Below are 141,614 nucleotides of genomic sequence, written 5' to 3' on the forward strand. Positions count from 1 at the left end.
TTGTTTTTGTGTGTGTGTGTGCTCTCAAAAAAGATTTTCCCTTCAGAGGGCGGTATCTCTGTAAATCCACCCAGACCTCTCAAATCAGAAAGGTGAAGCTCCGTGTGCGCGATGCTCGCTTAGCTCCAGCGTCCTGCACATCCACGCCAGCTCGGGGTCAGGGCAGCGAGGAGGGACGCTCCCCACGGGGATCACGACTTTACGGGTGCTGTAAACCCCTCACCCCGGCCACGAAAGGGCACACGGGCGCTTCGCCCCTCAGGGGGCACCGCTGCCCCCGGCCCCACCATCCCCGCGGCCCCGCTCCCTCACAGCAGGCAGCGGGAACCCGCGGCGGGGGCGGGCCGCAGCAGCTGGAGGCGGGGCCGCGCTGTGCCGCGCCGTACCGGGGCGGGGCGGGCGGCCGGGCCGTGGGGCCCGTCGGCTAATGGCGCTGGGGGGGAGCGGCGGCGCTTGCCGGCCGCGGGGCGCAGGGCGGGGGTGCTGAGAGCGAACAAAGCGCCGGAGCTGCCAGGTAAGGCCGCGGCCGCCGCCCCCCTTCCCGGGGGAGGAGATAGGCAGGGCGGGCAGCGCTGACGGGGCTGCGCCCCCCTCTCCGTGTTCACCTCCCCCATGTTTGTGAGAGGAGGAAATTCCCCTCTGGGTGGTTTCCCCTCGCCGGCCTCCTCCCGGTGCCCTGCCGCCCGCGCTCCAGCGGCCCCGCAGCCGGCGGCTGAAGGGGGAGTGGGAGGGGAAGGTGGTGCCCCGAGTTCTGGCAGCGCTGCGGCCGTGTAACGTTACCCCTCGGCGGGGCGGGCTCGGCTCCCAGCGCCGCTCCTCTTTGTGTCCAGGTGGCGAGGCCGAGCGGTTGCAGGGCTGCCCGCGGCCATGGGGGTGCAGGACCGGCCTCAGTGCTTCTTCGAGATAGAGATCAACCGGGAGCCAGGTAAGGCCAGTGTCTCTGGCACGAGTCTTGTCTGAAGTGTCGTATTTGGGATGGGGTTTACCACATTTTTGCCTCCTTAATGCGCTCGAGCCGTTATCAATGAGTCTGTCCATTGATCTTATTTCTGAGTTAGCTTTTAGTAACTTCTGATGTTTACCAGTGTGCTGGATGTTTTTAATTCTCTCACGACAGATTTTTAGTCTTGTACATGAGAGGCTTTGTGAGGCTAACACCATTTTCAAGAGCATCCTTTATTAGAAGTGCTGCCTGGTTATTTATTGTACCTTTAGAGTTCTATAAGCTGTGGAAAACTGGGGCAAGTCGTGAGGAAACTGGAAAGGTACTCGGAAAAGTAATTTTAATCATACGGTAATTAAAATCGGAAAGGGACCTCAGGAGGTCAGCTGGCAAAAATCTTTCCTCCTCCTGCTCAAAATGAGTCTTGTGAGTGTAAATAAGGAATTGACCATGGTTTGTAGGAGCACAGAATGTCTCATCAGGTGGCCGCTTTAAAAAAGAAACATAATTCAAACAAATCTATCTCTTAACTCATATTTTCCCTATGGGAAGTGTAATCTGCCTGTTAGGGGCAAACTGTGAGTTTTAATCCTGGAATAGGTACTTGATTCCCTCTTCTGTTTCCCTCTCTCTGTAAAAATGCTCGTGGAGATTTACTTATCCATGTCTTTGAACATGAATTTGTTAATGCATACGAGTTGCCTCGCATAAAATGCTTTATATTGCTGCTGTGTATCTCAGAAAAATTAAGAAATGTGATGGCTTTATTATGCTTTCACTTTCAGTTTTTGCTTCAATGTTTCTCTGAAAGCCTTTGAAATAAGTTTGTATCTTTGCACTTCAAATTTCAGTTGCATTCAAATGTAGCTGTAGCCCATTTAACTTGCTTTTTCATTTGAAAAGACATTCAATTCAAGCTTCAGTGAAATCTGAATTCAAGCTTCAGATAGGGCATATCTATAAATCTGTTGCTGGTGTCACTCCTATTTGAGTTATTTAACTGTGCCTTTTCTGAACACTTTTATTGAGGAGAAAAAAGTTAATGTGAATGGACTTTTAACGTCTTCTGTGTCTTTAAATTTAGTTTTACTATGAATAAGACTTTTACTAAAAAGGTTTTAGGTTCGGTAGGTTTCCAGTTTAGGAATGCTAGCTTAATGGCATTGCTTTATAGCAAAGACAACTCATTATTCATCTCATTTGCTTGTAATCGTTGTTAGGGTTTTTTTGTTTTGACTCTCCATCTGAAGAATCTCTCCCTGTGCTGCTCTCTTCTGCCCTTTATGTATGTGTTCTTGCTCTTTCATGATATCCCTTGTTGTCTGCCTTGTCTCCTCAGCCTTCTGCTTTGCATCGTGAGTGAAAGTGCATTACCTTGTTTTCCCTCACATCTATTTGGGTTTGATAACTGATAGCGGTGTCAGAGAGGAATTGCAGTGTTAGTGTTCTTGGTGGTGCAGAGCTTTGGTTACCTGGAGCAGACAGAGGGCTTTGGCTGTGTTTGTGGCTGTCAGTGTTTATTGTCCCTTTAAAGTAACAGGGATCTCAAAAGTGTATATCAAATTCAGAGCCCTGCTGGTTTCACTCCACCTGACTAATGGCTTGTATTTTTTGCGGGAAAATGTGCCGATTTATAAAATATTGGTATGGGACTTAGGTGCAATCTGGTTATACTACTTTATTCTGGTGTCTGTGTATGAATTCACTATGCAACTATGCCTCAGGATTTAAGGTTATATTTAAAAAGCTTAAACGTTGCTCTTCTAGCTGTAAGATGACCTTCAAAAGCTGAATCAAGTGGGAATGATAAAGCAGTGCTTCCAGATGACATGAAGCACTAACTGTGAGATGTACTCTCCCTGCTGATACTAGTGAGGTATTCATTTTAACTTTTAAACTGCCAGCAGATTTTGAAGTTAACATTTTGTTTATTTGACTGTAATACAATAAGCTGTTCTGCTGGCTCATTTTTATTAGATATGGGGAGAAAGAACTGGGCAAAAGAACAGTCCTGCATCTTCTTGCTAGCCAAGAGATAAGACATTGCTTTCACCCTGTCTACACTGAACAGTCAAACTAACATCTCCCCACAAAATGCAGAGAATAAGCAGACATGCGTCTTAACATATTGGAGACATCTCTTCACCTGCAGAATACACAACCGTGTCATATTTAACAGTGTAGTTTGTTTGGTGTCCAAAAATGTTCCCCCCCACAGTGGGTCAAATTTTGAAGGCTTTGCATCTGTTTTTAAGTCTAAACTTAGACTGCTTTTAATAAGTTGCCTGTTAAGCATTTTTTATAAATGTACATTATGCTTCATAATTTTTGAAGAGCAAAGGGAGAGTAAATCAGAAATAAGTGTTTATCTTGATACTAACACCAACAGCACCTCTCCCTCCTTTTGGGCCCCCATGCCAATGGATTTGGATGCATACAGCGTGCACATAGGAGTAAACTACCTTACAGTATTCCAAGAATCTTGGGATGGCAGCAGATGCCAATTTAAATAATTCTCTCTCTACTCTCTGGTGCAAAAATCTGTGTGGAGCTTCAGTCTTTCAGATACTGTGATAATTGGAACAGATGCCTGACTAGGATGTCGCATACATAATCTGAGTCTGTTGCTGTAGCAGTTCTTGTGGCCATCCAAGATTCTTTTTTCCCCTCCTGCCCTTCCCCAGCTAGATTTATACATCATAAAATATATTATTTACTCATTTTTGCTTTTTTCATTCTTATTCTTGGAAGAATTTTCCTTCTCATCTTGGTTTATTACCTTTTTTTTTTCCCTGCTGTCCTTTGTTATTGTTTAACCCTTTCCTTACTTTTTCATTCCTTTTCAGTTTCCTTCCTTGGGTATGCCCCTTCCCTTATTAGTCAGCCTGCTGTTCTGTTACTTCTCTCCTTCTAGTCAATTCGGGCAAAAGTTTGGTATATTTTGGAATTTCAGCTGCTATGAATTTATGTGAAATAAGCTTCACTGCAAAAGTCGTTGTAATACTGTGCTTGTATTAGTAGAACCAGGGATGCTTTATGGGGATTTGTTACCCTTCCTGGAGACAGAAACCTTTCTTAACTGGCTTCTCATTAACTTTTAGGCCTTTGAAGGCAAAAAGTTGTATATTGGCAGAAAACAGGTTAACACTTTGACTTTGTCCATGAAAAAATTGTCAATCCAGTTAAGTGTAGTACAGCAGGAGGCAATGGGGCACTCTGTATGGGGTACCCCTGTCAAGGCCTGTAACGGAGCTGAGGTGTAGATTCGGAGGGAACTGGTTTAATAAAAATTGTAATCCTGTCATCATGTAAAATTGTTGTCAGTGCACAATGAAATACCCTGAAGACTTACTTTGAAGTTTAGAACAAATTGGATTAGTAAGTGGAAGATCTAACTGATGAGGCTCTTTTGCTAGGAGAAGAAAAAGTGTAGTCTCTCACTTGCATATCTCTATTAAATATAGTAAGTAGTAAATTTTTGTTGTGTGCAGTACTGAAATATGTTTGCTATAGTAGAGACCACAGAGTTCTGTAATGGAGGAGCTTCAGGTAGTATTTGTGGAAGACTGGGCTTGGTAGAGAGCTGGGGAACTAAGTTTATGGAGGCTTTCCTTGCAAAGAGTGTGAAGCGGGGTAAGGAAGCATTAACCAAGTGTTAATGTGTCAAGGTATAGATGCCTGCTCAGGGCAACTGTGACATCCATTGTTTTAACTGGTGTTTACAATATAGTCTGTTCCTTTTCCACAATAAGTCTGTATTTTTCTGAAAACTGTAGCTACATTTCTACTTTAAAGCAGTCTTTTAAAATTTATATGACTTAGTGCTGACAAATTTAGGGATAAATATATAAATAAAATACAGTCTTTTTAGTGAGCTGTTATTTAAACTTTTAGGCAGGTCTAGCTAAGCTTTTGGGCCTCTGACAGGCATCCTGGACTCAGCCTGTATGGGATGCGCATTGCTGTTTTAATGGTTGTAATCCCTGCTTTTCTCTTCAGCAGGATATTCCTGTTGATATACTGAAAAAGAATGCCTCAGTGACTTCTTACTTGGCTTACTCTGAGAAACTGGGAAAAGACAAACCCAATATATTTAATTTTGTATAGCTGGATTTATTTTGGGAGTGTCTGTCTGAAACTGACACCTTTATGGTCTAAACATAACATCTAGGAAAACAGTTTGTATTATGTGGCTCCTGAGGTTGTTTCTGAAAAGTAGAGCAGCTAAACTGGAGGAAATCACTGTGTAAACATTTTAATTCACTGATTTTTATTAAACTTTGCCAGCAGAAGACCTCAGCACAGTATAGCATGGACATGCCTACCCTTAATTTTTACCACTTAATTTGAATCAAGTACTAGTTCTTCCGCAGCTGAAAAATTGATCATGGATTCAAAAACACAAGAGAAAAGCTCTCGTCTTTTGATTTGAAAATAGTCCTGGAACTGGATGATTTCTGGTTGTTATGCTTTCAGGTTTCTATAAGCTTATTAGCTGCATACAGCACTTTGTGAAATCAAACTTGAAACCATCTTTGACTTTATATATGCATCGCTTACTGTTTGTAGTTACCAGTAAGGTAAATACTCTTTCATCACCTTAATTTCTATCAAAAATATTGTTAAAAAAGTCAAAAGCCTTCTAACAAATAAGAATGTATTATCAAAGTATTGCTTTATAAATAACAGGCAAATGTTAAATTATGACTGGATAAATTCCTGTGGTGTTGGCTATCACAAGAAGTACAGTAACGTACTGTAAAATCTACACTGTACTATAGGTGAACAGATCATCATAGCTGTGAGCTGGTGAGAATCAGTATTCTATTGAGAACACACTAAATTCAAATTACATAAATGTCCTGCCTGTTGATTTGTTAAAATAAAGATTTTGAGTTTGTGTAACTTCCTTGTGGTACTGGAACATTTGCATCTCATGTTAGGTGAGAGTTTCATTGTTAAAAATATAATCCTAACATTTTCTAGTTTTAATTTATAGTGAGGTACCTCTGCAGGTTCATCTCTTGGCTAAGGCCAACTGAAGAGTCAGGGTAGGTTGTGAGCAGACTTCCATGTACTCGAATACCTCTTATTAGCAATTTGTTTGTTTGCTTGTTTTAATTTATAAGTCAAGTCTTGCTGTTAGTCGTAGAAAGTTTGTTCCCTAATGGGATAACTTAACCTTTTGTTAATTTTCTCTATACAGTGTAGGTGGATCATTTGAGATAAGAGGTGTCTAAATCTGAGGAGATGAATAGCATCTCAAATGCTTTACTGTGTTATGTCAGCACCTACCTCAGCTCCAAGTTTAAAATTAGATGTTTCCTGTTATTTTTTTTGTTTGAGGGATGAGAAAGATTTGTAAGTTCTAAGCATAACTTTTATACAGATTTTTTTTTTTTTATTAACAGCTGCTGTTTCATATGTATTTGTCAGATCAAGGTGTGAAAATGTTTGATCTTTCTCTGGCACATTTAATTGACTGTTTGTCAGAGGAAAATAAAAGCTTTCAGTGATAATTGTATTGATGCAGTTTAAGTAACATACAAGTAGCAACCCAGCAGATGGACACGCAGTATGTGTGTGGTTTGCGTCTTGTAAGCACATGTCACTATTTTATATAGCCAGATAAACTGGGTAAGCAGTACTTTAGGTTATATGGAGGTCCTTGTCTTCTGATTGTAGATATGTGCATTACAAACAATTTGTTTGAGTTGAAAGGCAGGAGAAGCTACCAGACGCTATTAGTGACAAAGCATGAGCGAAAGTTGCTGTTGAAATCATGACACCTTAGTTATGAATGTATTTTCCCATCTCCTGCCTTAGCATCTTCAAGAACTTCAAATGACATTCTTCAACCAGAAAACAGAAGTGGTGGTGTTTGCTGCTTCAGGTGCTAGATATGGTGGGGTCTGTATGTAGGACAGGAACTTGCAAGCTGAAGGCTTCTGCAGTTTATGTCTGAGGGCGAAAGTCCCTTCTGGAGCCCACAGGTAATAACATCTACTAGTTATTTGGCAGCTGTCACCTTGGTACGTGAGCAGCTCGTCTCTATTTCTCTACTCTTGGTAGAATGGGGATAGTGACAACCTTTTCTTTGGAAAGTGCATATATTATTTCACACAGTAAATGGAAGAAAAAAATCTGTATGTGGCTTTTTAAAGTACTGTTCAGAGCTTTTGCAAGAGGGGGAATGGGCCTTCTGCTCTCCTGAATGACTGCTTTTAGTGAAAATTGATAACTCTTACTAAACTGTCTACTCCATTGTGTTCTCTGTATGAGTCTTCAATCTGCATAGCTTATCATTATTTCTTCACTTGAGAATAGCTGCTTTTTCATAGTGGTTGTTACAGCTACCACTGTTTAATGTAAGGTCTTTGAATATTTGCTATTTCTTCATTCCTTGGAGACTGCCCCTCACCTTTTTTTTTAGATTTTCCTGCTGTAATGAGAAAGTCCTGAGAACTTTCTTACTGTAGTTAGTGGACTTCTTACAAGTACATGTAGTGAGAGGACAAGGGCGAATGGCCTTAAGCTGAAGGAGGGTAAATCTAGATTGGATATTAGGAAGAAGTTCTTCCCTGTGAGGGTGGTGAGGCCCTGGCACAGGTTGCCCAGAGAAGCTGCGGCTGCCCCATCCCTGGTAGCGTTCAAGGCCAGGTTGGATGCGGCTTGGAGCAGCCTGGTCTAGTGGAAGGTGGCCCTGCCTGTGGCACGGGGTTGGAACTGCATGGGCTTTAAGGTCCCGTCCAACCCAGACTGTTCTATAATCCTATGAAATACAGACATTTCATCAGCTGAAGATATCTTGAATTTTTATCCAAGACTACAAAATACAGGTTGGTGTTATTTTGTTTCTCCCCTTTTTTAACCAACAGTTCACCTTGTTGGCAATTACATGTTTGGACAGAGGCTTAAAATGGAATGCAATTTCTTAGGAGCTTCTCAGAATTTTTCTTAATGACAAAATATTGAATATAATGAATTTGAACTTCTTTTTTTTTTGGGGGGGTGGTGCTGGAAGGCATCGTGGTTTAAGCCCAGCCGGTAACTCAGAACCACACAGCCGTTCTCTCACTGCCCCCTTCTTCCTCCTCCTGCTCCCGAAGGCATGGGGAGGAGAATTGAAAGAATGTAACTCCCACAGGTTGAGATAAGAACAGTCCAGTAACTAAGGTATAACACAAACCACTACTGCTACCACCAATAATAATAATGATAAGGGAAATAACAAGGGGAGAGAATACAACTGCTTACCACCAGCTGACCGATACCCAGCCCAACCAAGCAGTGATCTAGTCCTTCCGGGTAGCTCCCCGCTGTTTATATACTGGGTATGACGTGCTGTGGTATGGAATACCCCTTTGGCTAGTTTGGGTCAGGTCTCCTTTCTCTGCTTCCTCCCGGCTTCCTCTTCTCCCTGGCACAGCATGAGACTCAAAAAGTCCTTGGTCGGAGTAAACATTACTTAGAAACAACTAAAAACATCAGTGTTATCAGCACTGTTCCCCGGCTGAAAGTCAAAACCACAGCACTGCACCAGCTACTAAGGAGGAGAAAAATGACTGCTACTGCTGAACCCAGGACAGAAGGAAAAAATCTTTGAAGTCTTACCAGTGCACACCACTAGAGTGTAGTACTCATTGACAGATTATTGCTGGTCCCCTTGCAATACTGGTTGACAGTGTGGCTTATTTATGGCTTATTTAGGAACTTCCTATTTGCTAAATATATATATTTTGAAGCTTTAATGTAGTTGGGGTTTTTTTTTGGGTATTTTTCTTTAGCAACATACACCCCAGTATCTTGGAATATAAAAGAAAATGTGAATCAGTTCTAACCCAGTGTTTCTTTATATTAAAGCACTCTTCAGCAGTATTTAATCATTTTAGAAGGTACATAGCATAACTACCACTAGTAGCATGGGGGTAGCTGGACTGAGAAAATTAGACTGCCCACTTTGCATAGGCAGAAAGTAGTATTTGGTTCATAGTACCTGGCAAGTGGAATGTTAATGCTAAAATTGCTGTTGGCTTTTTGCCTGCCTTTTGTATTTTGGTTCATCTTTTTTGTTTGTTTGTTTTTAAACTAGAGGATTTTAGGCCAAGAGTGCTGATGTATCTCTAGTCCTTAACACAGTATAGGACTAGGTCAGTAGGGCTTTTTAGGTAACTACCACAGAGGAAGCTGTGGTAATGTTATTATTAACTTGTTTGTATAAATACAGTACAGGGGGATACAGATACAGCTCTCTGAGGACCTGTATTTATGGCACATGTTTTCAAAACAGGAATTGACAGGATAAAATAATAAGTTAAGTTTGTCTTCCAAACCAAAATGGAATAATTAGGATTTTTAATAAATTAGATGTAATGATATTAATCTTCATTTTTTTATGGTATTGTTCTTTCCTGCCAGTTGTTGTAATGTATGCATATTTGAGATGATTTCTGCTTGATAAAATAACTTTTTATGGGAAAATTTTATTTTCAAAATATGCTTATTTATGTGAAGATTTTTTTTTACGAGTTACAAAACTCTTAATTTATTTATTTTTTTTTTAATCTTTTAGTTGGTCGAATTATGTTTCAGCTTTTCTCAGACATATGTCCGAAGACGTGTAAAAACTTCCTTTGCTTGTGCTCAGGTAAGTAGCATGCTCATATTTAAGATTTCTTATTGTTTCTTAGAATTATTATACAAGTATAATCCACAGTATAATAATAGTGCTGATATTTATTTTCCTGGTGAAAACAAAGCTGAGACTTGTTAGAGCTGAGGAGGGTTTGAATAATGCATAGCAGGAAATAGTGTGGTATTCTGTAACTGTGACTGAGTTAGGATAGTGGTAATGATATATGATTACAGAATGCAAACTGAATTTATGGAACAAAAACTTTTGGTCCCTAATGTGGGACTCCTTTAGGCAGAAGTGATTGACAAGGCTGAGACTGGTCACTGAAGTTACACAAATGTGATATGCAGCTCTTTACCAGGATGCTAGGATTTGTCAGGAAATGTATTTAATATTAATGTCACTGCACAGTATGATAGTGACGTTTGACTTGGGACACTACATAAAAATGAATATATTGAAACTTTTTCTTATATAAAATGTTGTTTATCTGTAATTAAACTTTGAGTATATTTCAGGTTCATGGAAGTGCTGCAGAGATAGAACTATCTTTTAAATCTGAGAAAACATCTTCATTTTTAGCTAATGAAGGACTAAAAGGGAATATGATGACCCCATAGAAAACCTGGCATTGTTTGGTTGGAGATCTGTGAAATCAAAGGGACAGCACTGACAAAAGAATGTCTGGGTAGTATGTAGCACCTTCCAGCCCATTTTTTTAAGCGTGTTTTTTTGGGGGGAGGGGGGGGGGTTTGTTTGTTTGTTTGTTTGTTTGCTTTTAAGTTAAGCAGGACTTAGCTTTTTAAAAAAGAGTAATATTAGCAAGGATTTGGTGTGTTTTTTTGGTCCTCACTGTTCTTCAGGGATTTTTCAGCTGTAAACTGCAGATTAATCTTGATTAGGTTATTACAGGAGTTGGTGTGTGTTACAAAATACATTCTTCACAAAAGTATCTGTTGGTGCTCTCCTGGTCATTTGTAACTGGCTGCTCAGTGATTTACAATATATCTTGAACTAACTATACCAGTGAAGCCTCTCCCTTTTACATGAAATAAGTCTTTTCCAATTCATTAAAAAACTCCAGCAAGACTTTCCAGGCAGCATTTTAACATCTGGCTCTAGTGAACAGCAGCTTTTAGCTATCTGGTTATGTGAAATAAATTTGTTGATATCCTTATGTATTAACTTTTTAAAGCTCATCTTGTCAGAGCTCAAATCCGAGAATGTTATGTGTTCTAGATAATCTCTGAAGATTCAGAATAGCTTTAGAATACTATGAACTGTGGAAGGTGCAGTACGTACCTCATTTTTTTTGAGGTCTTTGTGTGATGCCCCCTCTTTTTATTCTACTTTCAGATTTTTTTTCCACTTAGAGATACCTAGAGGTAGACTGAAAATGGGCAAGAATGATACAACTCTCATACAAAAATGGGAGCTCATTTGAAGTTTATCTTACTCAGAATAGAGTACAAAAGATAAAAAATGAAATGCGGTTATTAGACTGGATAGCATAATGTCTTAGCCTTATGTTCTGTAGCTCCAAAGGATTTTTTAAATCCTGACAGCAGCTTTGCTAGAAGAATGTTAGGTGTAGGTAAAGGAAGGGAAAGGTGTTGGAGATAATGAGGAGCAGAACAAACAAGCAGAACAACTTTTTTAAGCAAAAAAGTCTGACTTCTTTGGATCCCTGTTTCAGTTCTTTTCTGCAGCTGGCTGTACAAGTGTTATTGGTGTCTTCAGCTGGAACTTGTCTTTAGTTGGAAGAATATTGGAAAGTAAGCACAAAGTTAAGAGGTCTACTCTTGAGATCTGGAACTTGCAGCAACTTGATTTGAGCTGTGTCCATCCATTGTGTGGTGGGCATGCATTTTGTGAAACCACACAAATGGTGGTTTCACTTGTCTCAAGGTAGAGCGATATGGCATGAGAGAAAGACCAGTATTTAAAATGCTGTGCCCATCATCCTGCCTGCTGCTCCCTCTATAATCTCTGTGAAGCAAGCCAGGATGTTTTTGTCAGAGACAGATGGAGGAGGATGGGGTGATTCGGGCAGCCTTCCTGCAGCCTGACATTGTTGTCAGAAATAGACCTGGCTCCCGTGAAAATATGCTGTTCGCCTTGACAGCAAGAGGCTCCTTGCATTTAAATTGAAACATCTGGGCTTGCAAACTGGCATTTTCAGGTCCTTCCGTCAGTCTACCTATTGAATAAGCACAAGCCCATCTGCTGTTTGGCACTTTGTCAGGAGTTTGCCTTCTCATAATACCACATGGAGGCCACTCTTGGGAGCCATGGGTACAGAGAGTCAGGGTAATGGAAAATAAGTTATATTCCCCAAGAAGAGGCTTCTACAAATACAATGCCATGAGTGGGTTTTGTGTCGGTCTCTTTGCTCTCATTGTGGCAGCAGTTGGCTATTTAGAATGGCAAATTTGGTGTGATTTGGCCATGAGTTAATTTTGCGTGGAGGAGCAAGAGATTGCAGAAGGAGAGTGTTGGTTCTAGGTAACAAGTACAGGAACATTTCTGAGTGAACTACATGGCATAGAACATACAGGTTAAATGTTCTCTGATAGAGTGTCAAATGTCTGTTTCATAATTAGTGGTGGGATGAAACAGAACTTTAGGTTACTTGTCCTCTCTCATTACAGACTATCTCCTGCACTATGGTTTGCATGGGATTTTAGCTGTTGTACAGGGTATAATATACCTAGTGCCCTTAATCACAGTGTTCTGCCAGCTCCTCACTTTCTGGAATCTGAAGTGTCTCTTGTTTGTTCCTTGACTGGACCAGTATAAATCCCTCATGAACCTACTAGCAGGACCTCTGCCCTGCCAGTCACAGTACCCTCGTCCACATGCCCAGTGAAGTTTTTCTCATGAATTTTGGAAGAACTGTTAATGAAACTTTCTCAAAAATCACCAGTAGGCTTGAGCTACAGCTGCAGCAGGAGTCCACTGGGTGTCATTCCTTAAAAAAATCTAAGGCTCAGAAAGAATTAACAGGTACTATGGCCTGGTGTGACTTCTGCTGCTGGATAAGAGTGACCCCAGTAACAGTACAGGGTTTGAGGAATTCTTTTTTTCTTTGTTTTCGGTCGTTGTCCTCCGCCTGCCCCATTACAATTCACATTCAGTTCATTCTGGAACTGTTCTTGTATAAACAATTCTGTTCCCCTGTTCTGTCACTCTTTCCAGAAACGAAAGTCTCAATTTTTATACTGAGATGGTGAGGGTCAGTGCTGGATAAATTGGCATTAGTGGGTGGCCTGACACTGTTCATGAATTGGTAAAGATGAGGTGCATGCTTGGAGTAGCTCAGTCCCATTTTTGCATGACTGGACTATATTGAAGCTTGATTTGAAGCCTGTTTTGAGCTCAGATTTCTGTCCAAGGATTCAGGTGCCTAAATCCAGATATATAGTGGTTTGAAAAGGAGTCGGGTATAAGCTTCCACTAACATACCAGCATAGCTATAACCACAGAAAGTAATTAACCCATCATTATAATAAACTTTTATTTTCTATAAATTGTCACGAGTGGATTGCTAATAAATACACTCTTCCTTGGGAGAGGATGGAAGTGTTTTTTGGAAGAAATAACCTAATTTTCACGTGAGTCTCCTTGTAAAGAGATCCTGTCTGCTGTTAATGGATGTTGAAAAGGAAACAGGTAGGACTGTGGTGTCTTATATAGTTCTGCGATTCTGATGGCTCTTACATACATCAGCAGTAGGGAGGGAAAACCCTTACAATTTATTTTGTGACAATCTGTAGATTCTTTTTATTTAACCCTCTTGCAGGTGAAAAAGGAATTGGCAAAACAACTGGAAAGAAGCTGTGTTACAAAGGCACTACCTTCCATCGTGTGGTTAAAAACTTCATGATCCAGGGTGGGGACTTCAGCGAAGGTAAAATGCATGTTTAAAACTGAAATGCTGTAAATGGAACTTCGTTATGACTTATGTGATTATAATGTAACTTTAGAAAGTGTGGAATTATTACAATGCCATAAAAATATTTCATTTGTTGTGAACTATAGCGCTTCTTTGTTAATTTTTGAAATTATAAAATGCTTCATCTGAAGTAATAATTTGTTTAGAAAAATGTGTTAAGTTAAAGAAGAAAAAACCTTTTAGTTTAGGGGCTGTTAACACCTATATTATTAAAACAATTCAAGTCCAAACTGTAGTTTTAACTGCTTTTCACTTTTGTGCCTGCAGTAGAGGTGACACTGCTCACGCGCTATTAGTACTGGGACATAACTGTTTGAATAAGTTTAGAAATAATAATAAAATAGTAGATAAGTTAGAAGTGCTTAATGGAAAAATATCTAAAAGGATATTATCTAGGAGTTTCTTTGCTTCCTTCCCTGCAGTATGTACAACAGTGTACAACAGAATGTTTTAGCCTGTTGTCCTTCCCTGAAATACCTGTCCTTACCAAAATGTCTTTCTCCTTCACTGTGTCCTCAAATTTTTTGCCTGATAAAATGAGTGTGGTGAAGGAGTATCTTGCTTTGAGAGTCAAGCAGAAGAGCATTTAAAACTGCTAGCTATAGAATCATAGAATCATAGAATAGTTAGGGTTGGAAAGGACCTCAAGATCATCTAGTTCCAACCCCCCTGCCATGGGCAGGGACACCTCACACTAAACCATCCCACACAAGGCTTCATCCAACCTGGCCTTGAACACCGCCAGGGATGGAGCACTCACAGCCTCCCTGGGCAACCCATTCCAGTGCCTCACCACCCTAACAGGAAAGAACTTCCTCCTTATCTCCAATCTAAACTTCCCCTGTTTAAGTTTTAACCTGTTACCCCTTGTCCTGTCACTGCAGTCCCTGACGAAGAGTCCCTCCCCAGCATCCCTATAGGCCCCCTTCAGATACTGGAAGGCTGCTATGAGGTCTCCATGCAGCCTTCTCTTCTCCAGGCTGAACAGCCCCAACTTCCTCAGCCTGTCTTCATACGGGAGGTGCTCCAGTCCCCTGATCATCCTCATGGCCCTCCTCTGGACTTAGCCCTTCCATTCTTAGCCCTTCCATTCTAGTGGCCTTTCACTGACTTTGGCAAGTCAGGCAAGATTGTTGCTCATACCTACTGTTGTCTGTTTCATTTTTGTTTTTTATTTCCTCCTTGCTGTTGTTTTGCTGGCTGCTGTTGCTTTAGCAAATACCTGTGAGGACTGGAGAACTGGCCTTTGGAGCCCAGTGTTCAGAGACACTAAGGCTATCTTCATTCTCAGTATTTTGAGTGTCAACAGGACAATGCATGGCTGTGACTGAATTAAGGAGTAATTCTAGTAACTGGCCAGAGTGTACTGGTTTGCAGTAAACTGGTAGAATGTTACATATGGCTTTTTTTCATAAGTGAAACAAAAGGTTTAATTCATGCTTTTTAATGCACAGGTAATGGAAAAGGAGGTGAATCTATTTATGGTGGCTATTTCAAAGGTAAGAGTAAATACATCTTTGTAGATTCTTTATTTAGTTCTGAGCTAAACAAATCTTGATTCTGAAGCTATTTAATGCAGACAGGTATATTTATAGATCACTTTTTGCATGAAACTAATGTTGCATGAAAATCCTTTTTATATGCATGACTTTCAGATAATTTTTTTGGTAATACTTAACTTTAACTGACAGTTAATTAAGGCTAACATTATTCATTAAACATGACTTTCAGCATGGAGGTTAGGCAACTTTATTCATGAATAAACTCCTATCTTCCTGCCTAAAACTGTCAACATATTCTTTTGTTTATAGAGATTGTGGTCTTTTGCAAAATGAAAAGGTAAGAGACAAAAGCTCAGTAACACAAATTCAAACTCTGTTCCCTTGTACCCTCCCTAGTAAATATATAGACAACTGATACGTCCGTTTGTAGATGGATATCTGTTGCTTGGAGAAATGAAGAGTTCTGTGTCTGACCTTTCTGAGGGTTAGTGGCTTATTCTGAGAAAGAATACTGGCATAATTTCCATCTCTAAACAATTATTTCTTGTTTTGTTAGTGTCTCTTTCCTCCCCTTCCCTATTCAAGGTTTGTATGCTTAGTGATTGTTTCTAAAAAGTGTTTTTACTTTGTTTATATGCTACGTAAGTTACTTTACTTGCAAAGAATTTGTAAATAAATGTACATTTACCTCTTTTCAAAATCTGTTGTTGGAAGAAAAATGGTGAGTTTATAGCATACTCAAAGACAATAAAGTTCTTTACTGGAAAAAAAAACCCGAAACAGCACAAACCAGTGGGTAGTTAATGTGGTATTTAAGCATTAAAAAAAGCACTACATGTATTTGGGTAACAGCCCCCGATTCTGTATGTCTTGCAAGTAGCTCTGTGTGGTAAAGTGCATGCCATTAAGTTTGTCTTACAGAGACATAATTTGGTGTGGGAGTATTACAGCCTTTAGTCAAAAGAAAGTCTTGAACAGATCCATTTGCTAAGAAGTTACTAGGGTTAGTTTCTAAAGGGGGTGAGTGCTGAACATGCATGACCATGATATGTAATCTTGCAAGTAACAGCTTTGTACACTCAAATTACTATTTTTAGCTTTGAAAATGAGCTTCAGAAAGTCTGGTTTTATATTATGCTGTGCAACCAGAAGTCCTCTTTAATTCACTGGAATGCAAAATACATGTTTAGTTTAGTCTGAATTGATTTTATACTTAGGTTGCAGGAACAGTGTGTTCTTTAGTTTCTCATTCAGGTATTTATTTTTTTTCTCCCTTGGACATTTTGAGACTTCCAGTTTGGAGTGGATAGGTGTCTATCTCATAACGATCCACACCGGGGAAATGGCTTGTTCTCCTGATCTTTCTACCTGAGGTGCATGCTGTGTAAATAACAGTATCATGTATGTTCAGTCTTGTTTTAGGATTTCATTCAATTTGCCATCAATGTTCTTATTCAGAAAATGCTGGGTTTAAATCCAAGTCTATGAGAATCTACTGTTTATTGAAGACACTACTGATGACTTTAGATGTTTTTTCATCAGGAATGTTTGCACTATATCTAAAGTTTTTTCTGTAAGAAAGAAGATTTTCTGTCTTGTAACTGCTTCTACTGTAACTTTGAGGTGCTTATTTAAACTTTATTTTTGTTTTTCTCTAACTTGGTCATGTTTCTTCAGCAGCAGCAGAATTTCTCCTTGTAGCATCCATAAGTTACTAAGAAACTTAGCCTTATGTTCCTTGTCAGGGAAAATCTGACAAACATATTTTTTCTTCAAACAGATGAAAACTTTATTCTCAAACATGACAGAGCGTTCCTTTTGTCAATGGCAAACCGAGGGAAACATACCAATGGTTCCCAATTTTTCATGTGAGTAGATGTAACGTGTCAGTTGAGCTTTTCTTAAACAGAGAAGCGCTATTCATGAGAAAGATGGTATTGCTAAATTATCTATAACAATGTCATTTGCCTTATTTTAACTAGGGTTGAGTGGCTACCTGCAGTGTAAGCTATAATAGGAAACATTAGTTACAACAACTTTCTTGTGGTATTTATTTGAATTAGAAGCTGGTACTACATGGGTGTTCCTTGTTCATTGCTTTTTACCCTAAAAATTCAGCTTGGGTAGTAAGCTGTTATGTCCAGTAAATAGATTCTTTGGCTTTGTATGTGCACCAGCCAAATCTTAACAGATTATCTGCAAATTACAATGTTGAGTATTGTACGCAAGAGGGAGTGAGATCTAAAGGTGGTTTGTATGGATTTGCACATACTCATTAAAATATGATAGTTTATGATTTAGTTTGGGGGTTTTGTTGTCTCTTCTTTTTGGGGAGGAGGATGGGTAGGGTTTTATTTATTGTTTTGTGGGTGATTTTGTTTGTTTGTGGGGTTGGGATTTCTGTTTGTTCCGGGTTTTTTTAAATTTTGGAGTATTTGTTCCAGACATGATTTTCTTCTATGCTGCTACACAGTTCTGTTTACTATGCCAACTATGTTGGTACCAGCGCTGTATAAAATTATGTGCTCATAATCAGATTTTTCCTTCATTACCTTAAAAAAATTAAATAAATCCATTCCAGTGTGTAGCCATATTCTGTTAAATTGTAGAAAATACACAAGACTCTACTATCAGTAAGTACTCAGGTCTGACATGTCAGGGTCTTCTGATTACGATAGTTAGTTGTATTCTAGATTCAGTATTAGTAGTTTTAAAGTTGCTGTATTTTTACATAATCATTCCTCCTGTTAAATCCCTTGTAAAAATTGCCTTCTGTTAATGTTTAACAGCTGAAAGAGCTGAATTATAGCTTTGGGCTTGTGCTGAGAACAACTTTGAGAAATGACACTGGTGTTTTCAGAAGTAAATTTTAGTTACTTAACTAGAAAAACCTATTTTTTCTTTGCCATCTTTCTTGGGGGATAAGAATGAATGGCGCTTCCCTGTCTTCAGTAAAGGAGTTAATTGTCCCCAAGAATCTTTTTTTTTTCTTTGCTTGAATAAGATCTTCAGTATGATATGGTGAAGTTCAGATAAGAGACATGTTTAGGTTTCTTCCTAAAGAATGCCCTAAAAATGGAAAATAAATAGGAACCTAAGAGGAAGTCTTTCACAGTTACCACTGTTCTGACGTTCTGTAGAGATAAAATTGTGTCAAAAGCTTGTTTTCCGTCATCTTCAAAGCAAATTTTAGATGTTGGGTTACCTTATAGTAAATCTGAGTGGATATGTACACACATTAATCTGGAAATGTGGCTTAATAAGCTCTCTGAAAAACACTGGTTCACTGTTTACTGCTTGGTGACTTATCTCTTGGTTCTCTTGCCATAATTTTCCATTTTTAAGCTTATCTGAACAATATACATGGAAACTTTATGATGTCACATCAGTCAAGAAGCTTTCATTTGAGGGCTCTAAAGTTTCTTTTCTCTCCTGCACTCAATTCAGAAGTCATCTTATTTCACTTATGCTCAGTAGGCTCAGCTACTTATTTGATTAGATTTAATAGACATAAACACCTTGTCTCTCCCCACACAACAAAACAATCTAAGGTTGTGTAGGATGCTAAATTGTAATTTACAGGGAACAATAAAATGAACTATTTAAGAGCACTTTCATCAAACACAGAATTATTTTGAATGATGGTGATTTAATGTATTTTAATCAGATTTAATGCATATTTCTTCAGTTTTCCCCCCTTTGCTCCCCTTCTCCCCCCCAATTCTCTATAAAGAAAAAGTGTTAGTTTGATGGAAATTCAGGCAGAGTAAGTTACCTGACCATAATTGTTTCTGTGTAAGTTAGATTCACTTCAGCTCCCTGTAGGAAATCTTAAGGCATTTTAGCATCCTGGCATGTCCTACCTGGCCATCAGCTGCTGGGACAGAAAGCCATGCATGTTCTGTGAAGATCTCTTGTCTTACTGGCCTGCCCCATGCAGATTTCTTGGATATCGTTACTGTGGATAGTCACTATGAGCGTGGTGAGGCACTGTCACAGGTTGCCCAAAGAAGTTGTGGATGCCCCATCCCTAGCAGCATCAAGGCCAGGCTAGACAAGGCTTTGAGCAGCCTTGTCTAGTGGAAAGTGTCCTTGCCCATGGCAGGGGTTTGGAACTGGAAGAGCTTTATGTTCCCTTCCAACACAAACCGTTCTATGATTCTATGATCCTGTAATGTCATAAGTGGCACCATCTTGCTCTAGAGTCAGGCAAGTGAATCAAGCCCAGGAGTGAACTCCCAAATAACCAGTGAGGTTTACATGGGCTACTGTCCAGTCTTTAAAGCATCCTCTAATGGTCTAGACTTCTGCAATCCTCTTGTCTGGGGCTTTTTTCATTTTACTGCATGCAGACATCTAATGCTGTTTGAGACACCTTTGGGAACTCCAAGACAGGGAGTGTGAATATGATGTAGTACCTCCAAGACCCCCTGCACTCCTGGAGCAGTAGCTGAAGCCAGGCACAGTAAGTAAGGCAGCTCACGTTTTCTGTATGTTAGCAATTGAGTGTTCTCCCCAGATCTCGCCACCAGCTGAGGTGCAGGGTGCTTATGGATGCCTTTACTGTATTCAGGTTTATGCATTTAAGCTGAACCCCATCATTAGCCTCCAGTACTGCAGCTGATCCCAGGAATGAATCCATGCAATTACAGAATATGGGCAGAAAGCTCTGAGGCCACTTAAAACAGCATGTATGTGTGTGTACAGTCAGTTGCAAAATCAGGTCCACATTTGATAACTCGGTTTACAACTAGTCAAGGCTGGATAGTTCAACAATCTGTCTTTTTGTACAGATTTTTTTAATAGTGCAGCCCTTGGTTTCGGCTTTGTAATGTGGAAAGCCTGAATTTTAAGATTCAAAGTAGGAAACAAGTACTGAAGATTTTATTTAGGCAGTTTCTGTCTAAACTCTAAAATGCAATATAATAAAGCAGTTAGTCTTGCTTGGTGACATTTTTGAGTTACTTTAGGGAATATATTGTGCACCTAGACAGCTTTTTTTAATTAAATGTTTGCTTCCTTTAGTGATATACTTCAAGCTGAAATTAGAATGTAGAACATGCTTCTTGTACTCAAAAGAATGCTCAGTTATTCAAGTAGTTTATCATTAGGAAAGATGTTCTTTAAATGTACAACCTGAAAATTGTGTGAAAGGCAGTATTCAGTGGCAGACTTTAGATTTTTTTTTTTTAATTTTTTATTTTTTATGTAGTTTGAACATGTTTCATTTTACTGGTTAGATATTTCTTTAGCCCTCTGCTTTTTTTTCATGGATAACTTCAGGAATGAGAACTCTCCCTCTCATATACATCTAATGTGGCAGATAAGGAGTGCAAACAAGTTATTTTTATGTATTTGTCCAAGTAGGGCTAAAATAATAGCAAGAATTACGACCGGAACAGGTTTGCTTAATCATCAGAAATGCTTTCCCTGCTTACCACAGGAAAATGTCATTTGGAATAACTAGTCTCTAGAGAAAGGAATTGGAGAGCAAGTATTTCTTTAGCAGGCTGCACTAACAAGTTGGTCACAAGACAACTGTGCAGTGCCTAAAAATTGTTAAAAAGTTGAGCTACAGTGGTCAATTTATTTAAAATAGAAGCTCCAGACTAATCTTAAGTAAACAAGCATCTGCCTAGTCCTAAAGTATCATCAACTTTCTTTGGTTCATCAAGAATTTCTCTGGCATGAGTGAGCTTGAAGCATTTATAAGCAGCAATAGAGAACCAGGCATGGGAATAGACAGTGTAAGTATTGTCAGGGAGCTCCAGTGAGGCCAGTGTGAGAAGAATGAACATAAGATAAAAGCCTGGTAGAAACAGGCAAAGTGCAAAAGCAGAATAAAGAGTCAGAAATGTGTGTGTATATATATATATATATAATGTCCCAAGCGCTGGGTGTAATGTTTGTTCACTATTTTTTCCCACTTACAATTTTTGTCCTCACCTGAGTAGGAGTAATAATTGGCTTGAAAGGGGAATGTTGAGTTAAGGAAGGATTATGGTTGTCATGCACATGTACTTTAAATAGGTCAAATCTATTCATACATGTGATTAAGAAACATTTCCTAGTCTGAAGAAATGCATTTTGTTGAAATCCAGTGTGATACAGAGAGTATCCCTTTGTGCTATTTAGACTTGTGAAATATTGGAACTTCAGTTTTTCTTCACCCAGAGGGATCTGTTGGAGCATTTAATTGCATCTTGTGTTGAAGGTAGTTGTAAGGTACCAGGTTATTTGGCTATTTGTATCTTCAGATAGTGCCACTATTTAATTTGAGTCTTTTCTGTGAATAACTCTTTTTAGAACCACCAGTTATTTAGCAAGTATTTTAAGCACCACCAGAGTGTGCTCATCTTCATTTAATTGTCCTGTTTCCATGTTGATACTCGGATACAGAATTTCTGGGACGGGTTCGAGGTTGACAGGCACCACTCTAGAATCATCTTCCTTTTTTCATGTACTGCAATAGCTGTTTTAAACTGCTGCTGAAAATACTAGTAGTAGTAGCTACTGGGGGAGTGCATCTAGAGGATTGCCCAAATACAGCCAATGTCTTTAGGTCCCTGACTTAAAGTCAGGGAGGAATAGTTGGGCTGTCCTTGGATGCTGCAGCTTGATGATGTTAATGGTATCTTATCTATTTAGAGCAACTCCATCGTGCATGTGGCCTACAACCAGCCTGCTTGTAGGGAAAGTTGCACACAGAATAAGTGTGAAAATGGGTATATAAAGTGCTATAAAATTAATGAGATTCCTAATCCTAGAAATGCTTGCATGGGCTTAACTTTGCTTCTGTGGTCATACACAATCTGTCAAGCTACACTTACCAGATAAAAAGAAATGTCTGTGCAGAATGAAGCATAAAGAAAACAACAGAAGGGAAAAAAAATAAGTGACCTACCTCTTTGTCGTCCCTGGGAAGTTCTGTGTAATAATTAATTTATTGCTTTGTTGTTTAGCCACATAGTTCTTACTACAACTTAAAAGAGCAGTCCTAGGTTGTGTTCGCTATCAGCTCAAATGCTTGGAGTTCTTGCCTCTGTGTTCAAAAGCTATTTAAAACTTGAGGCTGTTTTGCTGTTTCTGGTAGGTTTATTCTATTTCCATATTGAGGGTAATGTTGGTTTAATGTGGATCAAGCTCTGCTTTCTTGCTCAAAACTAAACTTTTTTGTGTTAAAAATGTTTTTAATGTGTGGTGCCATGCCTAGTTACTGAATTCCAACAAATTAACCACTTTGATCTGCTAAATGAAGGATAAAATAAATTTGGAGGATTCTTCTGTTTTGATTTTACAAATGATTTCTCAATGTTACCAGCTGATTGAAAGTGGTTCATTGCTCAGTCTTTGGTGTCTCAAAACAGCTATTTTTTTTTATCAACACTGGGTTTTTTTTACTGTGAATAAAATAGCTTTTGAGCCAATTCTTGAGCATTTGACAAAGATATAAAAATCTAAACATTTTGAATAGAAAGGGCTGACATTGCGGTATCTTTGAGCAAAAAGTAGTACATGTGCACTGATAACACAAGCAAGTTCCATCGGCTTGATCAGAAGTTTACGTGAAAGCACAGCCCACGTGAAAGTATTCACAGGATGCTTTTATGTGTAATAAGAAAAAACCCCACCATAATCTCCATGCTTGAATATGCAGAGATATAATTAAGAACTAATAGTTTACGGGGGGAGCAATAAGAATGAGCTCAACTGATAAGGCATTTTTAAAACATTACTGCTGTTCAGAATTATACCAGAGCAAATGTATGGTAGTAGCTGGTGCATATTCTATGATACCATGGTATTTTTGTCTGCTGATGTCTGCCATGTGTTTGTCCTTCTGTAATTCTGAACACAAGCAATGAACCTATTTTAGAGAAACCACTTATTTTTCTTATCTCTAGAAATGCTTCATGATGCAAGGAAGTTGTCAGCTAATTATGAAATGTATGAAGTTGTAAACTCGCTGACTTTACACATTTCACTTGTAAACCAAAATGTTTATGCTATGGTGTGCCATCCTTTGAAGCATATATTTAGGACTGCATTCAGGAGAGCATTTGAACACCTATGTAACTGCAAGCACATGAATAAACCGATTGAAAACAGTTATTCATATGCTTAAGGTTGTGCATGTGTTCTAACCGTTTTGTTGGATTGAGACTTAGAGGGGAGTGGGAGGATTCTCTTTTCTAACTGTTTATCTTTGTAATAGTGTATGCAAGCAGGTTATGTCTACAGGTTTCTTTTTGGTTTTAAGGAGAACTTACTGTAGTTTTCAAAGTACTTTGTATTCTAAAGAAAATTTAGAGCCCTCTTTTAGGCATCCTTGTTCTTCATACAACCTGATTAATATTAATTGTAAACTTGTATTTAATAAAACATAGACTCAGTTTTGTCTGAAAATGTATTACAATTTATTTCTGCCATTTTTGTGTAAAATTTACAGAAACAGTGTTACATCGTGCGCTCCAAAGGTAATGTCTCATTCCTCTAAGGCTGTGTCCTTTCCTTTTCTTCTTTCTGTTTTTATCTTTCTTGTTTTCTTCTGATCATATTGTTATGTGCATTGAATCCTTTGTTAGGAATGAGTTCTTGGGGGGTGGGTGATAACTTGCTGTTATCAAAGAGATGCTTTTCTCTTCATCAGTATCCTAAGCTAATTTTCTTTAAACTTAAGTGAAAAAAGGTATTTGTTCTGTAAATAACATGGACAACAGTATAAGGCAGATTTTGAGTGTTTTAACTTATAGAAGTTCTGTATAGAAATGTTTTATTGAAATATTATTTTGAGGGAGGAACTCATCGTGACTCTAGGTTTCTGTAGTGCAAAGGCAGTAAGTAGGTTTTCTCCTGATTGTTTTGAAGCCAAAGTAAGCATTCAAGAGTCGAAAGGCAGAACATACCTAGACAGCTTCAAAGTGGTCATTTAAAGTGCACGTTTGCAAAATAAATGTCATGTTAAAACCTTCACATTTAAATGAGAAAACTTTCAAAAGCAGAGCGAGGTGTTGGGTTTCTTCTTCCCATAGGAAGTCTGTTAAAGTCGCCTAACTCCTTGTCATGCATCTGAAGTTTTCTTTTGGGATAATTCTCTTCCTTGTGTTCTCACTTCATATACTAGTAGATGAGAGAAATTCAATAAATTTATCAAATTTTCAGTGCAATGGAAGAAACCTCTACATGAGTTTTAATGTGCCAACTATCCCTTTCTTTGCTATCAAGGACTAGTCTAAGCAAAGTAAATGATCAGGTAATTTGCTCAAGGTCTTCAAGTGCTGCTTTGGCATGGCAGGAGCACAGTACTACAGCCTCCACATCAAGTGTGTTTGAACCTACTGCTGTTTCTAGCTAATTCTAAGCACTCAGTCTTGTTTATTATTGGTTTCACTGAAGTAACCCACTTCTATTGTTTCACTACTTTAAATCAGCCTTATAATTAAGCCTGCTTAAACCATTTGCTTAGCAGCAGGTTGTTAATGCAGTTAACTCTTGCTTAAAGAACGTAAAAAGCTGTTGACATTTTTTTATTTGTAGCAATACTGACAAGGGAAGACCAAAGAATACCCCCAACTATTGAAAAATTAAATATTGTCTTGATAGCTTTTATTTCCCAATGTAAAACTTAAGTTTTCTATATTATTCAGTATTACAGGAGTGGAAGGTCTGGCATTTGGAGCTTAAAAAGATATATATAAAAATATCAAGAGTGTAAACGCTCCTGATTCACAGTTCCATCTTTTGGCATGTGTTCCGCACTGCAGTGTTTTGTGACTGAATAGTTCAAAACTTGAGTGAAGATACGTGCTTTAAAAGTAGTATTTTATTTTAGCAGTGAAAAACTGACTTCATTGTACCACATCTGTGCTACTGTAAATTTAGAAAAAGTATCTGTGATGGATTATACATTTTGAGAGGAGAGTTCAGTGGAAGAAGGCTGGAAAGGCAAAACAGTGCCTGGGGAAGAGAGAGGAAGGATGTGCTCAAATATTAAAATAGCTTTGGATGCAAATTAGCTTGCTTTTTTTTTTTTTTTTCAATGCTCTGATGTTCTTTACAGATTTTGTCTGCATAGCAGGGTTCCCTGTGCAGCTTTAATGCAGGCTTCCTTGCAAAAATAGTTTCCTTTCCTTTTTGGAAAAGGATCTAGAGAAATACTAGGTCATAGCATTACCACAAAAAGGGTGAATCTTAACGTATATGCACAGCCTTGAATATTCCAATTTGAAGTCAACTCAGAAATCTGGCATAACTCCACAGGCCTGGTTTTAGGATAGTGTACAAAATGGAAGGTGGTTCCTTCAGGCTACAAATGGCTGAAGGTGGGAAGCTGAAAAATAGGGAAGAAATCTGCACTTAACCACAGTAGTAAACTGTAGGGCAGCACATGATGTCTGCTTGCATTATGCTGCTGTTGCTTTTGGGAAGCCTGTGAGCTGATGAAGTGCTGTAGCTGATGGTTAAAGTGTTGCTTTGCATTCTGGGTCACAATGCCAATCAGGGAAGTGGAAAGTAAGAAAGAAGTGGGAGGGGGGAGCAAAGTATCTGTTACATGCGATAACTCTTTTTTTTAAATAAACTGACTTTATAGTGGCCTTGTAATGTAAGAACCTAACAGTCTCAGAAACATTTAAATTTCATTACATACCCAATATCTAATTCCAAATTGCATCTTCTCTGTGACTAAAAATGCTAGTGAGTTATATTTTAATGTGTATTTAAAGACTGTTATTTCAAAATTTTTTATTTCAAAATTGTTTATTGCATGCATTAAAATGATACTTGGTACATCTTTCAAGCGTGCATAGTTAGCTAAGCTTCAAATAAATTTCATGTAAAAGTTTAAGAAAACCTGTATGAGTAATCTATAAAATATTTTTAATTCTGTGTGTGTAACTGGATTTTTTCACTATTTTTTTTGTCTTACCTTCACTTCTTTTCCCCCCCCCCATCCCATTCTCCTCTTTTACTGCATCTGAATCCCTGATTATTTTATTTTTTTATTTTATTTTTTTCCATCTTGCCATCTTGCCGTTTGTCAAACAGAACAACAAAACCTGCTCCTCATCTTGATGGGTAAGAATCCTTCCTCCAGTGATGTCTAAAATTTGAAGGTTGTAAATCTTCACATGTTATATTTAAAGTAGACAACAACAGGGAAACAAATTCTTAATTCTCTGGAAGACTATACAATAGCAGAAGAAGGAAAAAAAAGATTTCAATTCTATAAAAATTTCAAGTTATAACTTAATTTCTAAAGCTGGTCAAAAACTTGGAAGGGCTTAAACCCTCATAATAAATTTTTAAAACTGGTTGCTGCCCTCAATCCATAAATCAGTGAGTTGAAATGTCAAGTTTAATGTATTTGGATAGTACTCTCTTTTGTGGTGTGGTTTTATCCCCAGAATAGGCTAGTTCCATGGAGTATAAGTTACGGGCAAACAGAAGGAGAGAGAAATGTGGGAGATGTTGGACAGAAATGGGGATTCCTTAGTTATAACTGTCCCTGCAATGCCAGTGGGAACTTGTGTGCTGAGTTTGTATAGACCTATAAATGCTTCTTTTCTGGGGAAAACTGCAGTTCTTTGTCAGCTTTGTATATGTATTCATGATCTCTCTATTGTATGAAACTGCGAAAGTAGAAGGATATGTTGGAAATAATGATCTATTTACTGTGCCTATGTAAAAGAGAGTGGAATGACATCAAGTTTTTCTCTCATTGAACCAGAGTGGACCCTTTTTTCCTGTTGCAGTAAAATCTTAGCTTTGTTGTAAATGTGAAACTTAAAACCAAGATGTTTATTACTGTAATGCATTTTAAAGAGCTCAATGTTTCTAGTTCAGAGTGACTTCTTAAATCTGAAATTCATTATAAAATAATAACAGCAATATATAAATGTACTTTCCAAATATTTTATTTCTGCAGTGTACATGTTGTCTTTGGACTGGTTATTTCTGGGTTTGAGGTAATAGAACAAATAGAAAATCTGAAAACCGATACTGCAAGTAGGCCGTATGCAGATGTACGAGTTATTGACTGTGGGGTGCTTGTTACAAAATCAGCAAAAGATGGTAAGCATACATACATCTGAAGTTAATTGAATGTTGATACTGTTTTCATAGAATTACAGATTTGTTTAGGTTGGAAAAGACCTTTAAGATCATTGAGTCCAAACATTAGAGTTCAGAGAACATGAAAATTTTGCCAACATCAAAAAATCATTATGGTGAATCTGTAGAATCTTAAGTCTTACAAGCCTTTAAAACTTAAAAAAAAATGGTGTAAATGAGGAAGGCATAGCAAGGGAGAAGGTTTTTCTGACCTAAACCTTTGTGTGTTGGAAAACGTATCCCTGCTTCCTGTTCTTAATGTTTGAGGTTAATGTGACTTGCACAAAAAATAATTGCAATTTGATTTTCTGAGTTTGAAAGAGATTCAAAATATGATTTTCTTGGAGTTGAATTTTGTGCAGTTTCTGGAGTTTGAATTGCAAGATCATGTAATGTTAACATGTAGTATACATAGTCAACATGATTTCATGAGAATTCTTAGGGAATAAATAATTTTAAATACGTGTTTGGACAGTTGCTATAATGTAGCAGAGTGTTAAAAGGTTGTGTTTTCCCCTTCATTTTTGGCCTTCCTTAAGGATAATGTGGTTATTTATGTCCTTTAAAGAAAGTCAGGAGGATAGAGTAAGAAAGTATCACATGCAGAGTGATTGACAAAGATTTATAATAAGAAATATACAGCTGAGGCCATGACTAATTCTTTCTTAAACTTTGTTCTGTAACCTGTGCATTGCTTTCTAAAAATTATTTTTTTTTTTTACTATAGATGGTCTTTTCCTATCTGTGTATTCTAACCTAAAGGTGCGAATTCAGTATTACAACTTAAAATACCTTTTTCAAAAGAGAAAAGGGGGGAACCCTCCTTCTTAGAACTATTTTCTTTATATTAGCTTGGCACATGATAATGTTGAACTTCATTTATAAACTTACTGTGTATTAATGTAAAAATGTTTTGGCTTTGCAGTGATGTGTCATCTTATATGGTGGAATTCATGCATGGAAGTTCTTACAGCTTACTCCATAGGAACTATCTTTGCTGGAAAATATTTGTGTCTTTTAGTGGTATGGGTTTAGACCAGGCAGATATCAGTTTTTATTGTTGTACTTTAACTCATTGTGAAAAAAGTTCACAGAGCTCTTCTGAAACAGTACGTCTGTGTATTTATACATACATAAAATGATACATTTTGTGCTGTATGTATACACACTACACACACGGATATGTGCACACTGTAAATTTAAAATCTCTGTTTTAAGCTTTGGAGAAGAAGAAGAAAGTATGTTCGGAGTCAGAAGCTTCAGACTCCTCCTCCAGTGCATCAAGCTCTTCAGAAAGTTCATCTGAAAGTGAAGCTGAAAGTGAAAGAAGCAGAAGAAGAAAGCGTAAAAGAAGAGCTAAAACCAAACAATCAAGAAAACGAAGAAAGGAAGAGAGGAAGAAAGAGGATCCAAAGTGCAGGCGAACCTCAAACCAAAGACGGTGGGTGACTAGTCTCTTAGATTTAAGAATTTCAGAGAAATCTGAGAAATTCTACTTTGTTTTCATGAAGTACTGAAGCAATTAGTATGAAAACTGCTTATGTTTTACTCAAGTTTGGGGTTTGATGCTTGATTTTTATTAAACACCAACCCAAAAACCTCTAAAGCTAAGTTTGAGTAGGTTATTCCATGAAAGAGTTTAGGATCTTTGTAGATGGAAGCTAGAGTGATTTTTGAAATGAGTAAATCTCAGCATGTTAGAAGTATTTGGGACTCGGTATACCTGAGTTAAAGTGAAAGATTAGTCAGGTAATAGATTTTTTTGATATATATTTGATTAGATTTTAAAATTTTTCATGACAAATGGCAAATTCAAAGCAAAATTACTTGCTGTAAAGCAACACCTGAACCTTCCTTCCAGTAATAGTGTATCCTTCCTATTTAGCTTAAAATGGGTTATGAATGAAGAATGTTTTGATTGGTAAGCTATCTTAAAGCTTAATGCACGATATGGGCTTTTTTTTGGGATTTGCTTTGAAAAGAGGTGTTTATCAGTTGACAGTTAGTTTTGATTTATCAACTTGTTTTTTCTCATAGAAGCCTTTCTGACAAGAGTGATGTAACAGAAAAAGCAGTTGATGTTAGCACGAAGAGAGACAAACCAGTGGTACGTCCTGAAGAAATTCCCCCAGTGCCTGAAAATAGATTTTTGCTGAGAAGAGATGTGCCCGTTGTCAATATAGAACCTGAACCGTAAGGAACATTGAGCTTTTTTTATGATGTTTTCTTGGTGGAAACTAGGCAAAAAATTTTCCTGTTACCATTCTAGTAACTAGTGCTGATAGCAAACTAAGGCTCTAGTGTCTAAACGAGGTAATTTAATAGTCCTTTTTACAGTTTTCTTTGGTTTGCACCTCTACTAAATTGCAGTTTGGTTCTTTTTCTGTCTAATTTCTTTGTGTTTGGACTCAGATGAGCTAATAAGTCATATTGTGAGATACGTCTTCAAATCAGCAATATGTTACATTGCCAGACATTTCTTAAAATCAGCCTGGTGATTTGTTTGTTTTGGGTTTTTTTTATTCATTTCAGTTAATGGTGTAGTCTCCTGTACATCTTCTCTTGAAACATTATTTATGTTTTCAAAGCTTTAGTAACTGCTTCTCTGAAGGGTATTACACAAACTGTAAAAAGGAGTGCTGAGTTACCTCTTATTGTTTAGGAAAGAAGCAAGGCTTTGGAACCTGTGAACTATCATGAATTGCCACTCTCTGAGTTAAGACATGGTTGTGTAACTGCAGAGATCCTGAAACTCTTCTATCCATATTGTCTTCATGATTTGTGCGCCAAACGCAGTTCCTTTTTAGAAAAGCCACTTACCACTTTAATAATGCTTCGCAAGTTCACTGTTAGCATTTATTTACAGGTGGAGAGGTCAGATAGGCTACAGATTTGATCAAAACCAAGTATATCTTGATTTGCCTTTCATTGCAGAACTGTTCGTGTCTTGCTTTATTTCCTGGAGAATTCACTGAATTCTTAGGTCGACGGTCTTAAGATAAATAAGATTAATATTTTGCATTATTAACTTAAAATTAATTCAAGTTAATTTTTTTGGGTTTTTTTCAATGTAAGCTCATATTTTATTAATTTATGTAGGAAGCTTCTTGATACTACACCAGTTCTGGCTGACCCGAAACCATCAGTCTCTAAATCTGGACGAAAAATTAAAGGAAGAGGCACAATAGTATGTGGCAATTTTTTCTTGATTGGGTTTTTTTGGGGTCTTTTTTTCCCTCCATCCAGAGTGTCTTCTCTGACCTTCAGCTTTGAATTTCCTTTGAGGCTTTGTGTGACACTTTAACTGTTGTTGACATGTTGTAGATTCCAGTTTAGGTTGAAATATTGTCTGATAGTTCATTTTATAACACTTACAAAAAGCCAGTAACAAGAAGGATAGAATAAGAAGATTGTTTGGGAAAACAAATGCTTGCTCCTCAGCTATGAGAAGTCTTCAGGCATAATTTTTTTTATTATTATTTCTGTTGAAGATTGAGAGTAATTCAGCCAGTCATCCCACATGATCCACAAGATCTAAAGTAATGAGAAGTGACGAGAGCTTTTACTCCGCTCACTGGATTTCTTTTGCTGTTTCTGTTCAGCATTAGGACTATAACACGTAACAGTAGACAAAGCAGGTCTATAGTGTCCCAAGTGTATGCAGTCCTTTGCGATGTATATTGCTTGTCCTCCTGAGTTTTGGTATTTTCATCTTCTGATGCCTGTACTTAGCATTGCTGAGAAACAGCAGTTTTGTTGGCAACTTTGGTGGAATCGCTTACATTGTTTGTTCTGCTTTTTGACATTTTGTCAACCTTTCATTTCCTTTTTTTTTTCTTTTTTTTTTGAGCCACTTAATATAGTTTCATGTAGAGAGCTGGAGCACTTTTGCTATGAAAACAGGCTGAGAGAGCTGGGCTTGTTCAGCCTAAAGAGAAAGCTTCAGGGTGACCTTAGAACAGCTTCACAGTACCTAAAATAGGGCCAACAAGAAAGCTGGAAAGGGGCTTTTGACAAGGGCATGTAGTGATAGGACAAGGGGGAATGGCTTTAAACTGACAGGGGAGATTTAGATGAGATCTGAGGAAGTTCTTCCCTGTGAGGGTGGTGAGGCCCTGGCACAGGTTGCCCAGAGAAGCTGTGGCTGCCCCATCCCTGGCAGTGTTCAAGGCCAGGTTGGATGGGGCTTTGAGCAGCCTGGTCTAGTGGAAGGTGTCCCTGCGTGTGGCAGGGGGTTGGAACTGGAAGAGCTTTGAGGTCCCAAACTGTTGTAGGATTCTATTGTAGCTTGTCAAATTTCATCAGCTGTCCTGACTGAGATCATGTCTGTGTCCTTTCATAGATGGCTCTGCATGGGCAAGAAGTTACTTCTTGCAGTGCTGATAGCAAAGCCTTTTTACAGACCTGCAGGTTCTGTCCTTCTTTTTCCCAACCTTCCTCTCTGAAGACTGCCGCTGTTATGCAAATCTCACTTCCACTTCAAATCTTTGGTATCATGAAGACTTTTGCTTTTGCCATAGTTCTACTCTAGTCAAGCAAAACTTTTATTGTCTCTTCTTTAATAAACCTCAATGCAGGACTCAAAGCACTGTGTAGCTGTGCTCATGTTTTCCAGTCAGTAAAAGAGGGAGAAAATAAGAAAAGCTTTTGTAACTGTGCATTTGATTTTGATGTATTTCAAATTGTAGCATACCATGACTGAGCATATTATTCCCATTTTGAATGTTTTCCTGGATCAATTTAGCAAGCAGCATGTGGGTAACCATAAACCAAACCAAGGTTTGGTCATGACAATTTTTTTTGTAGGTGGGAGTCCTCAAAAAAAAAAAAGCCACAAAAAAACACACAGAGGGGAAAAAAAAACACCACCCCAGCAACACCAAAGAACAGTGTCTGTATAGTTGAAGACACTTTTCATTACAATAATCTTAACTGAGACTTCTCTGAGCATTATTTTCTTATGTGGTAGCCACTGAATTTGAGAAGTACTTTTCTCTTGATCCCTATGGTGCAATTATTTTAAGCCACAAAATTAATGGCTTGGCTGTAGCATGGACCAAGGTGTTGTAGTGTTTGAGCCTCACCTGAGAACCAACCCTCATTTGCCAGCCATGACATTAAATCTTTCATTTGTATCTGGTATTTGTGATATCCATGAAAGGAAGCTTTTTAAATTGAGTGTTTTAAAATATTTATGTCAATAAAGACTTCTGGAAAACTAGTTTAAAGTTGAGTGGAATTGGCTTTTGCCAGGGATTTGGGTGTCTCTGTCTTGTTTTTCATATTTTTGGTACCTTCTTGGCAAAATCAAGAATGAAAACCAGTCATAACAGAAATAATTCAGGGCTAGCATTTAGTTGGGGAAACACCTTTTTCTCCTATCTCTAATAGACTGATCAGCAAAAGTTTGTATCCAGGGTGAACTTGTCTGATGGTTTTCAAAATACTCTTTTAGTCCTGAATTTTCTGGGGTTCTGTGGGACTCCTGAATGTAATATGAGAGAATTAGGAAGGTCCATGACACTTTTGCAACCTATTGCATGCCATTTATTTGTAAGAGGGTTTTTTTTAAGTAGTCATTGCTTCAGTTCAAAGGGTAGAGAAGCTCCAAGTCTTCATGGCAGGTTATCTTTTATATAAACAGGATATCTTAAGAACTTCTGCCCGTAATCAACTGGATAAACCAATACACACATCTTTCTTTATTTATTCTGGGGGGCAATATTTTTTCCCTACATATTGCTTTCTTTTATAAGTGGCTTAAAATAATTGACTGAATTCCAGATGTTTTTCTTTATTGAGTCAAGGAGCATCTAATTTCCTCACAGAATTTACGTGTGTATCCAACTGGGGAATGGAAAATGAGTTAGCAACATTTGAGTTCTTTCTCTGCTGTGCAAGTAGCTCTTACTGCCTACTTAAATGCTGTGCTTAAGTGTAATGCTTTAAGCATGATACTTCGTTACGCTTCTGTGGAAGATGTCCTTTGTTGGGTTTTTTTTATTGTGTGTTTTTTTTTTTTTAAGGTGTCTTACACTGGATTCCTATTTCTGAAGGAGTGAACAGCATTAACTTTTGAAATAGGGCTTGTCTTTTCTCATACAAGCAGTTAAGAGTCTGCTAACTGAAGTGAAACATCTGTGCTTTAGTATCATGAAAAAAAAAAAAAGCTGGTTATCTGCAGTAATTGTGTTATTCCAAAAGGTGTTACGTAAAGAGAATCCATGACCTCTTCTTGATTCTTCCTTTTATGTCTGGTAAAAATGGGTTAGCTCCTGGGCCCTATTTGTGAAATGCTCTTGGAGAATGAAAAGATACAGCTAGCTGTGTGGGATATATGCATACCGAACGTGGGTATTTTTGGCAAGAAACCTGGAATTTGTGTTTACCTCATAGACCTTGTGTGGATAATGTTGTCTAGCTTGTGTAATGAAGATGTGTGCATGCACTTTTAATTTTTACAAGGGCATCTAGGCATAGGACAAGGAGGAATGGCTTTAAACTGACAGAGGGGAGATTAAGATGAGATCTGAGGAAGAAGTTCTTTCCTGTGAGGGTGGTGAGGCCCTGGCACAGGTTGCCCAGAGAAGCTGTGGCTGCCCCCTGCCTGGCAGTGTTCATGGCTAGGCTGAACAGGGCTTAGAGCAACCTGGTCTAGTGGAAGGTGTCCCTGCCCATGGCAGGGGTTTGGAACTGGATGAGCTTTAAGGTCCCTTCCAACCTAAACCATTGTAGGATTTTATGATATGGTTCTATTTGCTATATTGTTCAGTCTTTTGTAAAGAAAAATATATTATGTAACTATCTTTCCTTGCTTTCATAGCGATATCACACCCCACCTCAATCACGATCATGTTCTGAATCTGATGATGATGAGAGCAGTGAGACCCCTCCTCACTGGAAGGAGGAAATGCAGAGATTACGAACATACAGACCACCTAGTGGAGAAAAGTGGAGTAAAGGCGATAAGTAAGATCCTGAATACAAATTCTAAATGTCTTGTTTTTTTTTACACAAGCTTCAATAAAATTTTGTGCCTGTACTATGTTTATTCATGTTTAAAAAAAAAAGAAAATGTGAATGACTTTGTGGTTAACATGTTCCATTTAAGTTCCAAAAAATAAAAGTGGAAAACTTTCTTAAAACCCCTCCACTTTGCTAATGTGACACCAGATGAACACAACCTGAAAAGTGTCAGAAGAGTTGTTTGTGATGGTGTCATCTTGGATACTTATTTAAGAAGTAAGTAATTGACCTGTCCAGTTTCCTGTTGCTTTCCCTAGAGCTAGTCATGTCAGATTTCCTTTAGTCTCAAACTTGGTTATTTGGTTTCTTTGAATACCAAGTAAGACAGTCAAATCCCTCAGTCTTACGTTGTTTTAATTACGTTTTTTCTGCAATTACAAACTCTGAGATGGAAGCCAGCTCTTCAGAATTTCTGATTACTTGATAGTAAATAGGAACTTATAACAAATTATGTGTAATGTTCTTCAGTTTTTCTTTTTATCTATCATAAATTATTGCTGAATAATTTTATATACTGTGTGTTCAGTTTATTGCTATATTGCAACATACCACCGGAAAGAATACTAAATAAGATGTTATAAAATTTGTATTTAAATGTTTAAGGATCCTTTTGTTGTAGACATCAAAAACCAGTAGTCTAGGGTAGTTAAAGCATTGAATCTCTTCACACAGGCACTACAGTATACAAATTTTTCTGATGTTGGCTTATTGAGTTGTTAGCGAGAAGTAGCTTTCTTGATAGTGATGTAATTCGTATCTTAAAAAGAGTGTAACAAGCTCAGTTAAAACATAGTTGTCTGGTAGTAAAAGGGGTGTTTGTTAATTTCTCATAATTACTTGCCTTGGAGGTGTGGAAAATACTTAATTTATTTGAAGTTTTTAAAGAATTTCCACTTAGTGTGGGGTTTGTTTTCTAGGTTGAGCGACCCATCTACAAGCAGATGGGATGAAAGAAGTGTGTCCCGGAGATCAAGATCTTGGTCACGTAACGGTTATTCTGATTTAAGTACTGTGAGATACTCTAGCCACCACAAAAAGCACAGAAAAGATAAAAAAAAGATGAAACATAAAAAGAAATCTAAAAAGCAGAAGCATTTCAAGAAGCACAAGCAAACAAAAAAGAAGAAAACATCTGCTTCATCAGATGTGGAGTCTTCTCATTCCTTCCTCAGGAGGACAAAATCATCTTGTGATCGTGACAGGAAATCTCGTTCTTCTTCATCATCTTCCAGACATTCATCCAGAAGGGACTGGTCTAAATCTGACAAGGAAGACCAGAGCTCATCAACTTTATCAAGCAGAGGGACTCGATCATACTACAGGTCCAGATCTAGGTCTAAATCAAGATCTTACTCCCGAAGAAGCTCTAGATCAAGATCAGCCTCTAAATCATCGTGTTCACGAAGTAGGTCAAGGTCGAGTTCTAACCCTAGGCATAAAAAGACAGTTTCCAATTCTCCACGAAATATTTCAACACGATTAAATGAGAATAAGCTTGCCAAGACTGCTGAGCCTGTAAGAGCAGTTATACTCCCAAGTGATAAAGTTGTTGTACCACCAGTTGTCTCAGACAGCCTTCCTGTTATACCTTTAAGTGAGAGTCCACCGCCTTCAAGGTGGAAACCTGGGCAGAAACCGTGGAAGCCATCTTACGAGCGAATTCAGGAAATGAAAGCTAAAACGACACATTTAATACCCACACAAACTAGTTACAATTTAGTACCTGTTAAAGAGGCTAATACTGCTTCCTCATATCATAAGCGACAAAGGAGTTCAGATAGTGATCGAAGTGGTTATTCCAAATACCACAGTGACAGAAGCTCAGACAGTTGTCTGAGATCAAGAAGCAGGTCTTCTCGAAGTAGGTCATACTCAAGATCTTATACAAGATCTAGAAGTCCATCTAGCTCTAGAACAAAATCTCGTTCTTCTGGCCGATCACCATCACTGAGTAAATACTGCAGTGACAGGTCAGGTTATAGTGAGTCAACGTCTTACTCTTCCCTTAGTGATGATGACAGAAGCAAAAGAAAATCTGCATCAAGTGATCAGAAGGCTCGACCTCTTAAACTGAGGCAAGAAACAAGCTCTGAAAGCACTGTCCCTTATAAACGTACGAAAGACTACGACGAGTCTTCTCAGGGCTTGAAAGAGAGTGATAGTTCATCATCTTCAGACTTCTCTACTGACAGTGAGCATTCTGCCAAAATGAAAGCAGTCCAAGAAAAAGAAGGCCGTTTTCAGTTAGAAAGGGGTACTCAAAAACGGGACAAAAATAGCTTAAGTTCTGAGCAAGGGGAGAAGGAACCCAAGTGCGAGCAGGATTCTGATGATGCTAAAAAGAAAGCAGCTAAGGAGAAATCTTCTGAGCAACCTAGAGGTGGTGGAAAAACTAAACAAAAATCCTATTCAGGTAGTAAATGGGACTCTGAATCAAATTCTGAAAAAGGAGAGGCAAGGCATAATAGGGGAGATTCCAGACTCTCCTCTAGTAAAGAAGAAGGAGAGGCCACATCAGGATCTGATGCAGAGCTTAGTGTTACCAAAAGAATAAAAAAACAATCAAATTCTTCAGAAGGCTTTCTGGATTCTGATTGTACATGGAAGACAAGCAAGCAGTTGTCATCTTCTGAATCTGATAGCTCTTGTTCTAGCTCAACAAACATTAGAGGAAAGTCAAAAAAACACAAACGTGGATCGAAGAAAGCTCTTAAAAAATCCCATTCAAAAAAAGCAAAAGAAAAATCGAAAGGGAAAAAGGAGAAGAAACACAAAGTTCAGAAAAGAAAAGAAATGTTTCATTGGCAGCCCCCCCTGGAGTACGGTGAAGAAGATGATGATGAGATAAATGAAAAGCTGGTTACCAAGGATGATAAAGAAAAGCAGCTTAACAGGAACATAAAAGATAAAAACCAAGTTTATGACAAGGATGAAATAGTCAAAGATAAAATGAGAAATTTAACTGAAAAGCCTTCTGTGGATGAAAACCTTTTAACTAAAACCACTACATGTGTTGCATCTCCAGATTGTAATAACTTTAATAAAGATAGCATTGAAATGAATGCTTCAGACAGTATCTTAAACTCAGAAATAAATGTGACCACTTGCAAAGACGAGATGAAACAAGCTGAAGAAAGTAACCAGAATGGATTGCAAGATGTTATTGAGACAGATGACAACATGGAGATTTGTACTCCAGATCGTAACTCACCAGGGAAAGTTGATGTGGATGTTTTGTCTCCTGTCATTCTCACTGCTAAACCTCAGGCTTTAGCTGCTAGTATAAACAAAGATTTACAGGTTAAGACCCCTGAACAAGATGCTGTCAAACTAGGAAACAATGTTATAGACTTCATAAATATTAAAGAAGAAAAAGAAATGGGAATGCAAGAAAATAATTCTGCCCCTGTGTCTAGTGCTAAAGACTGTAGTTTAAAAAGTGAAATTACTGAAAATACACAAAGCAATATGATAGATAATAAATGGAAGCCTTTGCAAGGTGTTGCTAACTTACAACCAACCACAATTAGTACTGCTGCAGAAGTTAAGAACATAGCTTCAGCACCAGAGCCTAAACCGGCAGGGTTAAGAATTGAAATAAAAGCTAAAAATAAAGTAAGGCCTGGATCTCTGTTTGATGAAGTTAGAAAAACAGCACGGCTAAATCGAAGGCCGAGGAACCAAGAAAGTTCCAGTGAGGAAGAATCTCCAAGTAGAGATGATAATAGCCCATCCAGGAGTCTCAGTAGGTCACGAAGTAAATCTGAATCTAAATCCAGACACAGAACAAGGTCCATATCTTACAGTCACTCAAGAAGTCGTTCGCGAAGTTCTACATCTTCATATCGGTAAGAAGTTTATGCTGCTCCCACAGCTTAAAGTGAAAGCTCTGGTATTTTGAAGTCTTATTTCTTTTTCAGCTATGTCACTTATCAAGTATGGAATAAATACCTATCTTAAAAGATGAAGCTTTGTAATGCTCTTCTCTTCAGTTACATCCTATTTTGTACTTTTCAAAGTTGTCCATTCATTGTAGATCAAGAAGCTATACAAGAAGCCGAAGCAGAGGATGGTATAGTAGAGATCGGTCAAGAAGTCGAAGTAGTTCTTACCACAGTTACAAGAGCCGTAGGTGAGTTTCTCTAACTGGGGACAGTGTTAGGATGTATTACAAACCAGTCTGATGCCTCAGTCTCTGAGCTTGGCTGTACGCTTAGCTATGCCTACTACAGTCTGAAGTAGCTACTTGAAATGTGCAGGTTAGAACAGTTGGATTTCAGAATTTCCTTTTACTTTATCGAATGTTTGTAGTGTAGATAAGAATTTCTGAGCAAAGTATGTTCCTTGCCTCTTGCTTCCCCCTCCTCCTGTTCTCTTCAGCACTTGTTTCTGATTAACTTAAAACATCTGTGTGTTTGTTTTCATCAGTCGAACCTATAGTCGAAGTAGATCCAGAAGTAGTTCTTACGATCATCATAGTCGATCCAGGTATGGATTATAGCTTTATAAAAACTGTATTATAGTTTTATACAAACTCTGCAGTAAATGTGTGTATTATAAAAAAATAAAATCTAAGAGTACCTCTTTATCTATGGCATTTATATTTTATAATATCATGATAGCACCTTGAATCAAAGCAAAATCGACATCAGATACATTTAAAAGATGAAAATAACAAAATCATCTTGGCATTGCAGTTATAGGTGATCTGAGATAAGTAATAGTGAACCCATTTCCCTTTATGGGTTAAAAGAAATCAACTGAGGTATAAATGATGTTTACTGCGTCTACAATTTGTAGAGAAAATGTGAAATGTGAAACTGTTTAAATGGTTAGTATCTCTTTTCTGGATTAATAAATTTGAGATTTTTACTGTTGTTTTTAAGATACTTGTATTTAAACTTTTATAAAATATAGAATTATTGTTTGGCACACCCTTCAAAAGTAATTTCTGTATAGCTGCTCATCTCTGTGTATGAATGTCTTTAATAAATATATGAAATTGCATTTTAGACAAGGAATTGTAAATTTACACTTAACTTTATTTTCATTATAAAGTAGGTCATACACGTATGATAGTTACTACAGCAGAAGTCGAAGTAGAAGTAAAAGGAGTGACAGCTATCGAAGATCCAGAAGTTATGATAGGCGATCCAGGTAGGTTTTTGCTAGCATGACTTGACACTGAAGTTATGCAAAAGAATTTGCTAAATATGTACTTCGGATGTTCATGAAGGCTGATGTGGTTCTTTTCCCCCAAGCATAAAAAATGCATTGTTAGCAAAAGTAGTAATTAAAGCCAGTTCAAATTAGAGCAAGCGTGTGATTGAGGAAATCAGAATTTCTCATGTACTAAATTTTGAGGATGGGAAGAAACTAGGGTAAGAAAGATTTGAGAAGGCTCCGTTTCATTGTATGTTTGCATTCAAAATACATACATGGGATTTTTTTAATAATTTTAAATGTTTCTTAAAAACTACAGTGAACATAAGATTTAAATCAAGTGTCCTATTGTGGATTAAAAACTACCCAGTGTGCAGAGAATGTCATTGGATGGTAAATTCTGTCAGTGATGGTTTGTTTTGTACCTTTTTAATGTCCCACATTAGTGGTGAATCAGGCAGACCCCTAAGAGTACTGTAAATTTTTGTCCTCTGCTATCCTCATGCTTATTTTTTCACAACTTTGGACCAGCTTTTAATGGACTTTGTTCTCACCCATTTCCACATCTAGCTCTGACAGTAGGACAGTTTTCATCATGTGTTTGAGGGCGTGTGGAGAAAAGACTTAAAAAATCATTGGTTTAGGATGTTGGGAAGCTTCAGAGGAACAATGCTGGATTAGTATGTGTTCACCTTTTGTTTAGAAAGCTTTCTCTAAAGGCATGAGGCTAGAAAATCTCTAATGAAAGTTTATTCTATGTAATTAGAATATGTCCTGTGGCTTGTCTGAAACCATCTGGACTCTATCTTGATGTTTGGCCAGGTGCTTGGAATTTGTCCGGATAAGCCAAAACATTTTAATCTACAATTTCCACTCTGCAGACAGTCATCCTCCCATGTTATTGTTACGGGGCCTAATTCATAAGATCCTTCTTCAGATGAAGCACTGTAATATATATAAAGCAAGGATTTGGAAAATTATCTCAATTGAGAAAATGCTTGCAATTATAAAACTATATTTGTTAGAATATACTTCTCAGTCAGCTATTAGCATTTACAAACCCAGTTATTTGGGATGAGAAGACAAGAAGTTACATAGTTATCAGAGAAGACAAGAAATTATGTAGTTACAACCACAGTTGTTTGACTGGAGTTACACAGGGTTTTCATCCTTTGAATTAATCATCATTTTAATCTTGAGAGTCCTTTAACGAATACTTCAGTTATATGAAATATCCTGTAAAAGACTTCTTGTATGTTTTCTTCTTGTCTCTTGTGCTTCTTGACTTTTTTTTTTCATGATGAAATTTTGAATTTGAAACTCAAAATACAATTTTGAGGCATTTTAATCTTTTCTTTGTAGATCTTACGGCTCTGACAGTGAAAGCGATCGCAGTTACTCTAACAATCGAAGCCCTAGTGAAAGCAGCAGATATAGCTGAAACCGTTTCTTTTACGATGGAAACTGTATTTAATAATTTTTTTTCAGTGTTATGTTAAAACTGTTTTGACAGTGTCACAAGTGAAGTTGAAGGGTGTTTACTGAGTTAGCTGAGACTTTCCTATTTAACGGTGAACTCGCCTGAGAGACTCTATACTTATGAAGTGTAAGTATACTGTATACTTGTGGAGTATACAGTCATGTATACTCCATACGTAGTACTCCATACAAGTATGGAGTGTACATACAATTATGGATTACTGAACTTAACTGGGTTTGGTTTTTTTTTTTTTTATTTTTTTTGAATATCAACTGCTTTTTCAAAACATGAAACTTAAAAAATAAATAAAGTATTATTTCCGTGAATTAGGTTTCCAAGCCATGAATGACAGGCGAATTTGCTGCCACCACTTTTCTGGGTGCAGCTATTGTTACTGTCTTCAAGTATGTTTATAAACATCTTAGGTCTTCCTGCCTGTTCCTGTTAAATAGATGCTAGCAACTGTAAAACTGTGAAGAAAAAAACCAAACCTTCTAACAAAGGCTGCCATTTCTAGTTTATTAAAATGCTTTTTTTAATGCTGGAAGATGGGTTTCTGTGATGTGTTGTTGATTATTGCATTATATACAGTGCATACACACAAGAGCTAGGTGATGAAAACAAAGGCTGCCACTCTGTCTTAATCCTTTCTGTACTGTGATATTTCAGAAGTCTGCTGAAAAGGGTGAGATTACACAACATGAATTGTTAAACTGACAATAGTGAGCAAAAGCATGATGAATTTTGCTCTTAACATCCATCTTGTCTAAACTTTACATTTAAAGTTAATTTTGCGATAAAACAGCAATATTCTCAAGTGTCTAAGAATTTTGAATTTCATTTCAGTTCACATTACAATGCTTGGTATACTTCAGCATATTTTGAAGTTGAATGTTGTAAACTGTTGAGTATATCACAAGTTTGTTCAAAACACTTTTTTAATGATACGTAATGATAATTTTTTGAAAAAACAAACCATAATGGTTCCTTTATAAGAATGTCTGTAGGTGTATTCCATTTGCCATAGGGAATATCAGATACTGATATTGCAAATACTGAACTACATATTGTTAAAGTGATATAACTATAAAAAGCCTGGTATGCCTGATAAAAAGCATGGACAGTACTTTCAAAGTAAAGTTTAATACCAAAAATGACTCTGTGTTACAGGTAAACGGTTTGCAAAAAAACCCACAGATTTTAGCTGAAGAGCACTGAGCAATTTTTACGATATTCAGATTTGAGTTGATTTTAAATAATTTGTAAAGTTTTTCAGTGTCTAGGAAGTTGTGTATTTAGGCACACTTTTATAGTGGCATAATGATAAAATTGGGCTCTGTAGTGAAAAAACAGACTAACACAGCTTTATTAGAGCTAATGGGTACTGTTGTATGGTAGTAGTTTTCATTACCAACTTTCTGTAATGTCTTGAGATGCTTTAATTTTCTCAAATTTTTCAGATACTGAAATTACAAAAAACCCAACAACCTCATCAGGACCCAACAGCTTTGAAAATTGAAAGTGGTAATTTCTTGCTTAGACATTAATTCATGCAGTCTCTTTGATTGAATTAAGCTATGCAAAATTAGCTTTTGGTACACTTCAGAAACATGAAAAGAAAGCTCAAAGTGAAGTTTGAAGATAGCGATGGTGCCTTCCATTTCTGTTCATGAACAGCTGAGTAAGACATTTGTAGTAAGCTCCCAGAACTGAATTTGTCATATTGTTTTTTCCACTTTTGAGAAGAACCCAAAATTCTGGGCTTACACCCTTCCTGCTCTTGAAGCTCAAGGAAAAATTGTGTGCATGTAATCCTTTCAAGTCAATATTTTGTAAGCTTCTTGGGCTTTTTAACATTAAGGACATTTATTACTCAAGTCAGTACACATCTACAGGCATGTTTCTAACAGTAGCCACCATTTCAAAGTCCTGAACAGATAGTCATAACTCAAGAGTTTAACAGTTTTGTTATTTCCCTTACTGAGAAAATAGAACTAGTGGGTTAGTGGTCTATAGAAATGCACAACTATAAACATTGTCATTTACTTACTAGAGAAGAACTTGCTCCAGCATTGGACTTCATCATATTTCACATCAGAGTTGATGTTTTAAGGTCAGGAAAAGGTAATAAGAATACAGTCAATCAGTTAATTGCAGTTGTCCAAAATTACTGTAATGCCACTAATGGCTATTTCATATCTTGAATTAAAGCTTTATAAAGAAATTCTATCTGGTAGATGATTGGGGGAGGGGTTTGAGGGAAGGGGGGAGGGAATATTTTTACTTAATGAAGTCTGTTAAATTCTGCTTCAGATAGAAAACGTACCCCTGAGCTGTTTTTTCTAATGCTGGTCTGTGTTTTTGCAATTTTGTTACTCAAAAGTAGTTGCTGTTTGTAAAATAAACTTTTGTATATATCTGCAAATACTGTTTTCTCTACATCTGGAACAACCCATTACTGCTTGAGGGGAAACAGGCAGGGAAATTAAAAATACACGTTGATTTCTGTGTCTGCTTTTCTGCATTGCAAGACTGCATACAAGTTGCCTTTCCTTTTCCTGACCTACATAGGGAATGATTTCTCAGCAAGACTCTGTGCTGGGTTTACATAAGAGTCATTGTCAGAGCAAATATTTTGAAATTTCCAAGTGATTTGAGGTCTTACCATTTCCTAAAGATGTATAAAGGGTCCTTTCCTCTGTGAAAAGATACACTTACCAGATCTACACGGAAATCTCTGTATGAGCCGAGTTTAACTACTTCACTAAATATGCTTTCCAAAATGCACATTCCCACATCATTTCCATAGTATGTTGGAAATGTGGTATTAGTTCAAGTTGGCAGATGTAGTGGCTCAGCGGACTAATCCATTAGTCTTTTAGACCTTCTGTTCCAGAAAACATTGATTTATTTGGAAATACTGGCTTTGACTTAATGGAAAGGCTTGGCCTAAGGTAAAAAGGACAAGTAGAAGCAGTTCCTTGTTTGATTTAGTTTAATCCGGCTAACCTGCCATTTCCCAAACTTGGGAGCACTGCGTTTAGAAGTCATAAGAAATAATAGAATTACAGAATAGTTTGCATTGAAGGGGACATAAAAGCTCATCTAGTTCCAGCCCCCTGCATGGGTAGAAACACCTTCCACTAGACCCAGTTGCTTAAAGCTCTAACTTGGCCTTTAACACCTAGGCAGGAGCAATAGGAACTCCAGGTGCTGTGAGCTAGAGTGGTGGAAAGTGTAAAAAAAAATGGTAATTTCAGGTAGGGGAAGGGTGGATGGCTGTGGCAGAATCAACCCTGTAAGAAATGTTACGCAATCTGTGTCACGCTGTAGCAAAAAACAGTGTTTTGTTAAAAAGGGGTAGTCCTTTTAACTGTATTATTTTGGGGTTTGTGCTTAATAAAGCCCTATTCTGTGCTGAAGCTGAACATCAGGATCCTGGAGCCGCTCCCAGGTGCTGCGGAGCTGCTGCTGTAGAGGTCAAGGCGTCACCTTGAGCTGGGAGGAGGTTGGCGGCAGGCGCTGTGCTGGAGCACATGTGTTAAAAATAGAGCAGCTGACACCCGGTTACGTATGCCTCATTAGTGACATTTTCCTATTTACGTGAATCTTAAATCCTGCAAAGCACTAAAACTATCACTCAAGTATAGGTGTTTTCATGAATAAAGTACAGGTTGAGTTCTAAGTAAGTGTAGGTGTGTGTGTGTCTTCGGTTGTTTTGGCAATAGATGACCTGCTGCACAGTACACAGAATATTGTTGTGGTGCAGCTCTGCAAGAGCAAGTGTTCTGTCTGCAGTTGCAGGTGAGTGACTTAACTTATCCAGAATAAGACGCTATTAAATGAACCATCTGGCTATCAAACAGCTATTTCTTACAAAGCACATATTTACAAAACAGCAGCATAAATCCGCTTTTCCTATGATACCAACAGGCAGAGATTTCCTTCCTACCGTATCGCTTCTAAACAAGGGCTACTTGTGTCCTTGCACTTGAGGGTAAGAAGTATTCAATGTGCTCTTTCAGAAGATCACTGAGTATCTATCAGTGTATTAAATTTCTGTTGATGGCTTTGTGTGGTTCATCATGATCATGCTTACAGTTTGGAGCAGAACACAGTATTTAGATGACCTTGAGCTGCACTCTGGAATCCATCTGGCTTAATTTCCAAACTGAACACTGCCTGGGATTTAAATAATGAAAAGATAAAGCTTTGAATGCCCCACCTCCACTCCACGACCATATAGATAACTTTATATTTTCTTATATGCTTGTGAAACAGTAAAGATTTTCCACCTGATTTTAAAATGTTTAACTGTGGCAAGTCAAAAATTTAACAATTATATAAACAATTAAAGGGACCCGGTCTGGAATTTAATAATATCCGTGTAATCCATCTGAAGCAGGGAGGATTGCACCTGCGAGATCAGTCTGTGGTGGTTTTCCTGTGGTTTTTTTAATAGAAGTAAGATATTTCAGAGTCACAGTAGAGGCACACAGGGAAGCGAGTGTTAATTTGGTATTAACTGGTGTTTCTGCTGTGATGTTAGGCTTGCTCAGCCTGGAGAAGAGAAGGCTTCAGGGAGACTTTAGAGCAGCCTTCCAGTACCTGAAGAGACGAACAGCAAAGCTGGAGAGGGGCAGGTAGGGATAGGACAAGGCGGGGGGGGGGGGTGGATTTGTGCTGAAAGACAGTAGATTTAGATGAGATCTGAGGAAGTTCTTCCCTGTGAGGGTGGTGAGGCCCTGGCACAGGGTGCCCAGAGAAGCTGTGGCTGCCTCATCCCTGGCAGTGCTCAAGGCCAGGTTGGATGCGGCTTGGAGCAGCCTGGTCTAGTGGAAGGTGGCCCTGCCTGTGGCACGGGGTTGGAACTGAATGGGCTTTAAGGTCCCTTCCAACCCAAATCATTCTATGTTTGTCTTTAGAAGAGTATAATGCAGCCCAACAGAACCAGCATCCTTACCCCCAGGGTGGTGTAACAGTGAGTGCTGAGCTTGTTGCACCTTGTGAGCACATGTAGCTCGCAAAGGGGCATTATGTCCTACTCCTGGCCTTAGGCTGCAAAATTCCTTAGTTAATTCCTTAATTCAGTCAGGAAGGGACTGCCCTTCCTCTTGGGCTTTTTCCTCCAGCTCATCATGCACCCTGTGACAGAAGAGAAGGAAAATTTCTCCCTGCCTCCTGGAGCCTTGGCTGCCCATCCTATCATTTGGGCAGCATCTGCATAACTACTCCCCGATGCATTTTAGAAAAAAAGTCATGGAAAGCCTGGGGAGGATTGGGAAGGTCCTTGGGAGTCAGAGAGGGCAAAGGGCTGAGTGCTGCACTTCCAGGAGAAATGCCCAGCTCTCTCAGGAAGGTACCAGTGAGATGAATCAATTTAGAGGCTCTTGGGTCTTCAGATGCTGGTTGAAGAAGTATGTTTAAGATAAAATGAAGAAGCAAACCCATTCTAGGTGCTTACTTGGCATAAAGAAAGGTGTTCTTTGGGTTGTTATAATCATCAGATGAATGTCAGTTTATATGTTCGAATTCACTGTTGCAGAACTCCAAGGCAAAGGGAGGCGAGCACTCCCCTGGCAAACTTCCACCCTGGGTGCCCCTGCCCGCTCACATGGCCAAACCAGATGCTGCTTGTTCCAGATTAAACCAACTGACCGCCTGACGTGCCTTGCTGTTAGAAATTGCGTTCACGCTGAGGAGCAGCCTCAAACACAGAGGACTTTTGGTTTATGCCATCTGTGGGCCCTGGCTGAAAGCTGGAAACCTTTCCTGGTAAAAGCAGCGTATTGGTGGTTATAGCAAATTGCAGGTGTGCAAAGAAATGTAAAAGCAAGAAGAGAACTTAGCAGGCTTTTTGCAACAGCCCTGTGTGAACCACTGTGGCTGTATAAAGCTGTTGAGGGTATTTTTGTGTTTAATCCCTTTATGCTGTTGAGGTCTGCAGAATCCTCTAGTGATGGCTTCCACCTTTTAAAGAAATAACACTGGGGGTGGGGAATTAATTCCTTTTTTTTCTACCGTAATATGCATTTGATAACTTCATTGAGTGTCCTTAGCTGCTATTTTAAGAGAAATAGTGAGCAATGGTTCCCTGGTTGTTTCATTTCACTTATTTTCAGATTCTTCCACATAGTGACCCATCAGTCCTCTCTGTGTCCCACGACTAGCACTGCCCAGAGCTTTTCCGTGTTACCTGCCCATGTCACCCATTAGTCACTGACATAGCCAAGCCTTGGACACTATCTTGGGGAATGCGCTAGATACCTCGTACACCACTGACTTTGCTAGAAGGTACATGGTTATTTAAATCTGGCTGAATAGCAACAGCCTTCAGCCCATGAGCTCTTACCTCTCTCTTCTTCAAAGTCTAAATCTCTCCCTTGTGACAAACAGGATGGTTGAGGAGGACCAGGTTAGAGATCATTTAGGAAAACTTGGCAACCACAAATCCATGGGCCCCGATGGAATACAGCCACAACTGCTGGGGGAGCTGGCAGATGTTACTGCTAAGCCATTCTCCATCATCTTTGGAAAGTCACAGGCAATCTCAGGAGTGCAGGGTGGATGAGTGGATGGTGAGGTGGTGGATTGAGAACTGGCTGAATGGCAGGTCCCAGAGGGTTGTGATCAGTGGCACAGAGTCTAGTTGTAACTAGTGGTGCCTCTCAAGGGTCAATACAGGGCCTGGTGTTGTTTAACTTACTCATGAATGGCTTGGATGAAGGGATAGAGGGTGCCCCCAGCAAGTTTGCTTGATTACATGAAACTGGGAGGAGTGGCTGTTAAAACAAAAGTGCTGGTGCTGTTATTCAGCAAGACCTGGACAGGCTGAGTGGGGTGGAGAGGAACCTACTGAAATTCAACAAAGGCAAGTATAGGGTCCTGCACCCTGGGAGAAATAAGTGCATGCACCAGTACAGGCTGGGGGGTGACCTGCGGGGAAGCAGCTCTGTGGAGAAGGACTTGATGGTCCTGGTGGACAGCAAGTTGTCCATGAGCCAGCAACGTGCTCTTCTAGCCAAGAAGGGCAATGGTATCCTGGGGTGATGCAGGAAGAGCATTGCCAGCAGGTCAAAGGAGGTCACCCTCCCTCTCTACTCTGCCCTGGGGAGGCCTCATCTGGAGCACTGTGTCCCATTCTGGGCTCCCCAGTTAAAGAAAGACAAGGGGCTACTGGAAAGAGTCCAGCTACAAAAATTATTAAGGGACTGGAGCATCTCTCATATGAGGAAAGGCTGACAGAGCTGGGGCTGTTCAGCCTGGAGAAGAGACAGCTGAGAGGGGATCTTATGAATGCATACAAATACATTAAGCACAGGTGTCAAGAGGATGCAGCCAGACACTTCAGTGGTGCTCAGCAAAAGGATGAGGGGCAACAGACGTAAAGTGAAGCCCAGAAAGTTCAAACTGAATATGAGGAAGAGCTTCTTTACTTTGAGTGTGGCACAGCACTGGCTGGGCAGGGTTTTGGGCAGCCTGGTCAGTGGGAGTTGTCCCTGCCCATGGCAAGGGGTTGGAACTGGATGAGCTTTAACATCCCTTCCAACCCAAACCTTTCTGTGATTGCATGATATCCCGAGTCTATCAATACACCTCTCTTCTTTTTTTTCCATTAAACTAGGGGTGTATAAGCCAAAAAAAAATGAAATAGCTGTATGTGCCAAAACGCACATACAGATGCAGAAATGCAGCTCTAGTGATGGATTTCCTATAGACTTCCTGGAGGAAACTGCACAGATTCCATGATTGTCTTTCATTTCTATCAATAGCTTCAAACCAGTGCCTTTCAGAAAAAGTTTATGCCAGAGAATACAGTAAAAAGGGACCTTTCTGGCTATGCAGTTTTCTCCTTCATAGAGGTGGGATCCACTTTAGCTATATTAATTGCAGTGGTTTTTAACCAACCTATCTGCAAAAAATGCCGGCACTGAGATTCAGCAGTTGAAATGCAAAACCAAAATTGCCTGAACTAGCCACACTATATATGTATATAAAAAAACCCCCTATAGAAATAGAAAAAAAGTTGTTTTTTTTTAAAGAAAGTATTTTCCGATGTCTAAACTAAAGCTCCTTTGCTGCCACTGAAGCCTATCACTGCTTCCTGCACTTAGGAAGGAAGAGAATAAACATGTTAAATATTTGTAGAAGGCTTGGGCTAGTTTTTGCCCAGATCTGGTCTTTTCTGGACTAAACAGCTCCAAGACCTTTGTGGTTTTTTGGGGGTGGTTTGGAAAGGGGTTAGGCCTGTTTTTTTTAGGGGGAGTTTCAACTTCTTAGATCTCCCATCTCCTGGACTCGACCAGCAGCCTGTAACCTCCCCAGATAATCGTACCCAAATGAACAACGTACTCCAGCCAAGGCTTCAAGGTGCCACGCCGATCTACAATATCACTCCATGTGTCCTTCAGGCATCATTTACATGCCCCTGCCTGTGGCTTGCTGCTTTTGCAGTGATGTGAGCAGGGCTGCTAGCATCCCGGCAGGGATGCCCTGCTGCCCCTGCCTTCCCCTGCCGCATCCCTGCCTGTGCTGTGCTCTGCAGTTCAACCATTCTTACACAAGCAGTGAGTTTTCCCTTTGTTTCTATTAAATTGCAGCCTTTTCTCTTTTTTTCCAGGCTATTTCTCTAATGTGTCAAGATTGTTTTGAAGTTCCATCCCATCCTCCAAAGTTCTCAAAGTCCCTCCTGGCTTGGTATCATTTGCAGCTGGAAGAAGCAAATTTTCTATTCATGCAAGTAATTATCAAAAAAATATTTTGAGCAGTACCAGGCCTGGGACAGATCCCCAGAGACTCCCTGGCTGTGTATCTCTTGTTTCCCAGCTCATCATAAGCAGCGTTCCCTCCTTCCAGCACTCCTTTCCTCCTGCTTCTTGTTGTCTGTCCCTGCCATCTTTCCTCTTCCAGCTGCGCTGGGGGTGTGGGGATGTGAGCAGGGGCTGGCATCTTGAGTTGAACTTCAGCTTGTCCAACTTGATGCTGGGTCTTACAAAACATTGGCTGAAGGTGCCCATTGCTTGTTTCCCATAGTCAGCCTTGGAGCCCGTGTTTCTAATCCCCCCGTAACTTTACCTTTGAAAAACTGACTGATGGTGTATGCTTTCTGGGCTTCCCACCCTAACACATCTTCTCCTAGCTTCCACTTCACCCACGTCACCCTCTCTGCATCCTCCCTGAATCAAGATACCAGCACAAGTACCAGCATTTTGTATTTTTCATAGAATCACAGAATGGTTTGGGTTGGAAGGGACCTTAAAGCTCATCCAGTTCCAACCCCCTGCCACAAGCAGGGACACCTTCCACTAGACCAGGTTGCTCCAAGCCCCATCCAACCTGGCCTTGAACACTGCCAGGGATGGGGCAGCCACAGCTTCTCTGGGCAACCTGTGCCAGGGCCTCACCACCCTCACAGGGAAGAACTTCTGCCTCAGATATCATCTAAATCTCCTCTCTGTCAGTTTAAAGCCACTCCCCCTTGTCCTGTCCCTACCTGCCCTTGTAAAAAGCCCCTCCTCTGCTTTCCTGTCAGCCCTTTTAGGCACTGGAAGCTGCTCTACGGTGTCCCCAGAGCCTTCTCTTCTCCAGGCTGAACATCCCCAACTTTCTCAGCCTGTCAAGTGCTTTCTTTAGTACTAATACAAATTGAGAATATTTCTATGCGATGTTCACCCTGGAATTTTTTTTTTTTGGGGGGGGGGGATTATTTTCCATGGCTTAAGCAGTGGAAGAAAGCTCGCTGGTCTTTCTCTGTATGAGTATTTACTGAATAAGATGGTTTCATGTCTTTCATGTTACCAATTTATACCCCTTTTTGATGGAGAGGTTCCCCATGAATTCCAGGGAGCTAATAGAGCAAAGGGACTTTGAAATTGTTGCAGCTCACACATATGTGCTTTGCAAGTCCACCAAGCACCACTGTTTCCACAGTACTCTTAAAAATAACCTCCCACTCAAGGTTATCTAAGGAAAAAAGTAAGAACCTGGTTTGTTCCGAGAAAATAGGTAAAGGGCAGGACTCAAGTGGTGGGTCTGAAAGGTGGGAATTCATTTTGATGTGCTGCATCCTTGAACAGAAACTCCTACTTGGGCAAAGTTTCCAAAGACTCTCTTGAATATAAATGCATCTCTGGGTATTTCCTGTAATTCTTGATAATTATTTCAATCAAGATATCAATTTATAACTTCCTGACTAATGAAATGCTGTTTCTTACCGTGTTATCCTTTGATATGTAAAGATGCCTTTGAACTGCAAGCCCCGTGCTGGGAAGACCCATGCAGCTTTCACACCTGGCACGTCAACAAGCAAGGCCATCGCTGTGCTGCAAACGTGACTTGGGGGTGACACCAAAGCCCTTCTGGGCTATCACAGAAATTCGTCCTTATGTTTGCACAAGACAATGCAGGAACTATTTAATGTATGTTTTAGCTATGGATTGGATGAGGACTGAGGTTTACTGCTTCTCCTTGATGAAGTCTAGAGGTGATCAGCAGTAATCCATGTGCATCTCACTGGATTTGGGGGGAGTCCGGACTAGTAAACTGCCCCATTTTTCTGTAAGTTTATCAAACCTAATGGTCATTTGTAGCAGCAGCAGGAGGTAATATTTCAGGAGAATATGCAAGGCAGAAATATCTTCAGTTCATTCCCCATACTGATGCTCTCCCAGCATCAGTAATCACTACGTCATGGAGATGATGGGGTGAGTCAGGAGGAAGCCACAAAGATGCTCCGAGGGCTGAAGCACCTCTCCTATGGAGACAGGCTGAGAGAGCTGGGCTTGTTCAGCCTGGAGAAGAGAAGGCTCCGGGGGAGAACCTTAGAGCAGCTTCCAGTGCCTAAAGGGGCTGACAGGAAAGCAGAGGAGGGGCTTTTGACAAGGGCAGGTAGGGACAGGACAAGGGGGAATGGATTTAAACTGACAGAGGGGAGACTGAGATGAGATCTGAGGAAGAAGTTCTTCTCTGTGAGGGTGGTGAGGCCCTGGCACAGGGTGCCCAGAGAAGCTGTGGCTGCCCCATCCCTGGCAGTGTTCAAGGCCAGGTTGGATGGGGCTTGGAGCAACCTGGTCTAGTGGAAGGTGTCCCTGCCATGGCAGGGGGTTGGAACTGGATGAGTTTTAAGGTCCCTTCCAACCCAAACCATTCTGGGATTCTATGATTCTAAGAATAGTTTTGCATTATTGTATACATTGCCTTTATGATTTGCTGCACCTTGCTTGTAAGCTCCCAACACCATTCCCTTCTCCAGGTTGAAGGGTCCTGAGGCTGTCATTCTACCTTGTAAAGCAGCTGCCCAACCTCATCAGTTATTTTGGTAGTTGTTCTTTCTGCTTCCCAACACCATCGTGCTTCTCTTTGAGATCAGGACTACACACGGCAGTTGAAACGTGGATGCATCATGGTTTTCTGAGGCAGCGAAGTGATGCCCTGAGCATTGGATGTGCTCAGGCAAGGCAGAGAAATAACAATCTCTCAGCTTTTTTTGGCTGCCACCTTGAACGCACCTTGGCTGTGCGCTGAGCCAGCAATTTCAGAGAGCTCCTGGTGGCAATCCAAGTTCTCAGCTCCAGCTGCCAGTTCCAACCTCAGCATAGTGCAAGCATACTTTCTCCTCCAGATGCTTTACTTCCCGTATTCCTACACCAAAGTTCATTTGAAACTTCCTTCTTTGCTTTTCCTTTTCTTTTTAGAGCTTCTTCGAGTCTCTTGCTGTCAGTGTGGCATTTGATGACCTTGGAAGAGCTCACTGCAAACACAGAGATGTGGGCCTGCTCTTACTCCTCCAGATGGCTGATAAAGATGTCGAAAAGAACCCCAGGACTCAGTCTCTGGTATACCTCGCCATGGGCTCTTTTTCTACCCTGAAAAATGACCATTAAAGCCCTACCTTTTTCTTCTTGTCTTCTAGCCAGCTTTTGAGCAATAAAAGGACCTTTTCTCCAGTCCTGTGGCAATTTAGTTCCTTTAATAGTCCTGCTAATGGCTTTAAACAACATATATAAATTATAAACGCATCTCGATTCCCCACCTAGAACATAGAATCCACACACTTATTCATGAAAAAGCTTAAATTTTGTTGAATTTGATTTTGTCCAGTGCCCTGACCACAACAGCAGTTAAATTGGTGATGCAGGAGAGCAGTAGCAAGTAATGGCTGGAGAAAGGCTTGGTGGGAGGATAAAACTAACTTTTTTTTGCCCCAAAATAATAAAACTGCCAAGTCAAGTTGTTAACGGAGATTGTTTATCCAATGCAACAGCAGTGAGGACAACCTGGCTTGGCTTGCTTGATGCATCCAGTGCACAGGCCTCAATCTTAAAACCTGCAGTTAAGTAACACTTGAAATAAGCTCTTTTTCGTAGAATCCTAGAATTCCAGAATGGTTTGGGTTGGAAGGGACCTCAAAGCTCATCCAGTTCCAACCCCCTGCCATGCCAGGGACTCCTTCCACTAGAACAGGTTCCTCCAAGCCCCATCCAACCTGGCCCTGAACACTGCCAGGGATGGGGCAGCCACAGCTTCTCTAGGAGACCTGTGCCAGTGCCTTATCCCAAAACAAAGACCTTGCAATGCTCTATTCCTCTGCTATAATTCACCTCAGAGACAAGCAGGACCAACTCAAAAAGCAGGGTGATGTCACCTGCAGCGTGCTCCTCCCTTATAATATATTTTGGTGACCCACCGGGAAAAAGTACTTCATGGTACCCATTCTGGTGCTGTGTTTTTGCAGCACTTGATTCTATTGAGCCCCACTGCTAATGAATTGATGTCTGTCAAGAGTGACACTGTGCCAGGGATGCAGGGACACTAAAGTCACACTGAGCCGGGCAGTGCGAAAAGACCCATCACAGCCTCACCTCACTGGGTTTTGGTACCCAAGAAGTATTTCTTGACATTCAGCAGCAGTGCAGATGTTTGGGCTGTGAAGGGTATGGGTCAGGGCTCCTCTTTGGTCCACATGCTGGCGTGAGTGCTGAGACAGCAGCAAGGGTATGAAAAGATGAACTCCTTCCTCCCCCTTCTCGCCTGTTTTGAGTAAGACATTGTGCCATGTGAGCTCTGGAGACCCCTTTTAACATAGAAACTACGACTAGGGGGAGGCTGTCTCCACCTTCCTCCTCCAAGCAATTTTTCTTTAACACTTTGTTCTTCTCACCACTGTACTATAATTCAAGGGTTGTAAGTAAACTTCCTAATACTGGCATTACAACATATAAAATTAAACCTGATTATTACAACATTGGGTCCTGGAATCCAATATGAGCTCCTCTGAGAATTAAAACCCGCCTGCTGCTGGATCCAGCAGATACCTGTGGGTGGGCAAATTACTAGGCGCATGAAAAACAGAGAAAACACAAATTCGGGAGCTTCCCTGAACTTTCTGATGTGTCAGGGTCTTATTTGCAGTGTGGATTCCCCTCCCTGCCTCCATCAAACCAGAGAGGAAAAGCTATTCCCGGAGGAGCTGCCATCCCTCAAGAGGAAAATCCCGCCTGACTTGGCATAAGGTGTGCTTTACAGCTCCGGGAGGTGGTGGCTCCCTCTCGGGCAGCGAGAGGCCGGGTCAGCCGGGGCTGTGATTTGCAGCGGTGGATGGATGGATGGGTGGATGGGTGGATGGATGGCCTTGGCGCTCGCCTTGGCATCGGATTGGAGAGGGGAGTAACAGCGTCTTCCCCGGCTTGGATCGCAGCCCTTCCACCGTGCAGGGGAGGAGGGTGAACACCAGCGCGGCTGCTGCTCGCAGCTGCGTGCAGGAAGGAGACCATCCTCCTCAGGAAGGGCTGCTTGCTCAGAGGAGGCTTCCCCCCTGTCCTCGGGAGGCCCTTCTGAGCCTGATCCCCTCACTGTGATGTGAGGGTGTCACTGAAACCATCCAGTCCCACCCAAATAATGGATTTTCTTTTATTATTTTATAATTTATTATTTTTTTCCTAGTTTGGAGGCAGAAGTGAGAAATCAAAGAGGGGAAAAAAAATATAAAAGAAAGAAGAATTGGGGTCAAAGCGAAGCAGCGGTATTTCAGTCATCCTTTGAGAGCTTGTCTATACTCACGCTGTGGGTGTTCTTGTTGCAAACAGTAAGCGGGAGATGTTTTCCCTTAGTAGGGCAGAGCTCCTGCACCAGGGCCCTCCTCGCCTGGCCTTAAAAGGACAGTGTTTTCTGCAGGACCATGGGTCCTCCAGAAGCTGACGGGCTTTTGGGAAGGGGCCTGCCCTGCTGCATCACGATGCTGCTTGCTTTGGACCTTGCAAGTCTTGTGTTAATGTTGCCTTGGCTCATCCTTTTCTTGTGCCTTTTGTTATGTCTCTCTCCCCCTCCTGCTCCTCTCAGGAGGCTGGAGGGAGAGAGGCCAGAGAGCCTCTAGGAATGTTCTTGCTTTCCCCGTTTTTTATTCTCTCTCCTGGCCTGATTTGATCCTTTCTCTTCCACGATCTATACGCCTGCTCAGAAAACCAGCTGCTGAGTGAAAAAAAGTTGCCAAGCCCATGATGCATCTCTAAAGAGATCCTCAGCCTCCATCCTATGCCCCACGAGTAAGGCCATGGCAATCTGGAGGGCTCTTCCACCTCCTGCTCTACCCAAACTCATGCGTGCCCTGCTGTGCAGGTGGCTCAGTGCTGGCTCAGGAAGGGTAGACACCAAAGCAGCTCATCTCACCATCTCCTGGAGCACATGCCCAAAGGATTTCCAGCCTACAGAAGATGCCCAGGAGAGCACAGTCGTTGCACTTAAAGCAGTGAATCCAGCCCAAGCAGGCAGAGCCTGTGGGAGGACATGGTACCACCTTGAAGATACCCTTTCAGGTCCACTTGGCTTTTTGTAGAATCACAGAATCATTTGGGTAGGAAAAGACCATTAGGATCATTGAGTCCAACTGTAAACCAAACACTACCAAGTCCATCATTAAACCATGTCCCTAAGCACCACATCTACACATCATTTGAATGCCTACAGGCTCTTGCCTAGGTCCTCACAAACTCAAAGGTGTCTGAGCTACTACAGGGCATCAGCTTTCTTCTTGTCTCTTGTCCTTGCTGACACTTCTCTTAGAGAAGACCAAAACTACGGAAATGTAAACTGAACTACCAGAGATCAGTTATACCGAGAAAATATGAACCTCACCTGGTTCCCCTAAACATTTTCCAGTCTCTGTATTGTTGTGGCTGATCCTTCATCCAAGACCCCCTGTGATCTTGTGGAATCACTGGGTTTCTAACTCATATCTCAGCAAGAGAAAAGAAGAGGGAAAGCTACAAGAGATGTCCCTTTTGCGGGCATCACACTGCTGCAAAGAGACAGGAAGGAGACCCAACAGTTCACCTGTGTCACCAGGGCCTCCCTTCCCATGCTCCATGTTTCTCCAGAGCTTCGCTCTTCCTGGAGACCCCATTCCCTAACAGTGGCTGAACTGAACACTGGATCTCCACATCCATCTGCTGTGCTGGACCCTGTTCACCTTTCCTTGGTCATTCCCTTTTCCTTGGTCAATGGTACCATTAAGGATGTGGCAGAGCCAGCCTCCAGCCCACACCCTCCCAGGAAGACCTTCCCTATTTCTGTGTGAAAGCACCAAGATCTTGGAGTTTCCCTCTTTCAGGAACCCCAGCAGCTGAAGAGAAAAAGCTCCCACAAGAAGTCAGTTGTCCATTAGCCCCGTTAACCTGAACTTGAAGTTAACTGACACTTGAAGTGTCCTACGTCTCACCCTGCTCAGCCTTTGCATGGTGGGATGAGGTGCACAAGAAGGGGAGCCTAAATGTGTTAGGACAGCCCCTGCGCTGCACCAGTCAAACACAAGACCAATTTGCCTGTCCTGCCAATTTGCCAGCAAAGCCAGGTTGGATGGTATCCCACCAAACGGGGTTGGATGGGATTCCCTGGGAGCTTTCGGAAGCTTTTCCAGCAAATTACTCGTGAGCCCATGGGTAGTTGCAGCCATTAACCCATGTGTGTTTTGTCTCTTAGGAACACTGCTGTAGTCACTGTTGCCAAATTAAGTGTTTCACCCAAATGTGACACTTCTAGAACTTTTCCCCTTGTGTTGGTGGCAACGACCACTGCAGGAACAGCTTCTCCTGTCAGGAAGGAAAAACAGTGGCCAGCAAAGACCAGATTCCCATGTGAGAGGTGGGCTCAGCATCCCCCAAAAAGCAAGGACCTCATGGTGAGCCCACAAGAGTGGCATCAGGGCTTTGACTATCCCTGCCTGTCCCTGCAGACCTGCATGCTTCAGAGCCACGAGGGCTCCAAGCTCTGGAGCTCCCTGGTCCTCTCTGCCACATCCATGAAGGTGCTGCAGTGATTTGGGCTCTGGAGCAGAGCTGAAATCCCCGGCTCCCACCTCTGGCCTCACCTCACCCTCACCCCAGCACTGGCTGTGTGTCAGCAGGGTGTTTTCCAGGAGCTTATGTAGCTTCTGGAAAAGTTTCCAGGGTAGAAGACATGCTGGATAGGCCAAACACTCATCTCACGAAAAGCTTTCTGATAGGGGAGAGGTGCTGGTGGCGTCGGCCAGGATTTTTTCCTACAGAGTGGATCAGGGTTGGGAGCAAGGAAGGGCATTAAAAAGAATTAAATATATTAAATAAAGCCAGTGGAGGCAGGACGTGGCTGCAGCAACATTATGCAAAGAGCTGGACACATCTGGAAGATGTTACTGCACACAGCAACCAAGGCAGAGTCTAAACAAGTGCAAGACGTTACCACATTTGTGTCTGCAAGAGGGAGTGGTTTGGAAGGGGAGAAGAGCCGGGAAAGTGGGATGAAGATGCAGCAGCATGTGGGCTCTGCCCCCAACCCTGCTGTCACCCTTTGAAGCTGTTGTGTTTCTCTGCTGTTAGGGTGGTAGAACAGAATTCATTTGCCCTGGGCATTTTGGATGGTGTCTGCACGAGTGGTGAGGGCAGAAGTGGGTCTTGGAAGTGGTCAGCACTCCAACATTGGGTGCTTAATGGGTCTTCTGCCATGGTGGAGCCCAGCGCCGCGGGGCATCAGACATGTGAGAGCACCATGAGGACCCTATATGTTGCCTCCCTGGACCCACCCTCCATGTCTGCTCCAGCTTTCCCCCCTTCCTCTGGGGGGACCCAGCTGGGTTGCACTGAGATGCTAAAACCCATTCGCAGCTCAGCATTGGGTTGATCCAAGCAGAGGAAAAAATAATAAACTCCTGCTTTATTCTGGGGAAGTGAGGTAGGGGGTGGCTGTGCCCCACATTCCATGGCCAAAAACCATCCTAAAAACAAACGTGCCTTAAACACCCTCCCCATCTATCTCTACCTGTAGGGAATGCCATTTCCCCAGGCAGCAGGATAGCGCTCCAAAAGTCCCTTTTCTTAACAAAACCAACCTTACCCCACGGCTCCCCAGACTGGGGGTTTATGCCCCAAAAAGCCTTTTCGGTGGTTTTATGGTTTGGTTTTTTTTTGGCCGGGTGCATGTGCCTCAGTTTCCCCCAGTGGGGCACACAGGATGCTCCCGGGTGCATGTGGAAGGGGTGCTCCCCGCAAGACCTGGCTGTAACCCGGGGTTGGGGTGCTAGGACGATGAGGGGGGCTCTCACGCGTGGGGTGAGTGGCAGCGTGTCGTCGTTGTCGTCGGAGCCCTGTCCCTTTAAAGGGGCAGCCGCGGCCCCATCTGATGCGGCGGCTCCAATCAGCGGCCCCGGGGTTCCTGGCAGCCGGAGCCGCCGCCGCTCCGCATTCCTCCGTCTTCCTAAAAGGGGCGAACATGGCGATGGGCAGGATGAGGTGAAGAGGAGAAGGAGGAGGAAAAAGAAAAGGGGAAAAAAAAGGAAAACGAGAAAAATAAAAAAGAAAAGGAAAAAAGCGGGGGAGAGAAAGGAAAAAAAAAAAAAGGAAAAAAGAGGAAAACAGGGACGGGGGATGCCAGCAGCAGCGGCGGCGCGGTGATTTCCTTCCCTCCCCCCTCCTCTTCCAAAAGGAAAAAAAAAAAAAAAAACCAAAAAAACCAACAGCAAAAAAGCCAGCCAAAAAAGAAAAAAAAAGGCAAAAAAACCACCCCGCATCCAACCCAGCAAACCACCCATCCCAACAGTCCTTGTTTTTTCATGGAGAGCAAAAACCCCAGGCAAGCGGAGGAGGACCGGGACTCCTTTGCGCGGAGACCTTTGCATCAAAATGGTAGAGCTTGCACACCCCCCCCCTTCCCTTCCTTCCTTCCCTTCCCTTTTCCTTGCTTTTTCCTTATTTTCCTCTTCCCCCTCCTCCTTCTTCCCTTCCCTCCCCCCCCCGCTTCCTCGCGCTCCAGGGGCTTTGCTGACTTTGCAAAGGCCTCCGAAACTTGCCCAATTCCTTGCAAGGGCGGCGGAGGTGGAAACCGGGGGGGGGGGGGGGGGGCTGGGGAGGGGGTTTGCATGGGCGAGCCGGTGGCATCCTTACCGCGGGGGGGGGTGGGTGGGTGGGACGGGACACACGGACACGCGTGGAGGGGCTGGAAGGAGCGGGGGGTAGGATACAAACAGCGCAGCCCATCCATGCAGTGGGCCCGGTGCTTCCTTGCAAGCAGCTTTGGTGGGGGGAGAATGGGCTGCATGGGCCCCCCCTTGGCACAAGGTGGGGGGGGAAGGTTTTGCATTCGAAAATCGCATTAAAAATGTCGCCGTGTCCCCCGCCATGCACGGGCTGGTTTTGCGGGGGGTGAGGGGATGATTGGGGGGGGGGGGGGGGGGGGGGCTGGGCTTGTTCTCCCCACCCCGATGTGTTTTGAGAGGTGATGGGGCTGATGCGGGGAGGGGGGGTTTGGCAGCGGGGCCAAGCCCACCTCAAGGCCCCCATTCGTGGTCAACGGCGAGGTTTGGGCCGCGGCGGAGGGGCACAGACGGTACTTTTGGGGCCGCCTGGTCGCCCAGGCCGGAGGATATGGGGTTTGCTGGGGTGGGGGGGGCGCGGGAGCAGCCTCTCCCTTCCTCGGCCCTTTTTGTTCCCCGGATGACTCCTTCATTTTGCTAATTCCTCGTCCCTGTGTGCATCCCCCCCCCCCCGGTTTGTTCCTGCCGTGGGCCCCCCTTCCCAAGGGGATCTTGGGGATGCTGGGCTCACCCTGGCCCCCCAGAGGAGTGAGGCCCGGGGAGGGCGCAGCATCCCGCCCTGCTCCGGGTTTGCAAAGGCATTTTCCATGAATCCTCCTAAAATACAATAGTAATAACAAGGCAGGGAGGCTGGTTGCACCGGGAGCCTTGCAGCAGTGACCTATTTTAGCAGCCGGTAGACTTTTGAGGGGGGTTCGTTTGACTTGCAGAGAGCAGGCCTAAGCCGGGAAGATGCACAGGGAAAATCCCTTGGGATGTGCCGTGCCCAGGAACCGCGGTTCCAGGTGCTCTGGTGCCTCCCCCGTCCCTAAAAGTGCGGGGTTGTGATTGCCCCAGCGATGGCTCCGTGCCCGTAATAACACCCTGGAGGCGTTCGGGCGGCTTTTCAGAGAGGGGAAGAAAGTGCAAGCTTGGAAAAATAGACACAGCTGAGCTGGTGCAGGAGGTGATAGCCGGGATGCTGGGATGGAGCCTGGCACTCCCCGGCTCCGATACTGGGGGTATCCGGGGTCCGGTTTGGGTACGTGCTGGCCGCACTCGGCCTGTGAAATTCCTGCTGGCATTAATCAGTTCATGAAACCGCCCCTGCATCCCCTCTGGAGGGAGATGCTGATGGACCTGGGGATGCACCGGCGTGGTTTGGGGGAACGTTTCATCCCCGAGGTGGGAATGGAGATGCCCAGAACCCACCTGAGCGGGCAGCCCTGCGAGGAAGGAGGTGAAAAGCTGGGAATTAAACCTTTCCTCTGCCCATGGCCTCAGTAAGAAACAGAGGAAAATTTGCTTCACAGAGCAAAAATCCTCCTTGGAAGGATGTTAAGGGAGTTTTTAAAATTTTATTTTTATTTATTTCCTGGATCTGGGGTTGAAATCGTTTGCTGTGTGCAAACATTTCGGCTCTGACCATGGAGTTTCCCTGAGGATGCTGGCTGGGCTAAACACCGTTCCAGGGGCTTTGCTGGGGCATCCGGAGGGTTCCTGTCGCTGCCTGGCTTGGCTTCAGGACTGAGCTTTGTTCTCCCTGTGAGGAATTAACGGCGCGTTAGGTTATTACCAGGCAAACGCCGGAGTCAGGCAAGATAAACGGCCTTGTGTTTGTGTCTCAGGTCTGGAGGAGAAGCATGTCACCCCCTTCACTAAAATAACGCGCTGCTGCCTTTAGAGATGTCTTCTTTGTAAAAGGGAGGGGGAAGCCGGAGGTTGCCCGTGAATCGGTTAAATATTGGTTATTTTTAATATGCGGATTTTTCTGCTTAAGAAAAAACAGGAAAAAAACCCTCTTGTGGATGAACTGAATGTGTCAAAACATCAGAGGGTCTTTGAAGGTTCCGGGGGAATTGCTGATTTCCCCATCCTCCCTCCCTGCTCATGCTGGAGGAGAAAACTGAGGGCTCTCCTGCACTGCTGCCTTTAGGCTTTTCAGATGGGGATGTGGCGATGGCCGTGACAAAGTGCTCTCCAGGAAGAGCAAGAGCTGAAGTTTTTGTTTTGCTTCTGCATTTGTGTAGTCCTGAGAAAGGGAATCCCCTAAGTCCCCTGTGTGGTTTGCATCTTAGATGTCCCCTGACATCCCATGGGATCTGTGGTCCCTGAAAAGCTGGAGGATGCTGGTGGTGAGGATAAGCTCGGGATCTGTCTCTGTACCAAATGTCCCTAATTTTTCCTCTCTTATTTCTAAAGGAAACCCATTGCACTCCTGAGTGGTGCTTGCAGGGCAGGGCTGGCCCCGTTGGGTTTCCTGTGTGGGGACACCTGAGGACTTCTCCCTGTGTCCTTTTAGGCTGCTGTTCCGTCTTCAGCTGACTTCGGTGCTTCAGCTGCCTATGGTCAGACCTGAGTTGACCTTGGATATGGGGAAGGACTGGCCATGGTGGTACAGATAGGATGGGCAGAAGACTTAATTACAATAAACTGTTTTTTTAATTATTATTTTTATTATTGTATCTTTTGCCCAGAGCCAGGGCTACTGACACCTTTTTCTGGGTTAGAGCCCTGCTCCCTGAGCTGATGAATTTGTTGGAAGAGCCATGATAAAAATAACCCATTTTAATGCATGTTCATAAAAATCTTGAAGCGTTGGTTTGGAAGGATAGCTGGCAGAGAGGAACATGGCTGGAGCTTCACAAAAAGCCCCAGCCAAGGTTGGGTTTAGGATGGAGCTGGGGATGGGGACCATCCCTGGGATCAGCGTGAGGCTCTGGAGAGGATGCTGTAGGATGGAAAGCTGTGCCCAGGGTGCTGGGAGAGGCTCAGCCTTGGACCTCTCTGGCAGTTTTGTGGTCTGGAGTTGGGTTTACGGTTTGATGGGAGCTGGGTGTGGGCAAACCTTGGAGGTGTCACATCCCATCTCACTGTTGCCCCACCTGGAAGGTTACTGTGGCTTCCCCAGGGATGGAGACCACGGTGCTGGGCAGGGGAATGTGCTGTCCAGTGCCAAGGTAGTTCAGCAGTGTATTGGAGGAGGCCTTGTAAGTCTGTCCACCTTGCTTTCCAGGGATCTCAGCCTCTTCCTGGCTACTGTATGGCAGTGTGTATGTTGGACTGGCTCAGGGACACGATGGCTTCAGGTTATGCACAAGCAGTGCAGTGGCTGCGCCGTTGTACCCGTCCATGCTCCCTGCACTGAATCTGGGGTCCCTGGGTATCCTATGGGTCACAGGGGACTCTGTGCACCATCTCCCCCATTGCATCTATCCCCTCCTTTGGTGGCACTGGGGGCACCCGTAGGGTTGCGAGGGAATGATGCTCACCTCCTCCTTGGCCTCGCCGGCTCGCGCGGGGCTGGGCAGCGGTTCGGAGCTGGCCCCTGGCGCAGCCGCTTGGCCGACAGCCCGGCTGGGGAGGTCAGCGTTGGGTTTTGTCCTTGTTTCCTCCCTCGATCTTCCCTCCGCTTGTTTTTCTCGGGCAGGGGAGGGGGGGACAGTGGCTCTGTGTGTGTGCGTGTGTCCCGGGCTCTTCCACCCCAGCAGTGACTCTGTGGCAGGTCCTGCATCCCCTGGACAGGAGGACAGCATCGCATCCCAATGTCTGCTCCTGTGCCAGGGTGGTGGCTCGGGGATGTCTCCATCAGCCGGGTGTCACTGGCTGTGCCAGGCACTGGCGGGGACCCTGTGGCTTGTCTGCCCTAGCTGTGTTCGGTGTTTGCAGGAGGATGCTGGCTCTGCCAAAATCCAGCAGCATCCGTTTGTGGTTTAACCCCAGACCCTGCTATAGGCTTAGCGCAGAGCTTGGATTGCCCGCAGAGCTTTTGCACTGCATATTGGGTCTGGCTGCACCCAAAGAAACGCCTTTGGGTCCTGACCAAAGGGACAGGGACAGACGGATGGGTGCATCCAGCCCAGTTTTGGTGCCTCTGCCCTCCCTCCAGAGCAGAGTGATTGAGACTTATCCTGGGCTGGAGATAATGTGGTGCTGGGCTGAAGCCTCAATATTTTTTGCAGCAAGGAGGCTGTGCTTGTGCAGAGGATGGGGCTCGCCTTCACTCATGTCGGGATGGATACGGGGGTTACTGGGCTGACCTCAGGGCTTGGTCCTGTCGCCCTTGGTGGAACAAAGGGATGGTGTCCCTGGTGCCATCACGGTGGTGCATCTGCAAGGAGCAGCTTTGCAGCATCACCTCACTGGACCAGTTTGGGGATGGGGGATGATATCAGGGTTGTCCCATCTGTCTGTCCTTGCAAAGCATCATTGTAGTTTTGCAGCTCTGTGTGCAAAAGAAAAGAAGGATGCCAGAGACGGTGGTGGGTTTGGGAAATGAGAAGAAAAAACCCTATAAAATAAATAAGAAAGCAACCAGCCATTAACCCTCAGTGGGCTGTGCTGCTGGGAAGCCAGTGCCCATTCCCAACGGGATGAAGCCTGGTGTTGCTCATCCCCCCTCATCCCCCTGTTCTCCCAGTGCTGCAGGTGGCTGTGGCACTTACAAGAAAAGCCCAAATAAACCTTTTCCCTATTTGCAGTGGCGGCCCCTTGGCTGCATGGGGACAGGGATGGGGGAAGTATTTATCCCCATTCCCTTGCACTGAGGATGGTCCTGCTGGGCCTGGCACTGCTGCTGGCTTCCCAGGCTGCTCCCTGGAAAAGCATCTTTGAGCTGAAGCCTGTAAATGCTGGATGCTATTAAAAAAGCCCTAGAAAACAACCAAAAGGGAGGGGAACAAAAAAAGCCTGTGAAACATCTGACTGTTCCCCAAGCCAGGCTAATGCTCTTCTTTGCTTCTGTAGAGGCTGGGAGGTGTTTTTTGGGATGCTCAACACCCTGGAGTGGGACAGGCTTTGGGAGCATCACTGAGTCCCTTCCTCTCGCTTCCTCTCTCTGAGTACATGGCTCTAATTTGGGCAGCCTCAAGCCTTTTAGACAGGACGTAGAGGAAAGTCATCACGTTAGATAGCGTGTCACCACCATCCCAAAGGACTTGGCCATTCCTGGCCTCTGGGATGGGACCATTCCTTGTGAGTGCCCGGTGCAGGCCCGGCAGCATCCCATCCCAGCGGGCAGGATGCTGGCGGTGGGTGCTAGGGGCCGTGTCGGCCGGCGCCTCGCCAGGCGGGGCTGTGGCCGAGCTATTGTTTTCCCTTCCTGCTTGTTTTTCCGGACAACCCTCCCCTAATTAAATAAAAACACTCGTTCAGAGAAGCAAAAAAACCCCTACCCCCAGCACGGCGCTGTGCCACGGGAGGGCAAAGCACCCATGGGAGAAGCACCCAGGGAGGGCGGCGACAGGCAAGCAAAGCGGCGAAGGTAGGTGATAGGCAAGGGGAGCGTGCGTTGGGATGTGTTTTATATCAGTGCCAAGTTTCCATGCATGGCCGTGGTCCAAACATGGGTGGTTTTGGCGATGTATAGTCCAGGCAGTGCTGCTGGCTCTGGGGTGGCTTCATGCTGGTGCATCCTGGTTTTGGGAGTCGGTTTTTGAAAGACGTGAGCACCACATCATCCTTAAAAAAACCCCAGACCCTATGTAGCCTCAAAACTATGGGGATAAAGGCTAAAGGTTTCATCCAAGGGTCTTGAAAGCAGAGGGCAAATAGCACAGGGATGTGGATTAAAAAATCAAAAGCGTGGGTGTCTTTGGGTTTCCTTATGATACATCTTTGTATCACTTGAAATAATCTGTAAAAATAGGGGGGTTTAACATTATTTCTTTCTTTAGCAAAAGTGAAGTTTTGGGATTGAATAGTTTCAGCTAAGCTCTTTCACCCTGCAATGCAGCGCTATTCAAATTGAGGATAGGACACGAGATTTCTTTGAGGAGCAAGTGCTAATACCGTATTCAGCTACTCATTAAAGCACTTTTCTTTAATGCAGGTTTAATACTGAAGGTCAATGGCAAATGTTTTGGTGGTTGCAGATGGTATGGAAAAACAGATTGCTGTTTTTCATGGGAGTCTTGGTGGTGAAAAACTTTAAGGAAATCCCTGGATTTTGTGCTGAATGCAAACCGGTTCACAGGCAGCTGGTCTCACCACCCTGACCCACTTGAAGCAGGGGCTTGTGGCCACCTAAATGTGCCTTGTATGCCCCCAAAACCCTATCCTTTTGCTAATGCCGGAGATAGATACTTGTGATGCTCGATACTCCAGTGATGGGGCAATAGACATGACTATAAATAAATAAATAGAGAGCCTGGTGAATGCCAGAGGTGGCCTGGGGGGTCTGCAGATTTGAGTATTTAAATATGTCCAGGGTGACCCAACCTCCTGCTCATCCACAGGGGTATGTTGCTGCAGGAGCATTTAGGGATCTGTGAAGATAAATAGTATTCCGTCTTAGTACATTGAGGTAAGTCCAGCAGCAGCCCACTTTCAAGGGAGGTGATGAGGTGTTGGTGGGGCTGTTAAGGGGAACTGAGGCACGGTAGGGGATGCAGGTGTAAGGGACGGTGCTGTGCTCAGGCTTCATCTCCTGTGGCAGTATTTTCAGTGGCTTTGTTGGAGAAAGGCTGCCCTGGTCCAGTGAGCATGAGCATCTCCTTTGGCCACCATTCCTGTATCACTCCTATCTCTTCTTCACATCCACTACCATCAGGGCTCAGTTAGGTCCATCCCTTTGTCCGCTCTCACCCTGAGCATCCTCCCCATTCTCCAGCTGGCTGTTTTGGGAATGGACTTTGGCAGTGCTGCTTGAAAATGCTGTGAAAATAGCGCTGGAGGGCAGTGTCGGGGCAGGGAGGGCTGTCTGGAGGCGCTGCCGTCCCCTTGGCATGGGGACCTCACGGACACACTGCTTTCGAGTAATTTTTATGGGTTGCTTTTTTGTGATGATGATGATGCCGGGGCCCTGTCCAGAGTTCATTGGGGGTGGTGGGGATCAGTGGTTTTAGGGTTTGCTCCAGTTTCATAAACCATTGAACACCCCAAGTCCAGACTCGGAATGGGATGGATGACCTGCTCCTGCAGTGGGCCGCTCGTGGGACTAAACCCACCCAGGTGGTGATGGTGGAAAAGAGCAAAACTGTGATTTCATTTTTTCAGTAAGTGTCTTTTAATATGTTTGGGATTTAAAAAAAAAGAAAAGTATATATTTAAAGTATTTGTTTTCCCAGGGGAAGGGTGATGGATTTAACCTTCCCATTAATCCCGATTAATCAGGCTTCTCTGCTCCGGTGCGGCAGCAGGAGCAGGAGCTGCCAGAGGGGTATTTTAAGGCAAGCTGGGGTCTTTCTTGGGATCTCACCCCGGCCGGCGCCTCTCGCCTTGGCTGGGGCTCCGGGCAAGCTCACGGAAAGCATCTGATAGCAATAAAGAGCAAAAGCCTCCCGCTGACAAGCCCATGCTGAAGTCACCGACAGGACGCGGCCAAGACACGCATTGTCCTCGCCGCTGCTGGGACTGATTAGAGCTGCCTGGCAAGGCCCGGCTCTGGGTGAGGGATCAGCCCCTTTTGCCAAAAAACCTCGATCTGGAGCAGAACCCAGCTTTTGTTTTCCTGGCTGCCCTGTGCAGAGACGATGCTGCCCAGCGGAACCAATTCCCCCTGTTTTGCATCCATTTCTCCATGGCTGTGACCGTGCTGAGCTCGGGGCATCCTATATGGGGAGTGAGGTGAGATGGATCCCAGGAGGAAAAACCTGAATTCAACTGGGTTTTTTTTCATAGCGCAAGCAAAGCAGGCAAGTCCCTGGCAAAGAGCAGACCTCTCCACTTGAAAGCTTTTGCTGTCCCTTCAGCGCTCAATACATATGATAGCGTTATTTATTTTCCTGTGTGTCTTGGGGGGGCTGAGCTATCCAAGTTCCTCGCATCGAAATGTCCTTGGCAGTTGCAAGGCTCAGAAAATAGGGGGGTGGAGGTGGCAGATGTTCCAGCTGCGATGCGGCATTTTGTAACAAATATGTATGTAGAGTAGTTATGTATTTATATGTTTATATTTATACAGTGTTTTAATATATATGAAAAATGAATCTATAATAGAGATATAAAATATATACAGAAATATATATAAGATCCCTTCTCCCTCTTTGCCTTACTCCAGGCCACAGAAAAGCTGGTTTTGTCCTGTTTTCCCCCTGGTGTGAGTTTGCTGGGGCTTGCTGGGGCTCTCTGGGGCCCTCTGGACAATGTGAAGCTGACGACCCCATTGGTTGGGTGGGTTGGTTATGGAGCATAAATTCAGTGAAAATGAAGAATTTTGGCAGGGAGGGGGAGCATTTTTTAAAAAAAAAACTTGTTGAGAAAACAGAAGAAAACACCCTTTTTTATTATTTAAACATTTTTGTCTGCGTGTGCTTTCGCCTTTGGCTCACAAAAACAGAAGACAAACAAATTGTGTCTTGCTGGAATTCAGGGGTTGATGAAGAGCTGCCATTTGTTCCAGAAAAAAGTTGGAGCTGAGAAACTCTTTCTGAAGTGTAAGGTGGAGGGTAAACCTGACAAATTGAACCCTCCATTTCTGCCACTGTTCTGCACCGTGTCCTTGGTCACATCTTGCAATGGTGTGGAAAAGAGGATGTTAATGTGGCTGGATCCTTCTCCGTCCATGAACTGGGTGTTCAGCACAGCAAGACAAAGGGAAGCAGAGGGTAAGGGGTGATCCCACCTGCTTTTAATACAGGGCATGAGATTTAGAGTGTGGGACATCCCTTGTGTTTGGGATGCAGCTGGCAAACCCATCCTGGGGCTCAGTATCCCCAGGAGAGGTGATGGATGTCCAGAGGTGGTTTGCACCATGCAAAATACATGTAAGTGGAATTAAATACCCAGCAAATGCAGTCTGGGAAGTGTTGGCAGTCACAGCATTTCCCAGCCTGGGGCTGCTGCTCCCTGATTTGAATTTTTCCAGGTAGTGCCTTTCCCCAGGCAATTTAAAATGGGCATTAAAAAAGCGCATAAATCATCCCAGTGAATCCAGCTAGGGAGTTAGCTGCTGACGTGAGTCAGAGCACACGGTGTAGTTCGGGAAATATGAGAGGTTACTGTGTTTTATGTAATTATCTTGTAGAAGCAGGGAGATTTAAAATCCTAATTTCCTTCTATTTAGGGGGTTAAGTCTCAGCTGGTGCCTAGAATTGGCTTCCTGCATGGAGCAAATGTCCCCCTGGGGTCTCCACCTGGTTTAGGAGATCAAGGCATCCCCTCCACTGCATGACATCTCCCCTGCACGAGTGTGGACAGCTGAGCCAGGCTTTGGACCAGCTTGGTGGTGGGGTGGCCATGGTGCCTCCTACCCCAGGCTGAAGGGATGTCAGTAGGTACCTGTGTGACCTTGACCTATCCTTTCATTGTGCTTTCTGCTTCTTGGTTGAGTCTCCTGGAATGAAGTTGGTGGTGGAGCTTCTTGGTTGGTATCTCTGATTTGGGATACATGGACAGGGATGGGTGGCATGGCTGTGCGGGTGTTTTCCTGGGGAAAGAGCCCTCTTGAATTATTTTATCTCCTTCCTCCCCACAGCTGATAGTCGAAAAAACGACTGACTACCCTTCGGCTGAGTACTCCCTGGTGGAGGATGTAGCCCTCCACTTCACGTGTTTGATGGACAGACTGAACGAGCAGCGCCTCTTTCAGCCGGACCTGTGCGACGTGGACATTGTGCTGGTGCAGCACAAGAGCATCTTCCCAGCGCACAAGGGGGTCCTGGCAGCCTACAGCCAGTTCTTCCACTCCCTCTTCACCCAGAACAAGCAGCTGCAGCGCGTGGAGCTCTCTCTGGAGGCTCTCACCTCACAGGGCCTCCAGCAGATCCTCAACTTCATCTACACCTCCAAGCTCCTCGTCAACTCCTGCAACGTGCAGGATGTGCTGAACGCGGCCGCCGTGTTGCAGATGAACAACATTGCCTCCTCCTGCCAGGACCTCCTTGACACCCGCTCGCTCAGCCTGGCCACTGACATGGCCCTGCCTGCTGAGGGCTGCGCCGGACCCCCACCCTACTACTGCGAGATCAAGCAGGAGGTGGATGCCCCCCATCCCAAGATCTACGCCCGGGAGGGCAATGACCCCTATTCAGTGCGGGTGGAAGATGGCACGGGTGGTGGGACGCTCCCCCCTGGTCCAGCCAAGCAGTACTACAAGGAGGAGAAGGATAGTGGTCCAGGTACTGTCTGTAAGATGGAGGGTGAGGAGTCGGAGGAGGACCTGGACAGCCAGGGCTCGTACAACCGGGAACAGATCATTGTGGAGGTGAACCTCAACAACCAGACCCTCAACGTCTCCAAGGGCACGGAGGGGAAGGGAGCTGCCAGTGAGGCAGCTGTGATGGGGAGGCCTGATGGTGATGGGCGAGACACAGAGGAGGATGGGGAGGAGGAGAATGAGGAAGGGGAGGAGGAGGAGGAAGAAGAGGAGGATGCGGAGGTGGGTGAGGAGGAGGAGGAGGAGCACAGTGAGGAGGAAGACCTGGAGGAGACCACGGAAGAAGAGGATGATGACGACGATGATGAAGATGCGTCAGAAGTGAAAAGGGAAAAGTGTGGGCAGCCCCGCAGAGGCAGCCGGGCCTCCAAAGCCACCAAACCTGCCATGGCAACCAGGTCCCAGGAGATGGCCAAGGTGGAAGAGGAGGAGGAGGAGGAGGAGGAAGAAGGGCAGCGAGGGAGGAAGAGGAAAAAGGAACAAGATAGTTTGGGCCAGAAGGTGAAGCTGGAGGAGAAGCAGCACTACCCGTGCAAGAAGTGCCCCCGGGTCTTCAACAACCGCTGGTACCTGGAGAAGCACATGAACGTCACGCACAGCCGCATGCAGATCTGTGACAAGTGTGGCAAACGCTTCCTGCTCGAGAGCGAGCTGCTGCTGCACCACCAGACTGACTGCGAGAAGAACATCCAGGTGAGCCAGCCCTGGGGATGTCCCGCCACGGGATGGACATCCCACCAAGGGGAGAACATCCACCATGGGGTGGAGCATCCCACCAGGGATGGACATCCCACCAAGGTTGGGGCATCCCACCAAAGGAAGAGCATCCCACTATGATGGGACGTTCCAGTGTGGGAGGGACATCCCACCCACCATGGAGGACATCCCATCCAGCTACACCATGGCTATTTTTGATGTTGTGGTTGGCACATGGCAGACGGGAGGGAACCTCGTTTCATCCTTATGACTTGTATTCAGGCTCACGAGGGTCCCATGGTGGTATGGGATGCGAGGGTTTGTGCCAGGGGACTGTGGCTTCCCCCTGGCTGGCCGGGTGGAAGCATGGAGTAATTTTTGAGGAGTGATTTTCCTTTGAGTTTATTCAGTTAATCTGGATAAAACACTGCGAGCCCCTGATGGGGACATACTCCAGCTGTTCCCACCCAGGCTGAAACCAATTTAGCTTAATTCAAAGATTTGCTGACACAAGTTAAAATGGTTTTAATCTGCCTTTTGTGCTCTTTAGCTTGCGTATTAGCGAGTTTCCGGATGCATTTGACATCCATTCAGGGCTTGAGCTTGGTGTGTCCTTCACCTAATGCTAACGAGATTGTGTGTTTGCAGACTGACTCTGTTAAATCACTGCTATTTTGGAGGGATAGGTAGGCATCCCATCAGAGCAGCAAACGTGTGTTCCTGCAGACCCCTCCAACCCATCCCCTAATCCCTGACGAGCTGGTTTGTGTGATGCTGCTGCTATTAATTAAAAAATACCAACTTCTGGACAGCTTTGCCCATCATCCTTCCACCACCAGCCAGATTTTAAATGATCTTGCAGCCATCCTAGGTGAAGGGGACGCAACCTAGGCACCGGGAGCCCTTTGCTGATGGTACCACAAATAAAAGGGGAATGAAGCGGATCTCAATGTTAGGGTGTGTGGGGAACATGGAGACAGGAGCGGTCTTGGATCAAGTGGGTGAAGGAGCTGCTGCCTGCACTGGCCCTTTGACCCTGAAAAATGCACAGTGCCGGGGTAGCTTTTTTTGGATGCTTTTTCGCAGAATGGGCGAGCGCAGCTCCGACACCCGCATCATGGTGGCTGTTTCAGAGCCGATCATAAAGCCTGCGCAGTTAAAGTGAGTTTTCCCAGAACGTTTCTTCAGCCTCATCAGCTTTCCTGATGGATAGCATGGGGCTGTCACCTTACTGGTTCCCTCCCCCCTGCTTTTTATCCTTTTCCCAGATTGTTTCTGGATAGGATGAACCACAACTGACTGTGTAGTGACCTCTTTCTGCAGAAAATGTGGATCATTACCTCTTACTTAGTTGAGCGTTTCTAATTTTACAAATAGCCAAATTCACTCCAGTTGCTCTGATAATACTGAATAATTTCATCAATATACATCGGAATTATAGCTGGATGGAAAAGGGATTTTTTTCAACTCTATACCTATAATGGACAGTCTTTTGTTTCTTGGTTTTCATCCAGATATGTGGAGGGACCATCGCTCTTATCCCATTCAAGTCTGCTGCTTTATTTCCCTGTTTTGCCCCCAGATTTCATCCATAATGCTTTAGGTGTTAGGCTTCTCCCTGTGATGGTTTCCCATCACTGTCCACAGGCCTGCAGACAACGTAACAGGCATCCTGCCTCCACCGCCTGAAAACTGATTTGTCCATTGCTCTATTGGTTGTTTCTCAAACTCTTTGACCAGCTTCAGTATGGTTTTACTCTTAACCTGCAATAATTTGTCTTCTCATTTTTTAACCCCCTCATTCGAATGCGACTTCTACATTTTCAAGTGATGCTTTCTTATGGTAACTGAAGACAGAGCTCAGCGCTCCAGGGTGCTTGGTCCCAGCCTGGGGGTTTTCCTACATCTGCTGTTTTCCTTCTACCTTTAATTTTAGAATTCCCCTGCACCCTTTTTCATTTTAAGTGCAGGAAATGGATATTGATGTGTCTTTGATGTCAGGCTCTGGTCCTGAGTTTGTCCTGAAATATCTCTTACAGCAGAGATAAAACTGTTCTTATCTGTGGAAATATATACTTAGAAACAGTAAAACTCAGAGGACTCCTCATGACAAGGTGAAGATGATGGATGTTGGAATGCTTCTGTGACCCTAATTTTGCCTCTTGGGTGCCTAAATAGAAATATATATGGAGAGATAGTGTGACTACATGGCATAATGGGATATTTTCCATGGTATCACAGCCTCATTTGATACAAAATCTGGTCGAAGCCCATCAACGAGCATCTGTTCCTCTGAGTAGGAGGAGAAGCCAGAGGAAACCCTCCCCAGGCTTATTGGTACCACTCAGCCGTGCTGTTGTGAGATGCCTCCAAGGCATGAATTACTTTCTTAACACATTTGTGAGGAGGAGGGATGGTTTTATCCTTGTTAACCAAGAGGAAGATGAGTCATGGAGAGATGAAGATCAAAGAGATGACCCTTGGAGGAAAGAGAGACCCTTAGTTCCTGGCAGGGCGCCTCAGCTGCTTGCTGCCCGCCATCCCTGTACTCCAACAATGGTCTCCTGTGTGGACCTGGCTCTCCAGTGTTTCCCTGGGCACTGAGTTGATCTCACATGCTTCAAACTGATCTCATGCCACAGCTGGAGGTTTTCCTGGGAACTTTCAGAGAAACGTCAAACTTGTCGAAACTGAAGCAAATCTCTGCCGTAACTTCCTGGGGGAAGCTTTGCATGTCATGTTGTTCTGCTTGTGCTGATGGACTGGTTTTGGGGTCCATTTGAGTATGTTTGGAAAACTCATTTGGTGGTAAAATATCTGTAATACCTGCTGAAGTCTGAAGTTGTGCTCCCTGGCTTGGGCTTCTTGTTCTTGTATTCTTTGCAGCCTTCTAATGCACAGAGGATTGTGTTTTGTTTTTTTTATGTAATAGCATAATTGTGTGCAAGAATTCAATCCCCAGCTGGGAATAGAACCTTGGTGGGTGAGCTGCTCTTTATGCAAGTCCTAATTCAGCCGTTGTTGGAGATGCCATGTCCTTCCCTGAAAAGTCATTGTTCCATCCGCATAGAAATCTGACTTTTGGAGGTTTTTAAGTGACAAGGTCTGTAGCGGACTTGCTGGTCATTAGGATTTTTGATGTCTTAGCTATAGTTTCCTAGTGATGTTCTCTTTCACTGGATTAAGCTGATAGCCTGTTAAGATGGAAATGCTGGTGGTCTCTGGGCACGTTCCCCTGCTTCCTTACCCATCCCCTTTCTCCTTGCAGTGTGTGACATGCGGGAAGGGGTTCAAGAAACTCTGGTCCCTCCATGAGCACAACAAGATCGTTCACGGCTATGCCGAGAAGAAGTTCTCCTGCGAGATCTGCGAGAAGAAGTTCTACACCATGGCCCATGTGCGCAAACACATGGTTGGTGAGTGCGGGAGGCACCGGTGCCACAGGGAGACCTTGTTAGGGGTGTTCATCCATCGTTTTGGCAATGAAGGGTGTTTTTTTGTTGCTATTGTGTTGGGAGTTTAGGGCTGGGCTTACTCTTGGGGGAGCTTTCTCACGTCAATGCAGAGGCATTGAAATTTGGCCCAGTATTTAATACTGAATGTATATCTGCTCAGTGCTGGTTTGGAGCATGGTGCTGGGAAATCACATTTGTTTTATTTAACCAGAAAAAAAGACCTCAGAAGTGATCAAAGGAGGGTTTGAAGTGCAACCATCCTTCCAGACTGCACCAGTGCCAGGCTTTGAATAGCAAATTGCACATGACAATGGTGGTTGGGTCCCTGGGCTTGCAGACACCAAAGAGATCCAAAAATGGGGGGCTTGGCAAACAATGTAGAAAGTACCTGAAATGTTGCTGCTGTTTATATTCCCAAGATGGTGTTGGATTTGCTGGGGTTGGGCACTGATGTTGGGAATGGCAGATGGGACTTGGGGAGACGGATGCTGGAAGTGCAAGGAGGACTCCTGACACTGCTCTTCTCCACTTCAGCTCACACCAAGGACATGCCATTCACCTGTGAGACCTGTGGGAAGTCCTTCAAGCGCAGCATGTCCCTTAAGGTCCATTCACTCCAGCACTCCGGGGAAAAGCCTTTTAAATGCGAGGTAAGGTCCTGTGTGTCTCCTCACCCGGCATCTTCTCAAACAAGGACATAGCCACTGATCTGGGGAAAAATCATCACTTTTTGGAGCTCCCCCCATGCTTTGTGCCAGTACAGCTGTAGGGATGCTCCCATGCTCTTCCAGACTTTGCATCGCCTCCTGGTTTGAGGGTCCTACCAACCTTATGAAGAAACTTGTCTGATGCCATGATCTGTCCCTCCAGCACCTGGATTTTGCATCCAACCCCATGCCCATCCAGCCTGCACACCGGGCTGGGTATATCTTAAAAAGCTATTTATTTGGGTTATTTTTTTGGGGAAAAAAGTGATTTCTTGCACTACTTCAACATGCTGGCGATTTTGGGGGTAATGTGGGGATGTTCTGGGTGCTCATAAGAAGCTCATACCCTTCTCACTTCCGCAGAACTGCAATGAACGCTTCCAGTACAAGTACCAGCTGCGCTCCCACATGAGCATCCACATCGGCCACAAGCAGTTCATGTGTCAGTGGTGTGGCAAGGACTTCAACATGAAGCAGTACTTTGATGAGCACATGAAGACGCACACAGGTGAGAGCTCCCCGCTTTGCCCACAGCCCCTGTAAGCAGGCACCCGGGGGAAAGGCAATGGAATGGGGTTGCATCTTTGGGAGGGTGGCAGGATGGGGTTTTGGCAGCAGACAGCCCAGACACCAGAGGACACGAGCTTCTCATCTGTCTTCCCCCATCCTTAGGTGAGAAGCCCTACATCTGTGAGATCTGTGGGAAGAGCTTCACCAGCCGCCCCAACATGAAGCGGCATCGCCGGACCCACACAGGCGAGAAGCCCTACCCCTGTGACGTCTGTGGCCAACGCTTCCGCTTCTCCAACATGCTGAAAGCCCACAAGGAGAAATGTTTCCGCGTCAGCAACCCCTTGGCTTCGGACACGGCCGTCCCCCAACCTGCCACCAGCCCTGCTCCGTTGCCTCCCGGCCCTGGTGTCTCCCCCCTGCCCCTGCCACTGCTCCATCCCCTTCCACAGACCCTCCCTCCTCCTCCTCACCTACCACCACCCCCTCCCCTGTTTCCTGCGGGCAGGGTCAATTCAAACAACAACTAGGTGCCCCCATCCCGGCCATGCGCCTGCACAGACTGCTCAGCCCTTTGGGAACGCCTCCCCCCAGGGGAGCCAAGGCTTTGCTTGCTCTCTACCCCTTTTCCTCCTTGTTTTGGGGTTGTTTTGGTATGTTTTACCTTTTTCTCACCCGTCATTCTCCACAGAGAGGGGGAGCAGGAGGAAGCCCCCTGCACAGAGGAGCATGGGTGTTGGGGGCGGGGAGCTGCCATCCGTCCGTAAGGGTGTAGGTAAAAGGCGTCGCTTTCTGTTACATCTTCCCATGCATCAGCTTCATCTTCAGCCAGGATGCTGGTGGTGCTTGGAGGAGCAGGATGCTGCGCCGTCCGGGGTTGTGCTCACCGGTGGTGCACACATGCTTGCTAGCCGAATGAATGCCTGCCGGTGCTTCGATATTTATAATAAGCCGAAATCTAGTTAGTGGTGCTTGAATCCCTGTACTGTAAAGCTGGTCTTTCAATCCAGGCTCTTTTCCCAAGAGGCTGAGAGGTGAGCACCACAGAAGAGCCCCCGCCAGCTCTGTCTGCCAGCCCTGGTGGCCTGCGGCGGGTGAGCAGATGTTCCTGTTGGAAAGCTGTCAGCCTGCTCTCATTAGCAGCCCTTGCCACGTCTTTCTTCCCTGTGACAGGTTTTCCTCCTAGGTAGGCAAAAGCACAAACACCAGCGTTACATCCTGGGGCATTGGCAGCTCACTGCCGGTTCATTTTTGGGGTGCCCTAAGGGAGTCGGGCTCTGGTGTTCCCTTTCTGCTAATCCCAGCAGGAGCTGGGCTCCTGGGGATGCTCTGGAGTTGGAAAATGTCTCTGGGAGAGCTCAGATGGCCTCAGGACCAGCAGGAATGTAGTCTGGGATAGAGAAGAAGGATGCTGCCATTTCTCAGCAGAATCGGCCCAGAATAGTGCCTTAACAATTTGAATAAACCCCTGTCTGATGGGTGAGCTCCAGGCTAGGTCCCGTTGCAAGGTTCAGAGCTAAAGCCAGACCACATTCAGCCAGATGATTATGTCTCATCCTCCAATTCATTGCCTGCGTCGCTCTCCCAAGCTTTGCCACTCCCTTTGGGGTTGTCATCTTTCCCTGCCCTGGCTTGGGGGGATCAGTGAGGGCTGTGTTTGATTTGGTGATGTCCCATGGTATTGGTTAGCACTTCTTTGGCCATGTTGTGTTTGTTGAAGCTGAGTTGGTCTTTGGTTTCACTTCAAGTTGGCTTCATGCTGGTGGTAGGAGGCTTTGCTGTTAACTTTTTGTTGGTCCAAGCTGGGTATCTCAGTGCTGTGCTTTGCATCAGGGAGTCACGCTTTGGCCTGTCCATGGCTGTGTGGTCTTTCTTGCAGGGGAAATGTCCCTTTTGGAGCTGGGGAGAGCTGCAGGGGCTGCAGAGCATCCAGCACGGGCAGAGAGGTGCTGGCCAAGAGGTAGTGTGCATAGCAGTTGATGTCTTGCTGTCAAGGCCAGTGCTGTGGATGCATGTAGTCAGGTCATGGAGGAAGTCGTGAGCTATTGGTAGGCAAGAAGGAAGAGAGGACCTTGAGCAGGCTGCAGGAGCACTTTCTTATTTGCATCTTGTTCTGGGTGACAGCAGGGTGCTGGGCACAGTGGGCACAGGCCACATCTGGCCCTGCAAGAAATCTTGGTGCTTTGTCTCCTGGCCTAAATCAGCAAAATGCTTGGGCAGCATTGAGGCTGTCCCTGCAGAGATGGGAGGATTCAGCCACGTGCTCGGGGGCTTTGCTGAACGGGAACATTCAGGAACATTGCCCTGATAGGGACAGGACAGGGGAGCATCTGCAGTTGTCCTGACTGCTCTTTGACAGAATGGGTTAGGTGACTATTGTTCCCTCCTGCTGAGTGGTGGTCCCCTGTTCCTGATGTCTCCAGAAAGCTCGCTGCTCTTGTAGGTGTTAGCATTTTGGAGCAACAAATCACTTTTCATCTTCATGTTGGCTGGGGTCCTGTGGACTCCCAGCATTGCAGTCAGTGCCAGTGGGCTTGCTCTCATCTCCATCTGCTTTGAGCACATGGAGGGTGCTGTGACAGAGCTGCCTCGCCATATTGATCTTCTCAGATGGGTACCAAAGGCTTCTTTGCTTTCCTTCCTCCGTGACCCTGGGGCTTATTAGGATGGCGCAAAGCCTTCTCAAACACACACCCGTAAGGGTGGTCTTGGGGCCATTGGCTTTCTGAAGGGACCGTGATCCAGAAGGGAAGACGACTGTTTTAGAGAAGCATTCAGTGATATCCATGGATGTGTTGGAGGACCTCAGTAGAGTGGTCCATGCTGTCTCCTCCTCCACTGCCTCCCAGATCACATCCCCTAGGACTCCCTTGTGCTTCTGACCTGTCACACTCAGCCTTGAGATGGGATAGGAGCACTGCACCCCAAGGAGGGCTGACCTTGCCTGTATGGTCTTTGTGATAGACTGCATCAGCCTACCTGCCTGTTAGACTTCTGCCCCCAAGTAAACACACCAACATTTGCTCCCTTGTACCTGTCACCTGGAGGTGGCTTTCCATGTCCCAGTTTGTCCTCTCCCAGTGAGGACCTGTCCCACTTGGATGTCACTGTGAGATGAGAGCACCTTGTTGAGGCTAGAAGCCCAACAGAAAGCCCAGTGACTGATCCCATCTGCGTCTGATCCCCTTCAAGAGCCTGCTCATAGAGCCACTTGGAGACGTCGAGATGTGACCATGCACACAGCACTTTGGAGAACCAGATCCCTGCTGCTCCTTCCCCTCTCCAGGGCTTGGGCAGTTCCCAGGAGTCCTACATGGCCTCTGAGCCCTTTTGTCTACACCCTTACTCGGCCCCAGTGTGTCTCTTCATGTCTGGTTTTCGTTAATGTACTAAGAGCTCAAAACGAGTCAGTCCCGCATCTGTCCCTGTTGGCACCCGTTGGGTTAGACAGGGCGGGAGGTGGGGGAGTTGGGTCCGTTGTTTTCAAGCTTTTTATGGCTTATTTTATTTTTTTTCTTTTTTTTTTTTTTAAACTCTTGCACCTTAATCTCTCACATCCCTTCTTCCACAGACTGCGAGGGTGGAGAGGGGCTTGATTTCCATTACGCAGTTCATGAATACACCGCAGCACAGTGCTCAACTGACAACTCTGCCCGTGCATCTAACCCCAGACCTGTCTGGGTTTGAAACTCCCCCCTCCGCTTTCATTTGAACTCTGGGAAGGGAGGGAGACATGTTGGGGGGGGGGGGTGTCATTTTTTGGTTTATCTATCCCAGGAGCCTGGTAGCACAGACCAGTTAGCCTCATGGTGCCCATGAGGCACAGCTGGCCCTTCGGACCACAGCCATAACCCCAGCGCAGTGGGAAGGTGGTGATGGATGGACAGCCGGCAGGTGGGAACGGCTGTGACAGTGCAATAGAAACGAGCATCCGCTGCTAGACAACTCCACTGATTAAACTCTTGGTTTGCCTGAAGTCGAGAGGGAAGGATGGACAGACAGACGCCCTTTGTTCACACGGACGGAGAGAGCTTCCCCACACGCGGCCCTGCCTAGTGACATATGACCATGGTGGGAATTGAGTTGAACTTGCAAAGGAAGAAAATAATAATTGAAAAAAAAAAGGAAAACAAAAAAAGGGAATAAGAACAACCTCAGTAGCATGGAACTTGAAGGAAATGAATGAAACCCCAAGCACTTGCCTCAAAACTAATTTCTCATGCCTGGTGTTTGGCTCTGTATTATTTTACAGCATTCAGTATCGGTTGCCCAAACATGCCAAGTTACGAGTGTATCAGTGGCTCTACTAGTGTGAACAAACTAAATGAAGCACTTTATTCTGTATAGATAAGGGAAGGCGGGGAGGGGAAGCTTGGATGCTTTTCGGAAGCATCTTAAGTAATGTTCTAGGAAATGTATTATTATTACTTTTTTTTTTTTTATGACCATGTGTAATCAATATATGTTTATCTTTAACTCCAAGTACAGCAGTTACTCTCTTTGGGATTGTGTGATGAGGGGGAGGCTGAGATGGTTGGGTTAAGTCCATCAACATGGGGCCAACTGGGGCAAGTCATTGCCTACCGCTGGAGCGGGCAAGTCTTGCTTCGTTGACAGCCCCATTGGCCAATGTCCGGGAGGTCCCAAGAGGTGCATCAGAGCTGCCTTCCAGGGCACAGCTCACAGTCAGCCTTGGCACTGAGGGCCCAATCTGCATCCCCATCCCGAACCGTCTTCTGCCTTGGGGTGCTGGGGCTGCTCTCTGGGCCACCCGTGGGCAAGACAAGTCATGGTAGGGTAGGCTGTTTCGGGTTGTCCCTAGAGGCCAGGTCCTTGGCCATGCTTTTGGCCTCTCACCAAGGCACGTCAGCTCTGACAGTGGTGAGAGGTCAGAATAGGGCCTTTCCACTGCGTTCTCCCAGTCTGGAAGTGTTATGACTGTTACCAAAGAGGTTGCAAGTGGAAGGACTGAATCAATAAACAATTTGTCTTTTATAAAAGAAAAAGTAAAGCTCCACCACTTTCTTTGTTACCTTAATTTTTATGTTTGGCTTGATTTTAAAGGCCCTTTGCAGGCAGTTGTGTGAGTTGTCAGCCAGGCAGGATGGGCATGTTGAGTGCTGCTGTTGCTTCCTATGTCTAGACTTTGTGTTGGGTTTGGTGGGAGGTGAGTGTGTGTGTGTGAGACAATTAGACTGTTGTTGGGCAAACAAAACAGCTTTCCAGGAAATGGTGATGAGTGAATAGAGGTAGGGGCTCAGTGTTTGCAGCCTGGAGGGGGATATTAGGGAGGGTAGGGGCTGATGTCCTGGGTCCTACTGGCCCCAAGAGGTTTGGGTGAGCTACAAGCTGCGTGTCTCGGAGCTCCTTTATAGGCAGTGCAGAAACCAAGGAGCCCATCCAAAAGCACCCAGTGCTTTTATTGATTTAAAATGGAGTGGTGGGAACTTTGCCAGCCGATATCAGCACTGATATTGGGAAGGTAAAAGGAGGAGAGATGATTTTTCCCACCCTTGGGATGCACCTTCTCTTTTGCCACTGGCATTGGCTGGAGAAGATACCCGTGGGGGAACCTGTGCTCCTGGAGCTGTGCGCCGGGCAGCAGCAAGCAATGATGCCTCTCTGAGTATTCATGTTGGCATTTCTTATCTGTGACTGCCTTTGGACTGAAGCAGCCTCTTGGTGCGGTGGTGGTCAGCATCTCTGGGCCACGCTATTGCTTGGTGACATACAATTTTGCTGTCTTCCTTGGGCCAACACTGGCTTGCATGTACTGGTTTTGCCCCTCCTTGATCAAGCAATGGGGTGTTTCAAGCTCTTCCGGGTCCTATTGTACAACAGCTGTTCTTCCTTTTATGGTTTCTTGCCCTGAGCCAGTGGTGGCATCTCCCACAGCTTTATAATGAACGTGAACCATGCAAGAGCACTAAGCTCCTATTAACTGTATTCCTGATAGACATTTGCGAGGTGAGTGACCAAGGATGAGGACCAGTTTTAATCACCACTCCTCAAGCTAATAACAAGGGACCACTCTGTAACAACTCATTGAAGCTCAGCAACATTCCCCATTGAATTTAAAGGGCCCAGATTTCCCCCAGGAGAGCCAAGCAGTGGGTGGATGGGGATTAACCGTCTCTTAGGAGCAAGTGTCAACAGCTTGCCATTCTGCATCCAGCAAGAAGAGCTTTAAGCAAAGGTGTTGATGTCTAATCCCAGGCAGGAGGTGGTGTCCTGCCACTGCAATAAATGACTGTTGAGAAATTGTTATTCTATGCATGGATTTCTTTTTATTTCCTCTTAATTTTTCTTTGCTGCCATAGGCTATTCTACATTTGGCAGACTCAGCTTCTATTAGCTTGGGAGTTGTCCACAAGAATTTCTGCAGAACTGGGTAGAATGTGACTTTTTCTTCTTTTTTTTTTTTCTTTTTTTTTTTTTAATTTTCCTTTTTTTTTTTTTTTTTAATACTTGATAGTTCCAAAGGTTTTTGTGGCGTTTTTTTGGTTTTTTGTTATAACCTATTTTGTGACAGCCAGTCACCTTGGATTTATTCTTGCAAAAATATTTCATTACTCTTCTGATGTGATTGCCCTCTAAGGAGATTATCCTGTAACTTTTTAAATCCTTAGAATGAAACCAGGACAAGACTCTGGTCCTTTTCCTCATGCCAAATTGTCTTTCCTGCCAAACTTGTTTGAGTTTCTCTGTGCTGCGTTTTGAACCTGATGAATCAGCCAGATACGATTTGTGATGCCATAATTTTCATGCCACTTTCGGGGAATTATTTTGCAAGGTTTGTATTTGGTGGTGTTTTTATTACTGATTATCACTCCTGTTCATGGTATCAGACCATGTAGGCACCACTTCCTTCTAATCCTAGGTAAGCTTCTACTTCTCCCGTCTCTGGAGAACAGCTGTAAGGATATGAATGCTAAAGTTTCAGCTCCCAGACTGGGGGAAAAATAAGAATAAAAGCTGGGGCTCTGCTAGGGCTCTCCGTGGAGCTTGCTTGCTGCATATGTTCATCACTGCTTGCTCCTTCTGTTTAGTTGCTGCGGACATTCAGTTACAGCCCTGTTAACAGGCAGACACGGGAGATTTCTTCTGAAATAGCATAATAATTTATTTTTAAATAAACCACTGGTCAGATGGTGTGGGCATGAGGAGATTTCTGCTCTAGCAGATCTTTGTCCTGCTGCCAGTACAGTCATGTTCCTATCAAAACATCATTATGGATAACTTTAAAATAAATACGCATTTTTCCTCAGTAGGACGCTCTCCTAGAGCCAAGCACATCTGAGATCTCCATGAACCTCGCAAACTAGAATACTCTTTAAAAAAAACCCCAAAAGTCATAACATTAAAAATATGAGAAACAGCATAAATATAAAACCTTTCCCTGAAAAACAGCACTTGTCCATCCATAGGTGGGGACACTGTAATCTGTGATTGAAGATGAGGAGCCCAAAAGGCTGAAGATGAACGCACATGGCCTCCTGTTCCCATCTCTCCCTGCTTTCCTACCCTGCTACTTGCTCAGGTCTTCCCTTCCTGCAGCCCTTGTCTCCTGAAGGTAAAATACTAAGACTCTTTTCATTGCAACTTCCAGTGTTTCTCCTGCCCATGCTCACTTGCTCTTTTCTTGTAACTGCCTCATTCCAACAACCCTCATCACTCGGAAACTCATCAAGGCTCCCCCAGGTCACAGAATCACAGAATCACAGAATCCCAAGGGTTGGAAGGGACCTCAAAAGATCATCTAGTCCAACCCCCCTGCAAGAGCAGGGTAACCTACAGTACATCACACAGGAACTTGTCCAGGCGGGCCTTGAATATCTCCAGTGTAGGAGACTCCACAACCCCCCTGGGCAGCCTGTTCCAGTGCTCTGTCACTCTTACAGTCTCTCCTGTACTACTTCTTCTACCCTTCCTTTTCTTCTCCAAGGTGGGCTCTAGCACTATGTTCACAGCTACCTTAATTGGGAAAATATTTCATAGGCCGATTTCCTTGGGGAATGTCAACTTAGTCCCTTGGGACCCACTTTCTGCCTTCACTGTCAGCTGGGGAGGTTTAGCAGCAGATGAGAAGATAGGGAAAGCATGGAGAAAGAAGCAGAATGATCCATTTGTCCTGTCTAGTGATAGTGGAACAACGGATGGCTCCATGCTTCTCAGTCTACCCCAGCTCCTTGCAGGCTCCAGATCCCTTCTCTCCTTCTCTAGTTATCTTGTGAACATCTTCAGGTTCCCATAGGGCTTCAAGATAATTTCCTCCCTTTCCCATTTAAGTAAGTGAAAAGGTACCAATCACAGATGCAATGTCCTACACAGTATGCAGATGTCACATCTCTGTGCTGATAAGCATGGCCTCACATCCCCCCATCCCTCCTTGCCCCAGACCCCCATGGAAAATAAATAAAGCAGGCTCTGCTACATCTTCGTTAGGCGCAAAACGTTGAGGCGCACAGGAAGGAAAGTGGCACCAGAGGCATACTGGATCTCCCGGAGGACCCCTTCCCACTTCTTCTGCTCTTCATCATATCTGGGGAAAGACAGACAGACAGACAGTTATGGTGAGGAAAGCTTCTCTCCTCTTCGGCTGCTCTCCATGGTGGTGGTAGCCACTGGTGTGATGTCCCATAGGCATTATTTGGCCACGAGATACCCGTGGAAGCTGCATGGGGACTTTCAGCCCTGGTCTGGTTTGCAGCACCAGGCTAGGAGAAGTGGGTATTAGCACATGGTTTCACTAGGGAAGGTGTATTTTTCCATTGGGAAAGGGTTTGGTGGCACCAAGACTGAACATCCATAGTGAGGGCCAGTGGGTGCCTGCTGAGGGTGCTCTAGAGCTACAGATGCGAAGGACAGGAGCCTCTAACACTCTGTTGGCAGCCACCAGAAAGCACTTTCTGCACACTTCTCTGATCACACATAAGACTATCAGATTTCCAGCCTGAGTACTGGCTTTCCCCAGGAGAGGATGCATTGCAGAAATGCTGCTTCACACCAAAGGGGAGGTCTGGAACCAGCTCCAGGCAAAATGTCAATGCAGCAATAAAGCTAAAGGAGCCGATTTTCCCTGGTACATTGCTATATGAGGCTGGGAGAGATCACTGAATCACCTAATGTGCCCTCCAGCACAGCACAGGGCAAACTTCTCACCCACAGACCCTGCAGTGGGCATCCAGCATTGTGCTGGTGTAACCAGCTCACTGAAGGCACCAAGAAAGACAGAAACTATCTATTCCCCCAGTGGCTCCCACTAGCATCCCTTCCATGCTCCCATGGACAGCCCTGGGGAAGATCGTCACCTCCAAACGTCATTCAGCTCCGTTGGCACCAGCTCTCCCGACTCTGTCTCCACTGTGGCGAAGCCTCCAAGCAGGTAGAGCACCCCAGCCAAGCTCACCAGGCTGACGGAGCTGCGCTCCTGAGGGAACTCAGTAAAGGTGTCCCACCTGCCACGTAGCGAGAGGGGACATGTTAGAGCACCCTGCCTACCCCCATGCTGAGGCTGGCCTCAAATCAGGAATCGATGACTTGAATTAACTAGTGATGGTTTAACCTGCATAGGTCTCCTTGGGATGGGATCATGCACCAACTGCTGCTAGAGATACCTGTCACTGTCATCATAGTTCAGCTTCATTTGGCACAAAGTGAGCTGTGAAGCACGCCTGGCATGGACCAGCATGCCCCAGCAGTGGGGCTGTGGCCGCAAGGCTGCAGTAGCATTGACGCGCAGCTGTCCGAGGAGTACAGACTGTGAGTAATGGTACCAGGACTTGGAAGCAAACTCCAGAATGGTTGGAAGTTGCTTAATGTACACCTGTAGCTGCTCCTCATCTATCTACCCCCCAAAGCTGTGCTCAGGTACGTACTTGTTGGTGGCAATGTCATAGACTTCCACTGAGTTGGTCAAGCCGGAGTCAGTCACGCCAGCTGCCACATAGATCTTGTCCTTATGCACAGTGGCTCCGAACAAGGAGCGGGCAGTCTTCATGGGAGCCAGCTCCTTCCATTCAAACTTGGATGGGTTGTAGACACACATCTTTTTCAGGCACTTCCTAGAGAAAGATGAGAGAGAGCAAGAGCCTTGATCACTTGCCAAGGGGTAGCTTTGCAACATAAGAAATTGGGAATGCCTGCTGGGAAGAACATGGGGTCTCTAGAAAGGATTTTTCTCCTCCACATCAGCATGCATGCCTTCGCTTGCGTATGTACCCAAAGATGCCCCTGGCTGGAGATGTCATCTGTGTGTATAACATATCCCCTTTTGCTGTGCTCGGTTTGGGTAGGAGTCGTGAAAGTTCAGTATAGTGCTCACAGAGCTGGATATGTGTCCTTGTGGCTAACTGCCTCTCAGAAACTTGCACATAGCCATCGAGAGAGTGTTTTCAGTGTTCCTTATCCAACTTGGTGCTGTAAATTACGACCAGCAGCATCCCTGTCCCCATAACGGCAATGTAAGGTATGTGAATGTATGCACACTTACACTTTTCAGACCAAAATCCCTTCAGAGCAGGACCTATCTTTGCAGGATTTTAACACGTTTGCTCTGCAGTCACACTTCTGCCTTGCAAAACAATGGCTGCAGTGCTCCCTGAGAGAGGCTGTTTCTGCTGAGCCCATCTCCTGCAGGAAGGCAGGACGGAGGTCAGACTTCATGAGTCTCTTCCCTCCTATTGCAAATACCCGTCTGGATTTGACTACTAGGAACACGCTACTCCACAAGTCGGAAACAGGAAACCCTGAATGTGAAGGAGTTTCTTGCTCTTCAGTGCCTGTCACAATCCCTGTGACATTTATATTGTTCCCTCTCCTGCAAGGATAGTACCATCTTCCTGATGTCCCTGTGGGACTTCCAAGGGCCTGGGAAGGGCTGCAGTCACAGAAGCAAGCTGGGAGGGAAGGATCCACATCTCATACGCCTTCTAACCCTCTTAACCTGTTTAGGATCTATGTTGGGGAGGTACCACCTCATGCTCTGGGGGATGACTCCCTGAGTTTCTCTTGCTTTTTGACTTACTTATCACTTCCTTTTCCACCGATGACATAGATGAGACCATTGTGCGATACCACCGCGTGGCCATAGACTGCATAGGGAAGGGAATCAGCTTCACCCCACTTGAAGGACCTGGATCAGAGAAAGATTGGAAACAAAAGGATTTGTGGCTTTCTGGGTGAGGCCTAGGGTACATGGCAGTTTCTGAACCTAGAGGTGGTCACAGATCCCAACTCAATCTCAAAAGCAGGAGGTTTTCAATCAGATAGGGCTCATGAGTGAATTCTGTGATCCTAAAAAAAGGGGGGAAATGAAATATGCAGAATGTTTATGCTCACACTCTTTGTTTTCTGCAGCATCCCCTTGCTCTTAGGCTTTTTGGATCCACATCCCCACTTCTCCCAGGATTTCACCTCATTTGCAACCATTACCAGCTGAACACAAACAAGGGAGATTTCTGCATGACAGCAAAAATTAAAACCAATGAGAGTTAGGGGTGCAAGATCCTGAGGGCAAATGGGTTTTTTGGCTACTGCCTTCCACTTTGACGTGCTTAGGTTGGCCAACACTCAGCAAGGGCCCACAGGAGTGGGTATATCCACATTTTGCAGTGCAGGGCTGTGGTGAAGCCTCTGAGCTAGTTCTGGGACGGGAGAGGATGAAGCTGTAAGGCTTTGGAAACTCCAAACTGGTACCCAAATAGGGCTGACCAATTTCTCAGCAGGTGCCTGTTCATATCCATGTAGCTTAGGCTTGCCCCCAGTTTTCATGCATGTAGGATGTAGCCCCCAAGACCAGCACTTTATTTTACTTAGGAACTGAGAGTGTTTTCTAATTGCCCAACCAATCTGGGCAAATATTTGATCCCATAGAGCAGCACTTTGCCCTCTCCAGGTTTGTTACAGTTGAAATCTTGACTTAGATAATACTAGAAATACATGTGGTGCTGATCACATCTCTGCCAGCTTCAAATCAGTTATTCAAGCCACCCCCTGAGCACTCAATGGGGTCAGACGCAGGGGAAGATGAATGCAATGTGGGAATGAAACTGGTTTCAAATCTTTGCCTATAAAGCAGACTTTGAAACACACACGTCTAAATATAAACCAAGCAAAGGCTTGTCAATGTTTACTGCTCTGCCTCTTTGGCAGCATCTCTTTGGATGCTTCTGTCTCCTGCGAGCAGAAAAGGATGGTGCTTTTTAATAAAGGTTGTGACCTAATGTGGATCACAGCCCATTGTCCAGAAATAATTGGATATTAAGCCTGATATCAGTTAGGCTGGTCCATTCAGTGCCACATCTGAGTGTTATCAAAACAAACTTTCCTGTTCAAAGCCACTCCTGGTGAGATCATGGTGAATGTCACTGGATCTCCAACCAATGGGTAAGAGCAGAAGGAAAAACTCCTCTCACTCTTCTGTATACACCTCACATAAACGTTTACTAAGATCAGTCCCTGATAACATAATATCCCCATCACAGCTTCCATCTTGGGGAGGTTCAGTTACAATAAGTGAAGCAGCTGGACGGAGACAGCTCAACACCCCAGGGTACAGCCTGAGATAGTCCCAATGGTCCCAGCATCTAGTTGCAGAGGTTGAGCCCTGCCTCTGAAACCTTTTAGCCCCTGGGGAGCTGCGGTCGTTTTCAATGGCAGCTGCTTCACCTTCTCCTGTAAGCCACCTCCCGCCCCACACTCGCATGTGAGCACTTACAGCCGGTCATAGCACAGGACCGAATCCAAAGTCTTCTCTCCCTCTTTCAGCTCTTTTCCTCCGACCACAAAGATAGAGTTTTCTGCCTCTCCCAGGCCAAAGAGGCAGCGAGGAGAGGGCAGGGGAGGCATCCCCAGCCAGTCTGCATCCAGATGGTCATACTGAAAGGAAACACATGGTCATAAGTGTGTGCTCCCAGCCCATTTGCTTGGCAAAAAATCAGGGCCCAGAGGCTGAGAGAAAAATCTATTCCCATGTGCAGCTTGGTCACCCCAGTAGGCACTTCCTGCAATGCCCGTGCCTTACCATCTGGTCAGAAAGGGAGATTTTAGTGCAATTCCAAGTCATATATCATATGACATGTTTTGTGACAAGGCACAAGAGAAGAGATGCAGCAGCACGAACATATTCACATCTATGCACCAAAGCCTTGACTTAGGTTGGTCATCCTCAGAGGGGAGAGTCCCACGTTGGACCTATAATGGATACTTCCTGGGGCTGGATTTGTTGAAGCACTTGAATCCTAGAAATTTTGCCTGAACCTCTTCAGGTGTAACCCATGCCACAGTATTTCATCCTGATACTTTCCATCTCTGCCAGGTACAGCATAGCGCTGGCAATGTTGGCTACACAGCTCACTCCCCTGAGCCCCTTCTTTCCTCACCTAATCTTCTTTCTGGCAAATGATCAGTTACCGTGCTCCATCTCAGCTTCTTAAGATACTGATATTGTCCTGTATCACCTCAGTGTGTGTGAATTCATGAGATGAGCCATACGTGAGTCTATCTGCACAACAGCTATTTACACTATACTTACCTACCCGACACAGCACAACACAACTGAGATGGTACTGCAAAGACCAGAACTCTTCTTGCTGACCAAAGTGTGCCAGACCTGTCTGATGGATGGGAAGACTGATTCATACAGCACTACTAAATCAGATGTCCAAATCCTTGCAGATCCTTGGACATCTGTAGATCAAGGCATTGCCTCATCTCCCACCAGAAAAAAAGGATGTGAAAGATTATGATGCTGGGAGCAATCTGTGCACCGTGGCTTGATGGGAACTGTAAACTGGGGCAAAAACATTAAATAAAGCAGAGGAGGGAGGAGGCCAGTTTGGTGGGACCCTGCAAGATGGAGCTGTGATGTAGCATTGCCTGAAGCACTGCTTGTTGTGGGCTCAGGCCAAAGGACTTCAGCTTGCTGGGTTGCCTCCAAAAACTTGGCCTCAGCTGGGTGCCTGTGGTTATTGTCTCTTTGTAATCTGTGGTCCACATATGGGTTATTTATAGTCAAGCCTGAGCAGCTCAGTCACCAGGATAGTTAGTTCCTGCTTCTTGATGGATTCAGCATTGTTTTCAAGTCATTAATCTTAGAACTGACAAATAAAGGATACCCTTTTCCATCTGAAATGTCGATAGAATCATTTTGTTCCTGCCAAAATTTGCAAGGCCTCTGGGATTTATCAGCATTTTTGTATTTTGGTGCCTGTACTTAAGTCTAAACTGTCCCTGACCTAACTGTCCCGGCTTCAGCAGGAGGAATGTGAAACTGGGAGGATAGAAACCGAGTCAGAAGGTTGCTGCCGCACTGGCACGATGGTTCAAAGCTTTGTTGTGTAGCTGCCTGTCCACATCTGTGTGAAGTTTCTTCTGAAAAAAAGACTCAGAAAGGCTCTCTTGCTCGTACAGGAACCTCGGGTTACATAATGACACTGATGGCAATAAATTACACCTTTGAAACTGATGGCACTTTCCAGCCTTGGGAGACTTGTCTGCAATTCCCATGCATGAGTGCCGCAGAAAGCTGTGATGGGACCACTGCCCCCTTCTTGTGGTCAAGGCGATACAAACAGCCACATGATACCCAAGGCATTTGCTACTGAGTCAGTGGCAAACTGGGGGCTGAATATAGAAACTTTGCTGTTTTCAGCTTAGAATCATGGACTACTTTAAGTTGGAGAGACCTCCAAAAGTCTTTCATCCACCCCCCATATTCAGGCAGGCACAGCTTTGGAGCAGGAGCAGGTTGCAAGGCTTTGTGCCGTCAAATATTAAATGACTCCAATGATGGAGGTTTTGTGACCTCTCTGGAGCCTTGCTTCAATACCTCACCACCTCAGCTGGTGAAACTTTCCTCACAACTAACTGAAATTTCCATTACTGCAACTGGTGGCCATTGTCTCTTGTCCCATCTTTGCGCAAATCCAAGAAGAGTCTGGATCCCTCTTCTGAGTCCCCTATTATCAGCAAGCTGCAGACACCAGTGAGATCTTCCCCTTCTCCATACTGATGAGACCCAGCACACCTCCAGGGACAAGAACAGCGCTAGAAATGAGGCACATACTGCTAGGTGGGGAAATACCCTTTGTCCTTGGGGTGTTTGCTTTGTGGCTGTAGCTGCTGCTGTTCCTTTGTTGCCACTTGACAGAGTCAGAGTCGTCCTTGGGTTTTGCTGGGGATTCATAATACAAAGGATGAAACGCAGAACCCAGACATGATGTCACTAACCTTCCAGTTAATGGCCCTATGGCAGCAAGGGCTAGATGAAATACAGTGTTCAAAGTGGTCCCCTATTCAGGATTTGAATCAGGAAGGCTTATTCCTATTACCTACTCTGTCAAGCCTCCTTCCCCAGTTACCAGAACCCTCTTTAGTGGGATATGCCTTAAAAATATAGCGAGAAGAGTGAAGCATCTCAGATGTTTCACCTTCATTTACAACTTGAATGTTACTTTTATCACATGGAAGCTAAAGACTGGTGAGGCTCCAAAGTGGTCAAGGAAACAAGGAAAACAAAGTTAGTACCTGTAGGAAGTAGGAACTCATGGGATCCTCTTTGCTATCCTCGTTGTAGTATAGTCCTCCAACAATGAAGATCTGATTCTCTTTGGTCACCAGACTGACGTGGTTCTTTGGGATTTGAGTAGACAGGGAGGCAAAATAGCACTCGTTGGCAGTGGGATCATAGGCCACTGCTCCACTGTCGCTCACCATGAAAATAAGGTCCTGGAGGAACATCCCAAAGCGCATTGTGTCATTTAAGATCCCTGGGAGAGCATCCTCCTCTGTATCTTCCTCCTCATCTACTGCTCCGTTGACAACATTGTCTTTCTCTTGCTTTTCGTTGCTTTTCTTCACTTTCTTCTTCCTCACCACAGTGAATTTGCCTTTCTGGGCATCCTTCACCATCTGCAGTTTCTTGAGCAGCTCTGGACTGGACTTCACCATGGCGTGCTTTTCCACGTGGTCCTTGAGGTAGTCGTTGGGCATGAGGCGGAAGCGGATGCTCTCAAAGATGACAGGCAAGGCCTTCTGCCGGCTGTCATGGTCCTTGGTCCCCACCCACTTCATCACTACTTCGAAGACAGTCTCCTCTTTCTCAATGTTGAGGGAGTCACTGGAGATGATTGCAATAAGCTCATCGGGGGAGAGCTGGTAGAACTCCTCATCACGAGAAACCAGCGCAAAGCGATCACAGATGAAATCCCTAGCTGCCACGGCCAGCCGGGCACAATCCAGCATCAAGCCCAGCCTGAAGATAGCCAAGCAGTTGCTGAGGCAGAGCCGCTTCTGCAAGTAGGACACGCAGACGGTGAAGATGGAGGGGATCTGGAACATGTTGGCCACGGAGAAGATGTCCTGCACATTCTGCTCCGTGATCTCCAGCTCAGAGGTGTAGATATAATGGAGGATCTTGCCCATGACATCCGGATCAACATCTTCCAAACTGACCTCCCTCTTCTTGCTCTCTTCCATGTCCGAGAGAAACATTGCTCGGAAATATGGGCTGCATGCTGCCAGTACCAGCCGATGGCAGGGAAACTCTTTCCCCTTGACTTTCAAGACACAGTCCAGAAACTTATTGTGGTCCAGCATGTCTTTGAGTCCATCCTGAAGAAGAGTTTGCTGGTAAAGACGCAATTCTTCCGCTTGATCTAAAGGCAAACCCATGGTGAAGACTATCTGCGCTTCCTCCTTTTTTTCCCAATCCTTCTTTTATAGCTATATATTTACGAATATATCTATACCTAAGCCCCTGGTAAAAAAACTTGCTCAAAGCAGGGCTCACAGTCTCCCTTGCTTCCAGACCGTTGGCACAGTGGGAATGTGAAGCGCTCGCTACTATCGCAGCTGTCTGTGTACTTCAGTTTCCAGCGTAGGGCTTTATATATAGCCACAGCTCTACAAAGCTTAAGGAATCTATACTGAAGCATGTGTAAGCCGATCACCCTTTAATATGACACATTGGACAAGGAGGAAGGGAGGGGGCCGGGGGAACAGCTGTAATTCCAGCCTTCACGCTTCAGGAAGGGTCTGTCTGCCCATGAGTCACCCCAGGGGGAGCAGGAGTTCTTGCTGCCATGTCATGACGGGAGACATATGTGACCCATTGGCTCAGCCACCGCACTTGGGAAACAACCTCCAGATGAATCGAACGTCTGAATCTGCCGTCTGGGTCATGAATGGCAAGGCTGAGACCTTCTCCCAGCACTGCTAAAATGACTGCTCTGAAACTCCTAAACCTTTTGCTGTGCTGAAAATAGACAGTGAAGTCAAAGCTGGAAAGATGCGATAAGGGAGCGTCTTATGTGGGCCTTGTGGCATTCCTGGCTCCAGCCAGCTCGCTCTCAGGGCTGCTTTTCTGCAGAGGTTTGTCCTTTATTCTCCTCTGGAGTCACTTTTCAGGGGTCTGGAACTGGGTGGAAAATGAAGATAGAGCTATTTATTTACATCCCTGTACAGGATATGACACCTATGCTGGAAGTCTCACTCTTTAGAAGAGACTTGTGGAGCCTGGGAGGGGAATAGCTCTTTTTGCCTCCAATGCGTGCATGGGCCTGAATGGCACAGTCTCTGGGCACCTCACTGTTACTAAATCCATCTTTTACACATCTTGGTGACAGAAAGTCTGAGGCAGAAGATTGAGAAGTAAAGAGAGAGCAACGGAGGGCTTCAGCTCACAGATATAAGCACAGGTATATTCTTGGAAGTTGAGGATCTGCTGCTAAGGCCTACTGAGATTCAACACCCTTATGTTGAAGCCTAGAGCCACAGCAGGACAACCTGCCTTGCCTTATGCTCATGTTCCAGAAAGACTGAGTCTCCAGCAGGTCTAATGTCCTGCTTGCATGACAGGAATGTCTAGGAAGCCCCATGGGTCTTCAGACGGCCAGTCTTTGTCCAGCTCTTCCCATGCAGCTCATGAAGGAGCAAATTAGTTTGGATAGACATGGGTGAGCAGAATAGCTATGATTATACCTACAATAAAAATTGCACATGTATCTGTTTTATCTCTGTTACTATGGACCCTTTGGGCAGGCTGACACTCAGTTATTGCACAGATTTAATTAACGATCTAATTAAGTCTATGGAAAGATATTAGCCACTCTTCTTTGTGTATTTAAAGCCACATTAACCCCTTACCCTGGCATGGATGTATTTATAAAAGTGCTTTGTGCTTTTGTCTACAGATGTGAGAAGAGGGAGGGAACTCTACTGGTATGAAGCCCCTTTGGTACTGGTGAGGTTCCAGCAGCATCTGGGAGGTACCAATATAGCAGGGAAATAATCATAAGCTGTTTTTGGAGCTCACATGATAAGCTCTTCTACTGGGCTGCTCATCTGTGACGGGATCAGGCAGTGAGGGCTGATCTTTGAACTGGGTCGAACTTCAGAACCATTCCTGTGCTCCCAGACACGAGGGGCTGGACACTCCCATCCTCCCCTCCTCTGCATCAGTTCTGCGCTTTCCCAAGTTTAATCATAATGTCATGCTACCAGCAGGGATTTTTCCTCCTCTGCCTTTAATCTCCCTTGAGCCCTGGGTTGTTTTCCTTTTCACTGCGCTGCTCAGTGTGTGCTGCCATCCAAGGTTTGCTTCCATGTTCCCTGCATTGCAGAGTGTGGCTGCTGAAGTGCCGCTACAGCCCATCCCTTCTCAGAGGTGCTTTCACCAGACAGTGGGTCTATGGCTTCTCCCAGGTTTGTGGTCCACCTGGGAAAAGAGCAATGTGCTGGTCCCAAACCTGGTCTGGGGTCTCCCATTGGCTTCCGTGGTTTTGCACAGTGGCTGGGCCAGCTCCAAGGCATAGGGATGTAGCCCTGTTATTTCAAGTGCACTGCCTCCTCAGAACACTCTGTCATTTAAGCTTCCTACAAGCATGGGGAGATGCAGGTATCCCTGGGAGCTGGCTCATTGTGCCCAAGTTAAGCACTTACCTGAGATGAGAGGACTGTTGGAGCTAGTCCAGAGGAGGCCACAAAGATGCTCCAAGGGCTGGAGCACCTCTGCTATGGAGACAGGCTGAGAGCTGGGCTTGTTCAGCCTGGAGAAGAGAAGGCTCCAGGGAGACCTTAGAGCAGCTTCCAGTGCCTAAAGGGGCCTACAAGAAATCTGGAGAGGGACAGGTAGGGACAGGAAAAGGGGAAATGGCTTTAAACTGACAGAAGGGAGATATGGACATCATATCATAAGATATGTCATATCTTATCACAGAATGGTTTGGGTTGGAAGGGACATTAAAGCTCATCCAGTTCCAACTCCTCTGCCAAGGGCAGGGGCACCTTCCACCAGACCAGGCTGCTCCAAGCCCCATCCAACCTGGCCTTGAGCACTGCCAGGGATGGGGCAGCCACAGCTTCTCTGGGCACCCTGTGCCAGGGCCTCACCACCCTCACAGGGAAGAACTGCTGCCTCAGATCCCATCTCAGTATCCCCTCTGTCAGTTTAAAGCCATTCCCCTTTGTCCTGCCCCTTCCTGTCCTTGTAAAAATTCTCCCTCCAAGTCTTTTCTCTGATGATAGCAGTGGAATTAGAGGCAGCCATCAGTTTTGAGCCCTCTGCAACCATTATCTCTTGTAGAGGCTCTGATCACAGTGGATTTGTCCCACCTGTCTTCCATTTGCTGTGTCCATGTGTCACCACTAAGGTAAGCTGGTCTCCAAGCAAGTACCTGCCAAGCCCAGAGGGATTTAGCATCTAAAAGCAGATGAGATGGCACATGTGGATGTGATAAGGGTGAGCAGTGCTCATAGTTACCATTCATCCACATGAATGGATGAATCGACCCTCCCCAGGGAACTCCCCCCCTTCACCTGAGAGTGCTGACTGCTGTGTTACAGACAGCAGCCTTGAATGGTGGTGGGCTGTTCTGAGATAGCCCATGGCTAGCTGGTCCCAGATCTAACAGGTCTACAGTTAGTGGTTTCCAATGATCAGTGGACTGAGTCAGTTATTAAGTGTATCTTTAAGCGGGCAATAGCACCCCACCACAACATGTGGGTAGGTGAGGATCCGTGGAAAGCATCCTAACAGGATGCAGTGTAGCAGGATCATTCCTTCCCATACACAATTTTAGAACAAGAAAGGTGAGCGCAAGAATTATAGCCATGTCAGGTTGAACAGGGGTCCAGCGTAGAGTTATTAATTGGGATTTGTACTTGCAACAGCAATAAATCATAGAATCATAGAATAGTTAGGGTTGGAAAGGACCTCAAGATCATCTAGTTCCACCCCCCCTGCCATAAACAATTGCTTCTCTTGGTTTCTCAGGTGAGTTTTGCTAACAGACAGGTGATAACCAGATCAGACAAGATACTTCTCTCCAGGAGAGAGAGGAGCAGTTGATAAATCCTGTTCTATAGAGGCATACACTGAGGCGGAACGTCTGCTGAGCAAGTCTAAGCTGGTTGAGGTAACACCACTTGGGTGCTCCTGTCCCACCAGACCTCCTGCGTTTGTAACAGCAGTGATAGCTGAGGGGAGAACCTCAGGCAAAGAGGGGCATATCCCAAGTTCTCCCATAAACAGCCTCTCCAAATCACCCGCTCAGTTGGTGTCTAAGATTAGCTCCTTCTGGCAGCTCCAGCGATGCAGCTGCTGGGTAAATTTAGATCCTTAGTGAATGGGTTATTTTCTCTCCTGGAGTACCCGCGTCAGGAGGGCAGTGCAGAGTCACTGGGCTTTGCCATGTGAGTCACCGCTTCGACACTGGGAAGTGGGTGACTCTGTTTGTCCTCCCAGGCAGCCGAGGACCTGAGCTGAGCCACCCGCAGGGTCAGAGCCCATGGTTTCTCAGCAGCTCAGTGCAGCTCCACTGTGTGAGGACACCCCTGTGGAGGAGGGCGAGGTGTTTTATCCTGGAAGGAAACACAGCATGTCATAGCTGTTTTGGTGGGAAAGAGTAAATCTGAAATAATGGAGAAGCCAAGAAACATCCACCAAAGGTTCAGCAGCACACCTGCGTTAAAGGTGATGGGTCTGGCAGCTGAAGGAGGTTTGGGGATGCGACTAGAGGTGCCACCAAGGGACAATATCTGCCCTTACTTCCAGCAGTTTTGGTTGGGCTCCCAGAAATAAAACCAACATGGCTTCAAGCTCAGAAAGTACATGGATGTCAGTCTGATGGCAGTAGGCTTGTGATATTTCACCAGTATGAAGGTGGAGTCAAAATAAAAGGTAAGTATGAACCAAGCTGCAGCCAAACCACCAATCTGGTGATGGCACTAAAGTGGGTTTCTGTTAAATCAGTGATGTCTCCTGTCACCCTTAGGGGTGGGAGGTGAGGACTTAAAACAGATCCTTTTGTTTCTCAGTTCTAGTAGTAGGGCATTGCCCATTGCCCAGGGTGTCAACTGCATTACAGTGGCATTAGAGTGACGATCAGGAGGCATCATAGATGTCCAACATTTATTTACTACATAAATAAGTGACATTGATCAGGGACCTTACGAAGTACTTTGGCAGAGCTGAAAGCTGGCTAAGGAGGAACTGATCCTGTTCCATCCACAGGGAAGCCAGAATACACCAGCACCAAGCATCTTGTCCCACTTTGCAAAGTGGTCCAGATTCTGCCCTCACCAAACATCAACATAACTCAGACATAAGGCCACTGAAAGTTACTCTAAAGTGCAAGAGAGCCAGAGCTATTTTTCACCTTTCCCCCAAGGCACCACGTTTCACACATGTACATTTATTCAATACATTCCGTATGCAGTGCCGAAGTCTGCTTCTCCAAGGAAACTGTTATAGGCTTTCCTTCCACCACCCAACCCCAGATCACTGCCCTTCATTCAGGGTCTTTCTGCTTTGGTTATATATAAGCATGTGTGCTCATTCAGCCATGCAGTCATGGGCTTAGGATGTGTGCACCAAAGTCAGTTGAGGGATGCATGGCTGGAGATGAGCAAGAGTTGGCTACGGCATCTTCAGCCATGGACAGGAATGTGAGCTTAACCCTTTGTCCATGGCATTTGAAAAGTGCAAGTGGGATTTGGTTTGAGTCCCGGGACATACATCATAGCAGATGGTCACGGTGGCCACATCAGCCTGACACCTGGCAGTGGAGAGCCCTTTGGGTTTACGCTGGGGTCTGGGGACCAAGCAGCTGTGAGCCATGTGTCGTGTTTCTTCATTAGGTCCCCAGGTGACTTGTATGTGATACACGATAGCTGTGAAGCAAGTGTGGCTCCTGCACTCTCCTTAACTATGCCTGATGTTGGCATTAAATCACCTTTTTTCAAGACATCTAGTACTAAGGAGACCTGTTTTGCAGAGGCTGTAATAGCTCACTCCACACTGCTGTCAGTGGTGGGGAGATAATACCCTTCAACTGATATTAAAGACATCCTGGTCTTCCTAGCCTTTGTTATAAAGACTGTACTATTTATTTCTAGCTACTTGGCAGGTATAGATTGTGTTGAGCCATTTCACAATCCTTACTGTGCAACCGTAAGTGCTGAGCACTTGACAGTGGATGCTGACCACTTCTTGTAGTGAAGGAAACATGGGATTCTTGGGCTAGAAGTGAGCTGGAGGTGGTCTGCTTAGAGCAGGCTCAGCACCAGCTAATCTCTTTCTCATAGCTGTGTGTCTGGACCACCATAAAACCTCCAGTTGTGGAGCTTAGAGAGTCTCCTCTGGGAGACATGGGCTGCAGATCCTGGGGGAGAGCTGAGTGCTGGTGAAATCCCTGGAAGAAGGGGGTGAAATCTCCTGCACAATGTCAGAGGGTCAGAAGAATTACGGGGACAGCTCTTTCTAGCATCAAGGAAATGTCCTGGGAGCCTACCTCAGCAGTCTGTCGCACATGGGGAGCCTGCAAAATGCCCACTGTGTCTTGAAGAAAATCTTTCCTGCAGCAAGGGAGTGACCTGTGCTTTCCAGGTGACTTCTACAGGGGTAAGATACATCAGTTCGATCGTCAGGAGTGTTTGGAGAGCCCCAGCCAGTGGCTGGCCTGACAGCAGTGGCTGGAAGGGGGACAAGGCTTTGGGACAAGCCTGCTGATGCCTTCCTCTACTCCGCCTTTGCTTTGTCACTCTTCTCCTCCTTGATGGCCAGGATGCGCTCATGCTCTTTGATCAGCTGCACTCCACAGTATGTGATGAACCAGATGGACAAGGTGCTGACAGGGAAACCTAGAAGATGTAGGGAGACATGGTCATCTTGGTGTGGCTGCTTGCCTAACAAGGCCAGCTCTTCTCTCCAGCAGTGCTGCCTCCCAGGTGTGTTTAGGAGGTCCTACAAGTTCATGATGGCCAATGACATTTTCGGTTGTGGATCCAACCCTACAGCTTCACTGAGAGAAGAGACAAAACCCCAGGATCAAGTTTTAGATGGAGCTGTGCCTGAGCCCACTAAAGCATCATGGACCACAGCTAATGTGGGAATATGCTGGAGTGGCTTTGAGAACTGTCTTACCCCCAAAACTCTTTATGCTCCCCAGGTTTAGTCTTGGTTGACTTTCTGCCTATTCAATCTGCCCATGTCCGTTGCTGTTCAGTACTGTGACCTTCTGGAAGTTTTAGGCCCCACTGATGCTGAAGATCAACCCCAGCCTTGCTCTTTACCCAGTGGGGACACCATGTACCCCTAGGAAAACACATGTTTTTGTTACCTACGTAAGTGACTGAGAGCTGGGAGCTCTTCTGTTTATTTATGAAGGATCTGATGGCATTTGTAATCACAAATCTGGTATCCACAGCAGAGAGGAGACACAGGCTTTGTACCTGCTAAAACAGGACCTCTGAAACGAATAATGCAACCAGCAAAAGCCAGCTAGCTCAGCAGTCAGGCACTTCTGGCACACTGAGCCCAGAGTGTCACATTAGCTGTTTCCTACGCCAGCCCCGTCCCAGAGATGGCTGGAGGACGTGGGCTCCTGATGGCTATTTATACCCTGGGGTGCTCAAGAAGACTTCAAAAGAGTGCCACCATCCACTGATGAGAAATGTACATATTTGATGTACATTTCCAATATACTGCAACATAAGGGTTTGTACCTGTCAGCTTCAGGTTGACACAGGAGTAACTGCTTGAGAAAAAGGAGATGAGGCAGGACTGGTAAATCACTTTCTCCAGCAAGGAGACAATTTCATTACCTTGGTGGGGTGAATATGACCTTTGCATTGCTGTAAGGAGTCTAAATCACAGTGTCAGGCTGTGCTAGGAGCTGTACAAGCACACCTGAAAAGCAGCTTGTGCCCCAGAGAGCTCACATGAGAAGGGTGGGAGCTAAGAAACCACTGCCTGCACCTTTTCCATAAGAATGAGGCACACTGGGAGCAGCCACATAACAACCCAATGGCCAGGCCACTTTGTATCCAAGAGGACTTGGAAGTCCCGGTCCTCAACCCCCTTACCAGCATCCTCCCATCAAGAGGAGGGTCCCTCAATGGGGAAGGCTGGTAGCACCTTACCTGTCTGGAGAAGTCTCTTGGTCACCAGCAGCGCAAACTCCAGGCTGTTGAGGGCTAGGATGTTGAAGAGGATGATGGCCCAGAAATTCACAGCCCCAAAAACTGCCCTAATCCGCCGAGACATGGCCGCTGACATTTTGGCCTGTGGAGGGAACAGGAGCAGAGGGCGAGGAAAAATGGGGCTGTAAGGATAAGGGAAGCACTGGTCCAACTCCTGCCAAACTCCCGCTGGGATCCCAGGGGGGTAGGCAGAAATTAGAACAGCCTTTAGTGTCTTTGGAATGAAGAGACATACAGAAAAGGTAAAACTTGTGCTCTGCTGCTGGACTCATATTGGGACTCTCGACTGGTGTTTCAAGGTCCCATGGGTAGGGGCAAGCTGTTATACATGGTTTCATGTTAATGGTAAAAGCTGAGTACTGCTTTCTTCATCTGTTGCCTGGGGTAAGCCATTCCTCAAGGCAGATGGATGCTCTTTTACACCAGGATTATTATTAGCCCTATGTGCATAACACTCCCTGCTCCCCGTAGAAATTGCTTCTTAGGACTTAAAAAAACCCCAACAAGCTGAAAACCCACTGACAGCATCAGAGTGAAATTGTCACTGACATATAATCCTCAGGAGCAGCTGCTGTGAGTGGGGCAGGGAAGTGGTTTATAGCAACCTTCAAAGAGCACGATGAATCCCCAGGCCACTTAGTGCTGAGAATTGCGGTGCTGCAGGGAAGGAGATTTCACTCCCTGTGAGTGCTATAATCTGATTAGAAGTTCAGCGAGGGGAGCAAACAGGAGGACTCCTCTCAAAGTTTTTGTTCAAAAGCGGTCTTTACTGAGCTGGTTTAGGACCTCCAGACTTTAGATTGGGCAAAACAAATAAGCAACATAGTTGTTTCCAGGATGGAGTTTCCAAAGTTTCATTTCCAACATATCCCCAAGGTATCTTGGTCCCAGAGACAGGAGACTGAGCTTTGGAGTGGTTGGAAAATGATTCAGTCTAGTACCTAAAAGTTTGCTTTTATCAGAAATCAGATCAAAACATCAAAACCACTCAAAATATCAAGATGTTTTGCAGAACAAGAACAAGTTATTTTTATATGGGAATGTATAAATAATTCACCAGGGACAGACCTCAGATTGTGTGTACATCTGTGGTACTTTGAGACTTGTTGGGGTTGCACTTCTGGTTCTCTTGGACCTCCATTTTCCCTCTGAAAGCTCCACACCCAGCCTAAATGTCGTATGGGCAGGTGGGAATTTGTTCTGGCTGGGTGACACAGAGCATAAAATGAAGGGATGCAGAGCACCAGGACTGTGTTTCCCTCGGCCAGTTAAGTAGCTGATTGTAAGGGTGCTAAAGGCTACAGGAAAAAGCTTCAGGTCTCCACACAGGAGGCCTGGACATGGAGCTGCATAGCTTCATCAGCAATGCTGCTCTTCAGTCTCGGCTGAAAATGGATCTGACTTGTATAACAAAGTTTTATCTCCCTACAGTCATGGATGTTTTCCAGCGCCAGAGTTTGGTCCCAGATCCATTGACCTTTCCCCATCCACTTGCAGCCCGGCTCCTCACCTCCAGTTTGGCAAAGGGCGCCTGCTGGAAGAACTTCTGCACCCAAAGCTCAAAGTTAAGGCCAAAACAGTTGAAGACAGACCAGATGTAAATGATCTCACATGGTCCTAGCCACAGGGTGGTGACTGCGAAGGTGGCAATGGAAGCCACAAGCTCCTTAATGATGTTGTCATGGTTCTCTCCAATGTGATCATACACGTACCTAATGGTCAAGGAAAGTGGTTAGTGCGCCCTGTAGTGAGTGAGACCACTCACTACACTAGTGAGTCCCTTATCCCATGCTCACCCACCACAAGCCCCTCACAGGCAGGCCAACATAGAGCACCCCAGCAAGAAAGGAAGGATGTTTTGGCTGACACGTTCTAGCAATAAACTGATCTTTTCTGCAGTCCAGCTGCTTGTGGCTTGTGTTCCTCACAAGCCCACAGCTCCTTCAGGACAAAATACCACCCTTTTCCCCTCTTGCAGGTAAAGGGTTGATAAACTATAGGGATCTGTAGAGCTGTAGGCTATCTCGGGCTTGCTGCTGCACAGGATTTCATCACTGAGCAGCCACTACCTTCAGTACAGGTTTACTGGTGTGAACTTGTGGCTGAAGATTGCTGACAGGCTCAGGAAGGTGTAGATACATCTCAGGTCACCCTTGGATACCAGGATATGGGAGACCCAGGATATGGGAGACCTGGGCTCAATTCCCCTTTTGTCTTGGTGGAATATGAACCTAACTCTTCCTCTGTCGAGGGAATGCTAAACCCACCAGACTTAAAGGGACCTCTGGACAGGACTGTCTTATTTCTAACTTTTGCAGGGGGCTGTGGCTCTTTATGGTGATTAATTCAAAGGTCTAATGGATAAACAGACCAAATATGACTTCATGCCATAGTGGGATTCATTCACAAGAGAAGACATCTCAGCTTTGGGACGAACAGCATTTAATGCTTCATTGCTATGCGACGAAAGGGAAGACCCTGAACCAGACTAGAGATGGTTAACACTTACTTGCATAGCCAGTCATTAATCCCTCTGTCAAAATGCCTATAATGCAGATGATAAAAAGTATGTTAAAACACACAGTGTAATGAATTACACCTTTCCACACTGCAGTCAGCCAAAGAAGGTACTCAATCCCCTGGCAAAGTACTTGTTCACAACAGTTCCCCATGCTCCTTCCTGAACAGGTCCCACTGTTTATGTGGTGATAACCTCTCTTCTTATCTGTTGCTTCCTGCCCAAGAATACTTCCCTGGTCTATGGCCAGGTATAGGCTATAGGTTCAGTATATATATTCAATGCAGATAGTCTCCACCTCCTCAGAATCCCAGCCCAGATGTCCTCCCCTCCATGCATGTTTCGTTCAGGTCAAACATGCCATCTCTCTTCATGAGATGCATGTGGGGTACTCACGTTTCTGCGAAGACATAAAGCATGGTGATGCATTTTGGAGGCTGGGGTGGGTCCAAATGGTCCAGTCTGGCAATGGTGTTGATCACCCCAAACATGACGGCAGCTTTCACCCAGTCATACACCAAATTGGAGTAGGCCAGGCCAGCTGGAGGAAAAATAAGAGTCAAACAAGACTGTCTTGGGGAGGAGTCTGACATTGGAAGACAAACCCTGTGGGAACAAACACTAAAGATTTCTAGTTCCTATTGCTGCACCTTGCTTGCTGTATCCTGCTTCTTCCCTGCCACCCTCCAAGAAGAGTCCACCTTCTGTCCAACCCTCCATTAGGAGGCTGAAGACAGCAGCTACAACCCCCTGAGCTGCTCTCTGTACAGTCTACACACAGGGGCTATTTCAGTGGCTCACAAACACCTATAATAGGTGGCCACCTGCGAAGGCATCTGAGATAACAGATGTGCCTCTTACAACATCATGGGGCTGATTTTTCGGAGGTGCTGAGCCCTTCCAGCCCAGAACAAATGCAATAGGAATGTCTTGGTGCTCAGCCTCTTAAACCCACAGCTAAACAATTTACATTGGGACCTTGTAAGAACATCAGACCAACACCATCTTCTTTCCAGGGCTGCCTGACTCCAGCTCTGTGCATTATCAATGGGAAGAAGAGGGGCTTTTTTCAAACCTGTCCAACATAGGCATTGCCAAAGCCTCTCAGTAAGGACTACTGGAAATCAGAATCACTCACCACTGCCCTGAAGCTGAGTACATGCGTGAATGTGTCCAAGCACAGCCACTCACCCAAGGACCAATCCGAGAGGCGGTTCATGAACTTCAGGTCAGAAGGGAGAGTGAGGATGTAGAAGAAGTGGAAGAAGATGTCCACAGCAATGATGGCCCCAGCATGGATGAGGGCATGGACCCGGATGTTCCTCATCTCATCGTCTTTGCGCCTTAGCTCTCGGTTGCTCACCTGCCCAGGATGGCGAACCAGTAAAGGGCGGAGATGAGATACAGGCAGTGTGTTCTTCCATCCAGGCAAATGGTTCAAACAGGGACTCAATGCTGCCTTTCAAATCACACCATGACCTACATGGCCCAAATCACCACTGATTTAGGAGCACCCAAGGAGGTCCCTCCAACACCCCCACCTCCGTGCTGAGCACAGCAGCAATGTGCCTCCGGGATCACCCTTCTAGCAAAGGCTGTTCCCACTGCTGGGCTTTCCAGCAGAGCAGGCACATGGTGTAATGCCACAGTGACAGGTCTGGCTGTACCTAAGGGGCCCGAGTTGGGGTGAAAACTATACCGACCAGGGAGCTGGGGTTTATGCTTGTTCTGCAGGGACATGTTCAGAAAGTCAAGTTTGCTTAAGGGTGGCCCTGTGCACAGGTCACTAAGGGAGAGCAAATGCCCATACCCATCACATCCACAGGGTGCCACAGATTGAGGGAAGGACATGGAATCACAGAATGGTTTGAGGGGAAGGGACTTTAAAGCTCATCCATTTCCAACCCCCTGCCACAGGCAGGGACACCTTCCACCAGACCATGTTGCTCCAAGCCCCATACAACCTGGCCTTGAACACTGCAAGGTATGGGGCAGCCACAGCTTCTGTGGGCAACCTGTGCCAGGGCCTCACCACCCTCACAGGGAAGAACTTCTAATATAGGAATAGTGAAGAATTTTTTCCTAATATCCAATCTAAATCTTCGTTCTGTCTGTTTAAAGCCATTCCCCCTTGTCCTATCACTACAAGTGCCTTGCCCAGGAGAGGCTGGGAACAGGGCAGGAGTCACACCTGTAGGTCTGCCAGGGCCAGCTGTATATTTTTTGGCCAGGATCATTTGGAAGGAGGAGAACGACTGATGGTCTGTAGAACTTCTGCTGCAGACACTTGCTGGAAATGAGAGGAGAGCTGCTTGAGAGGCCATCCTGAATAGGTTTGAATCTAATCCATGGGGATTTCTTCTCTGCTGTGTTTTGTACAAACAGGGGGCCGGGCTTTGCCTCCCAGAGCTGTCATGTCTCTGGCTGTTGTAACATAATCACTATCCAAGGAAGCTTTCAGGATTACACTGGGCAGATTGATGTCCTCGCTTCCCCGCATCACCGTAAAAATTGCTGCTGTATTCAAAATCCTCTTATGTTTATTGCTTTCGCTTTATTCCCTGCGAGAGGTGGGAGCTCCCCCAGCATAATCCACAGGCTGCCACACCAGCCCCGTCATCAAATCCAGATGATTTCTGTGTATTAAAGCCTTCGCCAGATTTCTTTCATGTCTGTTATATGCCAAGTGCTTCAAGGGTACAAAGAGGCCACTGGACCCTGAACTGGAAGAGAAGCTGAGGGAGGACAGGCTCTGGCATGGAGATGTGTGGGAGGACACAAAGACCCCTTTCATAGAAGCATTTAGAGAAGAACACTGGGAGAAGACCTTTAAGATCACCAAGTCCGGCACTGCCAAGTCCACCACAAAACCGTGTCCCCAAGCACCACATCTACAGGTCTCTTCAAAATTTATTTGTATCATTTATTATTTATCTGTATTTATTTGCGTACCTCAGGAGTGGTGGCTCAAGCACTTCCCTGGGCAGCCTGTTCCAGTGCTTGACATCCCTTTCAGTGAAGAAATATTTCCTAATATCCAATCTAAACCTCCCCTGGTGCAGCTTGAGGCCATTTCCTCTCACCCTTATGCCTGAAGCGTGATGGCATCATCCCCTTGTGGTCAGGGCTGGGGTCCCCACACTTCCAGCCCTACAGAAGTGAATTTGTTCCTTTGATCCTGGTAAGGAAGGTGCTTTTCAGCTTCCATGGAGTTGACCAAGCCATGATATAGAGGAGGTCCCATCACACATAGAGCTGCAAAGTCTCCACCAGGATGTAGCACCAGTAAGAGCCAAATATACAGATGTGTTTCCTAACTGGGCTGCTCACCCCAAGCTGGGGAAGGGACTCCATCTGCCTGTCCCTATAATTGCTGCTGGGCAGTATGGAATTCACCTCCGCGATGAGCGGCGGCTCCATCAGAGCAGGGGAGCATTTAGCCAGGAGATGGCAGTAGTGACCAGGCCAAGACAGGACCTCCGGCTTGGGCATGGAAAAGGTGTTGGGACTTCTCTTGCCTTTAGGGTAAGCTTTCTAAGCAGCATAGAGGGGAGTTGCTCCTTAAGCGCCCATAGATATTCTGGTCTCGGGCTGTGGAAAGAGTAGGCCATTGGAACTACGTGATCTTTAAGGTCATTTCCACCCCAAACCATTCTATGATGCTGTAAATAACACCCCCTTCCAGATGAAGCCTTGTAGGAATGGTGGAGTTCACGTGCTGGAGACATGACAGTTTAATGCCCTGATTTACAGACACCTGACTGCGGTGTTAGGAGAAGCCAGCACTGCCCATTTTATAGGAAAGACTGATGAAAAAAGGGGGAAAGAAGGGGAACATGGGGTGAGGAGGCAACCTGGAAAGGAAAAGCCTTGGGATGGAGAAGAGTCCACCAGCAGCCTGGCCATCCCTGGTGCTCATCTGCTGAGAATGGGCTGATGGCTGCTGACTCAGTGCACCGCAAGCATTCCATATGGGGCACACCAGAGCTGACCTTAAGATCTTGAGGGTCAAATTCTCTAAAAGTCCTTTTAAATAGATCCTATAAGACCCAATGGATCCTATTCCTTCCAACATGCAGCACAAGGTTATTCAACTCCCCAGGTGATGCAGCAGCAAGGAATGGGACTCAGATCAGGGCTCACCCTGCTCACTGGAGGAAAGAAGACCAGTGCAGACCCTTTCTTAGGCAACTAGTACCAGCCAAGCACTAGGGAGAAGGTGCTAAGCTAGGCGAGTCTTCAGTCTCCTCCTCACCAGAGAGGCTCTGGGTTGTTTATTTCTTCTGAATTCACAAATGTTCTTCCAGAATGCTCTTGCAATCAAAGGTCAGTTTGGGTCCAAAACCTCAATGTAGCCATTCTTGTTTGAAAGGAAATAGAGGGGTGGTGGCAATCTTTCCCAGCACCATTGCTGACCAAGAGGTCCCTTCCTCAGCAAGCAGTACCAGTCCGCTTTGATGGCCAAGGTTGATCATTGGTGTAAAAGGATGTTGAGCTGGGAAAAGCGAGGAAGGACAGAGCACTACTGCTTTTCACGATCTTGGCTGTGAAACAGCCCCAGAGGTCCAGCCTTCTGCTCATGTTTTCCAGTGCTGTTTGGAGTCTGCTCTTCACAAAGCTCCCCAGGTTTTGTGTGATACAGGCAGAGACTTGGGGCACCAGAGTATTTCATGAGGATCAGAGGAAGTCCCTGGTTGCTTCTTCATTCGTTTCTATTTGCGATCTTATTTATTTCTAGAGAAACATCACAGAGGCCATCCCCAGGAATGCTGGGTGATCACTTCTTGGGCAAACCAGCTGGATGGAAGCAAAAGAGTGCCCTTGCTGTTCCAGCCATCAGCATGCAGAGGCCCTGCAGATGGGCACCACAGGTCTGGCTCTCACCATGGCCTCCCAGCACAGCACAGTGGGGCAGCATCAGGCAGCTGGTGTGGCAGCACTTGGAAACTGAGCTTTCCCCTCCTCACCTCAGCATGATGCTTTCACCACAGCAATGCCTTCCCTCCTGAACTGATCAGTGGCAATGTCCCAGAAGGAAAGTTTAAAACCCCATCAGTTTATGCCTCTCCCCACAAAAATCACAGCATCATTGTGCAGCCCAGACTATGGCCACAGACTGCAGGCAACCATGAGAAACTCTGCAACCATTTGCACCTTCACTGCGGCAAAAGGTGGGGTTTTGTAGGCATTAAACCCAAGCAAACAAATGCAGGGAAAGGTTTATTGAGGAGCACTCACCTGGGCAAGGAACTGGTCAAACGTCATGACAGGCCCGAAGAAGAAGAATGGGAGGTAGAAGTTGTACTTGAGGAGGTCAAATATGGAGTAGATGCCCTCTTTCTTCTCAGTGCTCTCAAGTGCAAAGCTCATGCAGCGCATGATGGTGAACCCACTTCCTCCATAGAAAAGGACATCTTGAAGATCAAAAGCTCCCGTTACAAACCCGCTCTGGATGAGAAATCAAAAGTTACCAACAGGCACACGGTGTCACTTCTGTGTGCCCTTGCTTTGTGGAGGATGTCATTCCTGGGACACCACATAAAGCCTCTAATTATGCTCTGACACCAATTGTCCCAGGAGCTAATGAGCCTTGCTCTTGGAAAGAGAAAACCAGGGCTTGATTTCCCAGCTGGTTCCTGCATCCTGGAGGAGATCCTCTTGGCCATGTCTTTACCAAGCAGCTGTGGGTCACAGAGGCTTTACTCTGGGGTGGGAGCATTTACCCTGCCACAGGGAGTGAAGAAAAGCCAGCACAAGCCTGATGCACGGACACGCACACATTTCAGGAGCTGAGCAGCAGGCAGGGAGGGACGGCACTGTCCTTCTGAGGGACTGACTAGCTTTATAAGACCCTTCCTGGCTCCTCTCCACCCACCAGAGACAGATCATCTTAACCGAGCAGAGGCCTAAGAGACAGGCATGGACCCCTCCCAGCACTGTGTTACAGATGGGGAAGATGAAGCATGCAGCAGGAGCACATCTCCCATGGCTGACAAGCTCCTGACTGAGGAGCAAGGACTCAGGTGGAGCTCTGATGTACCATGATAAGTGGCCATGTTTGCAGGTGCCCCAGGAGCCCACCTTGGAAATAAATCCAATGAGACAGACACAAGTGGGCTGGACATGAGGCAAAGAGATGGACCAAGACAGCACCTACCTGCCACGAGCTAAATGGCTCCATCTTGAAGGAGGCAAGACAGCAGAGCCCAGCCACGTAGCAGAGCCACTTCTGCTTGGCCAGTGCAACAGAGTACAGGACGAGGCAGTGGGAGAGGATGATCATCAGGTAGATGGGCCCCATGCTGCTCAGCACGGCCAAGAACCCATACAGCATGTACACCACAGCCCGGTGCTGCAAAAAGAATCACAGAATGGTTTGGGTGGAAGGGACCTCACAGCTCATCCAGTCCCAAACCCCTGCCATGGGCAGGGACACCTTCCACTAGACCAGGTTGCTCCAAGCCCTTTCCAGCCTGGCCTTGAACACTGTCAAGGATGGGGCAGCCACAGCTTCTCTGGGCAGCCTGTGCCAGTGCCTCATCACCCTCAGAGGGAAGAACTTCTTCCTCAGATCCCATCTCAGTCTCCCCTCTGTCAGTTTAAATCCATTCCCCCTTGCCCTGTCCCTACCTGCCCTTGTCAAAAGCCCCTCTGCAGATTTCTTGTTGTCCCCTTTAGGCACTGGAAACTGCTCTAAGTTCTCCCTGGAGCCTTCCCTTCTCCAGGCTGAACAAGCCCAGCTCTCTCAGCCTGTCTCCATAGCAGAGGTGCTCCAGCCCCGGGAGCATCTTTGTGGCCTCCTCTGGGCTCACTCCAACAGCTCCGTGTTCTTTTTATGCTAGGGGCTCAGAGCTGGACACAGGGCTGGGGGGGGTGGGGGGTGGGGGGGGTGGGTCGCACAGAAGCAGCCCTAACCCATGGTCAGTTTGGTGAAAGCCTCAACTCTGCTCTCCCTATCCTACAACATCACAGAACATCCCTCGAACCCTCTCCACAGTTTCCCGGTCACCCAGGTGCTTTCAAATCCATCCCACCACATCCCTGGCTCACCTGTGGCACCGTCATGGAGCAGATCTTGCCAAAGAGGATGTGTCCTGAGAGGGCGAAGATGATGACGTTCCTGAACGAGGTGAACCACATCACCCACTCAAAATCAGCCACATCCTGTGGGAGCAGGACCAGTGCCTTACTGTCCCCAGCGCTTGCACCCCTGCCCCAACACCCAGCGGGAGGGGAAACCACACAACTTTCAAAGACTGTTTTTCCCATTTTCCACCCAAGGGCTCCCGAGCACTTTAGCTTGGTCATAAACCCCCAGGAGATGTGAAGTGCCTCATCTTGGTGGACACAGAGGAGAGCATCCATAGTGCTGAAGGGCTGATATTTTCCTGACAAAGCATGTCAGCACCAGAACAACCAGCTCTGCTTCTGCAGCGCTCAGCACTGACCGTGTCACCTGTAGCTACCAAAGACTGAGTCCGTCTTCTTCTTACCATCTTCCTGCCGAAGTAGTGCCAGCCCGGCTTTATGCCGTCCCGAAAGGCCTTTCTGTTCATGCTGTCTGCAAAAGAATCAGAGTTACGTGGAGAGAAACAGCTGTGGGAAGTGGGGCCTGGGTTTCAGCAAGGCAAGGAGCCTTCCTCACCGTAATGATGGGCCATCAGAGCTCAAACACCGCATCCCAAAAGTGCCTAACTCTCATGGAGTGCCTAACGATAGGAGTCGGGCTCCTCAACTGTTTCTGCAAGACTTCCCAGCAAAGCCTCTTTGCAGTGCGGATTCCAGGGACCCGCATCTAATCCATGAAATCTTCAGGTGTTTTGTGGCTTCCACACAAAAGACTTGTGAACCAGCCTCATACAGGCAGGGTGACTGCCTGCTCTGGGCACTGGCTGGAGAGCCCTGAGCCATAGAAATGGGGACAAGGGAGAAAGCAGGCAAAAAGGCAAAAGTCCTTTCTGAACCTTGCAAAGGATTCCCAAGCTGTTCTGTGCCCAGACTAAAGCCAGGGATCTGCTGCTGGTATTAATAGCTGTAAAAGCAGCCACTGTACACCCATCCTCCCTCCCAGGGCCCCCTCATGGGGGGATGCAATAGGGAGCCATTACCTCTGGATGCTTGGAAGATCTCACTACTACTGTACACCACAGCGCACGTCACAGTGAGAGCATAAAAGCCCAGTTCGTAGTTGGGAAGCACCGCTTTAACCCCCATGGCAGCAGGTTACTGCCCCAGCTGATGCACGGGATCCAGACCTGGGAAACGGAAGAAAACCAGGGGTGAGAGCTCCACCTGCCCTCCTACCCCTCAAACATCAAGAACTGCTGCCGGTCCTTAGCTACTTCCTTAAAGGGTGGTAGCTGAAGGAAGACGGTAGTACCTGGGGCTGAATGCTCGGTGCAGGAATAGTGGTTGCTGCTGAGCACTGCTGCAAAACCCGCCCAGGAGCCAGGATGTGGGGACAGCTGAGCTAGGTGTTCCTGATAAAAGGCTCTTCTGGCTCTTACAAAGTGCGTCCATCCCAATGTTCAGAGATGCTCCAGGATGGGGGTCCTCCAGCTCGTTTCTGTCCTGTCCCCCCCCCCTAATTCCTAACTGCATCTTTAGAGGAGATGCAGGATATAGCATAAGGACACTCCGGCTAGAAAGAACATGATGGGATGCCCTTGCTCCTTTACCCTGGGCTGCTGCTCACCTTTTAGCCGGGGTTCTGCCCAGCCCCAGGCTCTTGGGGGCTTTAGGAGACGCCGGGCCAAACTGCTCCCAGCCACCGATCTCAGACCCCCACCAACTGCTCTGCAGCACCCATCCCAGCAATTAGCCCGGTCTAATTACTCCTCCCGACGCTAATTAACCTCGAGTAATTAACGTGCCTCTCAGCCCGACCCGAGCTCCGCAGCGCCCCGACTGCTGCGGAATACGCTGCCTGGGCCACTGCCCCCCATCCGTGACATCTCCCCCCACCCCACTGCGGCACGGTGCTCTTCGGGGGGAGAAAGGGGTGGAATTCTGCTTATAGGCAGCAGTAAAAGACGACCCGGTCACCTTCTGCTTTTGCATCTGCCTCGCGGAGCTTGTGCTGAGGGTGCTTATTTAAACGACTTTTTTTGTTTGTTTGTTTTTGTTAATTATTATTATTAAATTTATTTTCTTTCGGTCAATTTTTTAAGAGCTTTTTAGCCGCGATGCGGGGTAACCCCATCCTCCCCAGGGCTGGAGAGAGCGCTAGTCCTGGGGAGGCGGGGGTTGTCCGGGTGCCGCTGCGCCGCGGTCCCCTGCGGCATGGGGGCAATCACAGAGGTGGCTTTAAAAAGCTTTTTAAATTCATTTCCAAGCTTTTCAAAGTTGGATTTTTGGGGATGGAGAGAGGGGCAAGGCCACCCCGAAACTGAGCCTGGCGGGGGGCAGTTACCGGCCCCCGGCTGCCGCTGGGGACCCTGCGGTGGGTCAGGGGTGCTAGGCGGAGACGACCCTCGGACAGTTTTAACTCCCAGTGGCTCCCGGGCTGCTGAGTCAGGTGCAAGGGGGTGCCTAGGGGAATATCCCCCCCCCCCACCTCCAGCTCTGAGCTGCGGCGGGGCTGCAGCATCCTTATCCCTCCGCTCCCCTCCGCCGCCCCGGGACCCCGGCCGGGCGGTGGGCGCTAGGCAGAGGTGATCAAAAGCCCCGGAGCTGCTGGAGAAGCGTGTCAGCACCCCTGGCATCCCCCCCGCCTCTCGCTCAGCCCCGCACCGCTCCCCGCTACTGACCTTGAGCCCCCGGGTCGCAGGGGGAGGCGGCAGAGAGTTCAGGGATTCAGTATCCGGCACAGCGACGGGGGGCTGCGGGAGGGGAGAAAAGAAAGGGGAGGGGGGCAAAGGAGGGTTTTGGGGGGCTGTTGGCTTGCCCTACAGCATCTCCCGGCCGCGGTTGGGGGAGTGTCTGCCCGGGTGTATTTTGGGGCTGCCGTCCCCCACCTTGCCCCCGGAGGAAGTTTGGCGGGGAGTGGAGCGGAGCAGGCGGGAGGTATTTTTATTTTAGAGCAGCACTGCAGAGGGGGGCTGGTTCAGGAGCTGTCTGTCACCGCAGCTGCCGGAGAGGACCCGTCCTGCCTGCCAAAGCGCACCCGGGCCAGGCAGCGCGGCCCGGGGCTGGCCAGGGGAGCCCCAGGGTGCGGGAGACATCCCGCAGGGAGCAGTCCCCCTAGCGGGGGTGTTTTGGTGCCCTGCTTTGAGCCCTGCAAGGGACGAGGAAGCCTCCATTGCCTTGGATTAGAGGGGAGGCAAATATCATTGCATGGCAATGGGGAAACTGAGGCACGGAGCCAAAAGGTGCAGTTCCTCCCTGGCTCCGGTGGTGTTCAAATCAGCACGGGGCTCAGAGATTGCCGCACCTGTATAAAACACCTTTAGGGGCCCCTTAGAATCACAGAATGGTTTGGATTAGAAGAAACCTTAAAGCTCATCCAGTTCCACCCCCCTGCCATAGGCAGGGACATCTTTCACTAGACCAAGTTGCTCCAAGCCCCGTCCAACCTGGCCTTGAACACTGCCAGGGATGGGGCAGCCACAGCTACTCTGGGTAACCTGTGCCAGGGCCTCACCACCCCTACAGGGAAAACTTTTTCCTAACATCTAATGTAAACCCACCTTCTGACAGTTTAAAGCCGTTCCCCCTTGTCTTGTCCCTACTTGCCCCTGTCAAAATCCCCTCTCCGGATTTCTTGTCAGCCCCTTTAGGCACTGGAAGCTACTCTTAAATTTTCCTTGGAGCCTTCTCTTCTCCAGTGCTCTCAGCCCGTCTCCACACCAGAGATGCTCCATCCCTCAGAGTGTCTTTGTGGCTTCTCAGCTTTTGCATCTGAAAACAAAACGAGATAGGAAGGGGCTGCGTTGGGTTGTGGCCTCCATTATTTCAGGATGGGCAAATACAGGTCAGCCAACTTATTAAAATCAGTGCAGCATCAGTCCCATCCCTGTGTCCTGTGGGAAGCAATTTGTACCAAAGCCCTGAGAGATCTGGGGAGATCTGCCACCCTGGAGCATGTTCTGGGCTGCCTGTAGGGTCAAAGGAAAGAAATAACATCCCTGGCTTTTATAAATACCTCTGTGGGTTTGTCTGCTTTGGGGTGAAAGAAGTCATGTTCTGGGCTCTGGAGGGAGGATCCTGAAGATAGGCACCCAGGATGGCACTGGCCATGAATAAAAAGGCTTTTTGGCTGCATTTTTAACTTGATGTGCATAGAGAGACCCTTGGCACTAAATGACCAATACTTTCAGCACTCAATGAGCCATTCTAAATTGCAGCAGATGGGCAGGATTTGGCGTCCTGCCCCTCGGATGCCCCCGAGCCTTGGTCCTGCTGCAGCAGCTCTTGGAACTTCATCTCTTTAGACCTTGGCATAATTGAGTGGGTGCTTACAGGCAAAGTAATTAAGCGATCAGTGCAGATAAGTGCAGCAACACAATTCATCACACTCTGTGTGCGTGTGGAGAGCAGGGGTTTACTGCCAGTCATGTCCGTAGGTCAAAGAGCCTCTGCAGGAGGGAAAGCTGAGGCTCTGCCCCCACCAACGGGTGCAGATGGACATGGACTTGCTTGGTGGCAGCATGGTACAGGAAGGCAGCAAGCAAAAGGGCACAGGAAAACCAACAGGTCATGCCCCAGGATCCCAACCAGTGCTAGAAGCTCAGTGTGTTGAAAGCCGGAGGAGATGGGGATCTTGCTTTTGGGATGCTGGGAGGCTCCAGGGAGCAGTCTCCAGCCCCATCGTGCTGCTCTCCCTGAGCATCAGCATCCCAAGTTTCAGGATGAGGATAGATTCGAATTTTCTTTCTTTTAAAATCCTGAGTAATTTGTGATCTTGCTGGATTGAAAGAACAACACAAGTGGAGGGCTGGGCACCAGTTTTTCATGAGGCTCTGAGAACTGTGGTGATAAAAATTATTTAGCTTTAATTTACAGATATAATGAAAAAAATGGAAGAAAAAAACCCCTTGCTCTTGATTTCTAATATAAAAAGATTTATTTTTAATGTGATCAGCGTGCTGCCTCAGTACGGAGGACACCTTTGTGTTTTATTACCCCAGTGCTTTATGACAAGGTACTGTTTATGGCTTTGAGCTGCTTTTAATTACAGCTTATTTCTAATGGTTTTTGGAAGCTGTGGCACACGAGCTGAGGCCAGACCTTGACGCAGTGTGCTAACCAGCAAGTGGAAGGTGGTGGGGTTCAACAGAAGGTGCTTGGCTCTGTCCCATGGTGATGGGACTGGAGATATTTGGTGGGGACACCAAAGGAGGCTCCTCTTGGTTCCTATCTTACACTGCTGTCTTCCTGCACTCTCTGGGATGAAATGGAAGGAAAAAGAGTTATAATAACCCACAGTTGTTTTTTTTTTTTTTTTTTAATACTGCCTTAGGTGGCCCCATCAGGCTCCCCATGAAAAAGTGGCACATACCAACCCCACAAGGACTTCAGCAGACTCCTCCATGCTAGCAGGATGGCTCAGGAGAAGGGGATGTGTGCCCCATCCATCTGTTCATACATTGATCCATCCAAGGTCACCCCCAGGATCCCTCTCAGCTCCTCCAGTATGGCATCCCCAATGACACACCAACCCCATCAAAGGTCCCAGGACCTCCTGCTGCCATGGGGAAGGACTCTGAAGAAGGCTCTTACCACCTGTCAGGGACTACCAGCATCAGGTCAAAGCCTTCAGCTCCTCTCCTCACAATCCCCTCCCATTCTTGAAAAAAATTCCCCAATTAGGTCAGCTACGCAGTGGAATGACCTTATCTGTTATCTGCACCCTGCAGATAACCATCTCTGCTGACAAACAAGCTGCTCTAAAGCCTAGGATCTCACCCCCTGCATGCAGATGGGTTTCAGAGCTGTAAGCAGAGACGAATGGGATTGAGGTGGCATTTGTTGAGTGAGGCCGCTCTGTCCCATGGGAGCAGTCAGCTCTTGAGCTGGGCTCAGAGGGAGAGGATGAGGGGAGAAACCCAATACCCCTCTTGGCTCAGCCGTGGCTTAATTTAGAGCATGGGGGCCCTGCTGGAGTATTTTTCCATTTTAAGCTGAACCTCATTCCTTTTGTCATGCACAGGGAGAGGGCCCTGTGCCTTGCAGGGCAGTAGCAGCTGCTGACTGTGGCTGATGGAGAGGTTGGCAAAGCAATTTCCAACTCGGTTCCTCTGTGCCACCAACTTCTTTCCCATTTCACCCATGTAAAGAACTGAAATCAGTCTTCTTTCTTTGGAGCATTGGGAAGGACATCAGACACCCACAGCCCTGATCTATGGCTGATCCTCCACCACTGAACCAAGCAGACACCACATTAGGGAGAGCTCACTTGCGTCGATACTATCTGTATTTAACCACGCTAATGCAGCTGAATTCATGTTATGACCAGTTTGGAAAGCCACATTCTCACACTGCCTGCTCTTTGCAGGTAGGTGGCTTGCAACAGGCTGAAAATAAAATTATGACAATTCATCAAATACTATTTATTCCCAGAGGTTCAGTGGTACCTCTAAAATCAGATGCATCCACAAGGCACTTTATGACTGCTTTGTGGAAGTGCTTTGCCCCCCTCTCTAGGCTAGGAGACAACCTTGGGCTCAGCCCAAGTGTTTGGAGGTCTTGTATTCTTAGCATACATTAGTTAAAAGCTGGGCAAATCTTTAAAAGGAGTGTCCATAGCCTCAAATACTTGCAGCAAAATTAACCTCATGCTGTTCTTCACAGCTTAACTGTATCCACCAGTCTGTGCCAGCGGTGCTGAGCGTTATCACCACCAGCCTGTCACCACCATTAGCTACAATGAGAGACTGAAAAAACTCTGAGCTTATCAAAAAGCAGCCTGTGACATGACTTTGCACAGGATGAAGGCTGTCCCAGCAAGGCAATGCTGCATATTCACACTGCTTTTATCTAGCAAAGAAAGGTGTAACAATGACTGGCTGCAAATTTTAGCCAGAGAAATTCAAATAGGAATCAAAGCACAGGATTTTAATGGACTGGTAATTATCCATGAAGCCATCAAACTTCCAAGGAAAGCAGGGAGTTGTGAAGGCTTCGGATCAAGCCCAGCTACATCCCTAAGAGAAATATTGTAGCTCAAACAGCATATCAAGCATGCTGGAGAGATCCTATGGCTAAGTACCAGTGGTATGGGTTTTTGTAGGCAGTGAGAAAAATATTGTCATTGGTTTTGTTCTCTGAGTGGTGGGCTGGGGTACCCGGGGTTGCTGCTTCCAAGGTCTGAAAGGATTTCTTACATTCAGCAACAAAGAGATATGCACTGCAAGAAAATCAGTCTCATACCTTGGAAATCTGGGAAGCAGCTGCTGCAAGAGTCAGCATGGGGATTAGTTCAAAGGCAGGTCACTGTGAAAATGCAGAGGGAATTTATTTCAAAACTAAAGTGAAAACTGAGATCTGGACAATTTGGCCTGTGTGCAAAAACCCTTCCTGACTCTGTGATGTGCAACAGATTGCACAATTTGCATGAGAAACAGTTACCTACAGGTACAGAATCTCTAAATAACTTCTTTTATAGTATCTTAGCTTCTTCTTTGCCAAAATGTCCAGAGGTGCTGTGTGTGTATGTATGCGGAAAAAGAAAAAACGCTTCTGTGCCCCCCCAAACAAACATATGTTTAAAGAAATGAGTGTTGCAGCATTTGAGAAGAGGTTTGCACCATGTGCTAGCAAGCCATATGTGTTCTGTAACATATAACACTCCCATTTTCATATCTCTGTTTTATGGCCATTCTGATGGAAAATGGTATGAGCTTCACTGCTTCGTCACGAGACCGGGGACAAATGCTGACCATGTATTAGAAGGGACAGCAGATTGCCTCTCATGTACATAGGTGAAAATATTATTGATTTGCACCTTCTATGTAAGCGAAATCAGAATCTCTAGCTGCAAGCTACCAGCCTGAATTTAGCAGCCACTGCACAGCAAAATCTCCACACCTCTGCCACAGCTCAGGCAGCTTTTCAAAGGGATCTGCTCGCTACTGCATGTCCTTATCTATCAGAGGTGGGCTGATTGCTTCTGTTAGGTCTGCTCTCTCTACCCCTCACCTCATAATCATCAGGATGGAGCTGAACAGAAACAAACTACAGCTCACTTGGATGAGGCTGTGTCTGTCTCTCAATCCATGATTTACAATTCCTTGAGTTGAGAGGATTGTAGGTTGCAAGACGCTTTTTCCTGATGCTATCAGCAAGGTGAACATTTCTGCTCCCACTTTTTGTGGCCAGTGCTGGTGGAGCAGAGCAGGGCTTTTAAATACAGGGGGGCTAACTCTTGGGTGCTGAACTTATCCTCAGCTCCCCGAGCTCCTCCATCAGGGATTCTGCAAACTGTTTAGAGACGTCTCTGAACATAAGCAGGAAAAGAAGACACAGGGATGACACCACCCTCGACGCATCTGGAGTAACTCCTGCTCTGCTCTTTTTCACATGCCTCATCTCAATGCAAGCAGTCAGGACACAAGCCCCGTGCTGGGGAAGGGAGCTGTGGTTTGCCTGGCCACAAATCCACTTAGTGCTAATGGTGGCTGGGGTTAAAATCTGACTAACTTCACACTCACAAAAAGAGGCTGACAAAGCAAAGCAGAAAAAGAAGAGCTTTCAAGACTTTCCACCAAGAAACAAAGCAGCACTATACAAAAATGGCTAGCTCTCCATTTGCTTGTAATCCCCAAGGCTAGCTCTCTGCTGGCAGGCTGCATGCTAATACCTTATTAGCTTGCGCTTGGTGTTCTCACCATGCTGCAAGAGACAAGGACAGAGACGAAAGGGTTTTCAGCATCTCCAAAAGTCCCACCACTACTGCAGTGAGGACCTGCCTAAGTTTTGTTAGCATTTCTTTCTAGTGAGAAGACCTGTGTAACAGGTGAATGCAGAGACACACAAATAGGGAATTCTTAACCTGGATGGCAAATTTCATATGGTATAGACTAATTTAAGGTAGGTCTGACTGATTGAAAGGGTAATCTGCACAGTCTAACTTTTCAGTGGAAACTTCACTGAGTTTCAGAAAACTCTGCTGCCAATATGTTCAAGCAAAGAAACAGGTTGGAATGGTAAGTGGAGCCCACGCGAAATTCACTTGCAGATATTCACAGGGCAGGCTAAATCTCTCCCTCAGCACTTACATGCTACAGAAAGCCTGAGACAGACAGGTATCAATGTGCTGATAAAAACAGAACTTGGTTTGCTCCTGGCACAAATTTGGAAGGGGGCTGGCGCAACTTTTATAGAGCAAATTCCTTCAAGAGCTGATAAAGGCAGCAGCGAATTGAATATTGAGCCCTTTTGACAAAAATTCTGTTGAAACTAGGGAGGTTTTGTCTAAAATCACACTGCAGACCTGCAGCTTCCTAAACTGCATCAACCTATGGCATGTGCAGTTTGAGAGCCAGTTGCTGGTTAGCTAACTCTCAAAGAAAGAATTTGCTGACATGCAAAACCTTCACTCTTTTTGTATTTTATCTCCACTTCTCATCCTCTTCTGCAAATGCTAAAGAAATGACATGATCTGAGGCTGCAAAACTAGACTGCCACTGCATTTCATTTCATGGGCACGATGCCTGAGCTCTCTCCCTGCTTTGCAGTCCAAACGACTCTTGAATATCTTGCTTAACTCTTCTCCTGTTTCTGCTGCTGAATGGCCTGTAAAAAGATATCCTTCACTTGGCCCATTGTGTCTTGATACAGTTTAAAGTCTTCCTCTTTCTTTCTCAGGGCAGTTTCCAAAGCGGCCTTCAGAGATTTGTTCTCATTCAGCTGCATCACAAGCCTATGAGGAAACAAAAGGAAAACTTTTATGTGCTCTGTGGAGCTTTAAAGCAAATTAGAACAGCACTTCAGCTCTGGGGAAGAAAACATTGAAACACATGCTCACTGGTAATTTTATGAGAGGTGTGAGAAAGAGCAGACTTGTCACTTGTTCTTTCTCCCTTTGAGATAGAAACAAGTATTAGATGGCCAATATACTTTTCAGATCTGCTTTGTTCAAGATTATAATTCTATTTTCACTAATAAGTTTGCAATCAATGCATAAGGAAAGGAAAAGAAAAAAAAAGGTGTCTTCCTTGCACATGTCTTGTGTTGCTTAACATCTGCATTAGCTTAACATTTCTGGGTATCTGTATAATTATTAGGAAATTTGTGTAAGAATGACATAGGGAAGATAAAACCAGATGATCTGTGGCTTCTGCAGATTTTGCTAGGTTTTGTCCTCTGAGCAGCAGGTGTAGGTAATATCACTGCTAAAAGGACAGCAACGAATTTTAGCTATTGTTAGTAACATAGCATGGAGAAGGGGAAACCATACCTTCTGCTCAGTTCCTCTACCTGCAATTCTATAGGCAACTTGGAAAGCTGAGCTGCAGAGAACTCCTTGCTATCACTCACATCCAAGGTGAGCCTTGAGTGACTCGCAGTCTGGCCTGTAAATTTAATCACAAAATAGAGTTTTAGTAAAACAAACAACCATTTTCACTTGGTAGCATGCTGAGTAAATCTCAGGAAACAGTCAATAAATAGGAAGGAATCTGTGAAGTTCTATGTATATCAATGAAGATACTGTAAATGTATAGAACAGCCATTTATTTTAATCTCCTTTCAGTGAAATTAGAACATGATGAGTTTGCATTTTAGGGTTAAATGCAGTAATTTGTGAGCCTACCTATTCAGACAAGAGTTAAAGCAAAGTATTTAAATGGACAAAGCAAAAGGTGATATAAATAGTTGAAAAGAATTATTTTGATGTTTATCTTGTCACTGTGTTTCACTTAAGCTTATGACAATCATTGATTCCTGGATGCCTGTGATAAAGTTTGTGTGTGGCGCACACTGAAGCAGCTTTTGTAAAGCACTTCGATCCTCAGCATAAACACAATATAGGTTAAATGCAGTAAAGCACTTAAATATATACCTCAAACTAAGGTTCTGAATCAGGAATGCTTTCCTCATTAAAGGCTTACCCAAAACATGCAGCATTGCTCCTGTCATTTCAAAAGGACACAAAAACTTTTTCTACAGTTATAGACAAATATAATTCAAATTTACTACTGGGACTGGAGAAGCAGAGAAGTGTGACCAACCAGCAAACCGCTATGATGGAAGAAGGCTCAGTGAAGACAGGCAAGGATGATGTGCTCGAGAAGCTAAGAAAGGAATGTAGTAAGTGACCACAGCTATCATACAGGATGCTGAACTTACCCCAACACAGAGGGAACTGGAGGGGGGTCTCTGCTGTAGGTAAATGGCTGAATCAGTTGAGTAAATGGTACTAAAACACTAAATCCTTCTCATGTGGAGTATCTAAAATATCTGGTCAGAGAGTACTGAACTCTGATGAAACATATGAGAAGAAAGAGGCTATGTTGTATAGCCAAGAAATGCTTTGAGTCTTGAGGCTGTGTTATACAGGACTGAGGAAAACCCGCTGTTACCTTCTTATTCTCATCTGGGATTTTTTTTTTTTTTTGCTAATTTAAAATTTGGATAAAACAGGAAAAAAAAAAAACCAACAAACAAACCCAGAAAAAAGAAAAGCATGAGTAATTTTAAAACACAACTGGTTGTGTCGAGCGACTCAGCACCATTATTGACTTCCCTTGAACTGAAGAGACCAGAAACATTAGATTAGCAATTAGATCAGCTCTCTCCAATTTTGCACTTTCAGAAAGAAAAGAAAATATTATGTCAATTAGTGGTTTCTCTAGTCTCTATTTTATATTCAAGCTTTTCACTTCTTCATATTTCCACAACTATCTGGCATGAAAACATTTAGATAACCTTCATGCTCTGCTGAAGAGGTGTATTTTGGGGTTGCATACTCGTTTCTTGTACAAACTCCAGGGTTTTGACACATTGCAAGGGGCTGAGCTCTCTTCAAAAGAAGGGTGGTGAAATATATTTTTACCTACCCAGCATGGACTTAAAGAGGATTTCTTTGTATTGGTCTTACTGCCAATCCTTTTCTACATTAGCTTTTGGTCCTTAAGCAGAAAAGACTAACAAACTAAATATTTAGTAAGAAGGAACCTATCACACTGGTAAGAATAGCCTGTTTCCTCCAGCTATTAAATGTCAGTCTACACAGAGGATGAGTTACCAAAGCGCTACTACAGCACAACTTGCCCAAAATAGCTCACGACCTGGAGAGCTTATTGCTGTATCTCTTTGAGGTTCCAAGGCAAATGTAGGTGGAGCACACGTGTGACAACAGAACGACACATCAACGTTTTACACTGCTAGGTTCTATCAAAGCCTGAACACTCAAAAATTCAGTTAAATTCTCCTCTAGAAGACAGCACCAAAATGCTCCCATACTGTTCAAGGCACAGAGTCAGTAAAAAGTGTACCACTGAGAACTGCATTCCCACAGCTCTCATCTGGATACTACCTGTCCCTACAGACCCCCTGATTTCTTCCTCTGGGCACCTGCAGAACCCTATGAGGGCCCCAAAGCCTCCCACCTCCAAACCTTCCTGGGAATCACAAAGGGCATCCCATGATACCACTTCTGTGAGCGCCAGCACTGCTCTCTTATCAAAATGAATGTCGTATATCCTAAAGGCTAAAGGCTGTAGCACTTTGTTTCTAAACTCTAGATTTCTATTAGGATCTAAGTTTCTCTGCACTACATTTTCTCCTGTCAGGCTCTCAGTTAATATATGTAAGACAGCTCTAAAAATCAGTGCTTACAGAAAAACACATGGGGATGAGTCAATGTTGGCTGAAGCCCTTGCTAAGGACACAACAGTTCTACTCCAAGGAACAGATCCATATTTTACAGACAGCAGTAGGTTTGACGCAATGCAGTTACAACAGTGTTTGTTACCTCAGTCTGACCCATACCTAAGGAGAAACGAGACCCCAGTGTGGGTGGAAAAGGAGGTGACTGCTCATACAGGCTAGCACTCTTGGTACACAGCAGCTCTAAGAAACTGAGGAGGTAGCTTAGTACACACTGTAGTGCTGGATACAGTAATGATGGAAAGCCACACCATCCATCTGCTGAGCTGCAGGGCAGTCCCCCTACGGCCCAAGAGATTGTACAGGGTCTTTGATGAGGCTTGTGATCTCTCTAGTCACCCTAACTTAACCTGACACCACCCCAGTATTTGCCAAACTGAAATTCCTGTTCCTACTGTTCATCTAACGGTACTTAAAATCTTTTTACTTTATGAAAATACACATAAAAAGGGAAACGACTGGAAAAGTTTCCTTGAGAATATGTGCCATTTTATTGGTTTAGACACTTTATAGAATCAGAGTCCTTAAGCAATAAAAGGATCTGATCGGGGAAATAGAAATTTAACATCCGCCATGAATTCCCCTCCTTTAACTATGCTAGTGAGGCATTCATATTTATAGCAGGAGATTATCATGTTCATGGGATAATAAATTACACCAGATCTAATTACTTCATCACCAGCAATAGTTTTTCATAGGCACTGACAGGCCTTAAATTGGGATGCGTCCTTTAATTCTGCTCTTAACCTTCAGATGAATCTCTCGGGCAGAAGTGTAAAGGGAACACAGCAGTATTCATGGTTGCAACATGAAGCAATGTCAAGTATTTTTCTGTAGGCTGTAATTCCATGAAAACAGTGTATTGCAAAAATCCTGACCCCACTTGAATCTGTGGCAAAATCCGCTTGAATTAAGTGGGGGTCAAGATTTTACATCCTGAATTGCTCCACTGGTCTGAGTAGGTCCAAATCACCATGTGTAAGGTCAAGAACTTGTGTAGGTTTGACAGATGAATGTCCAAATGTTGTTGCTATTAACCGCAAAGGTAGGATGAGGGACAAATGCTCCACTTTACCTGTTTTGCTCCTCATGGGAGACTTCTGTTCACTTGTGTCACTCCCTGCATCCATTTGCAGTTTTTCAAGCTGCTGTTCCAAGATGACACATCGCCGCCGCTCTTCCTGAAGACTCTTCTCAGCTGCCAAGATTTTATTGCTGCTTTCCTCCACCCTGACAGGCAAAAAAAAAAAAAAAAAAAGGGTAGTTCAGCTTATTTATGTCATGACTATTAAGGATCAGTCAGTCTCGATACTGAATCCTGCTTCTTGCTGCACAGCTCCCAACAGAGGGAAAAAGAGAATTTTTCATGCATCCGAAGGCAGAAATCCCAATGAAATTGTTCCAGATGACAACCTCCACATTTGCAAAACAGAATTAACTAATGAGTACAGTTGGAAATAATGGGTTTGTTAAGGGAGGTTGCCTAAATCCCTTAACACTGGCTACTTGTGTGATTTTACGACTCAGATGAGCAGGCAAGCTGCAGATTGCAGAGGAAAGAACTTTTATTACATGAATAACAAACTGCATTTTTAAAAAAACACTGGGAAAATTTGGAAGGAAAAAAGTTTATAAAAACAGTGTCAGTTAGCTGTTTTGCGTCAGTTATCTGCAAGTAAGAAAAGAAACTTGATGTTGCTTTTAATAAACTTGGCCATTAGATACTATCCTGGAAAGAAGTGACTGGAAAAGAAACTGATGGTTCATTCCATAGTGCAATACAGAAGAGCAAATTGACTCTCTATTCACCCTTGACAGTATCTTAGAAAATTAACTACAAAAATTTGATGCGTGCCCACAGATGGAGTCAGTAATGCATCTCGTGTGGGGCAGTGCCTGACACAAAACAATTTAGAGGAGTTTAAAGCTAGAGAGAAACCTGAATTCACTCACTGTGTTGTATAGTGCAGCATAAAGAATGTCCTTCTTGACCCCACAGGTGATAGCTGATTACCCTCTGAATCAGGAGACCTGATTAGTCTTATTTCCCTCCTAGCTGGCATAACTAAAAAACTATTACAACTATAATAAAATTATATCACTGTCTTAAAAATCTAGCTACAGGCAAGACTCTGACCTCCTGTGGCAGTGAATTCCCAGGCTGGTGGCATGCTATGAGAAAGTATATTTCTCTCAGTGGTTCTGAATTCACTCAACTTTCATTTAATCAGGTGTTCCCCTAGCATCCACATTAGACAAACAGTGGAGGAAAAATGACAAGATTAGTAATTTTTTTTAATGAAATCTTTTGCCATATATTAATAACTTAAATTAAAATGTTCCTCTAGCTCTCGCTCTTTCCCCAGCAGGGCCCAATCCTACAAACCGTTTACCACAGAGTATCTTCTGAGAGTATATTCTGTTCCACAGTGATTGTGGAACACAGTCCTAAATCCTGACAGCTGCTGTACAAAAATCCCACTCATGTAACCATTCCCAGCACTCTTCTCTTGGCTTAAGCATTATATGTTACTTGAGCTTTGCTGACCCGCACTCCAACAGCGAAGTGGAAGAATGCCTGATTTTTTTTTTTTACATACACGCATGTTGAAATATGACTGGATGCTATATTATCCTGAGGTTTTCTGAGAGTTATTGCACACAGTCTCACAAAATTTACTTTACCTGCAGGAGCTCTTGATACATGTGTAATAACTGCGGAGCTGCTGAATCATCAGTCTATGGTACATTTTACAAGCAACTGTGCATTTCATTGGCTCCGTGTTCTTCATTATCCCATATTCGTGATGGCCTCATTTTAGCTATCACTCACACCTCCATCCTTATCTAATTGCATAGCTCTATTAAAATCACAGGGCTTACAAAGAAAAGTAAGATTCTCCCAGTGTGTATTTCCAGGATTTAGCGCTTAAAAGCACCTTTATCACAGTTATAAAAAAGACGCATTTTTCTGACTGCAATTAATTGTACAGGACAAAAGCTGGACAAGTGAGAAATTATAACTATTGTAAACCAAAGAAAGTAAGCAAATAGTGTCTATTGTATTCAAAAACACACAGATAAAAAGTGTATCTTCCTACAAGATGGAATACAGATTCGGGAATCAAACAATACACATTCTCTAATTGGGAAAAAACCCCACCAAAACAACCAAACAAAAAGCAGTAACTGAAAGGTGTCCAAAGAGAAAGGACTTCTCTTTTCCTGCCCCCTTAAAACATAGTTAGTTTTCAACATCATCTTAAATTGAATTGCATAATAGAAAAGGAAAAAAAAATCACAGCTATGCTTCAGTTAAAGCAAAATAAATTCACTTAGAAGAGGATGCATTGCAACTTAAAAGAATGTGAAAAGCTTTTGGAACAGAAGTCAGATTACAACTATAATTACAGTATTTACTACTGATGAGTAATATTGCTGCCTAAATAACACCACACATATGTAAATACACGAATTCTAATTTCATCTAGGTGCAGCAAGCTTGAAGATGACTCCGTTTTTTTTTTGGCTCTTTGTTCTAAAAGAATAATAATAAAAAAAGTGAATCATCAACTAGGCAGGGAAATTGAGTAGAACAAATTTAAAAGCTCCTATTTAAGGAACGGATCACACTGGCAGCGCATGGTGTACTGTACTGCATGCTATAGGTTCTCACACACCTCAAGCACTCCTTAATCGCAGCATCCCACAAAGGATACTGGCAGAATCAGTCACTACCTTTTCTGCAGCACAGTGACCAGTTCCAGGAGCCTGTCTCTTTCCACTTCAGCAGCCTGGCACAGAGCCTTGTGCTCTGTGATCTGTGTCTGCAGCACTTCCAAATCCAGGCTGTTAGTGCCAGCAAGCCTAAAAGCAGCAGAAGCATAGAGAGTCTGTTTCCCATTTCAAAAAATGAAAGAAATGAAACAAAGATGGGATTTGAAAAACATATCAAAATACACTTGTCTGAAAACTAAGCCAGAATGCAGAGCCAGGCTCACTACCTCCCCCCAGCACCTATCTCTATACTGCAATAAACGGAACAGAAATATTTGAAAATGAAGCTACTGTGAGTTTCACTAGAAAGGTCTTTTCCTTCACAAGGGTGCTTTCCCTTCCCATTACCCCTGGAAACACACTTCCACCTCCTATCAATTCACTATCACTGACTCTCCTTCCATTGCTACTGCTAGAGTAAAAGAAGCCCATATGTGGATCCTCTGAAGTGCTAGCTAAGCTGTTAAATGGCGTGCTATTGATTTTTTCCTGCTGAAAGGCTTCAGGCAGCATTAGCACAATGGCCGTTCTTATGCCTGATATGTGATGAAAGGAAGAGGCAGTTCTCCCATGTATCCCATTTTTACGTAGTTCATTACTTCTCTGACCTCTCCGCATATGAGTAGTATTCAGGAATATCTCCTTTAGAGCAAAAAGCAGGAGAAATCTTGGTGGTTGGTGGTGAAAAGGGAAACATGGGATTTATGGAGCATAAAGCTAGCAGTCACTTAAAAAAATTAAGATAGCAAGAAGACGCTAGAGCTTGTGTCAGAGGTCTTTGGCAGTATCCAGTAGAAAGGATGGTGAAAGAAGATGTTTGTTACAGAAACAAGACACACAAGGATAAGGCAGCAGCTTGTGGAGTACGGCAGGAAACATCCCCTTGTTTATTATGAAGTTTATATACATACCTTCTAGGTGTGATGTTATTACTGAGATGGAAAGGCTTAGTAGCTGCTGACTCTACAAGTGTATGGCCCATCTTGGACACTGTGCTGAGAGGAAGAAAGCTGTATTAGTCCCTAAACTTTGCAGAAGGCAGTCTTCCAAGAACTCCAGTCATTTTGCAACATCTGTATTTATTGTCGTCTTGTAGGGAAAAGATTTCCAGAGCCTCCCAAGTCAGGAGTGGTTAATCCTAAAATCAAGTTAAGGTTGGTAATGACAGAAGTGTCCCAGTCTAAAAATGTAGATTTTTACTTTGACATCTCTGAGGAGCTTTAGTTCCTATTTATAGCATTTTTCATTTCATCTTTCCTGATAGGAAAAGATGATTCACTAAAGTAAAATGGAATACAGAGTTCATCAGCATATTAAAATTAATGGAATGAGTGAGGCCTGCTGACCAAACTATTAACAGCTCTTGCAATTTCCAGACTCATTCATTGCCCACCTTACATGTCAGCTATTTTCATGACACAGCTATGGTAGCCACGTATACAAGCAATAATTTATGCATTGCACTTAGTGGCTTCTTCAAAGCCATTACCCAACCTAATTTTCCTGCTTGCCTTCCTGCTTAATCTCAGCAGATATATGAAGTGAAAAAGTGGTTAAAATATAGTTTTTTAATCTAAATCAAGTCCACAGGAGGCCACAAAAAGAGTGCTGGAGTACCTCTCATATGCAGAGAGGCTGAGAGAGCTCTTGTTCAGCCTGGAGCAGAGAACGATCCGGAGACACCTTAAAGCAGCTTCCAGTGCCTACAGAGGCTGACAAGAAAGCTGGGGAGGGACTTTTCACAAGGTAGGGACAGGACAAAGGGAAATAGACTCAAATTGACAGAAGGGAGATTTAGATGAGATCTTAGGAAAAAAATTCTTGACTATCAGAGTGATAAGACACTGGCCCAGAGAAGCTGTGGCTGCCCCATCACTGGCAGTGTTCAAGGCCAGGTTGGATGGGGCTTTGAGCAACCTGGTCTAGTGGAAGGTGTCCCTGCCTGTGGCAGCAGGGTTGGAACTGGATGAGCTTTAATGTCCCTTCCAATCAAAACCATTCCATGATTCTATGATTTACTCCTTGAGAGCACAACTTCTGCAGAGTTAGAAGTGGGAGAATAAAGTCAGTCAGAAAGGTATACCAATGGAGATGTGGAAACTTTCAAATAAAGGATGTTTCAACTGTAACTCAAAAACAGTGAGAATAACTTTTCTTAAATTTCATAGTAGTGCTCTACTTTAATGCTGATTGACAGGGATACATCTGTCATTTCTAAAACCACATTCAGTGTCTAAAGTAATATGGTAGGCAAGTTAAAATTACATAGAACAAATCAGTTGCAATTTTAACTTGATGAAATATTTCCTCAGAAGACCAGTCTCAAATTCTCATCATCAGTTAGACCATGAACTCTTTAGCATCAAAACCAGCATTTTAGAAGGAAATGATAGAACTTGCTTCGGTATTATGGTCCCTTTACACAGACAGAGTGACACAGAGCCACATCAGTGTAAACAAAAATTGGATAGACTGCTGCATTAAGATTAGTGTAATTTACATGGTCTTCAGTGAGATTTTAAAAAGAGTGTTTGTTAAGAACAAATGATGTGGTGTGTTTTCAACATTTCTGCAAGTAAATCGTATTCCAAGTGTATTTATTGATTTAAATAATGAGCCAGATGTAGTGCTTACCTAAAATGGCATTTTGCATTAATACGACACCCTGTTTTCAGAAGTCTGCTCATTAGAAACCCCATTTCTCATAAGAGAGAAGAATCACAGGCACTTAAGCTAACCACATGAACATTATCTGAGCTGTAGAAGGATAATTAGCTGCACTACCATCATGCCAAATGTAGTATTGTCTGTAAGTCTGTAGGTCTTTCTCTGTTCCAGGATGAAAATCCAAGAGATAATGTGATTAGAGATTCCCATATACTGCAAGCAGGCTGCCACCACTGCTGGCACATAGCACTTGTGGTTTCATACAGTTGCTTGGGGAAACCATGCTTCTGAATAACTCACAGAAGTTGTAAACATTGACATTAGGGTCTTCTTACCGAGCAGATCCAGTCCTTCCAACCTGATTGCTGCCTGATGCCACAGGCTTAAGCAGAGTAGAACCTGGATCTTCTGAGGACTCAGAAGGTGGTGGCTCAGCAGCTCCTGAACCGTCTCCTTCATAGGCAGATTTCAACTGTTAATGTTGAAGCAGGTTATAAAACTGATTACACAGTTTAAAGAAAAATAGCTCCCTTAATGCTTAATCAGCAGCTTATAATTATTGCAAGCATGCCAGAACTTTCTATTTACAGGACCTCCTCAGAAAGTTTCCTTTAGCTTCTATCCATTGCAGGATGAAAACAAAGCAAGCTGCATATGAAATCATAGGGCGCACACAGTCACTAGAGAACTCATAGTGCAGCACCACCACTACAACTGCCAGCCCAGCTGGTTTGTGTCCCTAACCCAGGTTTGACCTCAGGTTCAATGCTCTAGCCCCCATTACTGAAGTATCTGACAGATCCACAATCTCACCATAACCCTATAAGGGTTTTATATCAACAGGAATTGGCTGCCTAAATACTCAACAAAACCTGACTGTAACATATAAGATCACATGAGAAGCCTTTGGAAGGTTAGTGGACTTCCTCTCAACTCCTGTGCCTGTGCTCTGGCAATAGTGCCATCTTGCCTCTGTCGGTTTGCAACACTAAACCATAAAAGTTTAAAACATTTTTAACACACTAGTTTGTATGGTGCCAACCTCCCCAGTTCTTTCATCTGTACAATGAAATTTCCATATGCTTGAGGCTCATCAGACTCATATCCATAGCTTAGAGATCTTAAGGAAAGGAAAATTTTGAAGAGTTTTACAGTGGGAGATGAGAATAACTTACTAGGGGCCCCATCACACCATAAAGGGATGTAGATGGGTACTATGGCAGGTACCATGGCAGCCTGCTGATGTCAGCCTCATTTATGTTTGTTTGCTTGCTTCCTTCAGAGGTCAAGGATGCTCAATACTGAGAAGTCCCCATTGGAGCCCAACCCTTGCTGTCAGTTGTGTGACATTCTTGACGTGGAGCCACAGGTGGATGTGGTTGATATTTCTGTTTTCTGCTGCTTAAACAGCTTGAAGAAAACTTATGTACAGGAAAGAAATTTAAGAGTTACAAGAGAAAATTCCTGTCTCATTCCAAGAGGACAGACTGTCAGTAGGACAGGTATTAATGTCTCAAGCTAGCAGCCAACTCAGATAACAAGGGAGAAGGAAGTGAGAGAGCAGATCTAAAATGATTACAGAGCATGCTCCACCAGTTAATTTCTTCTGTTTACCTGAAGTGTGAGTTGCCCAATCTCCTCTTCCAGCTCTTTAACCATTGCTTCTCGTTCAGCCACCACCTGTCTGAGCTGCTCTATAAGGCAGTTTTGTTTCTGAACCTCACTGTTCAAGTTCTGCCCTAGCATGTGCTTGGACTCCTTGTTCTCCTCATCCTGATGGCTCAGGTGCTTTAAGATCTCCTGCATTTGCTTCTGCTGGGTCTGATAAAATAAAAGCAATGAGTGAGATCTTCACTTTTATACACAATGATTATTAAGACTCCCTCAGCTTTTTACACCCTCCAAGTCAGATACCTGTTTATGAATGCTAGGGCAAGACTGCTCTGCCAAACCCATTCCTTGGTGTAAGCACACAGCTATCACTAGTGGTACTCCAAGAGCCTGTTATGTTTTAAGCATGAGATCACTGCATCAGCATTTATCCATTGAAAGGACTGCACAGCACATCTACTTGAAATGCTCAGACGTGGCTGGGTAAGGACAGTCCATCTCCACTGGCTCCTGCTGGTCATATCAAGACTTTAGCTACTGGACAGTGAAAGTACAAAAGACCTAAGCAACTGGGAGATACAGTTTGCTGGCAGCTTTGCTACTCAGTGTAGCAGAAAATAAAGCAAGAAAGGCTGGCCTTTGACGATGAAGGTGATTTTTTCATGAAGTGGATAAAAGTAAGGATTTCAATGTGCTTTTCATGAAATTAGAACATGATCAGATTGTGTGGGAGACATTAAAAGATAAGGGTAGTATGAGATGACAGCTGTAACACTAGGCTGTTTTATCAGTGGCTTTTGGAGTTTTTCTCAAACTGAAAAATCTAATACTTGTCAGACAGTTCTGTCAGGCCAACAAACTGCAAGCAAGGTGCTTTTTTGATGTAAGGCATAAAACAGTTTAACCATTCCTTCCCAAGTAAACTCATGTCTTTCTGTAATAATTTTAGTGAGACACTGACACTAAGTGACAACTATTATTTGACTCCTCTGTAATCTGCCTAATGTGCTGGTCAGTACCCACACTCCCCGCGGTTGCTTGGTATGCAGAGAGGTGAATGTCAGCTCAGTCATAAGCATGTATTAGCTAAAACCTAAAGGAGCAAGGAAATGTGATTTGAAACTTGTGAGGAGCCAGATCAGGAAACACAGAGCTAACCCTACTAAAAAGCAGCATATTTTCTACTTTCTTTTTTTTTTTAACTATTGAAATTGGGGAAGACTACTTAGAACCATGGCAGGACAAAAGCATCCTGCAAGACCATGACAGCAGCTATTTATTTTAGCATAACTGCATCTTGAGTCTCTGCTAATACTCTTGGTTTTGAAGAGGTCAAATCTCATCTCCAGCTACTGCAAGTGAATGTGCATATGGATTAGTACTCGTGGTTTAGCTTGTGTGTTTTGGGTTGTGTAACACAACTAATGAAAGTGCAAAATTGCAGGCATTCTAAGAAAAAAAACCCCAAACCTACCAATGAAGCTGAAAGCAGAACAGAGAATACTGTCCAGCTTCATGGGCCAAGAATGGAGCCTTTCCTCTACATACTAGACAACCCTATTTAAATCCTGCTTCTGCAAAATGTTTTTTCCAATACTTGCAGCTTAGAGCCATTTGACTGCAAGTGTGTCACACCTGGTGCTGTCTTGCAGCCTTTACATGATCTGATCCAAAACACAGAAGTGCTTTAGCTGCCTAAGAAACCTCTGGCTGTCACAGTTTGATTCATCAGGCTCCTGCACACCCTAAGGTTGTCTGTGTCATTGTGTGATTAAATGACATCATGTTTCATCACTTATAGAAAGAGGGATGATATGCAGGGGCTGAGACCAACAGTAATAGTCAGACCATACCAGTAAGGCATCTATGAGCTCATTGTCGTGTTTTCCTTTCTCCAGCAGGATTACGATCTGTCCCTTCAGGGTTTTCACTTCACTGCACAGCACTTTGTTCCTGGCTTTTGATGCGTCAAGGGTTTTTTTCACTTCCTCATGACTCTTTTTGAGAGCATCATATTCCCCAGTGAGTTTCTGCAGTGATGCAAACACATAATAGGAAATGACAGTTAACAGGCTATCACCAAGCCCCAGGTGCTCTGATGAGCTAGAGGAATCATGTATTCCCTGGGAGAATATAAAAAAATGGCACTGGCATTCCATATCATCCCAAAGAAAGTAGAAATTACAAATGCTACAACTCATTGCCTGCTTGCCAGTATAAAAAAAAAAAGAAAAAAAAGTCTGTCTGCTCAGGAATAGAAGTGAACTGGGTTAATTCAGTATGTGCCAAGAAGCAAATGATAATTTTGTATTAAAACCTAATTCTGTATGCTCCTGGTTTGTATTTAATATTGCATGAAGAATGCACATCTGGCCAAAGTGTGAGAGGGATGCTACAGAGTTTGGATGCAGCTGTAGCAGGGACCTTTCTACATACGCCTTCAATATAAAGTCAGTACCAGCTGTATTGCAACCTGGGGTCTCTCTCCCTTTCCCCAACATCACCTACCAAGCACAGTTGTCAGGTGGCCGCATTTCAGGTTAAACAGATGCATCTGACACGTAAAAAATAGAATGGTTTCGGTTGGAAGGGACCTTAAAGATCATCTAGTTCCAACCCCCATGCCATGGGCAGGGACACCTTCCACTAGACCAGGTTGCTCCAAGCCCCATCCAACCTGACCTTGAGCACTGCCAGGGGTGGGGCAGCCACAGCTTCTCTGGGTAACCTCTGCCAGTGTCTCACCACCATCACAGCAAATAATTTATTCCTAATATCCAATCTAAATCTCTCCTCTGTCAGTTTAAAGCCATTCCCCCTTGTCCTGTCCCTACCTGCCCTTGTCAAAAGCCTCTCTCCACCTTTCTTGTCACCTGTTTATGCACTGGAAGCTGCTCTAAGGTCTCTTCAGAGCCCTCTCTTCTCCAGGCTGAACAAGCCCAGTTCTCTCAGCCTCCACAGGAAAGATGCTCCAGGCACCTAATCATCTTTATGGCCTCCTCTGGACTCAGTACAACAGGCCCATATCTTTCTTATGCTGGGGCCCCCAAGCTGAAGACAGAAGCAGAGGTGAAGACTAAATCTTGTACTGCAGAGGCGTGTACAATCCTGTCCACGCAAGACTACAGTACAGACATCAAGTGTGGAAGCCTGTTGCGCAGTCCGTGAAGTGTGGCAGAATTTGCTCCAGTAGATCAAAAACCAGGTGGGTTTTGGGTGAAATGATCCTTGGGTGGGTTATAACATACACCTTGAAGGTAAGGTAAGGCAAGTTATTACATACTATACACCCAAACTGGACCCTCTCAACTCACAGTGGTTTACCTCCAAAGTTTCTTTCTTTTCTTTTTCTAAGCTGCGAATCTTCAGCAAGTTCTTTTCTTGGGCTGATAACTTCCTTGGATCAATAAGTGCCAGCAATTCCTCATCAACCTTGCTCAGTGATTTTCTGGTCTTGCTTTGACCCAACTGATTCTCTAGCTCTCGAACCTAGGGGGCAATAATGACAACACATCCAGAGCCTTTTCCAGGAGTACAGTGGCTCAGCACCAAAGAGGACATAACCATGTCAGAGTAGCATCATATTACTTCTTGACATTATCATGGTTAACTAACACAGAGCAGTGTCTGCTCTTTCAAATTTAAATTTGTTACCTGCTAACAAATATACAGACATCTAAGGCATCTGTGCTGGGAGAAGATGTAACACCAGACCTACAAGAGACTCAGGACACATTGGAGATATGTGCTTTATTGGGGCCTGTCCTGGGTTTACCAGGAGCCGTTTTGCTCCTTCTTAGTAACTGGTGCAAGCTCTGTTTTGACTTCCAGCCTGGGCAGAGAGCTGATAACACCGATTGTTTTTAATTGTTGTTAAGTAATGTTTATTCTGGCCAAGGACTTTGTGAGTCTCATGCTCTGCTGGGGACGAGGGGAGGCCGGGAAGAAGCAGAGACAGGACACCTGACCCAAGCTAGCCAAAGAGGTATTCCATACCACAGCATGTCATGCCCAGGGAGGTAACTGGGAGTTACCCGGAAAGGCACAGTCTCTCTTCAGGGGGGCCGAACTCATTCGGCGGTGGTATCGTATTCTCTTGTTATTTTCTCTTATCAATATTATCATTGTAATATAAATCAGTAGTGATTTGTGTTATACCTTAATTACTGGGCTGTTCTTATCTCAACCCATGGGAGTTACATTCTCTTGATTCTCCTCCCCATCCCTCCAGGAGCGGGGGGTGAGTGGACGAGCTGTGTGGATCGGTTTAAACCACGACAGGGCCATATGTGGAGGTCAGGCAAACAACTCCAAAGCATCCTGAATGCCACTAAACACACATATTCACAACAGAATAATACCTTAGATCTCCTCTAAAAGAGCAAACACCCACTCACCCATCTACATTTAAGCATCTTGGTCTTTAGGAGAATCACTATCCAGGATGTCCACAATCAAAGACACAGATCACTAGGCTGAACATGGGTACCTAGCACTGGTTTAGATGCCCTGGGATACTGGAGACATACATGATGCAGGATCTACAAGGCATCCATACTCCTCTGGAGAGATGACCAGAAGCCAGAGGGACACCCTGTGGCATCTCAGCTGGCATTAAACACCTATATGCAGTCAAGTGAACTAAGCCCCTGCATCTCAGCTATTTGCTATAGATCTATTTCACAGTCGGTAGAAGGAAATGGGCACTGCTACAGCACAGTTCCTCTGCCTTGTTCTGGAGGTGTCTTCTAAGATAAGATCCACCTACCTCACTTTTGATCAAGTGACTGTATTTACAAGATCACCACTGACTACTGAAGGGGCTTGAGGATACTCGCTCAGAAAGAAATTTCTACATTATAGTACAGTACTTATGGTCTTCACATGAATTCCATCCAGGGGACCTTAATGGAAGGAAAATGTAATTTCCTCCAAGGAAATCAGAGGTTAACAATTTCAGTCAGAGTGCAAAATCAGTTTGTTGGCATAGAATTAAACAGCAGAAAAAACTGCCTCCCCGTCTGGAGCTGACATTTCAGCTAGGTTGTGCCCTTCAGGAGTTTCAAGAGTTAAAGATTTTAATGAAGTTCCTGGGGGAATGACTTGAAAATCTTATCTGACCTCAATTCTTCCCATTTGACTTTAGGCACCGAACGAAGGTGTCTAAGCCAGAGCACAGACAATGAACAGGGCTCCTTCTCTACTCAGTGGAGAGAGGCACCTCCACAACACCCTGGGATTTTAACTGCCAGAACTCTCTAAGGTCACTGAACTCTCTCCTTTGACACAGATGCAAAAGATTCACAGCTTAAATACTGAAGCTTGCATGTTTGCAAAAGACTAATTAACATAATTTGCAGGAACTCTGAAACACCCTGCACACATCAACACGTATTTAGAATATAACATGCCTGCCACCACACACACACATGAATGCGCAAACACATACAAATGTACCTTAAAACTATTTCAGAAATAACCATAAAGTGTTTTATTCTAACAGTTGCTTTCTTCAACATAGAAAACTGCCATGTAGTTGCAGTAAACACTGTACTGAGACATACCTTATAAGCAAGTATAGATGTTAGGAGTTATGTAATAAAGAACTAACAGCATCTTTGCCTTAAACTGATGTAATATCTGTACTTAGAAAGAGCACCCCAGTACCCAGCTTACATGGCACCATGCAGGGTCTTAACTCACCTTGCTTTGGAGAACAAGAATTTGCTGGGCTCGTCCACGCCAGCTGCCAGAATTGGTCAAGAGACTTTGAATATTCACATCTTCACCAACTTCATTTGCTAAAAGCTATAAAAAAAGAATTAACATAAACAAGAAGGCTAGGCTTTAATACAGGTTGGGGAGAGGCATGGAAAAGCTGCTTACTCTAGCAATAAACACGAAACACAATCTATACAGACTGGCCTGCATCTGGTACTCAGCATCTCATCTGGTGTAAACTCTTCCAGATCATTATTTCAATACATACTGTCGGTGGGTAGAATAAGTTTGGCTAACATGAACAGTTTTACTTGTTGAGGAGGGTATTTCAGTATTTTGATATGTTTGAGTATTATTCTTTGCTTTTTTAAAAGATGTAAATCTGTGTTTCCCTGCCTGCTTATGGAGAGTGTCAAACTGTACTCTCTAGCTGTATAGCTGGGTGGCAAACTGTGCTACTTCTGTAAAAAAGATTTCAAATTCATCACCAAGGTTTACTAACCAGTCCTGACAGTTGTCAACATAATGTAATTATTTTTGATGTAATAAATACTTAACCAGAACTAAACAGGAACAGAGTATTGTCCTAATATACACCCTTGCAAATCAGGAATTGAGCCAATCTCTCTTGCACAATTCCAACACAGCCATATTAACCAGAGCTAAAGTTAGTATGAAGAGCATTTAAATTATTTATAAAAAGGTCAGCAGAATTCTATTTTTAGGACCATATTTCTACTCCGATCTGCATTGCAGGTTCTTATGCAAAGTAACGAAACCAAAGGAAACAGAGCACATAAACACTTTAAAATCCATCATGAATCAAAAAGGTTACTCCGGACGTCACTCCAACAAACTGTACTTTAGTTCAAGCATGGTCTTTAATCCCATTGATTTCTATGGGACTGAAGCCTACATTTAAAGTAAATACATAATTAAATGTTTTGGAAAGGAGGAATGTGCCTGAACATAAGCTTTGAACCTATTCTGCTCAACTGGGACTTTCAAACCTTGAAGAACCTGTACCTATCATAGCAGTAGAAATAACAGACACAGTCATCCAGCTATGGTGTCAGAACATGAAATTGTGTGCCCATGTGTATATCTTTCCAACGCAACCACTACACCCCTGTCTTTCTTTACTTCTTTACAGTTCATTGTAATATTTCATGGAGGCTATTCAAAGCTCAAAAGAAAAGAAGCCTCCTGATTTCACACGAATATACCTCTTGCACAGGATCCCAGATGCATCCTGCAACAGTACCTTTTGGGTCATCTTCAGTTCCTGCTTTGCAGACTGGAGTTGGTTACGATATTCCATCACTTTAAAGTTGGCTGCAGTTAATTTTTCTTGCAATGCTTTCACCTCTGGACTTTCAGCCTTTGAAGAGAAGAAGGTACTTGGTAAGAACACAGTCCTCAAGGAAAACCTGAAGAGATTAAGATCCACAGACCCCTCAGGACCACAGAATCTGCTTTTTCCAGACCCATTAGCCTTCCCTAATTTTGAGGGTATAGAGGCGATACGAACAGAGCAGTTTGGCTACAAACTTGTTCTAGTCATAGGAAAAGGATTGCACAATAGGAGAGAACTAAGTATCAGCTTCTGATTTCCTCTCTTCAATTACAACTCGTACCAAGTTTCCTTCTATCATCTTCAGAGTTGATGGCTTGATTCCTGCATCACCACCACCAAGACAATGTATTTTTTCTACGGCTGTCTGTAACTGTAAAGAAAGTGCACTGTTATTATAGAATGAATACAGTGAAGAGCATACCTCCATGGAATCTTAATTAGCAAAAAAAAGTATAACATGCATGTTTATTTACTCTAGAAAAAAAAAAAAAAACACCCAAAACAGTCAAACAACTTCATTTTCCTTTGTTTTTAAACACCATCAGTAGGAAAGCTTTTTTTTCCCCTGAAATACTTCCCAAAGTAGCATATGTTACTTCACTGTGGAATAAATTCAGTGAAAAATGTCTCTGACTTGCTGAGACACAATCAGTTATCAAGTATGGAGACTTCTGGGGGATTTTATTACCATAGGTTCATAAAATAAGTGTTTATATACATAAATGTAAACCCACTACAGTACAGGATATTTAATAAAAAACACATAGGACTGCTCACCAAAGGAATGTAAAAGAAGGAATGACTACCTGTCGCCCTACAGCTGACAATTAGCAATGATGTTAAGGCCATTTCTCTTTAGCTGGTAGCTCCAAGGTAGCATTTCTCAACCCATGAAGAATATATATCCTACTGCTTGCCACAGCAAAGGCAGGCAGACATAAAATGATTCCTCATCTGAACCATGTCTTATGTTGAGGTTGCAAAGACTTCTTACTGGACAGGAGTGCTGTAATTTGGAAATGTTGCTTTAAAGGGCTGAGACTTCGTTCTTTGAGGTGGGAGGAAAATCTTGATTATTTGCCCAAGTAAAAAAAGGCACTAAGGAATAGTTTCTTCATTAAAATGATTATTTGGTGAAACACAGAGTGTAACTTGGAACCAGCCCTAATGTCACCGCTTCTTTGCACGTAAATCAACAGTTAGGCCACCCCTTCTATATGGTTCATAAATCCTTTTAGTCAATGGACTGAGAATAAGAAATTCCAGCTAGTGTTTGCAGCTGCTAGGTTAAATTCTAAGGCAGTTTTCCGCAAACATCTGTCTGCAGTATTTGTTTACATGTACCACCGTTTGTTAAGTGATTGCTCGATGGCCACACCTTCCATTTTATATGTGGAAACAGCCATGTTAAAACCTTTTGTTTTACATATTTTTAGTTTTCATACAAGCAAAGAGTTAACAATTACGTAAAATAACCCTTGAAAGTACATATTGTGATGCAAATGTGTCACCACAATTCATTTTCCAGGGTTTAAGGCATCTAGAAGTCAGCATAGGGAATGAGATTCAAATCACAAATAAACATGTTCCTCGTTTTCAGTGTGGGAGTCTTTATAAAGAATGGAGTCTGGCCAACACAATCAGGTAAGTCTTCAGCCCACTCTACAGTATACTCCTATATTACATCAAGTGGATGAACTGGCTGCAGGCTTGGTTTTGTTGCCCATCCACAGCTGCCTAGTCCCATTTGAGGATCTGAGGGTACCCAGCAGGCCTTCAGCCACTGTACCAGCACTGCCAGTCCTGTCATGTCCAACAGCCCTGCAGGGGTGTCTGAGAGGTTTAAGTGGCATCTCAGATTGTACTTTCACACTTATGCATGGGCACCTGAATGGCACTTTAGTTGTCTTGGTTCTTTCTACAATGAATAGAAAAAGATGAGTGTGTCTAGACAGTGATCCAGCTTAGCTTAAGAGCTACTAAAGAGATATGAATCACTACAGGTTTCCTTCTGCGACAGCTACAGAATGGTTTGGGTTGGAAGGGATCATAAAGCTCATCCAGTTCCAACCCCTTACCATGGGCAGGGGCACCTTCCACTAGACCAGGTTGCTCCAAGCCCCATCCAACCTGGCCTTGAACACTGCCAGAGATGGGGGAGCCACAGCTTCTCTGGGCACCCTGTGCGAGTGCCTCACCACCCTCACAGGTAAGAACTTCCTCGTAATATGTAATCTAAATCTACCCTCTGTCAGTTTAAAGCCATTACCCCTCATCCCATCCTTACATGCCCTTGTAAAAAGTTCCTCTTCAGTTTTCTTGTCAGCCCCCTTATCTTCTTATAGTTCTACTGAACAAGTACAATCCACAAACTCAGCCAGTCACCATTAGTTTAGAGAAAAGCCACTCCAAATGAGGTTGTGAGAAAATGTAGAACATTGACCAGGGCACGGTTTCAGTGGGGTTCATGCTGTGGTCATTTTTATCTCAGATGAGACAGACTGCTGTGTTTAGTTTTGATTTTGATGGTGTTGGTGTCTAAGAGCAGATTAGTTCACATTTAACATGTCCATCTCTGCTTTGAACTGCAATTACTGTTTCTTGAAAATTTGTGTTGGCTTTCAGTTTGATTTCCTTTCCTTAAATGTCTGTGGTCCTTTCTTTTGGGTCAATATCTGACAATACTTTAAGTTTCTGTTTGAATAATGATCATTACACTTCTGAAAGTAGGGGATTATAACTATCTTGATTTTTCTTGAAATTATTCATGGCTTGCCCCTCTTGTGTGCTTTTGTAGGTCCCCAGCTACACCTGACATTTCTTAGCCAGCTTTTGACCAGAACATTCTGGATTTATGCAGGTGTTCTCAAAGTTTTAATCTATTATTTCTTCAACTTTCAGGTAAATGGGGTACAATTCAGATAAATGCATGATTTGTGATAATTGATTGTGACAGATGAAGTCAGAATACATTTATCAGCATGATAAACATTATTGATCCATTTAAGTTATGCTTCTAAGGAAGCAAACTGCAGAAAAAAAGGACTAAAAATTACCAAAAATTTTACCAGTTTTGTGTAAGGAAGAGGAGTAGCAGCCGATGAACAAAGTCAACACTGCCATCAGGGCCTCTAATTTTCATTTTAGCAGTCACCTGAGTAATATTATTCCTGTGATAGGTTAGCACATACGAAAAATTCATACTAAACCAGAAAAATGAGTTTCCCTGACTGAAGATTTGGTGTTTTACATGATCTAGTTTGTTACTGTCTCAGTTCTGGGAGTACTTATGTTAGAAAGCAGCTTTCATTACATGGACAAATACAGCTTAGAATAGAATACCAGTTCACGGCTGGCATTAATGAATGTAAGACATAATGGTATGAAATTTGCTTCTCCTCAAAAAAAATAAAATCAGAAAAATATCATTCCCATAGTGCTAGAAAAGCCTCTGTGAGGCAAATACACGTTCCTAATCACTATTTCATATATTCTTGGGTCATAGAAACCTATGGATTTAGGAGGTTTCCTAGCTCCTCCTTCCTGCAAAGGTGAAAACACAGCTGAGGGCACACATCCCTTTCTCGTATTATGGATAGAAATTACAAGAACTCAAAGCAAGCATGGATGTAAGAGCAAATACAAAATGGGAACATGAATTTAACTCAGTTTCTACAGGTCCTCTATCCCCAAAGCTAGATTTCTATGTTTTAGCATGCAAAGAAAGAACAACAAAAATGTCTCACTTCTCTTTCCAGCTCTTTGACTTTGTTATTCAGTTGTTTCACTTTGGCTTTTTCAGTCTCAGCCTCTGCAGTTATCTCACGATTCTTTTTGGCTAATTCAACTATTTTAGTAGCTGCAACATCTCCAGCTAAACCAGACGCCCCTGAAAAGTATACATAAAAGCAAGGCACACATCTTACAGGGAAGATTCAGAATAGATGATGCTTTTGTTCTCTGTCCAGTGCACAATGTACTTTTATTTTCTAATCCATTTCTCTCAGAGCTGTGCCAGGCACTTAAATGAACAAGAGAAGGAAAAGAGGCGCCAGTGATTCCAGCTGGATTGCTTGGTCCTTTGAGTCAGCATCACATTGTGGCTAGCGAAGCCACATTTCACACTTCGGCAACAGCTACATGTCAGAAGGCCACAACACTGGTCATAGCACTATTACTACATAGAAAGGGTAGAAGTGTTTCCTGCTCACTGCTGTGAAGGATAGTTATGAACAGGTTTTTGTGGAGTATTATAGGAAAAGACAACACACTATTTTATGCTGGTTGTTTATTACTGGAAGAGTTGCTGAAAACAGAGGTGTGAACTTTTTTAGACATCTGTCCTAAAAGGTCAGGCACACTATTACAGCTGAGTCCTGGAAAACGTTCAAGAAATTTCATTATGCCTATTTATACATCCCTTGAGATTATACATAGAGCCTTACTGTATTACTCTCTTAATTGCTTTTTTAAACAGACACTTCATTCATCTCCTCATCAGAGAGGGTTTTATTAGTGTCATGAATACAGCAATCCCCAGGACCAGCTTGTGTGTCTCTTGGCTTTTGTTAAGTGACACACATCACATAGGTGAAGAAAAGTTTTCGCACGAGTGTAAAATAATTATAACTGCATACTATGTCCGCATAAACTTCTAGCTCAGCAATGAATATGAGCCTACAATAACAAACCATTGGTGGGATATATGAAGACTGAATGCAGCTGTTGTCATTCTTTTTAACTCCTTCATCCTCCTTCACTGCTCTGAAGGATTAACTTTTCTGCTGACATTGTGAAGATTATGTTCAAGACCTGAGGTGAGATGCAAGGATGACAGATCACTTTAAAGTGAATTCTGGGTCACATAAGACCCCTAGAGACTTTAAAGAGGGTACACAG

The 141,614-nt window shown here is 44.5% G+C and overlaps 5 protein-coding genes across 16 annotated transcripts in view; 2 read left to right on the forward strand and 3 right to left on the reverse strand.

Annotated features, from left to right (window-relative positions):
- Positions 1–447: 447 nt before the first annotated feature.
- Positions 448–52,760, forward strand: NKTR (natural killer cell triggering receptor). Of its 7 annotated transcripts, XM_065666923.1 has the most exons (22): positions 448–514; positions 831–925; positions 9,516–9,590; positions 13,381–13,488; positions 14,988–15,032; positions 16,816–16,903; positions 26,082–26,111; positions 26,962–27,107; positions 28,365–28,587; positions 29,184–29,339; positions 30,246–30,333; positions 33,970–34,115; positions 35,090–38,020; positions 38,209–38,304; positions 38,601–38,660; positions 39,231–39,329; positions 40,849–40,941; positions 42,276–42,339; positions 46,361–46,590; positions 46,938–47,109; positions 49,436–49,555; positions 52,509–52,760. In XM_065666923.1, the coding sequence occupies exons 2-17, from the start codon at positions 868–870 to the stop codon at positions 40,883–40,885; spliced, it is 4,386 nt and encodes a 1,461-aa protein (XP_065522995.1). In that variant the 5' UTR covers positions 448–514; positions 831–867; the 3' UTR covers positions 40,886–40,941; positions 42,276–42,339; positions 46,361–46,590; positions 46,938–47,109; positions 49,436–49,555; positions 52,509–52,760. The 7 variants fall into 7 exon arrangements, with proteins under 7 accessions (XP_065522995.1, XP_065522992.1, XP_065522996.1 ...); XM_065666920.1 differs by having other exon boundaries at positions 40,698–42,339; XM_065666924.1 differs by lacking the exons at positions 46,361–46,590; positions 46,938–47,109.
- Positions 52,761–58,489: 5,729 nt separating this feature from the next.
- ZBTB47 (zinc finger and BTB domain containing 47) lies at positions 58,490–81,072 on the forward strand. The gene is made up of 6 exons (XM_065666927.1): positions 58,490–58,964; positions 68,763–70,136; positions 73,408–73,555; positions 74,129–74,244; positions 74,665–74,809; positions 74,974–81,072. Exons 1-6 carry the CDS (start codon positions 58,962–58,964, stop codon positions 75,339–75,341), a joined length of 2,154 nt encoding a protein of 717 aa, XP_065522999.1. The 5' UTR covers positions 58,490–58,961; the 3' UTR covers positions 75,342–81,072.
- A 2,169-nt stretch (positions 81,073–83,241) lies between these two features.
- KLHL40 (kelch like family member 40) lies at positions 83,242–91,485 on the reverse strand. Its single transcript, XM_065669272.1, has 6 exons — positions 90,340–91,485; positions 87,530–87,690; positions 85,838–85,945; positions 84,690–84,875; positions 84,123–84,269; positions 83,242–83,353 (listed from the first exon to the last, which is right to left on the reverse strand). The coding sequence occupies exons 1-6, from the start codon at positions 91,483–91,485 to the stop codon at positions 83,242–83,244; spliced, it is 1,860 nt and encodes a 619-aa protein (XP_065525344.1).
- Positions 91,486–97,296: 5,811 nt separating this feature from the next.
- Positions 97,297–111,595, reverse strand: HHATL (hedgehog acyltransferase like). The gene is made up of 12 exons (XM_065669273.1): positions 111,562–111,595; positions 109,921–110,067; positions 109,306–109,373; positions 108,863–108,976; positions 107,970–108,164; positions 107,051–107,260; positions 103,004–103,175; positions 102,209–102,353; positions 101,804–101,839; positions 100,805–101,006; positions 99,235–99,376; positions 97,297–97,953 (listed from the first exon to the last, which is right to left on the reverse strand). Exons 2-12 carry the CDS (start codon positions 110,024–110,026, stop codon positions 97,832–97,834), a joined length of 1,512 nt encoding a protein of 503 aa, XP_065525345.1. The 5' UTR covers positions 110,027–110,067; positions 111,562–111,595; the 3' UTR covers positions 97,297–97,831.
- A 2,198-nt stretch (positions 111,596–113,793) lies between these two features.
- Positions 113,794–141,614, reverse strand: part of CCDC13 (coiled-coil domain containing 13) — a 35,597-nt gene continuing 7,776 nt past the window's right edge. For 2 of the 6 annotated variants that reach the window (XM_065666930.1, XM_065666929.1), the window contains exons 4-16: positions 140,462–140,604; positions 136,996–137,085; positions 136,623–136,739; positions 135,341–135,445; positions 132,962–133,126; positions 131,491–131,667; positions 129,641–129,847; positions 128,362–128,498; positions 126,271–126,354; positions 125,321–125,449; positions 122,658–122,812; positions 119,151–119,265; positions 113,794–118,613 (exon numbers count right to left, since the gene is read on the reverse strand). In XM_065666930.1, coding sequence (XP_065523002.1) covers positions 118,454–118,613; positions 119,151–119,265; positions 122,658–122,812; positions 125,321–125,449; positions 126,271–126,354; positions 128,362–128,498; positions 129,641–129,847; positions 131,491–131,667; positions 132,962–133,126; positions 135,341–135,445; positions 136,623–136,739; positions 136,996–137,085; positions 140,462–140,604 — 1,784 coding nt within the window. In that variant the 3' untranslated portion in view covers positions 113,794–118,453. The remainder of the gene's footprint in view (positions 118,614–119,150; positions 119,266–122,657; positions 122,813–125,320; positions 125,450–126,270; positions 126,355–128,361; positions 128,499–129,640; positions 129,848–131,490; positions 131,668–132,961; positions 133,127–135,340; positions 135,446–136,622; positions 136,740–136,995; positions 137,086–140,461; positions 140,605–141,614) is intronic. The other 4 variants (XR_010609978.1, XM_065666932.1, XM_065666933.1 and 1 more) reach the window with 4 other exon arrangements.

Source organism: Lathamus discolor, chromosome 2, assembly GCF_037157495.1.
Source record: "Lathamus discolor isolate bLatDis1 chromosome 2, bLatDis1.hap1, whole genome shotgun sequence".
Lineage (NCBI taxonomy): Eukaryota > Metazoa > Chordata > Aves > Psittaciformes > Psittacidae > Lathamus > Lathamus discolor.

Excerpts from the sequence above, each read along its gene's own strand:
- KLHL40 (XM_065669272.1), bottom strand. The coding sequence starts at position 91,485 with ATGGGTTTGCCTTTAGATCAAGCGGAAGAATTGCGTCTTTACCAGCAA. Across the intron at positions 85,946-87,529 it reads GTCCTGTGCTATGACCGGCT|GTCCTTCAAGTGGGGTGAAG; the intron begins GTAAGTGCTCAC and ends TCTCTGATCCAG. Across the intron at positions 83,354-84,122 it reads GAGCTGAATGACGTTTGGAG|ATATGATGAAGAGCAGAAGA; the intron begins GTGACGATCTTC and ends GTCTTTCCCCAG.
- NKTR (XM_065666920.1), top strand. The coding sequence starts at position 868 with ATGGGGGTGCAGGACCGGCCTCAGTGCTTCTTCGAGATAGAGATCAAC. Across the intron at positions 34,116-35,089 it reads AAGTGGAGTAAAGGCGATAA|GTTGAGCGACCCATCTACAA; the intron begins GTAAGATCCTGA and ends TTTGTTTTCTAG. Across the intron at positions 39,330-40,697 it reads AGTTATGATAGGCGATCCAG|ATCTTACGGCTCTGACAGTG; the intron begins GTAGGTTTTTGC and ends TTTTCTTTGTAG.
- ZBTB47 (XM_065666927.1), top strand. Across the intron at positions 70,137-73,407 it reads ACTGCGAGAAGAACATCCAG|TGTGTGACATGCGGGAAGGG; the intron begins GTGAGCCAGCCC and ends TTCTCCTTGCAG. Across the intron at positions 74,245-74,664 it reads AAAAGCCTTTTAAATGCGAG|AACTGCAATGAACGCTTCCA; the intron begins GTAAGGTCCTGT and ends TCACTTCCGCAG.
- HHATL (XM_065669273.1), bottom strand. The coding sequence starts at position 110,026 with ATGGGGGTTAAAGCGGTGCTTCCCAACTACGAACTGGGCTTTTATGCT. Across the intron at positions 102,354-103,003 it reads CCTCTCGGATTGGTCCTTGG|CTGGCCTGGCCTACTCCAAT; the intron begins GTGAGTGGCTGT and ends TTTTTCCTCCAG. Across the intron at positions 101,840-102,208 it reads CTTTATGTCTTCGCAGAAAC|GCATTTTGACAGAGGGATTA; the intron begins GTGAGTACCCCA and ends TCTGCATTATAG.